General features: G+C 39.7%; 5 protein-coding genes across 8 annotated transcripts in view; 3 read left to right on the top strand and 2 right to left on the bottom strand.

The window, feature by feature from the left end:
- SETD7 (SET domain containing 7, histone lysine methyltransferase) overlaps window positions 1-4,867 on the top strand; it is a 41,038-nt gene extending 36,171 nt beyond the window's left edge. For both annotated transcript variants that reach the window (XM_080672467.1, XM_080672468.1), the window contains exon 9: window positions 1-4,867. This exon is cut by the window's left edge and continues 800 nt beyond it. The gene's annotated coding sequence lies outside the window, so the exon portion shown is untranslated.
- A 14,614-nt stretch (window positions 4,868-19,481) lies between these two features.
- RAB33B (RAB33B, member RAS oncogene family) lies at window positions 19,482-29,005 on the bottom strand. Its single transcript, XM_080671752.1, has 3 exons — window positions 28,795-29,005; window positions 28,294-28,546; window positions 19,482-22,271 (listed from the first exon to the last, which is right to left on the bottom strand). Exons 2-3 carry the CDS (start codon window positions 28,540-28,542, stop codon window positions 21,831-21,833), a joined length of 690 nt encoding a protein of 229 aa, XP_080527878.1. The 5' UTR covers window positions 28,543-28,546; window positions 28,795-29,005; the 3' UTR covers window positions 19,482-21,830.
- A 9,009-nt stretch (window positions 29,006-38,014) lies between these two features.
- On the bottom strand, window positions 38,015-110,374 carry NAA15 (N-alpha-acetyltransferase 15, NatA auxiliary subunit). 2 transcript variants are annotated; one of them, XM_080676042.1, is made up of 20 exons: window positions 110,040-110,374; window positions 87,335-87,419; window positions 84,451-84,555; window positions 82,107-82,264; window positions 80,903-81,037; window positions 79,590-79,743; window positions 73,838-73,957; window positions 71,926-72,021; window positions 71,680-71,786; window positions 69,657-69,729; window positions 66,591-66,760; window positions 65,340-65,492; window positions 64,162-64,290; window positions 62,255-62,468; window positions 58,869-59,062; window positions 53,656-53,764; window positions 50,170-50,268; window positions 45,703-45,849; window positions 44,365-44,462; window positions 38,015-43,047 (listed from the first exon to the last, which is right to left on the bottom strand). In XM_080676042.1, exons 1-20 carry the CDS (start codon window positions 110,091-110,093, stop codon window positions 42,847-42,849), a joined length of 2,601 nt encoding a protein of 866 aa, XP_080532168.1. In that variant the 5' UTR covers window positions 110,094-110,374; the 3' UTR covers window positions 38,015-42,846. The 2 variants fall into 2 exon arrangements, with proteins under 2 accessions (XP_080532168.1, XP_080532169.1); XM_080676043.1 differs by having other exon boundaries at window positions 45,703-45,846; window positions 110,040-110,372.
- Window positions 110,375-116,557: 6,183 nt separating this feature from the next.
- NDUFC1 (NADH:ubiquinone oxidoreductase subunit C1) lies at window positions 116,558-121,044 on the top strand. Its single transcript, XM_080674773.1, has 4 exons — window positions 116,558-116,802; window positions 117,257-117,360; window positions 119,538-119,617; window positions 120,905-121,044. Exons 1-3 carry the CDS (start codon window positions 116,736-116,738, stop codon window positions 119,595-119,597), a joined length of 231 nt encoding a protein of 76 aa, XP_080530899.1. The 5' UTR covers window positions 116,558-116,735; the 3' UTR covers window positions 119,598-119,617; window positions 120,905-121,044.
- A 7,683-nt stretch (window positions 121,045-128,727) lies between these two features.
- On the top strand, window positions 128,728-141,517 carry MGARP (mitochondria localized glutamic acid rich protein). Of its 2 annotated transcripts, none has more exons than XM_080674772.1 (4): window positions 128,728-129,098; window positions 133,828-133,931; window positions 139,276-139,369; window positions 140,675-141,517. In XM_080674772.1, the coding sequence occupies exons 2-4, from the start codon at window positions 133,842-133,844 to the stop codon at window positions 141,118-141,120; spliced, it is 630 nt and encodes a 209-aa protein (XP_080530898.1). In that variant the 5' UTR covers window positions 128,728-129,098; window positions 133,828-133,841; the 3' UTR covers window positions 141,121-141,517. The 2 variants fall into 2 exon arrangements, with proteins under 2 accessions (XP_080530898.1, XP_080530897.1); XM_080674771.1 differs by lacking the exon at window positions 128,728-129,098 and adding an exon at window positions 129,311-129,436.
- Window positions 141,518-144,179: the final 2,662 nt, after the last annotated feature.

Here is a 144,179-nt window from a genome sequence, read left to right as displayed (position 1 = left end):
GTGTCAGTGCCAGTGTGTAGGTCTCTCTGGCTCTTTCTATATCACTGTTTCATTATTATGTCCTAATATTAAAGAACTGGCTCATAGAGCCGGGGTATTATTATAGAATTATTATTCTCGCATGTAAACAAAGATATCTTTGCATTAAGATGTGAGAAGAAAGAGTTTACTTTGTTTGCATTAAGTTATGGAAGAGTTGTAATATATATATATTTTTTTTAAGAAAGAAGAGAGGGAAATTAATATTTCTAAGCAGTAACTGTGGCAATTTTGCAATATCTTTAATAGCGTTAGTAATTCTTTTCTCTGGGCATATACATTAAATGTACATAACATAGAGCAGTCTGGCTTGTGGCACAGTGCACTGAATTCAGAAGTCAAATAGCAAGCTTGAATTCTAACACAGAATTCACAAGTTGTCTTGGTTTTGTTTGTTTTTTAATCGCTACTATTAAGAGAGACATACTGATCACTAGGTACAAATCAACCCTTAATGGTAAAACTCTTCATCGTTGTAATTTCAAAGCACTTAACCTGCTTCAGAGCATTGTGAATTAAGAATAACACCTGTATAGTTTTAAAGCAACGATATCCAATAGCATTTCAGCCTTTTTGCAAGCCATGTGTAATCACGACTGCAGAAATAAGGAGAAAAAAAAAACCTGTTTTTAGTTTAGCTAATTAGGTATATAACAGAATTGGGATTGCTCTGACTGAATTCGGAGAGTTTGGGGTTTTTGTGTCAGCTAGGTCTCCCCTAGACGCCCCCATAGGGTGGCTGGAGGTCTGCCTAGCAGCAGTGACTCAACCGGCAGTTGTCACCTGACCATTTTGGTCCCGAAAGCTGAATGCAGCTGGTAGTGAGCTCTGGCTGAGGAGGGCAGGTTTGCTGGGGGGAGGACAAGAGCAAAGAAACCAGCAGAAGACAGTCTGATAGCTCTTGTCCGTTACGCATTGCTCTTAGGAAGAATTGCACAGATGTGCCTGACCCAGGCTCTCACAACCTTCCGTGCAGGCAGCCCCTGGGCACGGGACTCAGCCCTCCAGAGGGTGACAAAAGCCGCCCTTCCTCTTGTGTGCAAGGCCAGGCTTGCGGGAGCTCCCCTCCCCAGCAGGGCCGGAGCAGCTGGGCGGCGTGGTTTCAGGGAGATAAGCTGATGGTCCACATATGAGAGGTTTCAAGATGTCCCACAAAGGACCGAAGAGAGCTTTTAGGTTCAAAGGCACCAGGATAGGATCGCTTCTATTCTGTAGAAAGAGGCCGCTCTGTAAACTGTGACAGACACGCAGCCTTGGGACTTGTGTTCTGATAGGTGCTTTCCTCCCGATGGGTCCCCACGCGAGGGGGTGTCAGCGGGAGAAAGGTGGCTTTAATGAACCCCAGTGGGTTGTGCTGTGGAGTCAGGTCAGGGAGGGAGGTCAGGGAGAGGATGGCGAGGTCACACCTCCGAGGCAGCCACACTCTGAAGGATTTCATTCCTGAGACTGCAAGGGGGTTTAATTTCTGTCCTAATGGGCTACTCTGATTACCCCATGCAAATGGAATTTTTCTTCTTCTTTTTCTTTTTTTATGGTAAAAGGGACTGAAGAGTTGTAAGTCGTGACTAACCAACCAGTTCATTAGGTATTGGTTGGTAACACTGCATCTAAAGCCAGCGGGGAAACAAACCCGGCGGAGCCTCTCTCCGTCTTTCTCCCCCCACCCCTCCCCACCCCACCCGGTGTCTGCTGGCTCTCCTTCCTCTTTCTCCCTCGTCTGTGACCAGGCCTGGGTGTCTGTGCGCCCCTACACCCCCAGGCGTCCTCCCGCTCTCTGCCTCTCTCTCCTCTGTGCTCGCAGCTCCTCCCTCGGGGTCTCTCTGGCTCCGAGCACCCTCTGTTGGGACCCGCCCCGTCTGTCTTCCCATCTGTGTGGACTCTCTTCATTGACTCTGTGTCCCCTCTGGCTCTGTCGCTCACCCTGCCACACGCGCACACCACACACCCGCCACGCACACACACTCCCAGATGTGAGGCTTTGTCACAGGGTAGAGTGGGGGGACGTTGGGGTTCACTGCGACCTGTAGGTAGGAAAAGAAGTCGAGGGAGTTGACAGTCCCTAAGGAAGTAACTGGTGGGTAAGCGAGGGTTGTTCCGGGTGGGAGCCAAGTCTGAGGGGAAAGCCTGCCGAATCCTTACATCCGCTGCAGAAGGAAATGTGTCAGGGGGCCCCCGGAGCTGGTCGTGTCCTCAGCATCATAATCACAGCAGGAATGGGGAAGAGTCCATGTCGTGGGGGAATAAAGAAGTCACTTTTTGCTCACCCCGAAACCGGCTGGTGCCCGTGGGTGTGCAGCCCGCCGGGTCACCAGGGGATTCGCTCAGAGCCTCTCCGTCCAGCCCCTGCATGACCAGAACTTTCCTTAGCAGCTTTTCTGTGATGAAATATTATCTTGTGTTACTTAGGAATAGGAACTAATCCGTGGGAGTATGTCCCCAGATGGACATTGGGACCGACTGACAAAAACAACTGTAAGAACTGAATTTCCGACGCAAAGAAATGAGGAGATTACAAGCAGCAGGCCCGGAAGACTTGAGTTCTGTAGGGCCTGTTCTTATGTTCATGGCTTCATCCCTGGTCTGCCTGAGCAACTGAGAAGGAATTCCTTATCCAAGGCCTCTGTGAACCTGCCAGGGGCTGCGGTAAAGCTTCTTTGCCCTCTGGAGGTTCTTCGTGCTTGAAAAAACTATTTCCTTCCCACCAACCATCTGAAAAGGCCCAGGTGGAGGCCAAGTGTAACCATCCCAACGTGCAACTGTAACTATTAAAAGGGCAGGAACTGTGAACAGTGGATTCTAGGGTTGTCTTCCCAAGTGAGACAGATGTGGCACTTTAGTAACTTTCCTCTAATGTAGACAGTTTAAGTCACTCAGCTGCAAAGTGCATTTACGATCTTCCAAGAACGTAAAGTTTTGTTCTGCTTTGTTTTAAAACAGTTGCCTCACGTTTCTGTCTTAAGAGCAGTGATTTAGAATCCGGACATGTTTCCTTTTAGAAAAACGAGCAAAACGATGTTGCAAGACTGATGGTTGTGATGTTTCTTTGCCACAGATCAAAGGTTCACAAAATATATTAAATCTACATCTACTGGAGGTACCTTGGTAGATTGGGGTTTGTTTGTTTTTCCTTTGATCTTTCCCTTTAGGAGTTGGAGCCTTGGTGTACCTTTTTTAGTTTAAAAATTCTAAATTTGAATAGTTTCATTTTGGCAGATGTGTGCATACAGATTCAAAGCAATGAAATGATTTCAAGCCATACAACCACCAGGGTGGAAACCCTTTTCACAAATTTTAATGTGTTTGTATGTAAATAGATGTTTGTATGAAATATTTTCATGGTAGAATGAATATATTTAAATGGAGTTGAATTATTCCAGTGCTGTTTAAACAAATTACAATTTTTTTTGGTGAGATTTATCTGAGTCTATTGAGATACAATGCAGATCAATTTTAATTTTTAAAAATCAAAAGCCTACAAATAACTCTGACCTGAGGCAACTTCCCTGCGTTGTTGCACCTGATGTGGAGAGAGCTTGTAGGCTTCCCCAGTGCCTCAGCCGCTTCCTGGTGTAAGTTAGGTGCTCGTGGAGGTGTGTCCACCCTTCAGTGACCTCGCTCCTGGCCTCTGGGGGCCTGCGGGTGAGTTCAAGGCATTAGAGACACTGGTGCATTTTATCCAGAGCACAATTTCTTTGCAGGGCAGCAGAATCAGAAGCCAGACGTGGCCGTGTGAACCTCAGAATGGGGTTTTCCGGCCACCATCAACCGCCACCCTTACTGCCTAGTCACACATGTCAGGGAGGCTGCCCTCAGTGGAGTTGGGGTTCAGACCCCGGGGTGGGACTTCACGGTTTTGCTAGCAGTGCCTGCCTCCTGACCTCCACCTTGCAGAGAGGAAGGAGGAAGGCACAGCTGGCAAGGGGCCCATTTCTCAGCACAGAACATTTCCTGTCTCAGCTCTGGGAGACTATGCACGTTAGCACCAAACTTCCAACCAGAGAGAGACGTCCTCGGATAACACCAATCCTTGCTTCCTCCGTCTGTGACTTCGAGACCAAGACCAATCACACCCCTGGGATATACCTCCCAGCTCTCCTGACGCTTATGTTACTAAAACACTCCTTTATAATGATTTTCAACTTGAGTGGGGGTTTTCTTTTTTCCGCTTTGGTCCTGGATATAATGACATGATCAATTTTATGAAAAAATTTCACTGTGTATATTAGCAATATGTCCACACACGCCACTGTATCTTAACATTGGCTTGGTTACATTTTGGGTCACTGTAATTAATCTCGATTCATGGACTAGGAAATACAGGGACTACGTAATGCCCGCTTATCACAGAAGAAATTAGGTTCATGGTTCTGAGCTCCCTACTTCCAAAGTTTTTCCTCCTGGTTTTTCTACCTTCTCTTTTTATTCTGAAATGCATTTATGAGGTTGTGAGGTATGTTTACGGATTGGAAGCCAGGGGTATGCTTTCAGCATTTATTGCAACCAAAAGTTAACCCCACCACAGTTAATGAGCATCTTTGACTGGTCTTCTGTGGAATTTGAACTAAATCTATGAGCCTTATTCAATATCTATAATTCTATGGTTTTTTAAAATTATGGGGAATTAATGAAAGATGTTTACATGAATAATGTTTGCCCTTACTGTGTTATGAATGAGTTTTTTTGTAGTGTGTCTGGGTGCATGTGCAAGAGAGTAGGAAAAATGTTTCTGAAACAAAACTTGACAAATATTTGTAATGAAAAGTAAATTTAAAGATTGCTATAATTGCGCTATAGAAACAATGCAAGTATTAAACAAAATATACAATCATTGTCATTGTCTTCCTTTGGTCGTCAAGGGCAGAAAGGGAATAATGGTTTTCATATCACCCATCCAACTATACATTTCAATTACTAAGCAAACTTTACATTTTAAGTTGTTTAAAAATATTATTAACCATTTCCCATTTTCAAAGCATTGTAGTAGGACCTGAGGAGGAGTATGGAAAGATTAGGAGTTCATTGTATATTTGTCATGATTCCACATACACCCATAAACCCAGAAAACTTAGCAAGATCAACCCAGAGCATCTCTGATTGATGACGTAAGTGTTAAGGGTATTGAACGTAAGTGAGATGATCAGGGAACCGACCTCGCCGATGGGAATACAAAACAAACACACCTGCCCTCACTGGTCCCCCTTCTCTGCACCTGGGGAAGCCAACAGGTCACGCCAGGCTGCGTGCCACACATTGTCGATGGCTCGTTGAGCGAACCATCTAGGTGGCCTCCCTCAGATGACCGGCTTTGGGGTTCCTGCAAGTGTATCTTACTGGGTGCACACAAAGCATTCTCCACATAGTTCACGTGAGAATGACACTCTGTTGTTTTAAATCATGTTCTCAGTTTGCTCATTCATTCAAGACACATTTCTCAAGCTTTACCACCTAGCAGTCCCTAATCTAGGTCATTAACAAATAAGTGCAGCCGAAACCGGTTTGGCTCAGTGGATAGAGCGTCAGCCTGCGGACTGAAGGGTCCCGGGTTCGATTCCGGTCAAGGGCATGTACCTTGGTTGCGGGCACATCCCCAGTGGGAGGTGTGCAGGAGGCAGCTGATCGATGTTTCTCTCTCATCGATGTTTCTAGCTCTCTATCCCTCTCCCTTCCTTCCTCTCTATAAAATATCAATAAAATATATTTTAAAAAAAAAAAACAAATAAGTGCACAAAAGCAGAGGCCCAACCAGCCAGGAAGTGACGTATGTGACAGGGAAGTGCTGTGGAACAAGAAGGGGGGGGGGTAAGGAGTGTTAGGAGAGGGCTGTAGGGGTGAGATTGGGAGACCTCACTGAAAGGGGAGAGCCCAAGCTGGGGGGTCTGGGGAAAGGTCCTGGTCCAGGAGGAGCTGTAAGGAGCCAAACGCTGAGTGGGAAGCTGCGTGGAGTGTCCAAGAACAGGGAGGCCAGGGAGTCAGATTCTATATGGCCCCCAAAGCCTTTTTAAGGACTTTGTTTTTAACTCAGAGTGTGATGGGAGGTCAACCAATGATGTAAGATACTAAACAGGTCAGCTGGTATGGCTCAATGGTTGAGCATCAACCTATGAACCAGGAGGCTGTGGTTCGATTCCCAGTCAGGGCACATGCCTGGGTTGCAGGCTCCATCCTCAGTGTAGGTTGTGCAGGAGGCAGCCGATCAATGATACTCTGTCACCATTGGTGTTTCTATCTCTCTCTCCCTCTCCCTTCCTCTCTGAGATCAATAATAAAATATATTTGAAAAAATAAAAAAATACTAAGCAAACCAGCCTTGTTCAACCTAGTTTACTGAAGGTTCCAAACACTACTTAGCTATTTTCATTGTTATTAGCCCTTCCAGTGGAGCAGAAGAGTGGTAAGACCTGCCCCCTTGGGTAACAGGGCCACTCTGGTGTGAACAGGTGAGGGTAGACTGGAGCGGGGTGGGGACCCAGGCAGAAACAGGAAGTACAGCATGATGGTGGGTGGGATGGAAGGGGTGATGGTGGTGAGAAGTGACTGAATTTTGGAGATGCCCTGAAGTCAGAGACAATGGAATTTGCTGAGATGTGGGGTTAGCTACTTTAGAGTGTAGGTTTTATTTTCCAGGTAAGGGGTGGCCAACAGATCAGGAGACAAGATAGAAACAGTTCCCAGGCGGAGAGGGCAGTCCAGCAGGGGCCGGCCACCTGAGGAAGCAGCAGGGACAGGCAGGAGGCAGAAGGGGGGAAGTGTGGGCAGGGGCCTTTGTTGTGGCTGCTGGGAGAAGGAAGGCAAGGCTGGGCGAGCAGGCTAAAGGGGCTGGTTTGGATCACTTTGGCGGGCTCTGAGTGCAGGGGCTGCCTCTGGTTGCCGGGAGCCTAGCTCTGTGGAGAGAGTGGGCTGGGTAGAAGAGCCTGTAAAGAAGTTGGTTGCCCTGAGGGCTCTGGGTGGGTTGGTTTGCGTATGAAAGACACGCGTGGTTTGCTCTCTCTAGAAATTGGTAGCCCAGGGCTAGGAGGACCCCAGATATCAAAGCATCAGAATAAAAAGACGTGTTCCGGAACAGCCTATCCATTGTTCCATGGTGCAGCTCCCTCTTGTGGCGAGAATTTATTCTCATGCTGCTTCTGAAATGAAGCCATAAAACAAAAACATTAGCCAAGGGATGACTTGATACATTTTAAAATCATTAACTCTGGGTCAGTGTTTATTTTTGTCACCAGGTTGGACTTTGACGAGCCCCATGAAGACACCATTTCCAGGGCTTTTTTATTTTTTAAATAAGTTCAAATTTCAAAAGGGCTAATGGTGCTTTTGGAGTCTGCAACTAACTATGTTGAGCAAAGTTGGTTTATCTTTTAAAACAAACTAAAGCATGTTTGCCCGGCCGACATGGCTCTGGTTGAGCGTCGACCTATGAACCAGGAGATCACGGTTCGATTCCCGGTCAGGACACAGGCCTATACTGTGGGCTCAGTCCCCAGTGTGGTGCATACAGGAGGCAGCTGATCAATGGTTCTCTCTCATCATTGATGTTTCTATCGTGCTCTTTCTCTCTCCCTCCCCTTTCCCTTCCTCTCTGAAATCAATAAAAATATATTTTTAAAAAATAAAGCATTTTTATGTCACAGAGCTCTTGAATATCTACCTAGCTAGAGCACAGTTTTCTGCGAAACATGGATTATGAGTTCATTAACCCTAAATCAATCAAATCTTCTCTGATCTATCATATTTTTTCTAATAAGTCAGCTATGGTGTGGTAAGAATCACAGATCACCAGGGGAAGTTACCTTCCAGTTACCCATGTGCACAAACTGTGCAAAATTACAAAGAAGTGTGTAGATACACCTTCACCTGCAAGCAGCTTCCTCGGTTTCTTCTAGACTCTAGACTCGAGCTCCGACAGAGCAGAGTAATATAGTTTCTCCAAAACAAGGAAATCTTAAGTCACTTAAAAACTGGAGCTATATTCAAGCTTACCATGTGAACAGGATACACACTGAGGGGCAGTGTGTCCATCCCACACCTAGAAATTGTTCCCTAAAAGGAAACTAATTTATCCCAATAGGATAGGGATATTAGAGACATTTCTAGAGATTTCTTTACATAGTAGAGCAATTCACAATATAGCATGTGTGTGTGTGTGTGTGTGTGTGTGTGTGTGTGTGTGTGAATACCACTTATCCAGGTAAGACTTGCATCACATAGGCCACAGCCAAAGACCTGAAGACAAGTGACATGGAGCAGCCACTAACCATTTAGAAGTTCGTGCCCTTTACTCTGTAGAACTGCCCAACACAGCCACCGTGGACATCAGACTCCAGCCTCAGAGCCTCTGCCCCAGCAAGATGTGAGAGCCAGCAAGAGATGGGGGTGGGAGAAGCATTAGAAAAATGCAGCTGGGTTTCTAGAAGTTTTCTCCAGTGTTTTAGCACCATAGCTTGAAACCTGTGACCGGAACAATCTCCGCCCGCGCTCTGCTCCTCGCTTCAGCAGGCAGAATCCCCTACGAGGGCAACTGTGCAGTTCCCTGGGCCCCTCCCAGAGATCCTGCACGTGGACCCGTCCCGGGCAGCACACAGGAAGCCTGCTGTTTCTGCTTTCCAGTGCAGTGCAGCGATGCTCAGAATGAGACTCCTGAGCAACTAAGATCAAAGTAAGTGCTATGCCTGGTGATAATGTAAAAGTTACTCTCTAGGAGGCGTGTTCTGATCAGGGCAGCGATATCTAAAGTCACCAGAAAAGTGGGGGGGGGGGGGGGGGGAATGGCTCTCAAACTAGCAAAGCTTGATTTGATAAAATATCTTTAAAAGCAATCAGGATGTTTGCTTTTAATGCAAAGTCCAATGCAGGAAGTGGAGAAAGTAGATGGGGACATAGATAAAATCAGACTGGCTGTGTGTGGATGATGGTTAAAGCTGGTAATGGTGACATGGGTTCATTCTCATATACTGTGTATTTTTTTTAATATATTTTATTGATTTTTTACAGAGAGGAAGGGAGAGGGAGAGAGAGTTAGAAACATCGATGAGAGAGAAACATCGATCAGCTGCCTCCTGCACACCCCCCACTGGGGATGTGCCTGCAACCAAGGTACATGCCCTTGACCAGAATCGAACCTGGGACCCCTCAGTCTGCAGGCCAACGCTCTATCCACTGAGCCAAACCAGCTAGGACATGTATACTGTGTATTTTTTTTCTTTAAATATATTTTATTGATATTTTACAGAGAGGAAGGGAGAGGGATAGAGAGCTAGAAACATCGATGAGAGAGAAACATCGATCAGCTGCCTCCTGCACACCTCCCACTGGAGATGTGCCCGCAACCAAGGTACATGCCCTTGACCGGAATCGAACCCGGGACCCTTCAGTCCGCAGGCCGACGCTCTATCCACTGAGCCAAACCGGTTTCGGCTATACTGTGTATTTTTATGTTTCCAGATCTCCATAATAAAAAATTGAAGAAAAAAGAGAACGTTATTAACTACTAGAGGCCCGGTGCATGACATTTGTGCACTGAGGGTGGGGAGTATCCCTAGCCCAGCCTGCGCTCTCTCACAGTCCAGGACCCCTCGGAGGGATGTCCACCTGCTGGCTTAGGCCCAATCCCCCCAGGAATCGGGCCTAAGCTGGCAGTCAGACATCCCTCTCACAGTCCAGGGCTCTCACAGTCCAGAACCCCTCGCTTCTTACTGCCTATCTGCAACGGAGGCTTCTGCCAATGCTGCTGGGCTCACCAGCTGTGAGCCCGGCTTCTGGCTGAGTGGCACTCCCCCTATGGGAGCGCACTGACCACCAGGGGGCAGCTCCTGCATTGAGTGTCTGCCCCCTGGTGATCAGTGTGTGTCATAGCGACTGGTCATTCTGCTGTTTAGTCAATTTGCATATTAGGGTTTTATTATATAGGATAAACATATTCAAACACCAGTGTCACAGCGGCCAACATTACCTGTCGTAATTCTGCCCAAGTAATTGCCTTCCTTGAATTTCCCGGGCTCTTTGGCAAACTAATCTCTACTGTGAACTAGATCTGTTAGGTAGCATTAAATGTTCCATGTATGTCAGTGAAAACTCCCTTGTTCTCATTCCTGGAGAAAACATTCGGATGGTGCTAGCACAGCCCCTCAATCCAGTCATCTTCTGCATTACCTGTGACCAGACCAGGATTCTGGTTTTGATTCTAGGCGTATTACAGAGAATTGGAAAAAGTTTACCATCTATGATAATAGTACTAGTAAACCCACTTAAACCAGGCACCGGTAAGCTCATCCTGTCACAACCCACTGAGAGTGAATGCGCAGTGCGGGGGCTGAGGCTCACCTCCCCACAGTGTGGACTGCAGGATCAGGATGCCTGACTCCACATGTGCAAGGCATGTGTCCGTTTGACATCCAGTGTCCAGTCATGTACTAAATATTAGCAATCCTGGGTTTCTCTGACTATACCTACCTCATCTATATTCCTGCAAATATAAAACCTCTAATGCCCTTCCCACATCCCAGTGAATTGCCTCCCACCTCTCCTGGGGTGTGTACTCTTACTATTGTTCTGTTTGATGAAACAATATTTCCTAGTATAACAAAAGACACTATTATTTTAATTTATTCTTCTCATTTTTAAAAAGACTTCTTTGCCCTAACCGGTTTAGCTCAGTGGATAGAGCGTCAGCCTGCGGACTGAAAGGTCCCAGGTTCGATTCCAGTCAAGGGCATGTACCTTGGTTGTGGGCACATCCCCAGTAGGAGGTGTGCAGGAGGCAGCTGATCGATGTTTCTAACTCTCTATCCCTCTCCCTTCCTCTCTGTAAAAAATCAATAAAATATATTTTAAAAAAATAAAAATAAAAAGACTTCTTTCCATTCTACTGCCTGTCTGATACGCTGGCATCCCCCCAGGGCCTTCAGCCGTGATGGTGGCTCAGGTGCACTTGACTTTGAATGCAGAGCTGGAAGAAGGCCTCATTACTAGATGCACCAGGACACGTGTGGCTGAGATCAGCCTTTGACGGGGCCCAGGACAATGAAGGGGCATGAAAAGGGCGCCTTCAATTTGCAGTCAAAGATCAGGACTCAAGCCCTATGAACTTTGTGCTCTTTAATGCCGTTTCCCCTTCACAAACAAATTCGATAAAAATTGTCCCTTCTACTGCACAGGCTTGTTTTAAGTATAATGCAGGTGGCTCCCGTGGCCGACACTGGATTAGCTACCCCAAAGCCATTCGTTCACAAGCCATTTTTTCCTTTGCCTTCCTGTGCCTACATATGCACATTCCAAGCTAAACTGGCCACCAGATCCAGTTCTGGCCCAGGAGATGTCAGGAGGAGGGGCGGCAGCCCCTGAGTGGAGCCCTTGGCTGGCTTGCCCCCTTCATCTGTTACGGGTATTCTCCAATCCACTTTCCATAAGGCAACCAGAGTGACCTTTTAAAATACTAAAGCAGGTCACACCATAACTCTGCTGAAACCCTCCAATGGCTTTCCGTTGCAGTTAGAATAAAATCCAAACTGTTCGCAAGGGCCTGGCTCCCTCTACCCCCCTGGTGTCATTCAGTTATTCTCCCCCACGCACGGCAGGCCAGCCAGACCTTCTGTTCCTCACACATGCCAGGCGTTTTCCTGGCTCGGGGCCCTTCCACCTGCTCATTCCTCCGCCCCGTGCTCTCCTCCAGCTCGTTGCATGATTTGCCCTTTCAACTGTCAGCTTTTAACTCATACGGTCAGTGTCAGAGATGCCTTCCCTGCCCACCCTGTCTTAGAAAGGCCCGCATTCACCCTCTCCCTTGTCACCCAATTTGTCTCATTGTTATCTCTTATCCCAACGCAGTTACTCTGTGTATTTGTTTACTTGTTAGTTATCTTTTATCACTGGAATATGAGCATCCCTGGACTACAGCTTTTGTCTACTTTGTGTATGGCTATATTCTTAGCCCCTTGTACAGTGCCTGAAACATATGAGACAGCCATTCAATATTTGCTGAATAAATGAATGGGTCTTCTTTACGCATCTCATCTTTTCTTCATTACTTCTTCAACGTAAATGAGAGGCTAAACTAGAGTTCATAGTGGGAATAACAAGTGCTTAACACAGGACATGCACTTCCAGGGAGGGGTAATCAGGGAAGCCAATGTGGTAGCAAAAAAAGGGGGTGGGGGGAATTATTGTGATTGGCTGAGAGTAGAACATACTGGAAAATTCTGTCGTCATCATTGCCCAATAGCTATTTGAATGCCATGGCTGTCCACACCTTAGGAACTCTTGGGAGAAGACATTTGGAAGTGAAGGTGACCTGGCCAGTCAAGGTTAAATGCCTGCTTCCTGCAGACTTGGCATCACATGCCGGGGTGAGGGGGCTCTTACTGTTCATTTAAGTTTCGCACCAGCTAGCGTAACTGAGTGGTTGAGGGTCCACCTATGAACCAGGAGGTCACAGTTCGATTCCTGGTCAGGGCACATGCCCGGGTTGCAGGCTTGATCCCCAGTGCGTGGCATGCAGGAGGCAGCTGTTCAGTGATTCTCTCTCACCATTGATGTTTCTCTCTCTCACTCCCTCTCCCTTCCTCTCTGAAATCAATAAAAAAATTTCTTAAATAAATAAATTCCCATTTCTCTTTATTTCCTCTCCTCACAGGCCTCCTCTATTCAAACCAACTGCTTTGATTCACCTCCTGGAGCTCTTCAAAGCACTGATTAACATGTCACATTTAGTCTCTCTTTAGATGTGTGTATGTACAGATGCTCCTCTGCCTACCATGGGGTTCCATCTGATAAACCCATCACAAATTGAAAATAACGTAAGTGGAAAATGCCTTTAATACACCTGACCTACCGAACGTCATAGCTTAGCTCGGCCTGCCTTAAACTTGCTCAGAACACTTATATTAGCCCACAGTTTGGTAAAACCATCTAACACAAAGCCTATTTATAATAAAGTTTTTAATATCTCATGCAAATTATTCTGTGACCATTATAAAATTAAAAAAAATCCTAAATTGAACTCTCGTAAATTGGGACTGTCTATGTATATAAAAACACACATATGTATATTTGTTATCATTTTGCAGACATTTTTGAAAGCAGGTGGTTGCCATGCTGAGTGGTTTGCAAATGGAAACACTTAAGGGAAGGGTGTGATTGTGTAGGAAACAAATGGCGTTCAAATAAAAGATACTGGCCGCAAAAACGTGCAAACTATTATCCACAATCAAGGCTCCTATGAGCAGAATAAATGAGCCTAGTTCACCTCCTTTCCACCATATAGTTATTATTTTGCAGGCATCAGGACACTTCACCCCTAAATACTTATACAGATATCTCCTAATTTTCTCCCACTTAATCTCAAAACCATTATCACAACTAAGAAAATTAATAAGCATTCCCTAATACCATCTAGAACACAGATTATATTCAAATCTCCAATAACTCTTTCTTTTGGAGGTTTTATTGCACATCATATCAAATATATTAAAATGCATCCCTAGTACTGTTTTTCTGAAAAAAAATTTTTAATGATTTAGCTAAAAATAAACCACTTACTTTGTAATCAGCTAATCTCTCAGCAAGCATGGTACATGGTCCTTTTGAAGGGAAATACTCTAACCTATTAATTGATTTAAAATATAAATAATGTAGGTTTTTGCCATGGCCAGTGTGACTCCCGTGCACCGAAAGATCACTGGTTCAATTCCTGGTCAGGGCACATACCCAGGTTGCAATTCAATCCCTGGTGGGGAGCATATGAAATCAATGTTTCTTTCTCACATAGATGTTTCTCTCGTGTGCTCTCTTCTTTCCTCTCTCTCTAAATTCAATAAAAATGGATTGTTACATATATATAATTAATGTTTTATGAATATTAATGTTATCATTTAATAATGCCTGCATAATTTTTAGTTTATAGACATTTAATTAAATGTTTCTTACATTTTGTTTTCATATTTTGGGGTCAATCCTTTTTTATTTTTTTCAGGTCTTCAGAATTTGCCTTGGTCCTAGGCATGGTGCAGAGCTGCCTACCAGATCAAGAGAACTAGTTTGCCGGCAGCAGGAGATAGGAGAGGGTGACTCATCCTGTGGCCTCCAAAACAGAAATGGATTTCAAGCCACAAACACCTCTGCCTCCTTGAGGCAGCTCCCATTGCCCAAGTTCCAAAACCTGGGCTGAAGCAAGGAGTCCTGATGCTCAGAGGGTGGAAAGGGTGAGAGATAAAAGCTGCTTCTAGGAGACAATGGTTTCCTGCCGGTGCAGCCCAGCCTCAGTGGGTCCCCTCTAAGAGGACGAGGCTCTAAGACAGTAGTTACAAGACGTGATCTGAGAAGCCGCACTGGTCAGAAACTCCAGGTGGGGACCCACAATTGGAAGAGTTTGGTAGCTTTTTGTTTTGTTTCTGTTGTGGAAGATATCTGAAATCATAAGTATCTAATTTAAATTCAATTCATAAAACCTACTCTGGCTATAGGAAATTTAGGGATGATTGCTCTCATAAGACAAAAATACAATAGAAAGTGAAGAAGTCTGTATTAGACACTACTTTCTCAATTGAAGGAATCCTATTTATGCTTCCAAGAGGATTTCATTAGTATAAGTCAACCTAATAATTGTCTTAAGGCATAAAAAAAGACAGGTATTATTACTGACCCCATTTTGCAGATGGGGAAACTGAGGCTGGGAGACATAACATGGTTTGTAGAGGTCTTGCTGAGATTCAATTAGTAGAATTGGATGACCCTTGCTTGCCATGATGATTCAAGAGAAAAATGAGGATTTTAAGTATTTTAAGTGAGTGTGTTTTTTTAATAAAGAATTGACTTTTTTTTTAAGCTTAGCAAAGGAGTTAAAAGCAGAGTGACTTCATTTTTACTTTCATATAACAAAACTCCCAGAAGACACATGTTCTCAGCAAAGTCTGAATGCAATACTGCTATGGTATCGTGCTGGGCATGAATTGCTCGTTTCCACGAAGCATGACTCAACCATCACATCAGGAATGTTTTTCCTCTTAAAACCACTTGGAGCCAAATTGTTAAAGAGTCAAGAGGAATCACTTAAGGATATGAGTGATCATCAAATGGTGAACACTTTAGGGAAAAGGGTGGTTGTGGAGGAGACAAATGAATCAAAAGCTAGATGCTAACTGTGAAGATGTAAAAACCCTATTATATGAAATCAAGGCTCCTAGAAGCAGAATTAATGAAAGTAGTTCCCCCTCCTCCCACAGTAATATTCTAGGGCAGCTGTTCTCAACCAGTGGGTCACGACCCCTTTGGGGATTGAACGACCCTTTTACAGGGGTCGCCTAAGACCATCAGAAAACACATATTTCCGATGGTCTTAGGAACCAAGACACCGCTCCTCTATCTGTCTCCAGGCGGGTCCGCCCACATGCAGATACACCATCATACCAGTACCGGGCGTGATGACATCATCGCGCCAACCCCATCACATACACCCCGTACAAATACAGGTGTATGTGACAGGGTTGGTGCCATAATGTACTTATGCGGACCAGTCACACATGTGTAGAGAGCAGCTACGGTGTAGAGAGCAGCTACTGTGTAGAAAGCAGCTGCTGTGTTGAAAGCAGTTACTCTGTTAAAAGCAGCTACTGTGTTGAAAGCAGCAGTATTGGAGGTAAAACGACACTTCATGAATTATAATTACTGGGTAAATGTAAAATCATGTGCTGTAAAATCATCAACTACTGCAAAAAACAAAAATCTGTACCATGGGAACTTAATCTGGATGCTGATCAGTCTTTTTATATTCAGCTGTGGTTGATGTGAATAATGCCCCCTTATGATAGTAACAGGTATGTAAAAAAAACAACACAGAGAATGGTAAATCATAGGAAACTTTAATGAACTGTATTGACTGAACTATGCCATGTATCATCTTTTGTATTATTAAAGCTTTTGTTATATATTATTTCCATTAGCAAACCATCCCATGACAATGGATCGTGTAGAGAAGAATGTTAAGAAAATATAGTGAGGATTTTTTACAGTATGGTTTTACCTCAATAATTACAGCAGGAATTGAGAAACCACAATGTGTTATTTGTTGTGAAGTTCTATCAGCCAAATCTATGAAGCCAAACAAACTAAAATGCCATTTTTATAGCAAGCATCCGAGCTTTGCCGGCAAGGATACCAACTATTTTAGAAGCAAAGCTGATGGACTCAAGAAAGCCAGACTTGACACTGGTGGCAAGTAACACAAACAAAACGTAGCAGCCGTTGAAGCTTCATATTTGGTGGCACTCAGAATCGCCAGAGCTATGAAACCTCACACCATTGCTGAGGATTTACTATTGCCAGCGGCCAAAGACATTGTTCGAGTTATGATCGGAGACGAATTTGTTACGAAATTGAGTGCAATTTCCTTATCTAATGACACTGTCTGAAGAAGAATAGATGACATGTCTGTTGATATTCTTGATCAGGTAATCCAGGAAATTAAATCTACTCCACTTCCAATATTTAGTATCCAGCTTGATGAATCTAGAGATGTTGCAAACTGTTCACAGTTACTGGTTTACGTGAGTTATATTAATGATGGCGACTTTAAAGATGAATTTTTTTGCAAACCTCTTGAAACGACAACTACTGCACGTGATGTATTTGACTCAGTTGGTTCATTTCTGAAAGAGCGTAAGATCTCTTGGGAAAAGGTTTGTGGTGTTTGCACAGATGGTGCTCCAGCTATGCTAGGATGTCGATCTGGATTTCAACGTTTGGTACTGAATGAGTCACCGAAAGTCACCGGGACTCACTGTATGATTCATCGGCAAATATTAGCAACAAAGACGCTGCCACAAGAGTTACAAGAAGTAATGAAAAGCGTCATAAGTTCTGTCAATTTTGTAAAGGCGAGCACTTTAAACAGTCGACTGTTTTCGCAACTGTGCTACGAGTTGGATGCATCGAACAATGTTGTGCTATTTCACACTGAAGTGAGATGGTTGTCGAGAGGAAAAGTTTTAAAACGTGTTTTTGAGCTTTGTGATGAACTCAAAACGTTTTCAGCGATAAAAGTGAACTGCAGAAAATAGCTTACTTGGTTGACAGCTTTGCCATCTTGAATGAGTTAAATTTATCACTGCAAGGACCAAATGCAACATGCCTCGATTTGTCTGAAAAGATCCGATCATTGCAAATGAAACTTCAGCTTTGGCAAAAAAAATTAGATGAAAATAAAATTTACATGTTGCCTACCTTATCTGCTTTCTTTGAAGAACATGACATTGAACCAGACAAAAGGATTACAATGATAATTTCTGTGAAAGAACACTTGCACATGCTTGCAGACGAAATTTCTTTTTTTTTTTAAATATATATATTTTATTAATATTTTACAGAGAGGAAGGGAGAGGGATAGAGAGCTAGAAACATCGATGAGAGAGAGACATCGATCAGCTGCCTCCTGCACACCTCCCACTGGGGATGTGCCCACAACCAAGGTACATGCCCTTGACCGGAATCGAACCCAGGACCCTTCAGTCCACAGGCCGACGCTCTATCCACTGAGCCAAACCGGTTTCGGCTTGCAGACGAAATTTCATCGTACTTTCCAAATCTACCTGACACCCCATTTGCACTTGCCAGAAGCCCATTCACAGTCAAAGTTGAAGATGTTCCTGAGACAGCACAAGAGGAGTTCATTGAACTTACTAACAGTGATGCAGCGAGAACTGATTTCTCTACAATGCCAGTTACAAAATTCGGGATCAAGTGTTTGCAGTCATATCCTGTTCTGTCTGAGACTGTGTTGCGCCTTCTTCCATTTCCAACAACATATCCTTGTGAAACAGGGTTTTCCAGCTTGTTGGTTATCAAGTCTAAATACAGAAGTAGACTTGTTGTGGAAGATGATCTTCGTTGTGCTCTTGCAAAGACTGCCCCGAGAATTTCTGATCTGGTGAGAAGGAAGCAATCTCAATCTTCACACTGACGTTGGCTTTTTACGCATACTGTCATAAAATGTAGCAACATAGTTTACTGTTGTTATATTAAGACTGTTACCCATGCTAAACCATGCTTCAAGACAAAATTTCATTTATTTGTAATTAGAAATAAATATTTCACAATATATAATTACATATTGTTTTTGTGATTAATCACTATGCTTTAATTATGTTCAATTTGTAACAATGAAAACACATCCTGCATATCAGATATTTACGATTCATAACAGTAGCAAAATTACAGTTATGAAGTAGCAACGAAAATAATTTTATGGTTGGGGGTCACCACAACATGAGGAACTGTATTAAAGGGTCACGGCATTAGGAAGGTTGGGGACCACTGTTCTAGGGAGAAATGGAATGAAAGTGGGAGAATTAAATATGCTTCATTATTTTGAAAATCTTGATTTAACACTTCATGATCTATTTCTAAATCCAGTGTATGCTGATACTTGTATTTAATGACTGTCAAAGTTACAGGGGTGGAAAAAGACCTCATAAAGATCCTCAGGTCCAAATAGAAGAACATTATCAACCGGCCTTATTAAACCTGAAAACGGAGTTTTCAATCCTGCCCACCTATTACACTAAGGTTTTTACTGTAATTCATTTACTAGATTTCCCAATTCATTCTTAAAAACTAACTGGATGTTGCATTGACATTTTTTTTAAAATATATTTTTTATTGATTTTAAAGAGGAAGGGGGAGGTAGAAACATCAATGATGAGAGAGAATCATTGATGGGCTGCCTCCTGCACACCCCACACTGGGGATTGAGCCTGCAACCTGGGCATGTGCCCTGACCTGGAATCAAACCATAACCTCTTGGTTCATAGGCCAACACTCAACAATTGAGCCATGCTGGCCAGGCTGCATTATTTTAACAAATAGATCCAAACTCTAGTGTAAGTCTTAGTTCGAAACATTTTGAAACAGTGGAAAATTTAACTTTTAAAATGCTCAGATAGGAGCACATTTACAGGTGACACAGATTTCAGAAAAAAAAAAACCAGCAGATGGAAATATTTCCAGACAGTCACCAGGAAGGGATAGATTGTGTGTTTCTCTAAAACTAACTCTTGCCCTAGCTGCCTTGGTTCGGTTGATAGAGCGTCAGCCTGTGTTTGATTCCAGTAAATGGCACATGCCCCGGTTGCGGGCTCAATTCTCAGTGGAGGGCGTGCAGGAGGAAGCCGATCAGTAATTCTCTCTCATCATTGTTCTGTCTCTCTCTCCCTCTTCCTTCTTCTCTGAAATCAATAAAAATATTAAAAAATAAAAACAAATAAAACTAATTCTTAAAGTAGCAGTCCTTAGTATGAAATACATCCCAGAAACCTGTTGTTACAGAAATGATGAACAATTTGAATGATGCCATTTTGTGAAAGAAAATGTCTAGCCCACCTTTTAGTTGGTTAAGTCTTTCTCTGCCATAAGATACCAGGGAGTCATCTAAATGGCACCAAACGAAACACAACTTCTTTACAGCAAAGCTGGTTTATTGAACTTCATGAGGGAAATGTTACAGTGACATTATTCCAAACAAAAGTATTGAGTTGAGATTTCATAAGGAAACATAGCAGTACACTGTCAATAAAGCATTGTCATCAATAGCTAACTACATTAAATTCTGGATTAGCTTCCTTTGGTGTTCTCAAATTGGCTTCTCCAACACATATTTGATGTTTTCAATTAAAGGTCACAGTTCAAATAAATTCACACAGGAGTTACAAAATGTGTGATTTGTGCTTTAAAATTAATAGTTGTTTGATAGCCACCATTTTGAAAGTGATTTCTCAATAGTCATGAAGTATTTTATAACCATCTTAGAAAATATCTAAAAGCTTTATCCATTCAATTAAGATGTAAGTTCTTTTAAAAGACAAAACATACATAGAAAAAATTAAAACAATAAATCATTACAAATGAGATACAAATAGCTTTAAATTAATAAATATTAAAGTGAAAAAATAAATCCTTTCACAGAACTATAAAGAATACGTCCTACTAAGTTTTTAAAAAAGAAATAAAGTTAATTTCCTTTTTAAAAAAACGTTCATAACATAATGAAAAAACATAAATGTGCTTGGAAAGTCTGTAAACTTTCTTTCCCCATTATAGAAAATGTTTTGAAAAGCAATAAACAGATTCCTTTCTTTAAAAAAACATCACACCCATCACAATTATTACAGTTGTCACTGTTTCACTATAAAAATAGTTACAAACACTAATTTACATAAAGTCAAAACATTTTTAATTTTAACATAAGAAAAATGCATTAATCTCTCTAAACACAAATAAAGCCAACTTGATTTCCTTAAGCTCTAATATTTAAAACTGAACAATTATTTTCTATAATTATTACTTTTAGTTAGTTCATTTAATATAATTATCTCATTTTTATAATTCAATTATCCAGTTAGGACCACCATGATAAAACAAAAATCTGAAACTAGATTAGATACATATTTAATTGGTTTCCCACATTCTGAAAATTTGTAAAAGTACAATCATCTTTTGGCTTGATTTCTCTAAAATGATCAAGGACAGCAATCTATCAGAATTAGCTAATGTGCACATTTCAGTCAAAGTTCATGGCTTACATTCCATTCATGTAATAGTTTCATATGCAAGTTTACTATTTTCTATGTGCAAAGTCTTAAATTCAAAGTGAAAATATTTAGGATAAAAAAACTTTTGACATGTTCTTTGCCCCACTGAGGGATAAACAAGATTTTTTTCAATATCTAACTTGATTTTTATACTGAGGAGGAACAGCATGTTGTGGCCATAAAATTTAAAGATTTTAAAAATGGATGTACTGTAACACAATACTATTACAGGAATATATGTGCACTCATAGCATTTAGAGGTGTATTCTCAGAGCTACAATCCAAATGGAAGATGACTTGTTAATTCAGCCTTGAGTCATTAAGTTGTTTGGGGGTGGGGGAAGCAGGAGATGCTATGCCAGAGACACATCCTGAAATTACTAAAAGCTAAGAATAAGTCTCCTGTGATAGCCAGGAACCATATTTACCTATATTCCCCCCAAGTTACAACTCCTCGTATGCTTTCGATTCCTTTTTTCACTGTTTAAAGATTTCATAATAAAATATAAAGCACCTATGTCACTTCATTTGCACTAGAATTTGACTTGTTTTTGTGTAGTTTAATAGAATTTAGTAAGAAAACAATTCAAATTACTCTTAAAAATAACAACGATCTCTGTAGAATTGGCATTGATTAGAAATATTAAGTATCTAGAACTGTTGGGAAAGTCCTTTAAGAATTGAGACCCAGAAAACATTCTATGCCTTCTCCTCCCACTGGAACTAAAGTTTGGCTCTAAAAATGTACCAATAACAATACAATTAATCCACTAATAATACAGAAAGAGAACTCCAGGGAGTGGCAAATACAAGTTTGGATCCTACTGAGAATACTTCCCACTCAAATGACACACCATGAAGTGTGTACTAAACCCTTACTATTCTTTTCAATCTCAGGAACACAGGAGTGAACAGTCACTGACTCTGAAACTCCATGGTGCTCTCACCTGAAGTCTCCTTCACTGGGCTCTAATGGAAAGATGTTCTGATCATCCTACCTTTGCTTCATTTTCAACCTCACCTGAAAACCAACATTTTTTTTGTGTTGTCAGTGACAATCCTGATTACGTAAAGACCAAATACAGAAGTGAGCATGACGGTGATAAACAGTGACGTGCCAGGATGATCCATTATATTTGAGAGTAAATCTTACGACTATCACTGTTATACTTCGAAAGTGTTTCTTTAGTCAAAATTCAACAGTATCATAAAGACTGTTACTTAGCACCAGCACGTCATCGCAGGCTTTGGTTCAGGCTTCAGGGTAACTCCGTTATCAGGGGGTTGACTAAGCATTAATGGTTTGTGGCTCTTAAGCTTATGAGCCAAGGTCATAAATATAGCTTCCACGTGATCATTATCATTGGGGTTTTTAGCAGAGGTTTCAAACAAAGGCATACTGTGTGTGTCAGCAAATTTTTGTGCCAAGTCTGTAGGTACCTGAACGGCACTTCTTAAGTCACATTTATTTCCAACGAGAATCCGTGGTATATCATTGGCTAGCAAATGCTGTTTGCATTCTTCTATCCAAGATGGCAGGCTATGAAAACTAGCCATGTTGGTCATGTCATACACGAAGACAACAGCATGCACGTTTCTGTAGTAGTGCTGCACCATGCTCTTCCTGAAGCGCTCCTGTCCCGCTGTGTCCCATAGCTGGATCTGAAAATGAAAAAAAGAGGAAACTGAAATTTCAATTTCAAAGAGGAAATTTCATTCCAATGATTCATACTGTAAATCTGAGTCACTGCATAGTCTTTAGTACTTCTTCACTTATACTATTTAATTCCCTTCCATAATGCCTTTTCTGTGTTATTTATGGGATCTACATTTCATGATGCTAAGTCTACAAACCTCGTAATTTGTACGAAAGTAACGGAACAAATATTTCCATTGAGCATTTAAATCTCAGTGAATCAGATCTGACTGGATAAAATTTTACTTAAAAATTAAATTTTAAAATATTAAGATAAAACTGTATCAGACTTTAACAAACATAAGTGTCTAATTGCTATAAATTTGGTTACTATATACCCTTGTCTATCTTTCACAAGGCTAATTTAAAGGAGTAGACTTGTCCAGACCTGTGTTTCTCAGTGGTTAGAGCATCGGCCCCCCACAAAGGGTCACAGGTTCAATTCCAGGTCAAGGACATGTATCTGGGTTGTGGCTTGCTCCCCACCCTCAGTTAGTTGGGGCAAGGGCAGGAAGCAACCAGTTGATGTGTCTCTTTCACATCAATGTTCCTCTCTCTCTCTCTTTTTTTTTTTTTTTAAATATATTTTATTGATTTTTCACAGAGAGGAAGGGAGAGGGATAGAGAGTTAGAAACATCGATGAGAGAGAAACATCGACCAGCTGCCTCCTGCACACCTCCCACTGGGGATGTGCCCGCAACCAAGGCACATGCCCTTGACCGGAATAGAACCCGGGACCCCCCAGTCCGCAGGCCGACGCTCTATCCACTGAGCCAAACCGGTTTCGGCCCTCTCTCTCTTTCTTCCTTCCCTTTTTCCTGCTCCCTCCCTCCCCCCCGCCCCCAAATTAACAAATATATACATTCTATGAAATCCAGGCCCTCTTGAAATTTTTTTAAATCTGTAAGATTACTTATTGATCCCAAACATCTCTACCAACAAAACTATTACACTATCTCCTAGTGGAAATATGGGGGAATTGAGGAAATTTTATCTAAAACTAAATATAAATCATGTGTTCTTATCTCAAAACACTGAATTATCCTGCCTTTGTTTATTTCCTAAAAAAATAAAAAAGAGGAGTTACTAGTAAATGATGAGGATTTACTGGTCACAGTAGAAAATACTAGAATCATATTTGCTTAAATAACTTTTAACTGAACGATGTGTACAATTTATAGATATTCAAAGTATGGACTGGAAGCCTAAACCGGTGACTTCTCATAGAGCAACAACCGAGGAGATATTGTAAATGGTCCTTAGTAAATGCCTCCTTAACTTAGTAATTACTTTTATGGCTCTCCAATAAAGTATGAAGTCATTATTTCCCACCTCTTGTTTCCCAGATATCTTGATGTAATTAGAGTTTTGAGCAGGACTGATGGGAAAAGGAGTATGGGTGAGTCAATCCCATCCCAAAATAAAACAAACAAAGGTTGCCTTAGGGATCAACATCCTCCTCATTACTTACATTTACGGAGGACTTGCACAGTTCTTCGAGGCAGGTCTAAATTCTGTGTAATTTTTTTAAAATGTTTCAAGGATGTAAAAGAGATACAGAGAAAACATCATAAGATAGAAATAAAGAGGGAAATTGCCTTAAAGATAACCATTGTTAATATTTGGGTATATTTCCTTTTCGTGGGCTTTTAAAAAGAACTTATAGACTATGCTTCAAACATTACAAATCATTCTTCATTGATGATATCACTTTTGAATACCTGAGCCACAGAAAATGCTATTAAAAAGAAAAGATCAGCTCCAATTTTTTTGGACAGCTTTTATATGAGTCATCCACATTATTTCCAAAATATCTTTCAAAATGTTAAAGATACAGTTTGAAGTATGCTTTTTAAATTAAAAACAAAACCACCTGAGATAGAATTCACATATCGTAAGATTTACCCTTTTAAAATATACAACTCAGTGGTTTTTAGTATATTCCCCAGGCTGTGCCATTATCATCATCATCTAATTCCAGAAGATGTTATCACTCCAGAAAGAAGCCCTATGCCCTTTAGCCGTCACCTTCTTTCTTCCCCTGGGTGATACTGAGGATAAACAGGAGAGGCAGATTTGCCAGAAAAGATGGATTCCTTCAGACATTTGAGGCAAAGGAGGGTTATCCAAATAGCCATGTCTAGAAGACAATAGGAAATGCGAATGACAGAGAAGGAGAGAGGTCTGGCCCAATCAAAGATCTGAAGTTATCTTAGTAGTAGAAGTGACAGCTGAAGTTAAGAGACTACTACTAAAGGAGAGAAGGCAGATAGAAAAGCAAGTAAAGGGACATACTGAGTCTCCCCCTGGATTCCCTCTATTAATCATACATACACAGGTGTCCCAAAAAAATGTATACACACTTTGAATAATTATAAAGGCAGTGTTTATTAAAATACATTTTCAAAATGTAATAGAAATCAACTGTTAAAGTGTGTATACATTTTTTGGGGACACCCTGTATACAGTACTTAGGAACAGATGAACAAATATAGACTTTATGACATTTCCTGAAATGTCACTGCTATAAAACATGTTCTCTGAAAATTTTCCATTCCACAATTACAATTATTTAACATGCCTGGCTGAGGTGGCTTAGTGGTTGAGTGTCGCCCTATGAACGAGGTCATGGTTCGATTCCCGATCAGGGCACATGCCCAGGTTGAGGGCTTGATCCCTAGTAGGGGGTGTGCAGGAGGCAGCCTTCCTCTCTGAGACCAATAAAAATATATTCATGCTCCCATATTCATCACACAGTGGCCCTGGTTTACTTATCACTGCCAGCACTTATCCCCGTAAAGTACTCAACTTCATACACTGGACATTTTTTATATTTTTTCAATGCTAAGTATCTCTTAAATTTGTACCTGATTCATCTGTGATCTTACAGTATAAAAGGCAATCCAGAAACAGGTAAAGGGCCATCAAATCTCAACTCCTCCCCTGCCTCCCTTCTCTTTACTTATTATTTTTGTTGTTGTGTTAATCCTCACCCCAGCATATTTTTCCCTTGACTTTTGAAATATATTTTTGTATTGATTTCAGAGAGTAAGAGAAAGGGAGAGAAAGAGAAACATCAATGATGAGAGAGTATCATTGATCGACTGCCTCCTGCATGCCCCACACTGGGGATCAAGCCTGCATCCCAGGCATGTGCCCTGACAGGAATCAAACCATGACCTGCTGGTTAATAGCTCAACTACTGAGCTGTACTGGTTGGGCTTTCCATTAATGTTTAGAAAGAGTGGAAGGAAGGGGGAGGGGGAGAGAGAGAGAAACATTGATGTGAGAGAGATACATCAACTGGTTGCCTCCTGCACTCATCCCAACCAGGACTGGGGAATGAGCCTACAACCAGGGATTGAGCCTACAACTGAGGTATGCACCCTTGACTGGAATGGAACCTGGGACCCTTCAGTTGGAGGGCTGAGGCTCTAACCACTGAGAAAACTGGCTATGGCCCTGTACTTATTTTTTAAAAACATCCTGCTTCCATTTGGGGGGAATTTCTCTCCTCTTCAGCTGTCTGCCTATGCCCTGCTTTATCTCTGCTTCACTCTCTAGTTACACAGCTTCAGAATTGATGGCGACAGAGAGGAATAATGATGTGAAACCACCAGGGAAGATTATCAACTTATGGCCCTAGTCAGTTTGGCTCAGTGGATAGAGCGTCGGCCTGCGGACTGAAGGGTCCCAGGTTTGATTCCGGTCAAGGGCATGTACCTTGGTTGCGGGCACATCCCCAGTAGGGGGTGTGTAGGAGGCAGTTGATCGATGTTTCTCTCTCATCGATGTTTCTAACTCTCTATCCCTCTCCCTTCTTCTCTGTAAAAAAAATCAATAAAATATATTTAAAAAAAAAAAAAAAAAGCCCTGCAGACTGAAGGGTTCTGGGTTTGATTCCGGTCAAGAGCACTTACCTCAGTTGCAGGCTCTATCCCTGGCCCTGGTTGTTGCCCATGCAGAAAGCAACCAATCGATGTGTCTCTCTTAAATCTGTTTCTCTTTTTCTCTGTCACTCCCCTCGCTTCTACTCTCTCTCTCAAAAAAAAATTTTTTTTAGCCCTGGCCGGTTTTGTTCAGTGGATAGAGCATCAGCCTGCGGACTGAAGGGTCCCAGGCTCGATTTTGGTCAGGGGCATGTACCTTGGTTGCGGGCACATCCCCAGTGGGAGGTGTGCAAGAGGCAGCTTATCGATGTTTCTCTCTCATCGATGTTTCTCTCTATCCCTCTCCATTCCTCTCTGTAAAAAATCAATAAAATATATTTTAAAAAAACAAAATTTTTTTAAAAAGGGAAAAATATCCTTGGGTGAGAATTAACAACAACAAAAAAAGATTACCAAGTATAAAACTGATGGTTCATCTAGTCCTCACCAGCCTGATACCGTATCATTTGCAGAAAATAGATTCTGAAGGATAAGGAACCTGCTTTGAGGACTAGAGTAACCAACTATCCCAGTTCGCTGAGACTAAGGGGATTTGAGGCATTTGGGACTTCCAGTTCTAAAACTGCAGTAGTCTCGGGCAAAGCTGTCACCCTACTAAGAACACAGCTCATTGTTACCCTTTCTCAGGTTCAGATTTGGGCCAAGTGAGCTGGGCTCCAAAGCCCATGCACTTTCTCCCAGAATTCCTGCTTCTTCCAAACCAAACTCCCTCTGAAACCTCGGATGCCCCATTATTTTCTCACAGGTTCCTGGGCCTAACCGAATTCTGATGAAAACTATTCAGCCCCTCCTTATTCTGTATTTTCCTCTGCAGTGCATCCAAATCTTTCTTAACTCCCTAATACAGTGCACCCAAAGGACCATCACTGGCAGCTTCAATGGGACAATGAAAAGTTAAAGTGAAAATGAAACAGCAAAAGGATGTGTAGAAAGCTGATTTGTTTTCAATCCTATTTCTCCTTTACCCTAATTAGCATTTTAAACAAACCCTTTGGGGGTGAGGAGTAGGACAATGGTTAGGGAACTAAAAAAATAAATTGTTCACACTTCAAGGATGTGGGATAAGGAATGCAGTACAGAGCCTATCCCGCGCCCCCCCCCTCCCCCGCAAATGGGGAATTGAGGCAAAGATGAACATTCTAACTTAAAGCAAAAAAGTAAAGGTAGTATAAGGAAAGCAAGGCAGTTCCTAGGGTCCACATGTTTTAAGGGGTGGTTTAGATGGCTGAGGAGTTGGTGGTGGCTTGCAATGAAGAAGTGTGTGTAAGGTTTATACCATCAGGAGGCCTTGGCCCTGTCCCTGAGCCTCGTTCTCCAATGCCCTATTCCAGCTCCTCAGAATCCCAGTCTTGGCCTTGGGCTTTCTGCCTTCTCCACTATTTCTGTGTCCCTAGTCTCAGGAGCCACCAAAAAGAATTGAAGAAGAATTGGGAGAGGGTGGCACCAAGAATGTGCTTCTGGCACCCAAGCATGAACAATCATGCAAAGAATATTTCTGCAAGAAAACAGGTTTTTCCAAATAACTCACGGTTATACAGAAACTATTGTAGCAAAACTGGATGCAAAGCACTTCTCAAAGGCAACAGGGCTTTACTGCCACAATCTCAGGAAGCGCTCAGATGACTGTTTAATAAATCATATTTATTAAATGAATTTTCCATGCTTGAGAAATTTCTTTCGTCTGACTTCACTGGTTCCCAGCACATAAGACACTGACAATTAGTCAGTGGACAATGCCCCCTACACTCTTGTTACTCAAAGTGTGGTCTCCGGGCTGGCTGCATCTGCAGCACCTGGGACCTTAGCAAGCAGAATCTGCCTTTAAAGATAAAAATTTTAAAAATCCCTGTGTAATTAGCATGACATTAAAGTTGGAGAAGCACTGCCTTAGTAGTTTGCTATATACAAATCCTTCCAATCCCCAACTCCAGTCTCCACGTAAGCATGTGAAACGATGCCAGGCTTTAACCCACACGTGGGGTTGGGGCACATGTCATCCCGGAGTCCTTCCTCTGTGACGGTCCTCCATCTGCTCACCTTGATGCGCTCCCCATCAATCTCTACTGCTCGTTCTCGGAAATCCACCCCGATTGTAGCCTCGGTGCGGTCGGGGAAGCGGCCGGCACAGAAGCGGTAGGTCAGGCACGTTTTGCCCACATTGGAGTCGCCGATCACGATTATCTTGAAGATGCGGGAGCGCGCCGGCGGCAGGAACACTGAAGACCCTGACAGTGCTCCGCTGGACGTGAAGCTCGCCTCCAGCGACGACTCCATCTCCGAAGCCATTCTCCTGACCCGCCCCAAACGGAGGCGGAGGAAAGGAGATGCAGACCCGCTGGGAAATTACGCCACCAAGAGCGAGCGAGCGAGCGCGCTCAGCCCGCCGGCTGCGCTGCGCTGCGCAACGTCGCCGGAGCCGTCACGCCCCAGGCAGGGCGCGCGCGTGCGCACCTGCCGCCGCCCCCGCCGTGCAGGTGAGGCGCCCACCGCCCGGCCCGCGGCTCCACCCCAGCGACACCAGGGCCGGCGCCCGTCTACCTGGGAGGGCTCGGGTCCTGTCGGGGACTTGACCGCGGCGCGCAAGGCCAGCCTGCCGAGGGCCAAGCGGGGCGGCCCAGGCCCAGCACCCTGGTTGGCCTGGCCCCGCCACGTCCAAAGCCTCCGCCCTCCGGAGGAAGCCGCGCAATCAGTCTGGGGGCGGGGAGAGAAAGACTGCTGAGAGGAAGGAGGTACCGCCCGGCTCTCTCGCGAGAGGGCGAAGGGCCGCTTCAGCCGTGGGCGTGCGCCTGGGGCGGGTCTGCAAGGTGGTCGCGAAGCTCGGGCGCCGAGTGGGACGCAGTCGTCGGTGTGTTGCTGGGGTTTCCCGGGGCGTGCAGGTGGAGGCGCGGTCCCGGGCCTGCCTTTGGGGGCGTCGGCTGCGCTCCCCGCCCCCGCCTCCTCCACGCTGTCTGGGACAGCGACCGGGACTGGAGCGGGTGGGGTTGTCAACTCGACTGTAGACTGAAAGCTCATTGTTATTCAGCAAATGACGAATAAATTAGTGGAGAAATTTCTTCTGTAAGGATTGTCAATTTGAACCCTTTACCAATTATAAACAGTTTAGCACCATTTATGGAAAAGTCACTGTAGACACTGGTCATGGTTGGTTATGAGTTTTGTATTTTCAGCTTGCAGTTGGAGAGACTGTCATGTAACTGCAGTATATGTTACTTTTCTTAATTGAATAATCCCAGAACCTCCAGATTTGATAGTTGAAGGAGATTCTACTAGGAAGAGTCGAGTTTTTTTAAGTGGGTAAATTTAAAAAGTCTTCTTGCTCATTTTTAAAATTCACAGTTCAAAGCAAAGTCTAATAAACATTAGAGTTTGTGAGTTTATAATAGTTTTTAGTAATGGTACTATTGTCCCTCATTTTACTCACTCTTTGGCCTGAAGCATATAACATTGTAGTTGGGGTGAAAGCTAAGTGGAGATACACCCTGTTTTCTTGGTTTCCAATTATACTACTTTAGCAAGATGGCCTGGCAAACTCTAATAATCAGTACATCTGTAACATACACCTCTTGGACTTTACAGCTGGCTCTTTTCCGTCATAGTGGTTTATCCTGCAGGGCACTGTCTTTCCCTCAGGGATATGGCGATGGTAGTTTCTAACTCATAGAATTGGTAAATGATCTTAGATACTTCACCATCTTAAAGATCCACTTCCCCAATGTAAAAGGAAGTCCAAATGCTGGCATTAACAGGAGGTCATGGGGAGAAAAAAGATAGTTTTGAGACATAAAGCAGTGTCAGCATAAAGTATGTTGAATAATTAAGAAGGAATAGACAAGTAATGTAAAAACACATACTTTAGAAACACATGGGTTAGAAAATGCCATTTCAACAATTTTTTCTTCTAAGGAAGTGGTAAATAGCACAAGGCATTTAACTTCAGTAATAGCTCTCCAGGCAGAATAACGGGATCCAGGAACAAAGCATTTGGTTTGCCTTGAAACGAAAAATCTGGGTTCAAGTTCCTGCTCTAACATCCACAGTTCTGACCATGAACACCCAGCTGACAATGGGAGAAGCAACACAGGGAAAGGTACACACGGGTACTTTGGCCTGGCTCTCTACCACTAATTTGATGAAGGGCTTCCTAATTAAAAATCCAAAAAACTCTAGCAAGTCATTTAAGACTCCAAGACACATACCTTCATCTGTAAAGAAGAGAAATAATACCTACATATGAGGGCTATGAAAATTATAAAGGGTAGAGAACGTTTTAGATATTATTGGAACCTCTTTTCCTCCTGAAAACTGATACTACACATCCTGGTACTCTTCCTCTTGCTTTGCATCTTCTCATTCTCGATAAATCAGTAAAAGTGCCCTTGACCTTTTGGGAGAGTATAAAAAAATAAGTAGCTCTTGTTTCAATTGTAGTTTCTGAGTGAATTAGTATTTAGTATTTTTGTCCACCTACTTTTTCAATGGAAGATTAAAAAATTTGTTTTACTTTTTTAAAAGTATCCCATATAAACTCAAAATTAACAAAAACACCAAATCTTCTTAACCCTTGCTGCATTTACCTCAACCATGTTTTTTTTTTTTTTTAATATATTTTATTGATTTTTACAGAGAGGAAGGGAGAGGGATAGAGAGCCAGAAACATTGATGAGAGAGAAACATCGATCAGCTGCCTCCTGCACACCCCCCACTGGGGATGTGCCCGCAACCAAGGTACATGCCCTTGACCGGAATCGAACCTGGGACCCCTCAGTCCGCAGGTCGACGCTCTATCCATTGAGCCAAACCGGTTAGGGCTCAACCATGTTTTTTAAGAAATAAAAATTATAGGCCAACTACATGCTTCTCCCTTCCCTATAAAGAACCACTGCCCTGAATTTTGTTTAAAACTCCCAGGTCTACCGAAACTGGTTTGGCTCAGTGGATAGAGCGTCAGCCTGTGGACTGAAAGGTCCCAGGTTCGATTCCGGTCAAGGGCATGTACCTTGGTTGTGGGCACGTCCCCAGTAGGGATGTGCAGGAGGCAGCTGATGGATGTTTCTCTCTCATCGATGTTTCTCTCTATCCCTCTCCCTTCCTCTCTGTAAAAAATCAATAAAATATATTTTAAAATAAATAAATAAATAAAACTCCCAAGTCTATTTTTAAACTTTTACTTTAAACCATACTTAGTATTGTTTTAAATTTTTCAAAAATTTATATACAAGATATACAATATGCCATCTAACTTAACTTTTTTTTTTGGCTCACCACTGTTTTGGAGGGTACTCCTCAATTCACTTGTTGCCAGCTTATTCATTTTAACTGTACAGCACTCCATTAAATGAATATGGCACAATTTATTCATTTTCATGTTGCCTTTTATTTTCAAATTTCATTACTATAAACCAGTGGTTGGCAAACTGTGGATCGTGAGCCGCGGTTTGCCGCTCTGTTGACTAATGTGTTTGCCGACCACTGCTATAAACAATACTGTGATGAACATTCTGACACATCTCTCTGGGAAATGTGTAGGAATGTTTACAGGGTGAAATTGCTGGTTCATAAGATATGCACGTTTAATTTTAGTAAAAGAATATTCCCAAGTAACCTTATAATGGCGATCAGTTTTACTCCCAGGGTCTGAAAGTTCCTGTGTTTTTCAACATCACTACCAATATTTGATATTCAGACTTGTAAAATGTTACCAAATACGTGGTATCTTGAGTTTGGCCCTAGAGACCCCAATCTTTGAGAAAAAGAAGAGACCCCAGAAATTGACCCAAGCCATTATACTCAATTAATATTTGACAAAGGAGGCAAGAGCATACAATGGAGTCAAGACAGTCTCTTCAATAAATGGTGTTGGGAAAGTTGGACAGATACATGCAAAAAAAAATGAAACTAGACCACCAACTTACACCATACACAAGAATAAACTCAAAATGGCTAAGAGACTTAAAAGAAACTTAAATGTAAGACATGAAACCATAAAAATCCTAGAAGAAACCATAGGCAGCAAAATCTCAGATATCTCTCATAGCAATATGTTTACAGATACATCTAGGGCAGTGGTCGGCAAACTGCGGCTCGCAAGCCACATGCAGCTCTTTGGCCCCTTGAGTGTGGCTCTTCCACAAAATACCATGACCTGGGCAAGTCTGTTTTGAAGAAGTGACGTTAGAAGAAGTTTAAGTTTAAAAAATTTGGCTCTCAAAAGAAATTTCAATCGTTGTACTGTTGATATTTGGCTCTGTTGACTAATGAGTTTGCCAACCACTGCCCTAGGGCAAGGGAAACAAAGAGAAAATAAACAAATGGGTCTACATCAAAATAAAAAGCTTCTGCATAGCAAAAGAAACCATCAACAAAATGAAAAGGGAGCCCATGGTATGGGAGAACATATTTGGCAATAATACATCTGCTAAAGGGTTAATATCCAAAATATATAAGGAACTCATAAACTTAACAAAAGAAAGACAAACAATCCAATAAAAAATGGGCAAAGGACCTAATAGACACTTCTCCAAAGCGGACATACAGATGGCCAAGACACATGAAAATATGCTTATTCACTGATCATCAGAGAGATGCAAATTAAAATGACAATGAGGTATCACCTCACACCTTCAGAATGGCTACATCAACAAACCAACAAATGACAAGTGTTGGCAAGGATGTAGAGAAAAGGGAACTCTAGTACACTGCTGATGGGGATGCAGGCTGATGCAGCCATTATGGAAAACAGTTTGGAGTTTCCATAAAAATTAAATATGGGCCCTAACTGGTTTGGCTCAGTGGATAGAGCGTCGGCCTGCAGACTGAAGGGCCCCAGGTTCGATTCCGGTCAAGGGCATGTACCTTGGTTGTGGGCACATCCCCAGTTAGGGGGTGTGCAGGAGGCAGCTGATTGATGTTTCTCATCAATGTTTCTAACTCTCTATCTCACTCCCTTTCTCTTTGTAAAAAATCAATAAACTATATTTAAAAAATTAAATATGGACCTGCCATTGATCCCACTTCTAGGAATATATCCTAAGAAACCCAAAACACCAATCAGAAAGAATGTATGCACTCCTATGTTCATAGAAGCACAATTTACAATAGCTAAGATCTGGAAACAGCCCAAGTGCTCATCAGTAGATGAGTGGATAAGAAAGCTGTAGTACATTTACACCATGGAATACTATGCAGCAATAAAAAAAGTATATCTTACTCTTGGAGACAGCATGGAAGGACCTGGAGAGTATTATGCTAAGCAAAATAAGCCAGTCAGAGAAAAACAAGTGTCACATGTTCTTACTCATATGTAGAATCTAATGAACAAAATAAACTGTTGAACAAAATAGATCCCGAGACATAGAAGCATGGAACAGACTGTCAAATCTCAGAGGGAAGGCAGAGGTAGGTAGAGATCAACCAAAGAATTTGTATGCATATATGGGCACAGACAATAGGGTGATGGAAGCCTGGGGTGGGGATGGGTTATAAGAGGTCAATGGGAGAAAAAAAGGGAAATATGTAATACTTGGGATAAAAAGATTTTTTAAAAAACACTTTGGCCTGGCCGGTGTGGCTTGGTGGTTGAGCATCGACCTATGAACCAGGCGGTCACGGTTAAATTACCGGTCAGGGCACATGCCTGGGTTGTGGGCTTGATCCCTTGTGGGGGCGTGCAGGAGGCAACCAATAAGTGATTCTCATCACTGATGTTTCTATTTCTCTCTCTCTCTCTTTCCCTTCCTCTCTGAAATCAATAAAGATATATTAAAAAAACAAACTTAGATTCCTCAATACTGTTATCATCTACTTGTACTTTTTTACTATTTCTTGGTCTCGTTAGCCTCTCTTCCTCTACCTGCTTCTGTTGGTAATTGTGTCATCTTTGCTCATCCTCTTTGAGCAGTCTTATCCAGGCCACACACACCACTCACAACTCACTTTTCAATCACCAGTATTCTAGGTTTCACACCCATATCTAGCTGCCAACTACACATCTTAATGGGACTTTTACATGTCCCATACGCATCTAAAATTTGTCTGAAAAGGACCTCACTCCCCCCCCCCTTTTTTTTAAATTGATTCAGAGAGGAAGGGAGAGGGAGAGACAGAAACATAAATGGTGAGAGAGAATCATTGATCGGCTGCCTCGTGCACGCCCCCTACTGGGGATCGAGCCTGCAACCCAGGCATATGCCCTTGACCGGAATCGAACCTACGACCCTTCAGTCCAGTCTGCAGGCCCATGCTCTATCCATTGAGCCAAGCCGGCTAGGGCATCTTCTTCCCACTTCTTACGGTAGTTTAATGATACCATCAAAAGCAGTTTTAGCCCAGCCGGTGTGGCTCAACTGGTTGGGTGTCGTTCATGCACCAAGAATTTGCTGGTTTGATTCCCGGTCAGGGCACATGCCTTGGTTTTGGGCTGATCCCCAGTAGGAGGCATGCAGGAGGCAGCCAATTGAGATGTTTCTCTCAAATCAATAAAAACATTTAAAAAAACAAAACAGCCTGGCCAGTGTGGCTCAGTGGTTGAGCGTCGACCTATAAACCAGGAGGTCAAGGTTCAAATCTCAGTCGGGGCACATGACTGGGATGCGGCCTCGATCCCCAGTGTGGAGTGTGCAGGAGGTGGCCAATTGAAGGTTTCCTCTCATCACTGATGTTTTTCTCTCCCTCTCTGAAATCAAAACTCTGGACATCTTTGTTAACTTTTCCTTCTCCATTCACTACCCACTTTCTTCCAACACAGTCAGCTGATGTAGGTAACAGCTTCTTAGTATCTCGTGTATACTTTGCTCTCCTCTCCATACTTACTGTTGTTGTCCTTACCACTTCTTGCAGGTTATATTGATCAGAAGCAAGCACCCTGTGGAGTGAGACACACCTGGCTTGAATGCAGATTTTTATCACAAGTTGTATGACCATGGACAAATTATGATCCTTAAGTGTTCTGTTAAATGGGAGTGGTACTTACCTCACATGGGTTTTTTTAAGGATTAAGTGATCTAACAAATGCAAAATACTATGTTGCCTGGCACATACTGATAACTATTATTCATTAGCTCAACTTGAGTCTCCTATAGGGTCTTGGCACCTCCCATCGTGCTCTGCGTCTCCCCCTTCACATTAGTTGCACAATCAATCTCTCAATCATCCTTCCCTAAGTCTCCAATAACTCTCCTTTGCTTACACAAAGCCAAACCCAGCCTTTTAGTAAGTAAACCGTCTAAGTCTCTCTTTACTCTGAGCCCCAGCCTCTTTCCCAGATTCTATTCACACTACTTCACATAAAATCCCTGAATATACAATCTCATTTCATGCCTGTGCCTTCAGGCACATAGTATCTTTTGTCTGTCTAGGAAACTCATCTTTATCGTTCCAAACTTAAGTGAACATTGTTTGTTTCCTAGTACATCCAAACAGAAATGTGTACTGACTGCTAGGGAGTTACATATTGCTGTTGCATTCATTTCTTTGTCTGTCTCCTTTACCAGCCTATGAAAAATGTGAGAGCAAAGACTATGTACTGTATGTCATATATCCCCAATATGAAACATAGTTCTTGGAGGTAGTAAGCATACAGTAACTACTGTGTGGATAAAAGGAGGGACACTGGAACTGGCATTATTTCACATCCCCTAATAATTTTAAACAGCAGCAATGTATCTGCCAAGTTCACTAACACTAGTAAGTTTCCACGAATGTCAAAATGTTGATGGAGAATGGCGGGATTACAGGTGGTTTCTTCTTGAAAAGGCAAAATAGTGTACATACTAGCACATGTTAAGTAAAATACTAGGGGAAAATTCAAATGTTGAGTTGTTGGTATGTAGGAAAAGATTATAAACTATACATTTCCTGAATATGCTGGCTCAATGTACTGCAGTAGACAAATAAAAATAATTAACTAGAATATTGACAAACAGAAAAGAACATCCTTTTGTAAAAATATAGTGAATGCTTACTATTTATAATGAATATTTATAGTTAATGCTTGTGGTAATCACTTCATATGCCATGTTACTTAATCCTTCCAACAACTATATGAACGAGAAATTCTTAGCATCTTGCCTAAGAACCTGAGCCAGGACTTAAACCTACTTCTATTTTGACTTAAAGCTTATGTTTTTAACTACATCATACTATTGTTGTCCATCAAGCCACAGGGTTTATACCAGAAATTTGGCATTTAGTCACAAGGATGAGAGAAAAGTAACAAAAGCATAAGGCAGATCTTCTATGTGAAGAGACTAAAACACAAAACCTTCGTTTGCCAAGGTGAGGGAAAACTAGTCGCGTTCTGTCAACGCAAGAATGGTGAACAGTGTCAACACTACCAGGGTCATTTATCAACTTCTTTGGTCAAGAATAAACTAGACAGAATTGAGGGGTAGGCTATGAAAAACAATTCGTATTTTTCAAAAGAAAAATACTAGATTGGGTAGATTTGGGACATCTATCCAGAATGCTATTTCAACAACTCTAAAGCAGATTTAGATATGATTCCAGAGCATGTCAGCCTCCTTTCCAGGTTCTACACCTACAGGCCAACATTGAAATTGTGGATCCCACAATCACGGTTCCTTCCACATCTGATTTGTGACAGTAATTCACTCATTAAAAAAATGCAGTCCTTCAGGGAGAAGTATCTACCACCACCCTTATGTAAAAGCCTAACTGTGCTTTGCTTTGGTACTCATCCACTCAAAAAACTCAAGCATCTACTACTTATGGCAATTATATTTCAACAGTTGTTTCAGGAGACAAGTTACCATATCTAACAGAGCCTTGAAGAGATGATTTAGGTAAGGAAAAGTATGGACTTTAAAACTAACCAGCTGCTCTTGACAGAAAGTTCAAATACAAGTTCTTTTCCTTAATATTAAGTGGAGGAACGTTACTTTTCACACTTACATAGTTGTTTGCCTCTGTGATCTCTTTGAGGGAAAAAAAACCCCCAATACTATGTTTTAAACTTCTTCCTAAGCAAACACATTCTCAACTTTGGATGCACCTTAAAATGACTGTAGTAGTGATTCTAAAGAAAGAAGCACCAATACCCAGGCCTGACTCCAGGTCATTTAAATCAGAATTTTTGTGGACAGACCTGGGCATCGAGGTTTGTTTTTAGAATAGTTCCCCTGGGATTCTAATACACAACCAAGATTGTTTGACTTAAAAGGACTCAACTGTCTATCTTAAATAGACAATGGTGGAGCACAGCAACTAGTTATGAACACTGACTGTAGATCATATCTAGAAGTAACCTCTGTAGATCCCTACCTAGTGTCTCCTTTCTTGTCATGATTAAAAGTAGATACTAGGCTGCAGAAAACGGAGCCCTCCAAGTAGCTGGTGTATAACATTCTCCTCATATTGTTTGAAAGACGAGAAACAACTACTGAGTGACAACCTTTATAGTAACTTAATTCCACTGAACATGTTATTTGGGTGGTTGGTTGCTAAAGACATGAAGGATGAATAGATTCACTGCCAACTATATGCCACAATGAACAGGCAACTGAGAAAAGTTAGAGGATGGTCTTCCAGTCATCTGCTTCCTACAAGGCCAGTCATAACCATTCATGATAAACTATAGGGAAAAAAACCCCACAACCATTAGATGTGAGAAATCCATTCGACCTAAATATAATGAATCTGTTATTTTGAAGAAATTCCTAAAGACCAACAGAGAGGGACAGGGGGAAGATAAATGGGAATACTTCAACACGTAAGGGATAAAAAATTTGTGAGCCTTTACAGGTGACCTGAAAGTTAATAGTACTTTATTGCTATTTTCTACAATCTGTAGAGCAATATTAATATTTACAGCAAATTTAACAAGAATTTGAATATCCACTATGTATTTTCCTAGTCACTATACCTTTATACTAAAATGTACCCAGTGTAAATCCTGAAATTTCATACATTACATTAGAAATGGATTTACATGAGTCTGAACCAAAGCATTAATCATTTAACTTCATATTATAATTAGACATTTGTAAAAAAAAAAAATGCTGTGAAACTGAATGCTTGAAATAACAACTAGGCTCTTAAAAGTAAAATTTTTGTTATAAAAAAAATACAAGTGAAGCAGTTGGCTTATTTGTCTGTCCTTTTCAATGAACATCAGAGCAAATAATGTAAACAGTATAACAATGCTAGCTCAATGTGTTTCTGAATGCTTCTATTATTGTTATTAATGCATAGTAAATTTTTTTACTGTTAATAAAGGGAAGAATTAGTATTTAGCATTCCACAGTTCAGAACTTAAAGGATCTAGAAGACAGATCTGTTATAAATGGCCCCCTTTTCATTTAGAAAGTAATCAACCAGCAATATGACTCCTTGAAGGCAAAAAGGTAGTTTACAAGATGGGAGATGGTAGCTAATTTAGTTATTCATCATTAATGAAGAAACACCAGAGTTTTGGATAGAAAACCCTATCCTACTTGCAATGAGACATTAAGCACTAGAAAATGGACCCAGTAAACTTACAGAGCAAAGTAAACTAGTGGCAAGTTTATGAAAGCCCAATGTTAGCAAACCATAATTGTTTGTAAAAATAGCCATAGATTGACATGGAGGGGCTTCTTGTTTGTTACACAAAGTACAGGTGATCAGGCAAGTGTAATGACTGACTCAACGCAAACCATGGGATCCAGAACATATTCCAAAAATCTCTTCACTCCTATGTTGTTTCTAAAGGAGACAATAATTTGTATTTATTGAGGCCAAGTTGGAAGATTCAGCAACAGCAGTAATCTTTGGATCACAGATTAAAAAAATTTCCATCATTATTCATCACCATCAATTTTTCAATTAGGAAGTTATACCATTTGTATGAAATAATCGGCCCTTAATGTAGACACAAAGAAAAGCCTGGTATAAAAATGTAAGAAGTACACTAGTCTTTAAATTAGAAAGCCAAGTATCAACTTTACTGTTGCTACAAGCAGCCTTGAAACAGAGCCTATATTGTTTTTGGCAAATAGAACTCTATAAAGAGCACTAAAGATTAAGATGCCAAGCTTGCCTATAATCAACAATTTAGTACTAATTTTTTTTTCTTGCTACAATTCCAAGATGGCATCACTTCAAAGGCAACTGGATAAACTGAGAGGCTGGAAACCTTTAGGTCCTTTCCTACAACATACTGCTCCCTTTCCTCTGCCCATTACTGTATCTTAAGAGGGGTATGTCCCTCTAAGGAGGTAGCAGTGTTAAGTAGGCTGTCCTCTGTTTTATCAAAGTAAGAGCATTCTTCTCCTCACAACTTCTTGTATATACCAATACTTTATTTCAACCTCCCTCTTGAAGGTCACATACTGAAAGGTCAAAGTACAATTCAATAAAGAATAACCTTTTCCAAAATGTTTTATTGCTACAAGTTGTGAGCTTTCCAATCATCAAAAACTTGTTTTCAGCTTCTTATGGTGCAACATAGTCATTTCCTAGGACTTTGTTTTGGCAGTGGATTCGGTGAAGTTTAGATCTAGAATGGTATCAAGAAACCCTGTCTGTAACTTAAAGAAGTGGAGCATGAGCCAGAACAAGACTATCTTCCATCTGAAGGTCAGTCTTCCTTGGAATTTTCTTGAGTAATTTCAAAATTTAAGGCTGGTAATTACTAAGACAAGTATATACGTATCTTGTAAGAAAATCTAATACTTACTTTTTTCTAAACAGATGCTACACATGGCAACTAGAATATTGTGCAGAAGAGACTTCCCTGAATTTATCACAACCTACCTGAATCTAGACCACACTTCCCTGGTCTCTTCTGATCAACACAGCTTTCATTTCACAGCTCTAACAGCAACACACCATGGAAGACAAACAGCAACACACCGTGAAAAACAAGGGCCCGTACAACCCGTGGGAAAGCTATTCACTAATGCTGGGACTACTTTTAGTCATGCTATTAAAGATCACACTTTATTCTTGTGCATAATAGATACAGAAAAAGTATGATGCAACTATCTAAAGTTGAGGAAACTAACCTACTCAGACTTTTAATTTTTAAATGAGAAATGACAAGAGTAGTAAATATGAAGAAAAACAAAAAGAACTTTACTTTCCTATGTTAATACAGGTCAAGGGACCCTTTCTTCTCAAAAGGGTTGATAACACCAGTTCTTAGCAATAAACATAAGGCACTTGTTTAGATTATAACATCACTGCATTCTCTTTTCCACTTGTTTTTCTAACCCTGTTCCCCCCACCCCCACACAGTATCATTTGGAATTAATAGAGTAAATGAGGCAAATGAGATGACCCCATTGATACTACTCAGGGCAAAATAGTACAGTACAATGTTTTAGGGGTGATGTCTGGACATAAAATGGACCCTGTCAAGGTCCCCTAACACCAGACAATGTATCCACTATCAAGTAAACCTGAAAGAAAATATTTATTCAATAGTTCCAGTAAAACTGGGTTGGAATTACAATATATGTATTAGGAATTTAACTCCTCACCGGTGGCATCTGCATCGAGAGTTGAGTACTTATGAATATTCATTCTAAGACAATCTACATCATTTCAACATTGTCAAAACAAATATAATTCCATTTCAATATACAGTAGAGTTTAAACATAATTCACACATACACCCCCTATCTTATGGCTGGTGCCTCCTCCAATCACCTCATTAGTGGCAGAGGTAGCACTAGTGTTCTTTTCCAACAGTAAGAACTTCAGCTGCCACTCACAGTTGAAAAAAATGTTGGCGTTTTTTGCCATCTATTAAGATGTTCCTGAGACAGAGCCAGTTAATAAAACATAACAAAGCACTCGAATTCAGTTTGTACTTTTCTTTACATCACTGAATTATTAGACTGGGATGTGGAATGCAGGAATGTACTATGAAAGGTTGAGTTTAGCACAACTGTCCAATCAGTGGAAGTATCAGGTTCCTAAAAATTCCCTTTAGAATATACTTTCCATAACAGTACGGAAAAAAGACCAATTACACATACAACTGATTCACTTAATCTTATTTGCTCAGATCTTGCAAATACAGTGAGAACCTTGGGTCGGAGGCTGGTTCTCAGGGTATAGATTTAACATATTAAGGCTCATTTCCTCAATCAAAATAACAGTTGTTTTCCTTCCAAATTATTACAAATTGCATTCATAGTACCTGCGGCCATCCCAGCCCTCAGTGAAGTCTGCTGGAGCGGCCCTGAACCCCTGCACCTGCACTGCGGAACTCCCTGACACCAGCACTAGGCCATTCTGCAGAGCTCCCGTCTGCACTAGCCTTCCAGCATACTACAGCGCCTCTGGCTTGCAACCTCTGTTTCCACCTGTATATTTTCACAGAAGCCCAACACAGATTAGTTGAAATATTCACACAACTGTTTTTCAAAACAATTTATTGCATCATATTTGGTACCTCATTTTGACAACAAAAAGGAAATTACATCTGTAACTGCAGGAAAAAGAAGCTGGTCTGTTATTGAAAAAAAAATCTTGGGCCCTTTAAAAATTACAAAGTCTTGGGCTTGCCTGAAACAACTGAGCAAGAAATATATTCTTAGAAATGTAGGGCTTCAAGTATTACAAACCTGTGACACTGTGGAAAAATTCCAGAGGTATCTAAACTGCAGCACTTTTTTTCTGCATATCGTGAACAAGGCCTGCTGAGGTTTTTTAACTATTAGTCTCTTGATCAGTCATAGAATGGTAGTCAGGAGTTCTGCTCTTTAACTTCAAGCCATGGTAGATTTCCTTTTTTCACTCTGGGTGAAAAAATTCATGCTTGCTAATTAGTTGGTGCCATATCACAGTGCATTTGGTTCTTGCATTACAGTTTTAACAAGTTTGGCCAAAACAATGCTGAAAGGTTTGCATTGTTATTTTAGTTCTTCAAGTTTTAGTTAAAATTGATTGTTCCAACTGGTATCTTCAGTTAAAAAAAACTGTGGTACAAGAACGCCAAACTGATCATGTACAGTGAATTTTGGAAACACAAGCGTATTGAACACCCTCTAGGTTTCTTAGAATTCTGCTTGGTATCTATATGTCCCAGCTTCTACAACATCAAGCATCTGTTGTAGGTTTCTCTGTAAATAGTGATTCACATTTGCATACTTCCTATAGCCAGAATCAACCCCATAACAAAACCAGTCAGATGCTAAAGCCCCAACAACTCTTTGTGCTCAGTGAAAGAATCCAGTGCTAAAACAGCATTTATGCTGTCTGAGATATAGTAAAATCTCACAAGACAAATTTAAAGTAATATTTCTGCCACACACCTGCTTTGTTAGCTGTAACAGCCTCCAGATTTTATATAAATTAGTTTAAAAACATGGGTAGGTAGGTAGGAAGAAGATAGGTCTCTCTTTTTTTTAACCCCTCAATTTTAGCAGCTTTTAATTTTTTAAGAAACTGAACCTATATCCTGTAATATGTTAGGTATTTTATATATACTTTCTCAGCAGGATAAAAAACTTAAAACACTATTTGAAGGCAAGAACATTTACTCGTCTCATTCTGTTTAAGTCAGAGCAATGCAGCAGGTGCGTGACAAAAATATTATATACTAGATATGGTCCAAAGTCATTCCATTTGCTTGTTTAATGATGTTCAAATTTCATTGGCCAGTTCTTCAGTTTCTGCAGAACTATCTCCATTAACTGTGATCTTCATATCCTCTTCATATCCAGGAGGCATAAAAGCCAAAGCATAAGGGAAAAGCTTATGACAATTTGCTCTATAAACTTCAGCAGCTTCTTTACAGTCTCCTAGGCTACCGTCACACAAGGCTTCTAATACCTCCATACAGGTCTAAAGAAAGAAAAAAGGTCATGTTATAACTTTTCCAAAGAAAAGTTTTTACTGTGAATCTGAAATTTTTTATTAACAGACTTGTAAATAAGAGGCCATATTCAAGATAAATAAGAGCATTTCCTCCCACATATATATTCCATTAGAATTAGTTTCTTCAGAATTGCAGGGTTTATATAAAGGATGAATGTTTAAGCAGGGCCAGGATTAAGGTTGGGCAAGCAAGGTGTATAGAATGCTACATTTAAAGAGACGCTCACTTTCAGCAAGTGCTGAATCCTAAGCAACAGCCTTGACTCAGCCTAGTTTGGCCCTGTATATGTCAAAATTCACTTGCCAAGATCAATTAATGCACTTAAGCCTTTTAATATTTTTGGAGGCTAAGAGCCAGTTGGCAAAATCAAACACTGCTTTTCAACCTTGTATTCAAACTAAAAAGAACCTTAAGATGTGTCCAATAACTAAGCAGGAAAGAACATCTCAAACACAAAGGGCATATATGCAAAAACAAAATGTGTTCATGAAAAGTGATAGTTCTTCCAACCAAACCCCTAAGTATATCTGCTTCTTCTATTTCTAAATGATATGTGTTGACTTGCAGTTCTCATGTTTTCTTTCATCTTCCCCCTTGGAAAACACTATGTAGTTTCCAGATATATAATATCCTATAAACCTTGCCAGTCTAGAAATGCTCTGATCTAAATGCTGCATTAATTAGCAACCAAGGAGTGTAATTTTTCCCTTAAAGATATTCCTTCATTTGCTATTAAAGGAAAATATTTAACTCTTTCAGCAAGTGCTTTCTTAAAAATTTGGCTGCTCATCACACAAAGTAGCTGTCCTTTGCTTTTAGTTTAAACTACAATCTGTATTTTGCAGCATACCTGTATTCTTTCACTCTACTTAATCCCATGTTATATTACAAGCTATAAAATGAGCATATAAATTCAACCCGTGGTAAATACATTTTAAACATGTCAGAATCTTTATTGAGACACTGCTTGCTCAGAAATGTGAGATATGAAATGAAATCCAAAATTAACTCTGAAATGTATATATGATTTTACTAAAACATTTTTCTAAAAAAATAATTGTAACAGATGTGAAACTAGTTATTAAATGCCAAGTACTCAACTATGCATGTATACACAAACACACAATACTAAATAAATTTAAGATAAGGTAACTTTCTGACATGGATTCATAATAGTTTGAATGAATAACAAAAATATTATTTGTGACAACTGTTCTCTTGATGAAAAGAGGAACAAAAAGTAGTCAGGTACTCATACAGAGAGGTTATAAAAAACTCTTTACCTGGAGGTTTCTGTTAGTGAGGGATTCATCAAGTGTTGTTGCCAACTCTATAGCTCGCTTCTGACTAGAAGGATCTAAATAATATACCATTTTGGCAGCTAAATGAGAAGAAAAACAAAAATTTGTTTTATTTCAAAGTAAAACCAGCATCTTATCCTCCATGCATTCAAATATAAAATGCAAGGCACATGTGACAAAGTGTGGCACTTTATTAGAAAAATAAAAATAGCCATTTGAAAGTGTCATTTTTTAAAAAATTCTGAGGGTAGACCAGAATTAGCCTAACTAGAAGGTGAAGCCTAGGAAGGGCAGGGGCAAGGGAGGGGAAAATGAGGGACATCTGTAATAGTCAACAATAAAAATTTAAAAAAAAGAATGTTTAAGGTAAGAGAGACTAAGAAGAAATGCAAATATTCTAATAATATTTGTCTTTGTGTGGCAAGGCCCTGGATAGTTTTCTTTCAAAAATGAGCACAATTTGGGGTTTAGGAGAATACCTAACCTTGATGATATGAGCTAAAAATCTGAATTGAGAAGTCCACAAAGGCATACAAAGCTGCTGGGTTTCTTAGCCAGATTTTTATTTTTGTTAATACTCACCCAAGGATAGTTTTCCATTGATTTTTAGTGAGAGTGGAAGAGAGAAACATCAATGTGAGAGAAACACATCAATTGGAGGCCTCCTGCACAAGCCCCGACCAGGGCCTGGGCCGGGGAGGAGCCTGCAACCAAGGTAGCTGCCCTTGACCGGAATGGAACCTGGGACCCTTTGGTCCACGGACCGACGCTCTATCCACTGAGCCAAACCAGCTAGGGCTTTAGCCAGGTATTTTTAAAGCACCCTACTAAAACCACCAGCCACACGATCCCATCTTGTCCAGAATTTAGCTTGTTAGCACAGACTCTAGTCAGATGACCCTTGCTTGTGGGACGGTTTCAGGTGTTTAGCACTGTCAAGGTTGCTATCTTACATACACGTGAGAAATGAAGGATGATGGTCACATCCAAGTGAATTTTAAGAGTACTCTGATGGAAGAAAGAAGTAGAAAGTTTCTCCTTCATTGTAAGTAATTTATAGCTAAATTCAGTTATACTTGCTTTTCTATAATGCCTATCTGAGCCAGGAGAAACTACTGACCTTGATTCATAGTCATAATTTTGTCTAGGAAATTTAAAATTATATAGGAAGCATATATAAGCTGTCTGTTTTCATGGATTAAAATGTGACATATACACATTGCCTCTTCCACGTGAAAAATGTGTAACGTCATTGATCCATTAAAGTAAAAAATGAAGTTGTCTTAGGCAGCCATAATAAGGACAAAATAAAGTGATTACCTGATAATCTGTGTGGCAATGAATCAGAATTCCTTTTCAGAAAAGTCTCATTAAAATTCTTTGGATTCGTTGCTCCAAAAAGACGATTCATTTCTTGTTTTAATACTGTTCTAACTGCATCAGGTAAATCTTTACTGTCACACACTGCTGAACAAATTAAAAACAAACTCTATTAGCAAGTAGAAAGTCTGATAAAGTCTGTAGGAGTTAAAACAAATCTAAAGACAATTCAACATTTAAAGAGCTTACCTATATAAATTTAAAGAATTTCAAATTTATATGTGTCATCACTCAAAGACATTTCATTGACAAATGATTCATTCCCAGAAAAGAATAGAAAGCAAAATAGATGATAAAAGATGTAGTTCCACAGCCTTAAAAACTCCTACGTGCTGCCCCATTAACTTTACAGGGAGTTTGCAAAGCAGAGGCTTGATGGCACCTACCTGGTAAATAATGTCACAGCAAATAGTGGTGGTGGAAACAACAGAATTTTCCTCACCATCTCCATCTTATTCTACAACCGAGTAAGGCATTACAAACTTATCCGAGTTATAAGAAAACATGGTTGATTTCATTAACCTTTATTTTCAGAGGCTATGTGAACTGAGCTATTACTATAGAATAAAATCCAAAGGACCACCAAAGTATTTTCCTGTAATGAATACATGCAGCCATCACATTCCCAGGTCTTGGGATTTAGAGAAAGAAAAGCTGACCCCCACGGGCTCTCTGGACTGCATCCTAGTTATGCTTTGTTTCCTTGCAGGCATACCTCAGCAATATCTCAAATTTGGTTCCAGACCATCACAATAAAGTGAATATCACAATAAAGCAAGTCACACAAATTTTTTGGTTTCCCAGTACATATATAAGTTATGTTTATATTATACTATAGTTATTAAGTGTGCAAAAGCATTATGTCTTAAAAAAAAGTAATTCTTAATTTAAAAAATATTATATTGCTAAAAAATGCTAACCATCATCTGAGCCTGTTGCAAAAATGGTACTGATAGACTTGCTCAACTTTTAACTTTTAATAAAATGCAGTATATAATGCCTAGCTGGGTGTGGCTCCGTGGTTGAGAGTTGACCTATGAACCAGGAGGTCAGAGTTTAATTCCTGGTCAGTGCATATGCCCGGGTTGCAGGCTCAATCCCCAGTGTGGGGGGGTGTAGGAGGCAGCCGATCAATGATTCTCTCTCATCACTGATGTTTCTCTCCCTCCCTCCCTCTCTCCCTATCCCATCCTCTCTAAAAAACAAACAACAAAAACCCAACCCAGTATTTGCAAAGGCTAATAAAGCAAAGCACAATAAAACAAGGTACACCTGTACTATTTTCGTACAGAGAGACAATCTGGATCTTTGAGCCAGACAGACCTGGTTATGAACCTAGGTTTTAGACAAATCATAACCTCTCTGAACCTATTTCTGTTTTGTCTTGTTAATCCTCACCAGAGGATATTTTTCCCATTGATTTTTAAAAGAGTGGAAGGGAGGGGGGAAAAGGGAAGAGAGAGAATGAGACATCCATTGTTTGCCTCCTGCATGCACCCTGAACAGGGCTGGGTATCACACCTGCAACACAGATAGGATCGAACTTGCGACCCTCCAGTCCTCGAACCAACATTCTAAATGCTGAGCCACACTGGCCAGGGTTCTGAACCTATTTGTTAGTCTATAAAATTGAAGTGATATCCAACCTAGAATGATCACAGGAAGGAAAGGTTAAATTTAAAAGAGCTAATTATATACTATTCAATAAATTGTAGTTACTATTTTTGTCATAGATGAAAAACATAGATTTTTCTTTGGTTAAGAACTATGGTGGTGGCTTTCAAACGTTGCCTATAACCAAGTATTTGTACTCTAATGAATATGTCTCCTATGTACACAAATTATGTGAAGCTAAAGTTTCACAGAATACTAATCACTTACTTTATGCAACACAGGCTGATATTCTCTACTTTATTTTTTTATTGTAGGTTTTTAAATGCTGGTAATGAGCCCTACATTGCTTTCATTGTCTCAAAAAATGGGCCACTACCCTAAGTTTAAAATACATTGAACTCTTGAGTAGTAAATATTTAAGTAAAATATTCTACACATGATTAGTAACTGAATAATTGATTGATATGCCCTTTGTTGGTTAAACAGCATTTCTCCTATCATTCTATAGAACTGAGTGTTTCAAATATAGGAGCTACTCGTTAAAGAATTTAGCTTTACTGCCATTATGGCTGTACTTTCAACTTGATTTAAAGGGATATAACAAAGTTGCCCCAATTTTGTCTCTCTGTTTAAGTATACACCTGTTCTTATCAAAACTATTAAGCAGTCTACCCCAATTTCTTGAAGGCTTTTTGAAGATAGTTAATCTTTATCAATACAAATTATCACTGCTTTCCATATTAAAATTTAATCAAATAAGGATCTCTTTGTAAACCTCAATGTCAGCTGAACACCTGGAGAAATGGGAATAGCTAACATACATTTTAATTTTCTGAAACAACTGTTGCAAGAAAACAGTCGCAATCCACACACTCATTAAAAGCAAAAACATTTAGAAATGCCACTTTTAACTCATATTTAAAGAACGTCTCTAACTCCATGGCACTTATGTATAATTTTACTGCCTTTCAGGAAAGAACTGATTATGTAAAAACAAAGTGTGACCATGGTGGGTGTTGCTCAGTGGTTGGAGCATTGGCCCATGCACCAAAGGGTCTTGGGTTTGATTCCTGGTCAAGGGCCCAGTACCAGGGTTACAGGCTCCATCTCCCACCCTGGTTGGAGCAAGTGCAGGAGGCAACTAGTCGATGTGTCTCTCACATCGATGTTTCTCTCCCCCGCTCCAATCTCTCCAAATATCAATGGGAAAAATTATCCTCGGGTGAGGATTAACAAAAAACCCAACAAAGCGTGAATGTTACTTTTGAAAATAGGTTAAGTGCATTCCATCCTAATCAAGAATGGATTGGTTATCTCTAGCCTTAATTTTCTGATTAATGATTTCAAAGTTTTTCAATACAAAAAAAAAAAGAGAGACCAAAATGAAACTTCTTTATTTTCTCTAAAAACAGCAATTCCTTCTTCTATTTTATATAATGTGGTATATTATTTACTACTTTCTGAATTTAAAAAGATTAAGGAAAAACATTTCTATGACTCCATTTCTATCACAGGAATCATTTCTTTGACAAGCATAAATACCTATTCTATATATACGAAAGCCTAAGCAACCGAACAACTGCTCAACCATTTGACTGGTAGCTCTGATGCGCACTGACCACCAGGGGGCAGACGCTCAACACACACCCATGGAAACATGGAACAGACTGATGAATCTCAGAGGGAAGGGGGCAGGGAGGAGGGCAGGAAGAGATTAACCAAAGATCTTATATGCATACTAGAGGTCCAGTGCACAGATTCGGGCCGAAACCGACATCAGACATCCCTCGAGGGGTCCCAGATTGCGAGAGGGCGCAGGCCAGGCCAAGGGACCCCACTGGTGCACGAATCCATGCACCGGGCCTCTAGTAATTTAAAAAGGCTTTACCTTTTCTTTGAAGACAAAACAATGTTCTTAGTTGGGACAATTTAGCAATTTTCAAAACAACAATTAAAATACCTGGTTTAATCTCATTATTTTATATAATGAATGGATTTATATGAGCCTGGGTATTTAAGCAATGAGATAACTAATAGTATTTCTAAATTCTGCAGGTTGTTCTAGTAAAAATTCCATTTCTCCTTCTCCAATCACTTAAAAACCAAAACAGCACTACTTGACTATAGGAGTGCTTTATCTACATTTAAGCTCTTGTAGTAGATAGAACAATATGAAGACCTGGACGCTCATCCCTGCCTCATTACTATCTGTTACCTTGAATAAGTAATTTAATATCTTTAGGGGTCCCAAATTTCTCAAATGTAAAATGAAATAATTAGCATAAAATTCCACCTTTCATTCTCTAAAATTCTGTAGTTTTACTTCACATTAAAACTAATGTATCGAATCTTATCAAAATATTTGAAAAGTATGACAACTGTTTTAAAGTTCTTTTTAACCTATACATATTGAATAACAAAAAATTATATGACTTAACTGTGCTTAAGACAGGTACATAAGGAGATAACCAGTCCATTTCAAAGAGATCTTAAATTTCAGAACAACTAAGAAACTTATATAATAACATGATTCCAAACTTCAATTTACATGTAACCTTTTACAAACAGAAACAAAGGTAATTCACAAATACCTGAACTGAACAATTCTGTCAAAATTAGGTAACATTTTTTTAGCATTAAGAAATAAAGACCTTTAACACAAAGACAAGAACCTTGCTTTGGCCTCAGCTAATTTAACATGCAACAGTTTTAAAATTATTGTTTATGATGGTAAACTTGTACAGATCACTTACACAGTCACAAATATTTCAGAAATGGAAAACAAAAACATACCAGTACTAAAGAGTCGAATCATACACTCATGAAGCCAGGGATGACTAGAATCAATAGCAAATGCCCTCTTTACTGATTGTAGCATCAAAAGAAACTTTTCTATAAAAAGAAAAAGTGAGATATATTTTTATCATTTGCTAAAGTAAGATGCCTTCTTTTGGAGATCTAAGACCTTACAAATAGAAAAACTAATTTACAGTCAATCACATCTGATCTACTAAACATACGACTGAAGCCAATGATTTCCTCAGATTAGCAACATTAGGTACTATTTTCCATACAACATTCTTTAAGAAAAAAGGTTTTATGAAGTACAAAAAATTTAGATAGCACTCAACAATATTTGAACTAATGCCATATAAACAAGTCCATTTCAAAGAGATTCTTCAATTTCAGAACAATTTACTAAGAAGCTTATATAATATGATTCAAAACTTCAACGGAAACAGATCTGAAGCCATTTCATTTCCTAACGTCCTTTAATCAAAATAAAGGGATTTTCCTCACTACATAAAAAACATCATTGAGCCTAGCTGGTTTGGCTCAGTGGATAGAACGTCAGCCTGTAGACTGAAAGGTCCCAAGTTCAATTCGTCAAGGGCACATGCCTCGGTTACGGGCTCAATCTCTAGTAGGGGGCGTACAGGAGGTAGCCAACTGATAATTCTCTCTCATCATTGATGCTTCTATCTCTCTCCCTCTCCCTTCATCTCTGAAATCAATAAAAATATATTTTTAAAAAATAATGGTTTATATGCTTAAACCATCTCCTTTCTTGTGTTTCCTCACATGTGTAATGGTTTGCTTCCTGACTGTTCTCTCCTGTCAATCCCTGGCTCTTCTTTCCCCTGAAAGGTAGAGTTTTCAGTGATGTTCTAATCTCTATCTATGCTGTTCCCCACTCCCCCCCACCCCCATGTTCCCAGGCTTCAGCAGTGCTTCAACCTGTTGAATGGAAATCTACAGCAGAATACTCACTGCACTTCTATCATCTATGAGTACCTCTTTGTTAAGACTTACCTAATTTGGTACTATTCTCCAAATATCAAAATTCAAAACCCCAGGCTTCTCTGACATTTTCTTTTCCCTTACCCTCAACACTCAGAAAGCTAAAAGCACTGCCATGCCCTTTGTCACGGCCCATTTCACTCTCCTGCAGTGGACTGTCAATGCTGAGAGCCCTTCAGAGGTTAGAGCATAGCCAAGAAGCCAAGTGAATGGAATTTAGATTGCCCTTCCCCACTCTAAGAACAACAACTGTTGCATTTTATACTTTGGGACTGATTTAAGAGTACTGGTTTAAAGGGAGTTGCAGTACCTGTTAAAAGTTTAAAATTACTGGACTATTTATTAAACTTAGTTTCCAAATTAAAACATAATCATTATGGAAAATAGAAAATATAGTAGAACATATTATAGTCATTCAAATTCCACCTTGAGATAATCTCTGTTATCTTTTATCAATTTCTTCTTGGCCACTTTTCTATCGTACATACCCCTGTATCTTCCTATATAATAAAAGCCTAATATGCTAAGTGTCTGGTCATCCAATTGGCCGTTCATCCAATCAAAGCGTAATATGCTAATGGTATGCTAAGGCCGCTCAACGGCTTGCTATGACGTGCACTGACCACTAGGGGGCAGACAGTTGACTGGTCGACCAGTCACTATGATGTGCACTGACCAGCAGGGGGCAGACTCTCCAATCGGTAGGTTAACTTGCTGCTGGGGTAAGGCAGACCGGGATTGAGCAAGATGGGCCAGACACGCCAGGGAGCCCTCCCGCAGTTCCCTACCCGGCTGGCCAATCTCCCACGTCCCTCCCCAGCCCTAATTGTGCACTGGTGGGGTCCCTCAACCTGGCCTGCACGCTCTCGCAATCTGGGACCCCTCAGGGATGTCAGAGAGCCGGTTTCTGCCTGAAAGCGGAACGACCAGTCGCTATGACACACACTGACCCCACCAGGGGGCAGACGCTCAATGTAGAAGCTGCCCCCTGGTGGTCAGTGCACTCCCACAGGGGGAGCGCCACTCAGCCAGAAGCCGGGCTCATGGCTGGCGAGCACAGCAACGGTGGTGGGAGCCTCTCCTGCCTCCACAGCAGCACTAAGGATGTCCAACTGACGGCTCCCGGACTGCGAGAGGGCGCAGGCTGGCTGAGGGACCCCCCTTCCTCCACCAGTGCATGAATTTCATGCACCAGGCCTCTAGTATTAAAATGAAAATCAAGCTATAGTTAGTTTTGTGTCCTATTTTCAAACAATGGTATATGGCAACCTTTCCCTAACATTATAAATTACTTTTGGTAAACATGATTTTTAATGGATAGAGGTGTCATTTTATTCAATCTTTTTTAGAAGGACAGTTACACTGTTTAGAACAACCTTCTATTGGATCTTACTAACCAGTTTCTCTCCCTTCAAAATGCATCACCTTAACACGTTAAGTGCCCTGTCAGTCACCGGTGACTGACACTATACTTTCCATCCAGAAGACAAAACAGGCTGGACGCTTAACATGTTAGTGATAAAATTTTCTTCTTCAATAAACCACTGGGATTATACCAATTCAACACCATAAAATCTTCTTAGTATCTACTATCTTCTATATAATATAAGCCTAAGCGACCGTTATGGCGGAACAACCAGAACGGCCCGACGCTATGATGCACACTGACCACCAGGGGGCAGATGCTCAACATAGGAGCTGCCCCCTGGTGGTCAGTGCACTCCCACAGGGGGAGCGCCGCTCAGCCAGAAGCCAGGCTCACAGCTGGTGAGGGCAGCAGTGGTGGCAGGAGCCTCTCCCACACCTCTGCAGTAACGCTAAGGAGCAGCAAGCCAAGTGTTAAGAAGCGGTGAGCAGGCAGGCAGTAAGGAGTGAGGGGTCCGGACTGCGAGAGGGATGTCCGCCTGCTGGTTTAGGCCCCCTCCTTGAATTTCATGCACCGAGGCTCTAGTATATAGTATAATCATTCTAAACTTGGCAACCAAGACTTCTCATTTATATTTTACCTGGCTCAGGCAATATAGCCAACCTCAACAATACCGTATTTACACATACTTGTGTTTTCTTAACAAAGCCTCTTCCTGTCTACACATCTTTTCTTTTAGAAATAGGAGCCATCCTTCAAGATACACCTCAAGCATCACATCTTCTATTTTTAACAATAGCTAACATTTATTAATGCTTACTGAGTATCAGATACCATTCTAAGCTCTACATGTATTAACTAATTTTATCCACAGACGCACATAGAAGCTTCTATATCTGACCCCAGTCCTAGTTATGCATGTACATTTATTATTGATTTTAATGTCCCAGAAGAGATAATCGTATCCTTGTACCTCCCCACAACATTTTGTGCATAGCAGGCAAGCTGAACTGGCATTTGCCAAACAGTGGTGAGGCTATCGGAGTTCAGAGACTATATCTAAGAAATACAGTGATCAGTGTTATCAGGGCCACTATATCCTAATTGCCTACCTTTCCTAAAGTAAATCTCAAAGGCAAAAAGATGAGTTTCTATCTTGTTCTTCACCAAGTTCTTCAACGGTGTTAAAAATTTAATAGCTTCTTCCAATGGAGTTTCAACCTAACAAAAATAAAAGAGATTATACAAATGGAAACAAGATTGGGGGGAGGGGTGATGTTACTCTTTCTATTAAAAACACTTAAACAAAAAATAGCTCACCCAAGAATAACTGTCATAGTAAAATTCCCATAATCTAAAGAAGGGAGATTTTGAACTCTACAATGGATTTTAACCATAGAGATTATATTACCTCTGGATAGAAACTATCCAATAAGTAAGGAAGAAAATACAATAGAACCAGGGAAAGACAGTAAGAGAAACAGGGAAGATAACCATTAAAGAAAAAAAGAAGGGATATGTGAAATAGGATAAAGGGTAAGAAAAACACTGTAGAGATCATTACAGAATGAGTGAATATTGTTTTTTAACTCAAACACAGTGAATATAATCAAGCTATTAAAAAAATAGTATAATATCCATTCTGTCTTGCTTTGTTCCACTACAAATTCTATAGAAATCCATATTGTTCAAATACCATACTAATGGTGAGATGACATTTGAAAAAGATTTATATTTATAGAATTCTGTTTCTACCACCTTTTAGAAATTATATAAATGTCATATGAATTACATACCTGTAATCATTACTGGACAGGTATAATGTTTACTATATATCTGTGCTAGTGTTATACTCTTAAACTGAATAGTAAGACACGACTATTCTCTTTAGACTGGGGTAAGCGTGTAGAGCAATACCATATACATCAGAAGAGCACTGAACATCTGGGTTCTATATTTGCCCTCTCTCATCATAGAGGCAGTGACAATTTATCCTCATTGGAATATGGATTAGCCCTATCCACCCAACATACACCTACCAATTGTACACAAACTGACCAAGGAAATTATTTCACAGCATTTAAAAATAGTTAGGCAATGAAGTGTTATCTATGGAAGTTGCCTTGTACCAGCATGTAAAGCAGTTGGCATTATTCTGAAGGATCCTCTAAACCAGAAATCAATACATGGTGCTACCACTCTAATAGCTACAGATACTAAGAAATAAAGGAGGAAATAGGGGCCCTCATAAGTATACCTTTCTCACACATTTGTAAATATTTTATTTCTTATTCCCATGATTCTAAGTTCTACTGAGTTGGAATTTGTGAATTTGTGGTATACAGTGGAGAAACGTCTACCAAGGAAAGGAAAAGAACTGGAAATGGAAATTGCCATGGGTCTACATCAAGCTTTTCATGACTCTAAGGGTATAAACTGAAATGAGGATCACTTAGACATGGCTGCTATTGAAACACAGAAACATCCCTGGCCAGTGTGGCTGTTCGCTAGAACATCATCCTGTGAGCTGTTCAGGGAACATACCAGGGTACATATGGGAGGCAACCGATCAATGTTTCTTTCTCACATTATGTTTTTCTTTCTCTCAATCCCTCTCTCTCTCTAGAATCAATGAAAAACTTATCCTCAGGTGAGGATTAAAAAAAAAAAAAAAGGAAACAAGGAATATAGGGAAGTTGAATAAATACAAGCATTATACTAAACAAAATCACCTCAGACTCAGTTGAGGTCCCTATGTTTACTAAGTGGAATAATGGCTGGAATGGCCAGCATTATTCATACTCATTTTTGCCTCAAAAAAAATTTACATTCAGTCATGAAGATTTGAATTTACTTAAATGTAGAACGTTAACTGTATTGATGGGCAATGTAAGACATTTATTTGCAAGGGAAGTTTTGATCATATTAATTTACAAACTAACCTGAAATCTAATCTGTGTTAAGATACTAAGATACGTTGTGCAGGAGTATATCTCCCTACATTCTCAGCATAACAACAAAAAGTTTAAAAACTATTAAACTCTATACAGACAGAATACTAAGGACTCATTACCCCTGATAAAGAGTGTGTGTGCACACACAATAGGGAAGAAAAATCCAGCTGAGATGAATCCTGGCTGAAGGCAAGGAGAAACTTGGGAGGGGCGGTGCATGAGGAAACTCATAAATACCAACGACTGCCCCGTGATAGTTTGGAGAAACAAGAAACACAGTGTCCACCCAAGACTTTAGATTTTATATGCCACTAACTGAGTATGAAACTCACTAACTAAACCTCTTCCTATTTTCCTTAACAGGAATTACTAACCTAGTAATGCTTTTATTTATGATATATCATCCTCAACTGGAGACACTAAACATACCATGTATCACAAGTAAGAATCCTAAAATAAAGGATCACAAAAAAAGCAAATGGAGAGCATAGGCCCAGACATGCCAGGCGCTTTTAAAGTGGCCTACAATGCCAGCTCTGGTTGTGACAGCTTGATGTAATTTGGCACTGCCACCACATTGAGGATATGGATAAATGTGGTTGGTATTAGATGGGGGGCATCTTGGAGGCAGTTATAGGAAGAGTGCCTAACAGGTAAGAATAGTATATATTGAAGAACGGTCTATGAAACTGGGTCCATTCCACTAGGCTTCTTCCAAATGAAGCACTTTCTGTAGGCAGTATTTTGTTCTGAGACTCTACAAGATTAGATTACAACTTGACATCTAGTCCAAAACCAGCCATAACAGGCTTGACACAAGGAAAACCCTATAGTCTATAAGGAGGCCTGGTACAGAATTCTGCTTTGCAGGGATACTCAATCCAAATAGATCCTCTCCTTTAAGACCTATAATGCAAAATGTGAAGAGTTACAAAGAAAAAAGTCATTAAGGAAAGTCATGGGGTAGAAAGAAAGCAAGTAGAAAGAATAATGGTGGCAGGAAGTCAGTTATGGTAGTAAAGTAGTGGTAATAAAGAAAGCTGAGGATAAAAGTGGAAGTTGATATTATCCCTGAATAATTTTGCAGCTCTCCATGGGGCCTAAAAGGTCAGTTTTCTTTCTTTCTTTCTTTTTTAAATCCTTACTGTGAGAGTGAGGATATAAAGAGTGGAAAGGAGGGAGGAGGAAGAGGCGGGGCGGGGGGGGGGGTGGACAAAGAGAGAGAGAGAGAGAGAAACATCTTTGTGAGAGAGACACATCCATTGGTTGGTTGCCTCTCACACGCACCCTGACCGGGGCAGGGATCAGACCTGCAACACAGGTACAAGCCCTTGACTGGAATCGAATCTGCTACCCTCTGGTGAGCAGGTCAACGCTCTAAACACTGAGCAAAGCTGGCAAAAGCCTAAAAGGCCTAAAATTTTCTGTGTTTACTTACTTCCCTCTATACCCTTCAAATAAATTCCCCCAAACAATAAAAAAGTAACATCTTTATTTTTCTAGAATATATGCAATTATTCGTGAAAAGGTGTCAATATATACTTACGAAATCCAAGCTAGATTTCTATATAGTACTTAAATAGCAATAATGCTATATTACTGTCCATCTTCTCTGGTATAATTCTAAAACTATTTTCTAACTCTATTGTTAGGTATTATAATTTTCCTTGGTTTTGAAACATTCAACAATTTTTGAATTTTTACTTACTAGTAAGGCTAAAATTGAACCCTAGGGCAATGTCCTCATTACTATATTGCTTTAATGTAAGAAATTATGGCCGAAACCGGTTTGGCTCAGTGGATAGAGCGTCAGCCTGCGGACTGAAGTGTCCCAGGTTCGATTCCGGTCAAGGGCATGTACCTTGGTTGTGGGCACGTCCCCAGTAGTGGGTGTGCAGGAGGCAGCTGATCGATGTTTCTCTCTCATCAATGTTTCTAACTCTCTATCCCTCTCCCTTCCTCTCTGTAAAAAAATCAATAAAATATATTTTTTAAAAAAAAGAAAAGAAATTATGCTATTATTTTTACATGGAGTAGGAGGATGTCAAGGGCCAGAAGAGAAACTGCATAGGTATGTTATTAATCAAAATGGCTCATGTGACAATGAATAGCTTATCTTAGTTTCAGCTAAGATATTAGGTTTAAATAGCAAAGTCCAGCCCTGGCTGATATGGCTCAATGGATAGAGCATTGGCCTGTGGACTGAAGGGTTCCAGGTTCAATTCTGGTCAAGGGCACATGCCCAGGTTTCGGGCTCAGTCCCCATTCGGGGGCATGCAGGAGGCAGCCGATCAATGATTTTCTCTCATCACTGATGTTTCACTCTCTTCCTCTCCCTCTCCCTCTATCATATTAAAAATCTATCAATAATAAAAGAGTAATATGCTAATTAGACCGGATGTCCTTCCAGATGACCTTCCGGACGAAGCCGGTGCTGCGAGGGAAGTCCAGGTCCCAGGTGCCAGAGGGAAGCCAGTGCTGGCAGCTGGGGGAAGGAAGGCCTACTCTTGCACGAATTTCGTGCATTGGGCCTCTAGTAAATAAATAAATAGCAAAGTCCAATAAAGAAATACTGTAAACTGACAACATGGGTTAAAGATACACATATAAAACTCACTTTTTAACAAGTGATTCCCTAAATAAAATCTTGCCAGTATGGCTCAGTCATTGAGCGTTGACCCATGAACCAAGAGGTCACCCGTTGGATTCCCAGTCAGGGCACATGCCCAGGTTGCAGGCTTGTTACACCAAGGTAAGGAGCATGCAAGAGGCAGCCAATTGATGTTTTTCTCTCATCAATGTTTCTCTCTCTCCCTCTCCCTTCTTCTTTCTAAAAAAAACAAATAAATAAAAACATATATTTTAAAAACTTGCCCAGATATAAAAACATGCATGTTTCCACTTATAACAGACACTACATTCTTTATACATATATTTTCGCTAGCCCTAACATCTTTTCCTAGTAGAGAATTTTTCTAGTCCCATTTTACAGATGAAAAAAAAAATCAGAGCGGTTAGTCCTAGCCACACAGTGAAGTGTAAGAACTGATATGTGGACCCAGATCAGAATGACTCAAAAGCCCAAATTTTCCACTACACCATCTAGACCAGCGATCGCCAACCTTTCAGACCTCCTGGTCTGTGGACCACCACTTGGTGACCGCTGATCTAGACTACTCTGGATCAGGATCGTTATTTCAAGTTTTAAACGTGAAAAGTGGTCAAGGAAAAAAAAGGAAGATGACTAAATTGAAAAATGATTTTTTTTGCTCTAAAATCTGTAATAAAATGATTGACTAAGATACTTTAAAATAACAATAGTTGGTCATGAAACTTCACGCAATTGTGTTATAAACACTAGTATCAAGTACCTTGGCCAGTTTCTCAGGGATAAGTTCTTCTTTTGGACCTCCAATTTCCTCATCATCGTCATCCTTCTTCTTTTTCTGATTTCTCTGCTGCTTTTCTTTTTCTGCATTTTTTTTCTCTTCCTCTAGCTGGGCTTTCTTTTGAGCTCTTCTTTGTTTATTACGTAGTTTCTTTAGTTCTTTGTCAGACATGTTTGCTGTAGGCAATAAGTGTTAATTAACAGAACTGTAAGCCTATTAATCAGATTAGTAATGATCATTTTTAAACATTCTCATACAAACTCCCATAAATATTATATTATATATGTTCATATGCCAATGTGTACCTAGCTTTTTAATGGCTCCACAATTTAACAGAAAACCCTGTAACAGCTTCAAAAATCTTTTGAAAACAGATGGAGACTTGGTGCTGTAACCACAGCAAAGCATAAAAGTATAAGAGTTCCTATAGCAATGTCAAACTACTTAACAATTCTAGGAATATAACAAGCTGTTTCATATCTCTATGGTTTTGTACTATGCTTTCTCCTAGCCATGCCTTCTCTAACCTTGTCAAACTTACTCATTCTCCACTCTGTGCTGCCACTGACAAATAAAGCATTGGTGCTTTATTTAATTAATAACAGATTGGGGCAAAAGTAGGTTTACCATTGTTCGTATGGAAAATAAAATTATTAATAAATAATAATACAATAATACAGTTTCATGTAATCACAATGGTAGGCCTACTTTTGCCCCACCCTGTATTTTGCTTGTCACAAAACTTGATGTATACATCTGTCTCTGATTTAGATTTTGAGCAACTTGGTGGCAGAGACCGTATCTTATTTGTAATCTTTGTATTCTCAGGGCCTCACAGCATACCAAAATACACAAAAAAACCCCATGAAATATTTGCTAAGGAACTAATGGTAAATTAAAACAAGGACAATGAGCCTTAGCCTTGCAGGGGTCCTCAAACTTTTTAAACAGGGGGCCAGTTCACTGTCCCTCAGACCGTTGGAGGGCCGGACTATAGTTTAAAAAAAATATATGAACAAATTCCTATGTGCACTGCGGGCCCGGGACGAGTCGGCTGCTAAGCAGGATAGGCAGCGGCACCCGGCATACTGGATAAATGTCCTCGGCAGGCCGCATGTGGCCCGCGGGCCGTAGTTTGAGGACGCCTGCTAGAGGGTCGGACTGTGGACTGAAGGGTCCCAGGTTCGATTTCAGTCAAGGGCAAATACAAAGAACCACCCTAAAATGAATGTGTAAAGTATATGTACACATAAAACTCTGGAAATTAAAATTGTGTATAAAGGAAACTGCACCTTTCATAGGGATAACCATTTGAAAGGAGATAACCTTTGGGTAGGAGGAAAGTGAAAGATTTCTCGTATTTGTTAAGGATATTTCTGAATTGTTTCAATGTTGTATAGTTAATTGTGTATTATTTGTAGAACATGAGAAAGAGTAGAAAGCCAGGACATGTGAACAAAAAAGTCAGGGGATCTCAGCTCTCAGCTTCAACTATAAATTGTCCTGTAGAATCTTTTTTGAACTTGAAGAAACAACAGGTAGCAACAGATTCTAGAGAAATCTGTACAATGATTTTAATGTGTGACCTTAGAAATTTCTAAACTGTTCTTGGCTAACAGGAAATAAAATTTAATCATGAATTAACAACAACAAAAAATCCAAAGGTATTTAGCAGGAGGAAGAATATACAGTGCAACCAACTGTAACATCAGAAGAGAAATAAATTTAGGATTGAAGAAAAAAAATCTGACACACTCTTTATGCCTCAACTCCTATAACATTCTTGTCATGAGTCACAAAATATTTGGAAGTACAATTAATTTATATCCTTCTACATGCATACTAGATCACTTTAATTCTGAGATTATTTTCCAAATAATTATCTAAGAAAGATTTCTCCCTACATACACTGACACCCTGCCATGAAAAAGGCATATTAAGCCCGGCCGGCATGAGTCAGTGGTTGAGTGTCAACCTATAAACCAGAACAATGGCATGGTTTGATTCCTGGTCAGGGCACGTGCCCAGGTTGCGGGTGTGCAGGAGGCAGCTGATCAAGGATTCTCTCTCATCATTGATGTTTCTATCTCTCGCTCCTTCTCCCTTATATATTTTAAAAAGGCATATTAAAAACTGGTCAAATAAGTCACTGGACAATTTCAATAGCTTAATTCCAAGCTGGCTTTTAATTTTCAAGCAATATTCATCTTTTAGTAGGTTAATTACAAATTATTATTAAAAAGAGGAATAACTAGACATACTGGCAGTCAACATTAATGTAGAATGCCAACATTATTTATATAGTTAGCAAATTATAGTACTGGAGCTAGCAATTTACAATACTGAATAAACCAATTATTAAATGTAAAACTCACGAAAGTCAACTTCTTAAAAGCTAATGATCAGTTACAAATTCTTAACTTTTGAAAATACAAAGTAAACAGTACTTTTCTTTTTTTTAATATATTTTTATTGATTTTAGAGAGGAAGGGAGAGAAACATAAATGATGCGAGAGAATCATTGATTGTCTGCCTCCTGCACGCCCCCTACTGGGGATCAAACCTGCAACCTGGGCATGTGCCTGTGACCTGAACCGAACCTGGGGCCCTTCAGTCCGCAGGCAGATGCTCTATCCACTAAGCAAAACTGGCTAGGGGAACAGTATTTTTCTTTTGTTGCTTAGAGAAATTCACAAAGTGACTGTCATCATTTTTTAAGCATGTATACCTTCAGTATCCTCTGGATCCCCCCCCCCCCCAGATACCAAAATCCCCGGATTTTGAAGTCCATTATATAATGAAGCAGTATCTGCAGATAGGCTACAACATGGTATAACCAAACATCACTTCGTTTACATGGATTCAGTATAGTGCTTTGGCACGTGATAAATTCAAGTTTTACTATTTGAAACTTTCTGGGATCTCCCACTTATTTATTTATTTTAATTCTCACACACGGATATGATCCTATTGATTTTTATAGAGAGAGGAAGGGGGAGAGTGAGAGAGAGAGAAACACCGATGTGAGAGAGAAACATTGATCGGTTGCCTCCTGTGCACCTGACTGGGGATCGAACATACAACCCAGGTGTGTGGCCTGATCAGGAATCAAATCCATGACCTTTTTTAACACGGGATGATGCTCCAACCAAATAAGCAACCCGGCCAGGGCCCTCTTCATTATTTTCAACCCATGTTTAGTTGAATCCACAGATGTAAAACCCACAGATGTGAAGGGCTGGTTATAGTATCTTTCCAGAGAATGCTTAACAAACTGCTCAGGAAAAATTTATATATTACACAAAAACATAAATACACATACTCATACCACAGCAAACAATAAGAGTTCTTTGTATATTATACCATACCTGTATCAGCTTCACGTTCTTTATTCTCATCTGTAAGGGGGTTGTCATGAAGCTTCAAATAGATCTCTATAGCAATTCTTGCTGCCTTGAAGTAAAATGGATGCTGTCGAAGTACATCTTCTAGTTTTAATAAGTCCACATATGATCTAAGAGTAATCTTCCTCATACAGTATGTATGAAAGTCAAACTGGTCATCAGTGATTTCTATAAAATGCTAACAAAATTGTCTTTTTTATTATATTGAAATAGAGCAATACCAAAGAAAACTACAAAACTCAAAGCCTTGGAATTACTTGTGTTCTAAGCATAAAAACATTAGTAAAATAAAAAGTTACAATCATTCAATATACTAAACACTTTGCAAATAAGAAAATATATGCTCATACAAAGCACTGAATTACTTGTTGGATGAAAAGGAAACAATGCTTTAAAACATTTATTTATTTATTCCTTTCTTAATTATCCTATATAATCAAGAGCTAATATGCTAATTAGACTGAACAGCAGGACGACCTTCTGGACAATCTTCCAGCGACCGTCCGGACACCTTCCGTACAAAGCTGGGGGTGCGAGGGCCGGCCAAGGCTGCACAGGGCTGAGTCCCTTGCACAAATTTCGTGCATCGGGCCTCTAGTACTTAAATAAAACTATCATGATAAATCAAACAGTATACATAATGATGTAACATAGTAAGATTTGCATAAACATTCAGTTTTTACATGTAGAAAGATTTGCAAAATATTATAATATTATTTGGTAACTTTTATAAGGATACAAATCTGAATGCTATGAAATGGTAATGCTGGTATGTAGAAATCAATTAGCAATTAAATCAAGCAACCAGAAACTAACACAATTCAACTAAGCTCTGGGGTTCTCTACTTAACAAAACAAGCATGAAATTATATAACCTATTTTTATCTGGAAAAAACACAAAAAATAATCAAAAGTGAAGAGGACTATGAAAACAATGAATTTATAAAAAATGAGGAATTACATAGGCTATTCAAATATTGTAAAAAGGCTTTAAAGCTCCCAACTCATAAATATCAAGGGAATATGGTATCCCTAATCAAATCTATGACAAAGAGGTTTTTCTAGGATAACTTAATGAACTTTGTATGTGTTACTAAAGGAACAGCAGCTATTTCAAAGAAACATTAAAAAAAAAAATCAGCCCTAACTGGTTTGGCTCAGTGGATAGAGCGTGGGCCTGCGGACTGAGAGGTCCCAGGTTCGATTCCGGTCAAGGGCATGTACCATGGTTGCGGGCACATCCCCAGTAGGGGGTGTACAGGAGGCAGCTGATCGATGTTTCTCTCTCATCGATTTTTCTAACTCTCTATCACTGTCCCTTTCTCTCTGTAAAAATTAATAAAATATATTTTTAAAGCCGAAACCGGTTTGGCTCAGTGGATAGAGCGTCGGCCTGCGGACTGAAAGGTCCCAGGTTCGATTCCGGTCAAGGGCACGTACCTTTGTTGTGGGCACATCCCCAGTAGGAGGTGTGCAGGAGGCAGCTGATCGATGTTTCTCTCTCATCGATGTTTCTAACTCTCTATCCCTCTCCCTTCCTCTCTGTAAAATATCAATAAAATATATTTAAAAAAAAATATATATATATATATATATTTTTTTTTTTTTTTTAAAATCAATGAAAACATAAGATACAAACTTTCCATAAATGTTTTTACATGAATTCTTGCAGGAAGAGTAAACAATGAAAAAGTCTGCAGAAAATGCAGTCTATAATATTTCCATTATAAAAACTGAAAAACGTAAATACTAATACTTAGAAATCACTTACTGTAACTTACAAAGAGAAAAGAAAAAAACAATAGGATTTACCCCAAATCTTTAATATTTAAGAGAATAAAATGAAAAACTTTTATGTTCAGGGTACTTACTCTCTCAATTTCATGACATTTCTTAAGTGCTTCACCATATTTATTCATTGTCTTATAAGCCTGGGCACATTCTGTCTGGAACCACATGCATTGCATTTCATTCAAATTCTCTACCGCTGATGTTCCTTCCTATGTGAAAATCACACATATTCAAGAACATTTCTTACCAAATACATTATTCTACCACAAGATTTCAGAAAAAGATGGTCAAATTATCTAAATTCTTTCAAAATCATTTTGTTTTTTAACCCATTCTTAGATTAAGAGGGAATAGTTAAAATGAAAAAAATTGAAATTTTATTTATTTTTTTTTAAATTTCTAACCACACAAAAAATATGTACCTTTATAAACTACTAATCAAAATATCTATATAATTGGGTTTGGAGAGTAACTTAAGAAACAGAACACTAGGCACATAGCAGTTACTCGATTAATATTAATTTCCTTCATCCCTAAAAAAATTAATCTGAACATCCATCAATATAAATCAGTTTCAAAACCCATTGTACAACCATCTAAAAAGTTAGTAATGTTTTATACTAACATTGATTTCAGTTTTTTGCTAATAATGTGATTTAAAATCCTGACTATTTTGCCAAAACCGGTTTGGCTCAGTGGATAGAGCGTCAGCCTGCGGACTGAAGGGTCCCAGGTTCGATTCCGGTCAAGGGCATGTAACTTGGTTGCGGGCACATCCCCAGTAGGAGGTGTGCAAGAGGCAGCTGATCGATGTTTCTCTCTCATCGATGTTTCTGACTATCTATCACTCTTCCTTTCTCTCTGTAAAAAATCAATAAAATATATTTTAAAAAAATAAAAATAAAAAAAATAAAATAAAATCCTGACTATTTTGATGTTAAAAATATTAGAAACTGCCCAGCCAGTGTTGCTCGGTGATTGAGCATTGACCTATGAACCAGAAGTTCACGGTTCAATTCCAGGTCAGGGCACATGCCTGGGTTGCAGGCTTGATACCCAGTAAGGGGCATGCAGAAGGCAGCCAATTAATGGTTTTACCTCATCACTGATGTTTCTTTCTCTCTCTCTCACTTTCTCTCTTTGAAATCAATAAAAATATATATATTTTTAAATATATATTAGAACCAAACTTTGAACATAAGTAAGGTATACAAGTATAAACTGTTTATTCTTAAGCAAGACTATTAGCTGTACAAACCCTTGTAAACTTTGAGCACATTTCTTCAGCCTCCTTTATCAGATTGGCTTTTAGCATATATTTTGCACACTTGGAGTTGATAAATCTGTCTGCTGTGTCCAAAGCCTGGGCTTCATCCATCCATCTCGCAGCTTCTTTAATATTCCCAGCATGCTTACAGGGTGCAAAAACAAAATAAACCCGTCAGTATGTTAATATTCCTATGCAAGTAATTAGTTACCTATTGATAAATGACTGAAACCACAAGTGAAAGGTATTCGTCTGACTAATCAATGCAGATGCATAAATTCTGCTATAAGTTCTGATACCTTTCTGGCCATGTAGAATATAGGCTCTCTAATAGTAAAGACTTATTTAAATATTATTGACAACTGTTATAACCTCATTGCCTACAATAGTATCTAGCACACAGTGAATACTCAAAAATAATGGTTGAATCAAAGAATAAATAATTTAAATCTGTGAGAATAGCATTAAATGTAAAGGTCATAAAAGGCAAAGGGATGACCAATTTCTACCCAAAGGAACCATGGAAACATTACTGATTAGGACCATTAGTGAACATTCCACAGTGATCCTCACTCTAGTTCAACTAACTAGTCCATTTGGCAAAGCCACAAAACTAATGAACATAACCTGGCTTTGAAAAGTGCTTTTAAACATTACTTAATTTCTTTATTTTTGGTAAATAAATTTTTGGTTCCCCAGTAAGTTTTATTACTATTTGTATTTTAACATAACTTATTTTATTTTAAGATGATACTAAAACATATGATTAGAAATTCTCATACAAGACCCAAGAATTGAGGAGGCAAAAGATATATGTAAAATTCAGAATAGAATCTTTAGTTTAATTACATTAACATTACCAGATACTGATATATGATCAAACTCAAATGTTAACAGAAACAAATATTTCACAGCAAATATAATTACTTTTGATTGCCTACACTTTACTACTTAAAACCAAGAAAATAACCAGATACATATGTGTGAGAATGTATGAAAATATGTAATAACCACATGTAAATAACCACATATATGTGCTATATAGATAGATATGAATGATCCAATTAGCATGACCATGACAAGTGTAACAGTAATCAGACTAAGAATGTACTATACCTGTTCATGTTTTATGAGCTGTCAAATAGTCATTGTTCTTATAGCACTAAGAATCAATAAAATACAGAAAAAAAATTCTAAGTCTCATTACTCTATAAGAAAAAAAAAAGGGGAATAGATTTTTACCTTATAGATTTTAGCTTTCACAAGAAAGAGTTCTATCAACGTAGGTGTACTTTCAATAGCGGTATTTATGTATTCAAGAGCGATAGATGGCTGACCAATTTTGTCATAATGTTGTGCCAAGTAGTACTGAACCCAAAGTAATGTGGTTGGCGGTTCCTCTTTTCCATCATCTTTAAAAAGTAGGGGAGGCAGGTGGAAGAGGAAAGAAACCAAGATTAGTTAAGATTAGTCATTATATATATATCTATATTAAGAGGATACCCACCTCAAAATGGGCATTTTATCTTTATTAATAAAGAAAGTAGTTTGAACCAAGTCACTTATGTAGCTAGCTGCAAAATTACCCCTAAATGTACTAGTACAAGATCTTTGGATTGGATCACACTTTCTGTTCTGTATCTAGCACCGCCCAATGCCTTGCATTTAGTAAGAACTTTACATAATAAACATGGTGGGTAAATGAAATCAAAGCTATATTACCTAAAAGGAAACTGAAAGGGGTGGGGAAAGACAAGCTGTACTAGAACTATGAGAGTCTATTGACCAGGAATTTATATATGAGAAAGGAAAAAAAAAAAAAAAGGCAAAAGAAATTTTCCATTAATGTGAGGTTAAAAAAAAACAAGGCCCAACTGTTTAATTGGATTTCTCACTATGTACTGAAGTATACATACACACACATATATATATATACATACACACATATATATATATTTATGATGTGGTTAAATTCTGGTGATTATAATATTCTTGATATATATTAATATTATGGTGAATATGCAACAATTCATAATTGGGGTAGAATAAAAACTATACACAAAAAAGAGATAAGTAAAAATACTTATTCTATGTTTTATTTCATAATTAACTTTTATATACTCATAAGAAAATGTGTAAGTTAAATAAACAACCCACACATTAAAAAGTGCTTTTATAATACAAATTTCTAAAATCAGAGAATTGTTCTTTGCTTTCAAAGAAAGCAATAGATTGCTTATTTTTTTCCTGGTAAAAGTAGGATGGCTCAGTGGACAAACAATAGGAGTGGAACTCACCAACTCCCGATCTGATAGATCTGCAACTAAATGCTGCATATTCTTGGGCATGTCATTGAACCTCTTCCACATTTGTAAAATATGTAGGAAAATGCTGATAATCAAAGGAATATTATGATGATTAACCAATGAAACCATGGTAACGCCTTCTAAATAGTATTAAAATTAATCTGAGACCTAGAAATTATGATCAAACCAACAGCAGTGAGCACCCCAGGTCCCATATTGGGCTTTCCCACTGCAAGAACCAGGGCTCCTTGGGGAAAAAAAAACAATTGATTCCAGGTCCATTATGGGCAGTGTATAAGATAAACTGGAATAACCAAATTGCAAGGAAGCTATCAACTACTACCATGGTATAAGAAGGCTGAAACCATTGAAACTGCAATGACTTGCTCTAGCTGATTTGGCTCAGTGGATAGAGCATCAGCCTGCAGACTGAAGGGTCCTGGGTTCGATTCTGGTCAAGGACACATGCCCAGGTTGTGGGCTTGATTCCCAGTTAAGGGGCATGTAGGAGGCAGATAATCAATGATTCTCTCTCATCATTGATGTTTCTATCTCTCCTTCCCTCTCCTTTCCTCTCTGAAATCAATAAAAATATATTTTAAAATTGCAAAGACATTAAACATCAAATATGTTTAAATCCAGGAATTCATAATACCTTTAAAATATGTACTAGCCATCTTTGAAGGATGCTACTAAACGAATTCATTATTTTGAAAACTGGTAAAGAACAGGGAAGAGAAAAATAAAAGGTAGAAGAGGCAGGGAGAAAAAGCAGCATTTATCTTGTTTTTCCTATGCATAATGAAATACTGGATAAGCACAAATAGATCGAAAAAATTTATTTTAAGGTAACAAAAAATGAATGATGGAATATAATCAGTTTATAATTTCTATCAGTTGCTAACATGTATAACAAATACTATATTTCTCTTGCTGGAAGAACATACCACCCATGAAATAATCCTGCTCACTGCTCTTCGGATAAAAACAAAACAAAAGCAACCCACCCCCCATTTTAAATCTCATCTTTTAAATCTCATCAAGCCTCTGTCCATTAGAAGTTTCTGTGATGATGGACTTGTCCTGTATCTGCCCTGTCCAATATGGTAGGCAGTCACTTCAGATGGCTATTGAGCAGCATTTAAAATGAGGCTATTGCAACTTAGGAACTGAATTTTTAATTTTTTTATAGCCATATGTGGCTAATGGCTATCATATTAGACAGAACAACTGTACATCCAATTATCAATTTATAATAAATTCTGAGAACAGAGGAATAATATGTTAAACAACACCATGGGAGTACAGTCAGCAAAATCTAGACTGTAGAAAAACTCAAGAATATCTAATTTCTTTAACAAACAAGTTGCAGGAAGAAGAGAAGATAGAAAAAAAGCCTATAGATTAAAAGAGAGTTAACAGACATATCAACCAAATTCAAAGTATAGATTTCATCTGGATCTTCATTCAAACTATCTTCAAACACACACACACAATGATGTGTCTAAGATAACTGGAAATGTAAGCATGGACCTTTTTTTCTTTGATATTAAGGAAGTTCAGGTGTGGTGATATTATGGCCACGATCTTTAGAATAGTAAAATATTCATCAATGAAATTATGTGATGTTTGGGATTGCTTCAGAATAACATGACAGTAGAAGGAAATAGGTAAGAATATAAATGAAAAAAGTTTGGCCATGCGATAAAAATAACTGGAGCTGGGTGGTAGGTAAATGGATAATCATTATATTATTACATCTATTTTGGAGATGTTTTGAATTTTACATAAAATGTGTTTAAATAAGCTAATGTGATTTTCTTCCTTCCAAAATATTTTCACACAATGTTTAAATTAATGCGTCTCTAGCTTAAAGGGGAAAATCATTTACATTTACTAAACTTATTGCCTAAATAAGGAACAGTAATGATCTTCTAACTAAGAATTTCACAGTACATTAAAAATTTCAAGATATTTTTAAAACCAAAACTTGAAAACTTACCATTGGGGTTAAATAACCGGCAGCTTTTTAGAGAGGTTTCATAACCTACTACTAATTCTTCTATGATTGCCACCTGGAGTACAAATACACAAGCACACTTTAGAAAAAAAATTATATATATATATTTTATATATATGTCATGTATATATGTCTCATATATATATATATGTAGGTATGTATGTATGTGCAAAATGTGTCATTTACTTTTAAAGGGCTACATAAACATTCACACACACTTTTATAAATCTCTTAATCTATGGATAAAAATTTAAAAGCAAGTCCCCGACCAGTGTGGCTCAATTGGTTATCACCCCATGCACCAAGAGGTCACCAGTTTGATCTCTGGTAGGAGGCATGCAGGAAGCAGCAATCAATGTCTGTCTGTTTGTCTGTCTGTCTGTCTGTCTGTCTGTCTCTCTCTCTCTCTCTCCCCCTCTCCCTTCCACTCTCTCTAAAATCAATAAAAACCTATTTGTTAAAAGCAAGTAAACCATATGTCTTGTGTATAAGACATAGCTTTTAAAAAACTTACTGGCAACTCCTTTCCCTGCTAGAAAATAAAGCATCAAATTGAACTAGAAATCAGGAAACGGTTGGACAAAAAGAGATAATGTTGTGGATGATCCATATCCATATAAATAAAACCCAAATTAGCATTTATTCTTCAGAAATCAAAATTAAATACTATGTGAAACGAGAAATCCCATAAGTAATTGATAGCATTAACTCTCAATTTCATAATCCGGACGAAAGCATTAATAAAAATCAACATGGAACAGTAGATGGGTTTCTGAGGTCCAGGAGAGTGAGTGGGTGTCCATGTTCTTCTGGCTTCTCCTGAGTCATGACTATACTACTTGTTCCTATCTTCCTAAGAAAGCTGTGAATACTTTTAGCTTATTAAATGGACTTCTATTACTACAGAAGCTCTCTTTAATGACCTCAACTTAACTGATCCAACAGATTAACACCAGCTCTCTCCATTACCTCAGAAAATTGTGAGGACTGAATGGCCACAGCTAGGTTATGCTGGTGCACCCATGTTCTTCTGCTCCCACAAGTTGAGCTACATGCTTACTTAAGTTTTGTTTTCCCAAAGCTGTTTAAATCAGTTGCATTTATTATCATCATTACAAATTTTAATTCAGTATTATGTAAACTTAAGAAATGAGAATGAAAAGAAAGAACTGTTTCTATAAGTTGAGTACTGTGGAAAGACTCAAGGTTAAATTAGATATTTTTAACCATTTTAGATTTAAATGAGACAACCATATAAACCATTAAAATATATAGGAATTCTACAATTAAAACTGCTTTGCAACCATCAAGTTCTCTAGCCAAACTGAAAATAACAGACCACATTTTATAAATGTGATTTATGCAAGAAAAAAAAAGCGAAAGTCATCAATAAAGCCCATGCCTTGGGCCTCGCAACAAAAGACTGGCAAATAAGTGTACCTTATGTGCTTTAGGTTAGTGTTTAGCATGTTTAATTTGTCCCATCTTTCTGATTCTTCACTGTAACTGATTTTTTTTTATCCAACCAACATGTCTTGATGCCACTGTACTTGCAAGCAAAATAATCTAAATTAAGATCAAAACATCCTCTTAACAAGCATTTGAATATTGTAATATATAGCTAAAAGAGTAAGTTAGCTTATTGGGACAGCAAATAAACTCTTCTGACAGAACTTTTTATACTAAATAAAAAAGGAGACATATTACTGAGCTAAAGCTTAGTTTAAAAAAAGAAATCACTTGAGTTTCACCATGAGCAGGGATTAGAGAAAATATTGAAGAAATCACTACCTTACCAACTTTTCATACCTACACTAACTTAAAACAAATAAGTACTAAATTATTTATCTAAAGAAAGAAGAGGCACAGGTGCATTTAAACTATGAGCTAGGAAGACTGATACTAGATTCACGAAATGTGTACTATGTGCACAGATAAGCAAGAATCAATTATTCCAAATACTAAGCAAAGAAATGATAGTTTTACAAAAAGTATTTTGCTTTACCTTTTCTTTATCTTTGTATAATGACCTCAAAGTATTGAAGACTGGTGGACAACCCTTGCTGAAGTTCATCCTTAAGAACTTATCCAAACATTCCTTAAACTTCTCACCTTGGAAGAAAAAAATCCTGTTGACTTACAATTACCCAGACAACTCTAACAATGCCTACTAATATGCACCCTTATATGCTTAAAACCAAGGAAACTGTAAATCATACCATCATTGTCATTCCCTTGCAATTATACTCACCACATAAAAAGTTTAATGGCAGTCTTCTTGGCACCAGTCCCCTGGGATATTTAGTCCAGGCCTCCTCATAAATTTTTAGTCGTTCTAACATATTAGCTGCAGACCAAAAAAAATTTTTTTTGTATTTAACTATAACTATTTTATTTTTCTAACAAATTATAAATTTCTCAAGGTATATAAATATCGTATTAAACAAAATTTGCAGATGGGAAGAAAATTATTTATAATCTAACCATTTAAATGTATCAACAATCATTTCAGAATATTTACTTCCTTCTAATATTTTCACATTTTAAATACCTATACTCATATAAAATACATAACTTTCTTTATCCTCTTCTATTCTAGGCAGCCTTTCAAAATCTGAGGACTGCTGTACTGTAGTTCTGAGAAAGGCTCAATTATTGTATTTCCATCGATGGTTTCTTCCACTATTCTCTTCAACCTCTCCTTTTCTTTTTTTTAATGACCGGATCTGTCTTGTACTTTATTTTTAAATATGTTTTTATTGACTTTTAGAGGAAGGGAGAGGGATAGATAGAAACATCAATACAAGAGAAACACCATTGATGGGCTGCCTCCTGTATGCCCCCCAATAGGGATCTGGCCCACAACCCAGGCATGTGCCCTGACCGGGAATTGAACCGGTGACCTCTTGGTTCATGGGTTGGTGCCTAACCACTGGGCAACACTGGCTAGGGAAACCTCTCCTTTTCTTAACTCCTGTCCTCTGATTTACTTTGGAGCTTCTGGATCTGTCCCCTATCTTCCATTTCTCTTTATTTCTTTTGTATTTTCTCTTTTACACTCAATTGAGAGCTTTCCTCAGTTCATCAATCTTCTACTTCACTAATTTCCCCTCAGTTGTGGCCTCTCTTTTATTCAATCAAGAGTCTTAAGTCACTAAGTAGGTTTTTCGTTCCCAGATTCCTAATGATACTTTCTCATCACTATTCATATTTCATGGCTGCCATTCCCTGTCCTTATTCCTGTGCTGGTGTTCTAGGATAGTATGACATTGTTACAAAGTTCCTCCTGCATATCTCATTGTATATGAAATGGCTCAATACCAGTCTTGAGAGAAACACAGCTTCAAATCAGATTCTCTTGGCTGAGGAACAGGCAGGCCTATCCATAGATAACATGTTTCTGGGCCTGTCCTCACAAGTGGGTCCTGTTCATGGGAGTGGGTGATGGAGGAAATTGGGGAGGAGAGTGGGGATAAGTCTCAAAAGCCAAGTTTATTTGAGTGATGGAAATTTAGTCCCTCTTCCTACATAGTAGCTATATTCATGTGCCCCGGCAGGCCATTCTGCTGTGACCACAGGTTACCATAGAAGTTATGTTTGCTTCTTTCCTTTAGGGAGACATCTCCATTTCTGACAATGGAAATTTCCCCTTCATGCTTTTGATGCTGCTATATGCATTTGTGAATTTTTTTAATTTGATTTTTAAAAAGATTTTAAATTGATTTTTAGAGAGGAAGGGAGAGGGGGAGAGAGAGAGCAACATCAATGTGAGAGAGACACATAGATCAGCTGCCTCCTGTACACCCACTACCAGGGATCAAACCTGAAACCCAGGCATGTGCCCTGACTGGGGAATTGAACCAGCAATCTTTTGGTGCACGAGACTGCCCAACCAACTGAGCAACACTGGCCAGGGCACATTTGTGAATTTTTAAAAGTTGTTTCTAAATTTTTCTCTCAACTATTTCTATGAATTTATGTAGCAGTTTCAGAAAACGCTATTTGCCATATTAAATGGAAGTTTACAAATGTACTTTTGTATTCAGATTCTGATCCAATTCTTAACTATTTATTTTTCTAGTTATGCTTTTGAATGAGTTAATAAAATACATGTTAATAACAAAAGAAGCAATTAAAACTTAGTAAGTTTTAAATAATGCTACCTGGCTTGAGTGCCTTTTCCAGGCCTTTGTAATAGGCCCAGTTTTCAGGATTTCTCTCCTGTAATCCTCTATATACATCAGCTGCATCTTCCAAGCGACATAACTGCAACAGAAGCTCCCCTGATAAAACACAAATGAAGTTAACTACATATTTTCTGGTTATAATTTTAACTTTTCCTCAAATTTTAAAATCTCTTCAATGTTGGGAAGTAGATAGATTTGGTATCCTCCTGAGTTCCCAACTCTTTCAACAAGACTATTTACCATGTAATATTATGGTCTCTCCCTTTTTGAAGTTCATATTTAGAAATGCCATTCTCATCACATCCTCAATTTATTCAGATATTTGTCTAACTCCAAGGTACTTCCCAAATTCTTTGAACACAATCACCAAACACATCACCTACTACTTATCCTGACATCATATGGACAATTTAACATCAAAATTAATGACCTTACCCAATGCCCTAAATTTATCATCTTTTAACTACGAAGCTATTCTGCTGTAGTACCTATATTCATGGTCACATCCAAAACCTGTGTTTTCTAGTGCTTCCAACTACCAAATAGGCATCTTGCTTTAAGCTGAACTTACTTGTCTTCCTCCTTCTGGTCTTACTAATCCTATCCTTCAACCTTACAGAAAAACCACTCCTTTCTTTTCCTTTAGGCCAGCAGTCGCCAACCTTTCGGACCTCACAGACCACCAGTTGGTGACCACTGCTCCAAATGTTTCCTTAAACCAGCGGTCGCCAACCTTTCGGACCTCACGGACCACCAGTGGCCGTGGGCGACTGCTGCTTTAGGCCATCTCAGCAACCCGTAGACTCACTGCATGTCTTCTCTGGGCTGCACGACCAATCTCGTCCCTGAATGATTATTAGCAGCCCCAAGTATCAAAATCAGTCTCAAACCTCATCTCCCTTATTTAGCAATTTAAGGCCTGGATCATCCCAAATTGTTTGCTCCACACCTTCTCGCTCACAAAAGAGCAAAGTCATCAGATGAATGGACAGAGACACTGGTTTCACTACAAATATATGAGCTCCACACTCACATAAGCCTCAAACACTACTCAGAATTCTTATCCTTAACGGAACAGCTCCTATGGACCAAAAGTATTATTTTCAAACTATAACTTCATCCTTACACCATTTGCTCTCACCAGGTAATAAAAAATATTTAGTGAGTACTAACTTTATGCTAGTGACTTTGAAATGTTTCACATGCATTAACTAACCCAATTCTCAACTCTATGAGTTAGGTTACCATTAATTTCATAATTTTAAAGCACAGAGGACTTAATTAAGTATAACTTGGTGAGGGTCATTCAGCTAGTTAATTGTTGGAGTCAGGATTTCAACCCAAGCAATTTGGCTGAATGAGCGCATATTCTTAATGTCTACACCAGCAGTTCTAACCAGAGGCACTTTTGCCAGCCAGGGAACATTTGGCAATATCTGGAGAATTTTTAGTTTTCACAGTAAAGGGAGGTGGGGGGGGGGGAGATGCTATGGTATCTGATGCATAGAAGCTAGCGATGCTGCTAAACATTCTGCAACATAGAGGAGACTTCCACCCCCAACATCTCAGTCCCAAAATCTCAAAAGTGCTGAGATTGACAGCCTGCTTTATATTAACCAAAAGCCTACTTCACTAAGAATATACAAAATATCCTGCAACTTTTCTCCCCTACTTTTCACCCATCCACATTTCCTCCCCTACATCTTCTCCCACATTTTCTTTGTAAAAGAAACTGATGGAATAAGAATTAATGAAACTTTCTGCCTATCTATATGCCCACTCGCCTACTCCAAGAAGTTCCCAAATTATCCTGATTCCCACATCACCATTAACAACAATGCCTTTATTACTGGAATTCCCAAAGATCGATGATTCTACTCTCATTTCCTTTCTATTCTCTTTATATATATTGTCCCCAACACCTGACTCACTGCAGGTATTCAACACATTTTATGGAATGAACCAGTGGCTCTGTTTCCTATTTTACTGAGAAAATGAAAGCAATTAGAACTCTCAAATGCCCACTACATCTACACATCCACTTGCCCATCCACTTGTTACTGGGGATGAACTAATCATGTTGTTATCTAAGACTAATCCTTAAACTTATCCACTAGATCACAAACCCTCTACTGTATCAAATATTCTGTGTCTATTGGCTCATTCTCAAGTAAACATAAGGACACGGTATAAAAATATTTTGTTGAGAGGAAAAACCAAGATGACGGCATAGGTAAACACCTGAACTGCTGCCTCGCACTATTTCAAAACTACAACTAAAAGACAAAACGGACATCATCCAGAACCACAGGAAGGCTGGCTGAGTGGAAATTCTACAAGTAGAAGGGAAGAGAAAAGCACACTGAGACTCACAGGAGCTGTGGAAGGCAGAGGTACGAAGGAGCGCACATGGAGAGGGCTGGCAACTGAGTACATGGGCAACTGAGTACACGGCTGGCTTTCTCAATCGGAAGGGAGACAAAAGCTCCTGACTGCTTTGAACTCCAGTTCCGGGCGAGACTCTGGGGACCCAGACTCATTCGGGGAGAAACTGGACTGTCTGGCAGCGGGTGAAACTCGAGGGTGGCTTTCTCTCAGAGGTGCTTGCAGTGATTACTGCAGGACACTGAGACCCAGGGGCCTCTTAGAGCAGGGCTGACGGGAAGCCAATGCTGTTTGCTCCGCCCTGTGACTCCGCCCCATCCAAGCTGAGCACAGAGGCTTTTACATATCAATGGCCTGATCCTTTGAGTTCTAAACTTACCTAACAAACTGCAGCTGAGTCAGTGAGACCCAGAACATCCAAGAGAAGGCCCAAGGCCCCGCAGCAGCTTGCTTTGCTTCACAAATGGGCCTCATCTGGGCACCTCCAAAACCCAAACAAAGAAGAGGGATCTGCAGATCTCTCCATAGCTCCTGCTGGGTGGCCTCAAGCAGAGGCTAAATTAGCACCTCCTTGGAGATTCAAGAGCCAATGTACCCAGGGGTCAGAGTGGGACCATCCAGATTACAACTCCTCAGATCCATAAGGGACACACTCAAGGGGCAGACTCAGTGAGCACCAAAGCCACACTGAAGCAAGTCTTGTCTCATAAGGGTATCTCCAGCACAGAAGTTCTCCCAGCATAGACACAGCTGATCCTCACAGCCAATTGGCCTGGAGGTCAATTCCTCCCAGTGATACCAGCAACAATCAAGGCTTAACTACAAGACTGTGCACACAACCCACAAAGGGGTGCACCAAGAGTGTCCACCTCAGGTAATTGGGGAGGCTGAGCCACTGGGCCCTATAGGACACCTAGTACACAAAGCCACTCTATCAACTCAGGGAAGCAGCCAAAATGCAGAGACAAAGAAACAGGTCACAAATGAAAGAAATGGAGGAAAGCAAACGACTAGATATAGAGTTCAAAACCACAGTTATAACGTTTTTCAAGAATTTTCTAGAAAAGGCCGATAAATTTAGTGAGACCCTCGAGGATATGAAAAAGGACCACCTAGAAATTAAGCATACACTGACTAAAATAAAAAATAATATACAGAGATCCAACAGCAGACTAGAGGATTGCAAGAATCAAGTCAAAGATTTGAAATTCAAAGAAGCAAAAAACACCCCCAACCGGAAAAGCGAAAAGAAAAAAGAATCCAAAAATATGAAGATAGTGTAAGGAGCCTCTGGGACAACTTCAAGCGTACCAACGTCAAAATTATGGGGGTGCCAGAAGAAGAGAGAGAGCAAGATACTGAAAACCTACTTGAAGAAATAATGACCAAAAACTTCCCCCACCTGGTGAAAGAAATAGACTTACAAGTCCAGGAAGCGCAGAGGACCCCAAACAACAGGAATCTAAAGAGGACCACACCAAGACACATCATAATTAAAATGCCAAGAGCAAAAGACAAAGAGAGAATATTAAAAGCAGCAAGAGAAAAACAGTTAGTTACCTACAAGGGAGCACCCATACGATTGTCAGCTGATTTCTCAACAGAAACTATGCAGGCCAGAAGGGAGTGGCAAGAAATATTCAAAGTGATGAATAGCAAGAACCTACAACCAAGATTACTCTACCCAGCAAAGCTATCATTCAGAATTGAAGGTCAAATAAAGAGCTTCACAGATAAGAAAAAGCTAAAGGAGTTCATCACTGCCAAACAAGTATTATATGAAATGCTGAAAGGTATTCTTTAAGAAGAGGAAGAAGAAGAAAAAGGTAAAGATAAAAATTATGAACAACAAATACATGTCTATCAACAAGTGAATCTAAAAATCAAGTGAATAAAAAATCTGATGAACAGAATAAACTGGTGAATATAATAGAATCAGGGGCATAGAAAGGGAGTGGACTGACAATTCTCGGGGGGAGAGGGGTGTGGGTGGTGCGGGAAGAGACTGGACAAAAATCGTACACCTATGGATGAGGACAGTGGGTGGGGGCAGTAAGAGCAGAGAGTGGGGTGGGAACCAGGTGGAGGGGAGCTATGGGGGGAAAAAAGAGGAACAACTGTAATAATCTGAACAATAAAGATTTATTAAAAAATAAAAATAAATATTTTGTTGATCCTGTAACCCATTTTACCCATCACTGTTTCCTTATAACTAATAAAGTTATCAAGAGAAGCAAATGAAATAATGTACTCAGAGTATTTTGAAAACTGTCGTGTACTTTCATAAAGAAACTGAGGCTCAAGACTTGCCCCTGATCTTATAGCTAGTTAGGAGCCAGCCAATCAAGGAACCTGAACTATTTTTTTTCCAATCTAGTGATATTCCCATTAAGTCATAAATCTTCTCCCTTTATAACTAATAGGCCATTAAGGGATGATAACTCAAATGAAAGAGAGCTGTTCGAGATTTATAGTTCATAACTGAGGTTCAGAAACCTTAAATTTCCATTTTTTCTTGCCAGTAGCAATATCGTCTGCTCAAAGTCCATCTGGCAAACAATGGCTACTTTCAGTTTTATGTAACAGATACCACAGTTTTCTTGTGTTCAACTTCAAGGGGAGCCAATGGAATTTGGAACCAGCAAATTTCAGTTCCCTGGACTAACAAGGGTAAAGCAACATTTTAGATGGTAATTCCTAAAAAGTATTTGTATTTTTAATTACTTGTCATTCTTTCATTTTCCATTATCACTCCCTCAACTCTTAAAACCATAAGACTCCCTTTTTTTCAGCCCTATAATAAATGGCAGCATTAACGATTTTATTTAAAAACCTATCCTCCTATTACAATCCACACATATAAAACCAAATCTCTGATTTCAATTCATGTTCTTTCTATATCCAGATAAACTATAAAAAACTTTAGGAATGCCCCATATATACTTTAGTAAAGATTGATGTATCTATATAAGAAATCTGGTATATACATCCTGTTCTGCTAATAAGATGTTCCTAAGAAATTTAATCCATATTATATAAAATTAAGCAATTACCTCCTGTATTTTTTTTTAATCAACCCCCTATATTTTAAGATCAAAAATACTTTATTTAAAGAAAAAATATTTTGAGACATTCATTCAATAATTTTTATGATTCAACATTTTTTTTACCTATAACAATATTCATTGTTTAGATGTAATTTTCCCAGATTAAAAATTATTCAAACAGGTTTTCTATGGTCAAAAAGTTGAATTATATGCAATTTCCAATAGCAACTAAATTTTTAGCCTTGCTCTTTGTCATAATTAAATGCTAGAATAAATTATATTCTTTAAAAAAATACCTTTGGTTTCTTCTACAGCAAGTTTATCACAAATCTGCTTTTCATAGGTACAAAGGTGTTCCAGGGCTTCTCTATAGAGACCTGCTTCCCGAAGAACTTGATTCTGATATAAAAGGAGTTCACTATATTCATAATCCACTTTATCAGGGGATGTCTATATATGGATATAAGGAATATTAACAGTTAAGAATTTTGTTTTCATATTAGAAAATTGTTTATACACTCAAATACATACAAGAAGTCTAAGGATACAATCTGATTGATAAAACTAATTTTTTTTAAATTAGTAAATATCTGTCTAGGGAACAATTAAGTAAATAATGACAGTATTAACTTATAACCCACTGACTAAGAATCCCTAAGTCCTTACATATAATAAATAGGGGGAAAGGAAAGCTTTTAATAGCAAAATGTCAAATAATAAATCTAGAAGGAATAAGAATAATCACCACTTTGCAACTATCATTGAAACAGTTGATTCAAGCAAGAATCATAATTGATAAATGCTAAAACTAGTGGATAAATGTAAAATTTGATGAACAGGCTACCCCATAAAGTCTCGAATTGTGTATTAACACAAAAAGAAAAAAAATAACAAAGAAAAAATAAGTTTACAGTGAAGAAACCGAAGATACCACCTTATCCACGTGATCAAATAGAACAGACATTTTGTGCCTCTTAATGTGATGAGCTGAGAAGGCTCAACAACACTCTGTGGTTTCCTGCCAAAAATACATAACTATAACTAATTATGAGGAACCACCAAACAAATCCAAATGGATGGACATTCTACAAAAAAGCACTGCCCTATATTCTTCAGCAATATCAATGTCATGAAGTACAAAAGAAGCCTTCAAAACTTCCAAAGATTAAGAGACCAAAGAAAAATCATAAGCAAATGTAAAATATGATTCTAAACTAGATCCTGAAATGGGAAAGGAAAAATCTAGAAAGAATATAAACAATTGATAAATGGGCTAGAGATTAGTCTATCAATGTTAAGTTTCCTAATTTTTAAATACTCTACACAGTACTATCCTATAGAGTTCACAACTATAGTTATTCTTAGGAAATACCACCTGGAAACATTTAGGAGTCAAAGAGCACTGTGTCTGCAAGTACTCACAAATGTTTTTGGAAGAAAATGTAAACAGATAAATAGATATAGAGATTATAAGGTAAATGTGTGAAATATTAAGTTTGTAATGTGTGAACTCCTAGGGAGTTCTTTGCATACTATTCTTGTACACTTTTTTCTTTTAGTTATATTTAGAATCGGACCTAGTTTACTAGGTCTGGCTTCTGAGTGTTACCTGTTGTGTTTTCCTAAACTCTTCTAAAATCTTTGCTGCCATTTCATAATCTTCTAATAAGTGGTAAGCAATAGCGTAACCAATCCATGATGCTCTCTGGGCAGGTCGAAGCTGAAGTAATTGATATCTTGTTTCCTTCAAGGCAGGGGGGAAAAAACTTTTTCTTAGGTTTACAGTGAAAGCATATGCTTCTTAAAAAGATCTTATTAATTCCCCCACAACACTGAGCAATTTGCAACACAAAGCAGGGAATAATATCAGAAAACAGTTTCAAATATCCATATTGTATAGCTTTACAGAAGCAAAAAAATATTTGTTAAGAAGCGCAATGAAGCCCTAGCCTGTGTAGCTCAGTTGGTTGGAGCATTGTCCAGTGTACAGAAAGGTCACAGGTTCAATTCCTGGTCAGGGCACATACCCAGGTTGCAGGTTCAATCCCAGATCTGGGTGCATACAGGAGACAACTAATTGATGTGTCTCTCTCTCTCTCCTTCCCCCCCTCTCCCTCCTTTCTCTTCCTTTCTATCTCTAAAGTTAATTTAAAAAAACATATTCTTGGGTAAGGATTTTAAAAAAGGTACAATAAAGCCTCCAAAGTAATCTTGTAATTAAAAAAAAAAAAAGTTATAACTAGGTACTCATCATTATTTCCTAATTTATTAGCTCTAAGAAAAGACAGGATGGAAAAGATAGTATAAAGAAAAAAACATTTAAAAAAATACAATGCACAACTACTGAATTAAGATCTATAGAAAACAACTCAACAGGTACTACTGGGAAAAAAGAGAAACAAAATCATCTAATTTAATAGAATGTTTAAGAATTAAAATGTAGCTACAAAGACAGAATATTAGTTTCAATGAGGGTAAAAATAAACAAAAAAAATTTGCTTCCCAGAAAAATGTAACTAATATTTAAATGTTAATAGCAGACAAAGGCATTGCCTATGTGAGGAATATTGTTAATTTTTACTGACTTGATTAACTAAATTCTATAGAGTAATCTAACTGCCTCATAGTAAAATAATGTATTTTTAAAATCTGAATAGTCCAGTCATTAACACAATCACTACTGGGGAAAGGTGTAAGATTTAATTAAATTCTTTTTAAAAATGCAAGATTTTGTTATCAGAAAGTTCTCAAAAAAGGTTTATATTTTAACAATATTTTCTCCTAGAATAAAAAACATTCTCTATTTCACTTACCCTGTAACCCTCAAGATCTCGCATTTGAATCTGTAGTAAAGAAAGGTCCCTTAAGATTTGAAGATTGTCTTTATCCCATTTTAGCGCATTTCTGTAACACTTAATGGCTTCATCATATTTCTTGTCTGATCTCTGGAGAAGGCCATAAACATGCCAACCTAAAAGAATTAGTTAAGGATACAACCTAAAGGACTTAGTTAAGCCAAGAGATAGTATTCCAATAATATTCCCCAGGAAACTCAGAGAACTATAGCTATTTATAAAATTACAAACATTAAATAAAAAAGAGATAATATAAAGATACAATAGTTTAATACAATGGAAAACAGTACAGCTTTTCAAACCAGAGCAAACAGGTCTAGCCTGCCTTGTTAGCTCTATGACCTTCAATAAGTTATTTAATCTGGCCATGTTTCCTCAATTATAAAATGTAAATAGGAAGTCTATAAAGCAAAGCATTAGTTTGGAATAACACATATAAAGTGCTCACTGGCTGGCATACAATGCTCAATAAATATTAGCTAATATCTAAAGAAAAAAGAGGGAATGGGTATCCACGACATACAATTATTTTAAATGATGTATATTTTCTTTTCTTTAGCTAACAAGGTCCTCAGGAGAAAACCCTTAGTGCAGAACGAAGTTCCTAAAAATTAACCACATAAAAAATAAAAATATTCATTCCACATATATTAAAATGTCTTAATAATTAGGGTGGTAGATGACCCAAATGGGCAGTCTCCTGCATGCAATGAACTTAAGAGTCTAATAAGAGACATATATACAAGTAAGCAAAATTACATGTTGTAAAAAAAAGATGAAAGGGGAAAATATGTATTTCCACTCCCCTAATTCAAGTACTTTTCACTTTAGATCTTAATTACTACGACAATCACCCATCCTCCCACCTATAGTAATCACCCATCCTCCCACCTTTTATTCTCTCCTCCCAAAGTAACCTTTCTAACACATTCATAATCAAAAGGAAAAAAATCCACTCCCCTTTCCAGAAATTTACAGAAGTTTCTCTTTCAGATCAGGCTCGAAAATTTCAATTTAATAACTTTTATAGGAGGGATTTTCAAGAACAGTAAAATATAGAATATCTAGGATGGCATGTTTAGCTAAAAATATATATTTAAAATAAAATTTTACTTGAAAAATAATCTTTTCATAATATGAATGACAAAGTAAAGCTTAACAAAATCTTCTGTTGACTGGAACATGGTTCTGAAAAGCCTAAAACACACTACCCTTTATAATCTGCCCCCATTATCTACCTTACCATTCCTCCCCATTTCAATCACCTCTTGAGCACTCTAACACATTTTAACTGCCTCTAATCTTCACCTCCTAAAAATTTACCCTCAAGGAGTTTTATGTCCATCAAGAGGAACCCAATTATATAAACCATGGCAAATAACATATAGAACACTATGCAATCATTAAAAATGATGAAAAGATATCTACAACAATCTGATTGATTAATATTTGCTTACCTTTTTAGTTTCTGGTTATTCCCAACTCACTATTTTTTTACTGGAATAGTGATAATTTTTTAACATGCACTAACATTTCATGTAATACTCAGAAATGTTCTGTATATGCTTCTAAATGAATCTCTTTCATTTCTTAATCTGTACTATGCCACGGCCCTGGTAAACATTTGAAAATCTGCTAAGTATTTCAGCACTTAAAATTGTGTTTGCCCACAAAATAGGCAAGAAAATATTTGTTTAAAAACGACTTAAAAAATAGCAAGCCACAATCTTTCCCTCTATATTCCCTCAGACATTTGTACTTGCTGCTACCCTCATATTTCCCTTACTAAAATAAAATTTATCTAGCATAGTAATTAGCATTATCAGGGACTTTGTTAAGCATCATTAAATCTTTACAACACCACAGTAAGGTGGTTCTGATTACCCTCATTTTACGCATGAGGAAACTAAGCCCTAAGATCACAACCAGAAAGAAGCTGAGCTGGGATTCAAACCTAAGTGAAGTATACTCCTAAACCTGTGCTCTTAATCAGTGCACTATATGGCTTCTAATACTCCTTAGTGTACACCCTTCTTTATCATCATGACAAGGTCTGCAAGGTGCCTTCTTTTTGAAGCATGGGAAGAGTTTTCATAGATACTTTAAAAAGGCAAGTCCATTAATCTGTAAATAGATGCATTAGAACATAATAGATATGTAAAAGTGTTCACTGAATGAAGGCAGTTGCTACTCCTCTGGAGTTAAATGGTAAGAGGAATATAAAACTGCTGATTCCCAAACTACTTACTGCCTTAGCTCAAGAACCCAAATCCAATCTTTATATATATCTCAAAAAGGATACACACATGACTCTTCAAGTCATTTCTCAAACCTCTACGAACCAATTCATAAGCTTCTTCCTTTTTACCCAAACAGTTCAATGTTAATCCTTTCATAGCCAGAGTTTCTATTAAAAAATAAAAAGTAGGAAAAAGAAATTAAACATATAAAATAGTTAACAACAAAAAAGATAACCATAACCTCAAAGACAAATGTTACATTACCCTAAGAATTGATGATTATTAGGAAATTTTCCAGGTTTGCACAGAATTAAAATATTTTAAAAATCGACAAACCAAAGTTAAACCACATTTCTATACTCTAGGCCTCCCTAGATTTTTTTTTAGATGAAAGGTACAAAATGCATTAATATCTGGAAATTCATATGATAACAAGATATAACAGCTCTATTACTATTCTTCAGGGAAATTCTAGAGTGACCTTATATAATTACTCCTTTAAAGTATGAAAAACTTTATCACAAAACAGACTTTACTTCTTTGAATCCAAATTAATGATTAAAATCATTGCTCAATGATTAAAATATACATATAAATTATATGCTTACACATTTCTGATATGCATAAATTTCATTCTTTTACAATGATTCTTTAGAATATTATTAAATATACAAGTAAAAGAAGATATCAGACTCCTGTCACTCGCAATGAACAGATTAAAAGAGAGAGTTGAGCCCAAGCCGATTTGGCTCAGTGGATACAGAGTCAGCCTGCAGACTGAAGTGTCCCAGGTTCCATCCCTGGCCCTGACCCCAGTAGGGGTGTGTGTGGGAGGAAACCAATCTATATGTATCTCTCTGTCTCTCCCCCTTCATTCACTCTCTCTAAAAATCAATTGAAAAATATCCTTGCGTGAGGATTAACAAAAAAATAAAAATAAAATAAATACAAGAGGAAGTTAAGGGCAACATGAATATTGTACAAAAGGCCAAAAAAAATTAATTTTATAATATATATTTTATGATGTAAAAAAGAATAAAAATATTCATTAAAATGTATTTGCCTAACTTTTAGAACTAAAATTTAGAATTTATAGAAAAATTACGTAGGAATAAAAGATAATATGGTTCAAAAGGAAAAAAAACATTTATAGGAAAGTACAGATAAAGAAATAAAAGCAAAAAAGAGGGGAGAAATCATGTACTAAATTGTTTTAAATCATCCTATATGACAAAAGGCTAATATGCAAATCGACTGAATGGTGGAATGACGTCACTATGACACCCACTGACCACCAGGGTGCAGATGCTCAACGCAGGAGCTGCTCCCTGGTGGTCAGTGCGCTCCAACAGGGGAAGCGCTGCTCAGCCAGAAGCTGAGTTCACGGCTGGCAAGTGCAGTGGCGGTGGCAGGAGCCTCTCCCGCCTCTGTGGCAGCACTAAGGATGTCCGACTGTCGGGGAGTGGGCCTAAGCTGTCAGTTAGACATCCCCTGAGGGCTCCCAGACTGGGAGAGTGTGCAGGGCTGAGGTACCGAGGTACTCCCCCCCCCCACAACGCAAAATTTCATGCACTGAGCCTCTAGTGTATAAATGAAAAGAGAGCAAACAAATATATTTGGCAAGGTACTGTAAAAAGTAATTCTTTGTTTTCAAACAAGTAAAATGTATTCTTACAAGTTTTACCAAACATCTTCAAGTTCCTTTAATTAATGGAACCCCGGGTTGCCATTACATTTACGACAAACCATCATTTTATGTACTGTTAAAAAATACTTTCAATTAAATTACAATCCTTTATATGCAACCTGACTTCAGATATGTTAAAATATGAGAAACTGCACTTTAGAACAATGAAATTTGGTCTCTGCTATATTGAAATTCTATCATTACATTATTAAAAGTTACATGACCGGTATGCATACTTTAGAAAAAAATGTAAACTACCTAATATCCAGCTGGCCAGCAAAAAATATTTTTAACATTAAAAAAGTGTTAGCCCTAGCCGGTTTGGCTCAGTGAACAGAACGTTGGCCTGCGGACCCAAGGGACCCCAGGTTTGATTCCGGTCAAGGGCACGTGCCTCCTCCTGGGCCTGGGCGCTGGTCAGAGCGCGTGCAAGAGGCCAGCAATTGATGTGTTTGTCTCACATCGATGTTTCCCTCTGTATTTCTCTCTTCCACTCTCTCTAAAATCAATGGAAAAATATTCTCCAGTGAGGATTAAAAAAAAAAGAAGAAAACAGTGCTTTTATTTTAATAAAAGCTAATAGAAAACTATTACTCTCTCTCCAATAGTTAGAAAACTATCAAATTAATTACCAAAGAGCCATGTTTCCTAACTATACAACTCTGACCTGTGAAAGCTTATTCTTCCATTGCCTCATCACAAGTTTAGCTAAACACTCTTCTCTTACTCTACAAACATCTCACTGTCCAATCTTCTACCCTTACATACGCAAAAGCTAAAAGGCAAAAAAATTTTCAGAACATTACAATATACAAATCATGCATTAAATATGACTGTTTGGAAATACTAATTAAGATATAATGCTAAATAAAAAGACGGTGGGACCAAATGGGCACTTTCAGAATAATTATTATAAGGAATGAAGTTCCCCAGCTCAAAATTCTAAGCAAATTTTTCTTATAACATCTTAAATTAATTTACTGATTCAATTTAAATAAGCATATTTATTCTACTAGATGCTTCTGCCTTCCCTACCATGCTTATTCTCAAAATAGATAAGTCAGAACTCAAGTAAAATGTGTGTATCATTTTCTCGACACTAAATTCAAAAAACAAACGTCAAGGATAAGAAAGTCCATTCTCTCTGGAAATTATTTAAGGCATCTGGGAGTGATAGAACCCAAATAAATGAAGCCAGACAAATAAGCAAAGCCTTAGCTATTTATACTCACAAGTAAGCATATGGTATTTACACTTACCTCCATGCTCTGCAAATTTGGGATTAGAGAGGATTTGTTTACAGAATTTCAACCCATTTCTATACTGTTTATGCTCATAACATCTCTGTCAAAGAAAAAAAAATTAAGTTTAGCAAGAAATGCAAAAAGTTTAAATTCAATGCTAAATTTTTTATTCTGTTACACAAAGATTATTTCCATATTCTCCTAAATCCCAGTAAAAAAATACAGAAGGTTCAAATACAGAAAGTAAAACAAAAGGGCAGAATATAGATTAAAAAAAAATAAAATCATTAGCTCACTCCAAAAGGTTCAACAATTATTATATAAAGTGAAATCTGAAAAAAAGTAAAAGTGCAGAAATTACATTTCAAAATAAATTTTCTTTTTAACTGAAGGAAAGAAGTCTCTCAAGCTGCAAAGGGACAAGGTGTGTGCAAAGTAATAAAGAAGAAAAAGGATGAAGACCCACACCATGACATCATAATGAAATTTCAAAGCCCAAAAAGAAAAGGTCCTTAAAAACTTCCAGAGAAAGAGAAGGAAAAAAACAAGCAAACATAAGAATGATCTGTAATCATAATGGCACCTAACTTTTATTCCATAGTAGTACTGCAATATTGCTGAAAGCCAGAAAACTATACACAGCCTTCAAAATTCAGTGGAAAATAAGTTTCTATCTAGAATTCTATACCCAGCCAAATTAGCAATGAACTATATAAGTAATGTGACATTTTAAGGCTTCTCAGAAAGCTAAAATTTCATTTCTATGTATTCTCCCTTAGAAAGCTTGTTAAAAAGAATCAAAACAAATTTAACAAGACAACATGGAAGTTAGTAACTAAGGAATCTAATGCAGAAAAAAGAACTAGAGAACAACCACTCCAAAATAAAACAGGAAGCCAAAGGACACCATGGAATAAGTTTGCAGCAAGGCCAAAAATGGAAAATATTATTTATAAGCACATAACAGAAGTACAGGCACATTTGGGGGAAAAGTAACAGGTCTACAGAAAACCAGACAACTGCCCAGCTGGTGTGACTCAATGGTTGAGCAACCAGGAGGTCATGATTTGATTCCCCAGTCAGGGCACATGCCCAGGTTGCAGGCTAGATCCCCAGTGTGGGCGTGCAACATCTCATCATTGAGGTTTCTATCTCTCTCTCCCTCTCCCTTCCTCTCTGAAATCAATTAACAAAAGGAAAAGAAAACCAGATAACTGCATAAATGAGATAGGTATTAACTCCAGGAGAAAAGCTTATATAAGGAAGAAAGTGTGATCTTACTGTAATACTAGAGGCCCGGTACATGAAATTCATGTATTGGGGGGGGGGGCCCTCAGGCCAGCCTGCACCCTCTCCAATCTGGGACCCCTCGAGGGATGTCCAACTGCCCATTTAGGCCCGATCCCGGTGGCAGTCGGACATCCCTCTCACAATCCAGGACTGCTGGCTCCCTAACACTTGCCTGCCTGCCTGATTGCCCCTAACAGCTTCTGCTTGCCAGCCTGATCATCCCCTAACCATTCCCCTGCCAGCCTGATCAACACCTAACTGCTCCCCTCCCTGCCCGGTTGCCCCCAACTGCACTTCCCTGCAGACCTGGTCACCCCTAATTGCCTTCCCCTGCTGGCCTGGTCGCCCCCAACTGCCCTCCCCTGCCAGCCATCTTGTGTCCACATGGGGGCGGTCATCTTGTGTGTTGGAGTGATGGTCAATTTGCATATTACCTCTTTATTATATAGGATTTGGCTTAACAGTGAACAACACATACATGATTATAAATATGTAAATATTAAGTACTAATTTACTGAAATATTGTGATATGAGGAAAAGGAAAGAGGGCAAACATGGTAATGATGTGGTTCTAAGTCCTCATTTTCCATAGCCAAAAATCAACAAATGTCTAAAAGTCATTTATCGCCCTGGCTGGTGTGGGTCAGTAGTTATAGCATCAGACAGCACACAGAGGGATTGTGGGTTCATATCACAGTCAAGGGGGTACGTATCTGGGTTGTAGGTTCGCTCCCCAAACCCGGGTGCGTGCAGGAAGCAAATGATTGATTTGTCTCTCTCATATCAATAGCTCTCCCTCTCACTCTTCGTCCTTCCCTCCCCCCCTTTCACTGTCTGTAAAAATCAAAAAAATCAATGGGAAAAATTATCCTCGGGTGAGGATTAACAACAACAACAAATAAATAAATAAATAAATAAATAAATAAATAAATAAATAAATAAATAAATATTGTTAAACAAAAGAAAGCAAATACCAGATAAAATGACTAGAAGGACTGAGGGTGCTTGGTGGTAAAGGCGGGAATTACTTGTGCTTTCATAATAATTTTTTAAATCACTGTATGTTACCAAAAAAAAAAACAAAACCTGCATCTAAAAGATATTCACTGTCATAAATTTTACTCACAACTTTTGAAATAATATATTCAAAATCTGGGAGGGATAGTTAATGCAAAAGATGACAAAATGATAGAATGTGTAGTAACTTTTTACATGTAGCATCAAGAAACCAATTGTTTACAGCTCAATAGTACAGCCAACTATAGAGTTGTTCTATACCAACTATGTACTCACCATCTTGTTTGTTGTTTCACATCTCAAACTTAACATATCCCAAACACAACTGATTTCACCCCAAAATCTATTCTTCACCAAGTCTTTTCCATCTCAGTATATACCTTCCCCTCAATTCATCCAATCAGATGATGATAAAAAAAAAAAAACAACAAAAAACTAATTATCCTTGGTCCTTTCTTTCCCTCATACTTCCATCCTCTAGTAAAGGAGTAGGGGAATTGTTTTTCTGCCAAGGGCCATTTGGATATTTATAACATCATTCATGGGCCATACAAAATTATCAACTTGAAAATTAGCCTGCTATATTTGGTCAAACATTTAATTAACTCACCCCTAATTCCTTGGCAGGGCCAGATCAAATGAATCCACAGGCCAGAGGTAACCCACCCCTGATCTAGTAGGTCCATCAGTCCCAGTTTCTCTGCAATTGCTTCCTAACTCTTTGCCCCTCCCACAGTCAACAGCACTCAGCAGGCTGAATGACCTGGGGGATAAGAGGAAGGGGAGAACAAAAGTTATAACTTGGGAGTTGTTACCAAATGTAACCAAAGAAACACAGGACTAAGCAAGTAAACTTAGTGTTCCTATTTACTTAGCAGAAAGCTTAAAAATAACGTTTTTCTTATCTATATGTATAAGAGCTTAAGCGGCCAAACCACCAGTCAACCGGTCACTATGACATGCACTGACCACCAGGAAGCAGACACTCAATGCAGAAGCTGCCCCCTGGTGGTCAGTGCACTCCCACAGTGGGAGCACCACTTAGCTAACTGACAGGTGCCAGACGCAGGGCTCATGGCTGGCAAGCGTCGCTGTGGCTTGGACTGACTGGGCACAAGCCCATGGCAGGCGCAGCGGGACTGGGATGAGCGAGAGAGGCAGGCGGCATTGAACTGCCAGTTTCGGCTTTGATCCCTGCAGGCCATGTCAAGGGACCCAACCGGTGCATGAACCCGTGAACCAGGCCTCTGGTCTACACTAATAAAAGCAAAACATGCAAATTGACTGTCCCTCTGTTACGCCCAACAGCCAATCAGGAGCAGGTATGCAAATTAACCAAAAAAAAAAAGATGGAAGTTGATTTGCATATGCAGGCAGGTGCAGCACGAAGACTAAAGACAGCATAGAAGGAAGCCAAGCACTGCAGAAGGGAGCGAGGCAGTGGAGAAGGGAGGGAGCGAGGCAGCAAAGACGGGAGGGAGCGAGGCAGCGGGCAGGCCGCAGGAAGCCCTATTCTTGCAGGAATAGGCCCAAGGAAGCCCTATTCTTTTTTTAAAAATATATTTTATTGATTTTTTTACAGAAAGGAAGGGAGAGGGATAGAGAGTTAGAAACATTGATGAGAGAGAAACATCGATCAGCTGCCTCCTGCATGCCCCCTACTGGGGATGTGCCTGCAACTAAGGTACATGCCCTTGACTGGAATCAAACCCGGGACCCTTCAGTCCGCAGGCCGACACTCTATCCACTGAGCCAAACCGGCCAGGGCGGAAGCCCTATTCTTGCAGGAATCTTCCTGCAATGGTCCTCTAGTATAATTATAATAACAGTAAAAAGTATTAGAGGAAGCTATGATGTAAAGACTAGGCTAGTTAAAAGGGTCACTTAATTTGTCACATTTTCCAGGAAAAACATACATACAATGAACAGTTTAAGTGCATTATTCTTAAAACCTTCAATTAGCTTTCTTAAAACTTATTTCTGTAAAAATGTATTAAAAGAACTACTACTTTTGGCCATGATGGGATAAGGCTGAACTTGCCCTTCTCCAACAACAAAACTGGACAGCCCTAACCAGTTTGGCTCAGTGGATAGAGCGTCAGCCTGTGGACTGAAGGGTCCCAGGTTCGATTCTGATCAAGGGCATGTACTTTTGGTTGCAGGATCATCCCCAGTAGGTGGTGTGCAGGAGGCAGCTGATTGATGTTTCTAACTCTTTATCCCTCTCCCTTCCTCTCTATAAAAAAATCAATAAAATATATTTTTTTTAAAAATCGATGTTTCTCTTCCTCTAAAATCAATTTAAAAAACTAAACTGGACAAAATATCTATATCTGCCAAAACCGGTTTGGCTCAGTGGATAGAGCGTCAGCCTGTGGACTGAAAGGTCCCAGGTTCGATTCCAGTCAAGGGCATGTACCTTGGTTGCGGGCACGTCCCCAGTAGGGGGTGTGCAGGAGGCAGCTGATCGATGTTTCTAACTCTCTATCCCTCTCCCTTCCTCTCTGTAAAAAAAATCAATAAAATATAAAAAAATATATATCTATATCTATATATATATATAAAAGCCTGTTAAACCGGTAGCTGTGACACGCAAAGAGTTAGGAAGCCATTCCACTTAACCATTTTAACTGACCACCAGGGACAGATACTCAATGCACAGACATGGAAACATGGAACAGACTGATGAATCTCGGAGGGAAGAGGGGATGGCGAAAGAGATTAACCAAAGATGTTATATGCATACTAGAGGCCCGGTGCACGTCCCTCAGCCTGGCCCACGGGGATTGGGCCGAAACCAGCAGTCCGACATCCCCCGAGGGGTCCCAGATTGAGAGAGGGCATAGGCCAGGCCGAGGGACCCCACCGGTGCATGAATTAGTGCACGAGGCCTCTAGTATGAAATAACTGTTGTCAGACACTGACCAACAGGCAGGGCTGGATTGTGAATCATTATGAGATGGAGGAATAAACCATGATAAGTTTAGAAATGCCACTGCTTTATAGATCACAGCACAAGAGAATCCCAAGCACAGCACAGTAGTCCACAAAGTTGAAGAGACAAAGATTGAAGTCCAACAACATCTGCAAAAACAATGGAATTATTTAGAGAAAGAGATCCAACAATTTGCAAATTATTGAATAATAAGTCGTGCATATGTAGGGTGAAACTTCATAAAGCCAAACAAAGCACTAAGTTCAACAAGTCTTAGGATGCACATGGTACCGAGAGTTCCAAGTAGCCAGAATAGAGCTTCAATAAACAGCTAAATTCAGTAAATACCAGTATTGTCGAAAAGTCTACTCAGTAAGAAGACAAAACTAGCCCTGGAGTAAGTATACTCTAGAGACCCACCCTAACAAAGCCACAGACTGATGTATAAGTACCTTCACTGCCTGCTGTAACGAAGTCTAACACTCTTTAAAGACAGTTAAATCCAATAAAAACAATGTAAAATTCATAATGCCCAACACCCAATAAAAAAATGAGTAAATTAGCTAAGAAACAGAAAAACATGACTCATAACCAGGAGAAATAAAAGAGAGAAATGATGGAGCAATGAGATGAGGATAACAAAATATCTATTATAAATGTGCTCATGAATTAAAAAATATAAACTGCCCTAGCTGGTTTTGCTCAGTGGATAGAGCGTCAGCCTGCAGACTGAAGGGTCCTGGGTTCGATTCCAGTCGAGGGCACATGCCCGGGTTGTGGGCTCAATCCCCAGTAGGGGCATGCAGGAGGCAGCCAATTAATGATTCTCTCTCATCATTGATATTTCTATCTCTCTCTCCCTCTCCCTTCCTCTCTGAAATCAATAAAAAATATTAAAAAATAAATATATATAAACATATTGCCCACCCAGTGCGGCTCAGTGGTTGAGTATCAACCTATGAACCAGGAGGTTGCCGTTAAATTCCGAGTCAGGGCACATGCCCGGGGTTGTGGGCTCAGTCCCCAGTAGGGTGAATGCAGGAGGCAGCCAACCAATGATTCTCTCTCATCATTAATGTTGCTATCTTTCCTCCCCCTTCCTCTCTGAAATGAGTAAAAATATATTGCAAAGAAAGAGTACTTCTATAGATGAAAAAATACAATTATGTACATTGAAAACTTCATCAGATAAAATTAAAACAATTATGACATCGAAGAAAAGATCAGTAAAATTGAAGACACACAGAAATAGCAACTAGCCAAATTGAAGAATTAAGAGGAAAAAATAAATAAGCAGAGTCACAATGACTCTACAATAGAAAACTAAGTTATAAAAGCATCACAGACCTAAATACGAGAGGTAAATAATAAAGTTTCTAGAAGAAAGTATTTTTTCAATATTTTCATTATGTTGGGTAGATAGAATTCCTTAAACCGGAAATTTAAAAATCAAAACAGTGTTTTTAAAAAGGCAAGCCAGAGAAGGCATATACAATAAATATGTCTAACAAAGATCTTATATCCAGAATATAAGTGGTTGGGTATTGACCCATGAACCAGGAGGTCACGGTTTGTTTCCTGGTCAGGGCACATGCCCGGGTTGTATCATCACTGTGTCCTAATTCTAGCGTTACACTTAGATGTAATTTTTACATACCAGAAACAAAACTTTAAGGAATTAGTAAGTTGTGAAAAGAACTGCCTTTGGAATCAAACAGCCCATGTTTCAAACACTAACTTCAGACACTAAAACACTTGTTATCTTGCCCTGACCGGTTTGGCTCAGTGGATGGAACGTCGGCCTGCAGACTGATGGGTCCCACGTTGATTCCAGTCAAGGGCATGTACCTTGGTTGCGGGCACATCCCCAGTGGGGAGTGTGCAGGAGGCAGCTGATCGATGTTTCTAACTCTCTATCCCTCTCCCTTCCTCTCTGTAAAAAATCAATAAAATATATTTTAAAAAACAAACAAACAAAAAAAAAAAACATTTGTTATCTTAAGTACTTTGTTGAGTATCAAAAAGAATCTTTAAATCCTAGATATAAAGCATCAGAAATATATAAAATACTTCCTGTTTATGATAGGCATTGTGCTAAATGCTTTATAAGAAAAAATCATTTAAATATATTTTTCCCATTAGATACATATTTTCATTACCATAATAAAAATTTTTGTGATTGTCTCATTTAATCTTAACAATGGAATGAAGGAGATACTCTTTTTATCCTCATTTTAGATGAGATAACTGAAGTCTAAAGAAATCAGTATATAATTTGGCCAAAGTCACACAACTACTAAAGTCACAGGAAAAAAAGAGCCATTCCACTTAACCATTATAACTACCTCTCTACTACAGTCAAGTAGCCTAAAACAGAAAGAAAAAGAAGAGTTTTTCAAAAATAAAACCACTGCCCTGACCAGTTTGGCTCAGTGGATACAGCGTTGGCCTGCGGACTCAAGGGTCCCAGGTTCGATTCCAGTCAAGGGCATGTACCTTGGTTGCGGGCACATACCCAGTAGGGAGTGTGCAGGAGGCAGCTGATCGATGTTTCTCTCTCATCGATGTTTCTAGCTCTCTATCCCTCTCCCTTCCTCTCTGTAAAATATCAATAAAATATATTTTTAAAAAAATAAAATAAAATAAAACCACTAACACAAATAATATAGTCACTGAAGAAAGGAGAGAGCTAGAGAAAGAAAAAATTAAACTGTATTCCCTTTATAACAATAAAATTTTAATCCAAAAATTATACAGCAGTCTACTATCCCACAGTATGAAGTGAACCTGTATAAATATAATTCATAACTAGCATATAAAATCATAGGCATTGATATTCTTACTTGACATGCACAATGTGACTTTATTTTGTATAGTTGAACTTAAAATACTCAGGATTCCAGTTGTTTTTTTCTTGGTATTACTGGAAATACCTTACATTTACAGCACCACATTTTTTCAAAGAGATTTCATACTAACATCTCATTTAATCTTCATGATACTCCTGTAAACTAAGCACAAAAAGTTTAATCCTGATTGTATAGATGAGATTTGGAAAACAAGCAATTTGCCAGAGACTACATACCTACTTACTGGCAAAATTTGGACTAGTCTACACCCTCTAAGTCCCAGCTAAAAGCTCTTTCCACCACATATAGAAATTTTATTAACATAATTGTGGTTTTTTTAATAATTGTTATTAAACCCAAGAATTTTAACCTTCTAACAGATCTTCTAATCGACAAAGTTGACTGTTATCTCACCTTTTGTTTTCTTTGGTTATTCAGTATTATATAATTATAATTCTGGCAATAAAAATGCCAAAAACAAGGTGAGAAAAATAAATAAACACACAAAATCAATCAACTGGATAATTCCACCAAATAATTAACAAATTAAAATTAAAAATCAAACTCCACTTTCTTGGAATGAAATGCTAATACTATAGCACTTAGCTTTTTATATTATCACACTTCAGAACAGTAATTAAGCTTCAGTTCCTAATGATTATGTTCCCAATTAATGTAATTTGGCAGTCTTCCATATGGAAATTATACGTGATGCCATTAACCCAATTATCTCCTGTTAATGTGACCTGTGAAAGTAATTCAGAATGGCATACCTCTCCAAATAACTGCTAAGCATTCACTCTCCTCAAGAATCAGCATGTGTATAAGGAAATAGATGTCAATAGATTTTTTTTCCCTAAAAGCACATTACAAGAAGTCACTCGTTACAAATGACAACAGTCTCAAGACTGAATGGAACAAGTAATAACAAATATTCAACTTAGTTTACCTCATAAATTTTCCTCAAAATTTCTGCTCTTGTCCAAGGATAAACTCTAGTAGCAAACAGAGTTAATAATAAAAATAGGAAATAGCCCGGCTGGTGTGGCTCCGTGGTTGAGCACTGACCTATGAACCAGGAGGTCACGGTTCAATTCCTGGTCAAGGCACATGCGTGTTTTGGGATCGATCCCCAGAAGGGGGTGTGCAGAAGGCAATTGTGTAGATGATTCTCTCTCATCATTGATGTTTCTCTCACTCTCTCTCCCTCTCCCTTCCTCTCTAATATCAATAAATATATATATATTTTAAAATATATCACTAGCTTCAAAACAAGATTACAGGCAGATGATCTGATACTATATAGAGAGAACTATACAGATTCCGCCAAAAGCTACTAGACCTGATAACTGAATTCAGTAAGGTAGCAGAATACAAAATAAATATTCAGGAATCAGTTGCATTCTTATCTATAGACTAGAGGCCCAGTGCACCGGTGGGGTCCCTCGGCCTGGCCTGCGCCCTCTCACAATCTGGGACCCCTCGGGGGATGTCAGATAGCCGATTTCAGCCCACAGGCCTGATGCAGACAGGAGGAGCCTGATCCCCACAGGCCCGATCCAGACAGGAGGGACCCCAATCCTGTGTGTTGAGCGTCTGTCCCCTGATGATCAGAACACGTCATAGCAACCAGCCAACTGGTCATTCAGTCACTTAGGCTTTTATATATCCTATCTAATAAAAGAGTAATATGCAAATTAACCATCACTCTGCTACGCCCACCAGCCACGCCCACCAGCCACACCCACCAACCAATCAGGAGCAAATATGCAAATAAACCCAACCAAAATGGCTACGGCCACAGAGAGCAGGAGGGAGGCTTGGGTTTCCCTGGCAATGGAGGAAGCCAAGCTTTCCGCCTGCCCTTGCCGGCCTAGGCCTCCACTCAAGGCTACAAAGTTTCAATGATAGAAAATACATAAACCCAAACAGAAATGGCGGCAGCCACGGAGCTGGAAAGAACAGGAGGCTAGGGTTGCCCGCAGCAATGGAGGAAGCCAAGCTTTCCACACACCCTGGCCGGCCCAGGCCTCCACTTAAGGCTACAAAGTTTCAATTATAGAAGATACATAAATCCCCCAAAAAATGGCTGCCACCACGGAGCAAGCAGAAGGCTTGGCTCCGCTCCAGGCTACAAAGTTTCAATTGTAGAAGATAAATAAACCCCAGATACCAAGGCCTCCACTTGGGTCGCCAGGGGGCATGGCCGGCCTGCAAACCACCACAGGCCCCTCGCCCAGGCTGCCCCACGCCCCAAGGGAACCCCCACCCTGATCCGGGACACCCTTCAGGGCAAACCAGCTAGCCCCCACCCATGCACCAGGCCTCTATCCTATCTAATAAAAGAGTAATAATATGCAGATTGACCATCACTCCAACACACAAGATGGCTGCCCCCATGTGGTCAAAGATCTTGCCCCCATGTGGACACAAGATGGCCACCACAAGATGGCCAGCAGGGGAGGGCAGTTGGGGGGGACCAGGCCTGCAAGGGAGGGCAGTTGGGGGCGATCAAGCCTGCAGGGGAGGGCAGTTAGGGGTGACCAAGCCGGCAGAGGAGGGAAGTTGGGGGTGACCAGGCCTGCAGGGAAAGGCAGTTAGGAGGGACCAGGCCTGCAGGGGAGAGCAGTTAGGGGTGACCAGGCCTGCAGGGAAGGGCAGTTAGGGATGACCAGGCCAGCAGGGAAGGGCAGTTAGGGGAAAACAGGCTGGCAAGGGAGCAGTTAGGCATCAATCAGGCTGGCAGGGGAGTGGTTAGGGGGTGATCAGGCTGGCAGGCAGAAGCGGTTAGGGGCAATCAGGAAGGTATGCAGGCAAGCAGCTGGAAGCCAGCAGTCCTACCGGTAGGATCGGGCCTAAACGGGCAGTCGGACATCCCTCTAGGGGTTCCAGATTGGAGAGGGTGCAGGCTGGGCTGAGGGACACCCCCGCCCCCAGTGCACGAATTTCGTACACCGGGCCTCTAGTATAGATATAAAAGTCTAAGTGATTGACCGTACGTACATCTGACTTTCCAGCCGGTACATATGACATACACTGGCAATTTAAAAATAAATGTTGACTCTCACATGCACAATACATGCAAAGCTCTCACTGGTGTCAATCGCACGTGTGTATTTTGATCTGTTATTGTCGATCGTGAATTTGGTTGTCTTTGTTGACATTCAATGTGAACCACTTCGCGATTTATTCATTGACTGTCCGGCCGACGGACCAGCCGACTGACCTGCCGGTACATATGACACGCACTGACAATCCTATATAATAAGAGTAATATGCAAATCGATCAAATGACTGAATGACTGGTCACTATGATGTGCACTGACAACCAGGGGGCAGACTTTCAACCCAGGAGCTGCCCCCTGGTGGTCAATGCACTCCCACAGGGGGAGCTCCACTCAGCCAGAAGCCGGGCTCACAGCTGGTGAACACAGTGGCAGTGGTGGGAGCCTTTCCCGCTTCTGCAGCAGCGCTAAGGAAGTCAGACTGATGACTTAGGCCCGCTCCCTCTAATTACTCATGCATGCACAATACATATGAAGCTCTTGCTGGTGCCAATCACACACGTGTTTTAATTTTATACTACTACTAGAGGCCTGGTGCATGAAATCGTGCATGGGGGGGTGTCCCTCAGCTTGGCCTGCACCCTCTCCAATCTGGGACCCCTCAGGGGATGTCCGACTGCCTCTCACAATCTGAGACCGCTGGCTCCTAACCGCTTGCTTGCCTGCCTGCCTGATCACCCCTAGCCACCTCTGCCTGCCTGCCTGCCTTATCACCCCTAACTGCTCCCCTGCTGGCCTGATTGCCCCTAACCGCCTATGCCTCGCCCCGCACCCGGGACCCAGGATTCCCTCCTCCAGTGGTCGCAGGCACCCGGGACCTGGGCTTCCCTCCCTCTGGCTGGCTGCAGGCACCCAAGACCCAGGACCCAGGCCGGCTTTGCCTAGGCCGGCTGCAGCCGCAGGGGACCATGGGCAGGTGGCTTGTCCCTCTCCTGGGCCACAGCCACAGGTGCTGGCACTCGGGACCACAGGGCAGGCGGCTTGTCCCTCTCTCAGGCCACAGCCCCAGCTGCTGGCTCCCAGAACTGCAGGGCGGGTGGCTTGTCCCTCTCCCAGGCCGCAGCCCCAGTCCAGGACCGTGGGGAGGGTGGCTTGTCCCTCTCCCGGGCTGCAGCCTGGCTGGTCGCCATTCCTCTCTCACAAGCTCCTTTGTGCCTGGCTGGTCCCCATTCCTCTCTCGCAAGCTCCTTTGTGCCTGGCTAGTCCCCATTCCTCTCTCCCCAGTGTTGAGTGTCTGAGCCTTTACGGCATGATGGCATGAGGGTGTGACGACCATTTGCCTATTAGCACTTTATTATATAGGACTAGAGGCCCAGTGCATGAAATTAGTGCACAAGGGTGGTGTGGTCCCTCAGCCTGGCCTGCACCCTCTTGCAATCTGGAACCCCTCGGGGGATGTCTGACTGCTGGCTCAGGCCCGATCGGACCACTCGCCTGCCTGCCTGCCTGCCTGATCGCCCCTAACCACTCTATCTGCCTGCCTGATAGCCCCTAACCACTCGCCTGCCCGCCTGATCGCCCCCAACTACTCTGCCTGCCTGACCGCCCCTAACTGCTTGTCTGCTTGCCTGATCGCCCCAACCACTCACCTGCCTGCCTGATCGCCCCTAACCACTCACCTGCCTGCCTGATTGCCCCTAACTGTCTCTGCCCTGCTGCCATGGCTTTGTCCAGAAGGACGTCTGGAAGGTCATTCAGCTGTTCGGTCTAATTAGCATATTACACTTTTATTATTATAGGTATTATATATACTATTTTGACATTAATTTTTTGCAGTAATGTAATTATGGCACAAATCTTTCTTCTAATTAACTCCCTTTCAATGTGCACAAATCCATGCACCAGGCACTAGTACTCCAATAATGAACTATAAGACAGGGAAACTAAGAAAACAATCCCATTCACAAATACACCCAAAAAAAAAACAACAAAAAAAACAAACAAAAAAAAAACCAGGAATAAATTTAAGCAAGGATGCGAAAAACCTATACTCGGAAAATAATCAGACACTGAAGAAGATGCAAACAAGTGGGAGCATATACCATGTTCATGCATTAGAATAATTAACATAATTAAAATGTCCATACTACCCAAAGCAATCTATATAGATTTAATACAATTCCTACCAAGATACCAAAGGTGTATTTCACAAAACTAGAACAAATATTCCAAAAATTTATGTGGAACCACAAAAGAACTCAAATAGCCACCATACTCTTGGAAAAAAAAAAAAAAAAAAAGTTGGAGGAATCACACTACCTGTTACCAAACTATATAGCAAGGCCATAGTAATTAAAGCATCACGGCACTGCCCTAGCTGGTTTGGCTCAGCAGACAGAGCATTGGCCTGCAGTCTGAAGGGTCCTAGGTTCGATTCCAGTCAAAGGCATATACCTGGGTTGTGGGCTCAATCCCCAGTAGGAGACATGCAGGAGGCAGCTAATCAATGATTCTCTCTCATCACTGATGTTTCTCTCTCTCTCCCTTTCTCTCTGAAATCATCAATAAAAATAGTTTTTTTTTAAAAAATCATCATGGTACTGGCATAAAAACAGACATACATCAATGGAACAGAATAGAAAGACCAGAATAAATAGAATAGAAAGAACAGGATAAACCCTCAACTGTATGGTCAATTAATATTTGACAAAGGAGGCAATAACATACAATGGAATAAAGACAGTCTATTCAGCCCCAGCCGTTTTAACTCAGTGGGTAGAACATGGGCCTTTGGACCAAAGGGTCCCAGGTTCGATTCCAGTCAAAGGCACATGCCCTGGATGCATGCTCAAACCCCAGTGGGGGGCATGCCGGAGGCACCCAATCAATGATTTTTCTTTCATCATTGATGTTTCTGTCTCTCTCTCCCTCTCCCTTTCTCTCTAAAATCAATAAATTAAAAATAAAACACTGAGAAAAAAAAAAAGACAGTCTATTGGGGCTTAATCACAAGGAACAACAACAGCCTGTAATTATTGGAATTGAGAGTCTAGGTCAGTGGTCTGCAAACTCATTAGTCAACAGAGCGGCAAACCGCAGCTCGCGAGCCGCGTGTGGCTCGCAAGCTGCAGTTAGCTGACCACTGGTCTATTCAATAAGTGGTGCTGGGAAAATTGGACAGATAACGTGCAAAAAAAAAAAAAAAATGAAAGCCCTGGTCCTGGCCAGTGCGGCTCAGTAAGTAAGAGGGTCAGCCCAAGCACTGAAGGGTCATGGGTTCAATTCCCGTCACGGGCCTGTACCTGGGTTGGAAGTTCAATCCCTGTTCCCAAGAAGGAGCGGGTGCAGGAGGCAACCAATCGATGTGTCTCTCACATTGATGTTTCTCTCTCCCTCTCTCTTTCTTCCTCCCCATCCTCTCTTCTATGCTCTCTGAAAAATCGATGGAAAAAATATCCTCAGGTAAGGATTAACAAAACAACAACAACAACAAATGAAAGCCCTGGCACCATCCTGCTAGACCAAGGTTTCAGGTTTGATCTCTGGTTAAGGGCACATTCAAGAAGCAACCAATGGCCCTAACTGGTTTGGCTCAGTGGATAGAGCGTCCGCCAGCGGACTGAAGGGTCCCAGGTTTGATTCCAGTCAAGGGCATGTACCTTGGTTGCGGGCACATCCCCAGTAGGGGGCGTGCAGAAGGCAGCTGATCAATGTTTCTTTCTCATCGATGTTTCTAACTCTCTATCCCTCTCCATTCCTCTCTGTAAAAAAATCAACAAAATACATTTTAAAAAAAAGAAGCAACCAATGAATACATTTAAAAAGTGGGACAACAAATCCATGTTTCTCTTTCTCAAAACCAGTAAATATAATTTTTAAAATATATTTTTACTGATTTCAGAGAGGAATGGAGAGGGAGAGACAGAAACATCAATGATGAGAGTATTGTTGATTGGCTGCCTCCTGCATGCCCCACACTATGATTCCAGTCCTGTGCCCTGACCAGGAATTGAACCATGACCTCCTGGTTCATAGGTCAATGCTCAACCACTGAGCCGCATCAGCTGGGCTTAGTAAATATAATTTAAAAAAAAATTTTTAAATAAAGACTTGTACTAGGAAAACAACAAGTCGTTGAAAAGAGAGAGAGGAAGATATAAACAAGTGGAAGAATATACTGTAGAATTAACATCATTAAAATGCCCATACTACTCAAAGCAATCCATAGGTTCAATATAATCCCTATTAAAATACCAATGGCATTATTTCACAGATCTAGAACAAATACTCCAAAAATGTATATGGAACCATAAAAGATCCCGAATAGCTGCAGCTATCTTGAGAAAGAAGAACAAAGTTAGAGGGATCACAATGCCAGATATTAAGTCATACTACGAAGCCACTGTAATCAAAACAGCCTGGTACTGGCACAACAACAGTCATATATAGATCAATGGAACAGAAGAGAGAACCCAGAAATTGACCCAAGCCATTATGCTCAATTAATATTTGACAAAGGAGGCAAGAAAAGTCTCTTCAACAAATGGCATTGGGAAAACTGGACAAGTACATGCAATAAAATAAAACTAAACCACTAACTTACAACATACACGAAAATAAACTCAAAATGGATAAGAGTCATGAAACCATAAAAATCCTAGAAGAAACCATAGGCAGCAGAATCTCAGACATCTCTCGTAGCAAATAAACAAACAGAACTACATAAAAATAAAAAGCTTCTGCACAGCAAAAGAAACCATCAACAAAATGAAAAGGGAGCCCACTGTATGAGAGAACATATTTGGCAATAATACATGTGATAAAGGGTTAATATCCAAAATATGTAAGGAACTCATACAACTTAACAAACAGATAAGCAAAGGACCTAAATAGACACTTCTCCAAAGTGGACATACAGATGGCCAAGAGACATGAAAAAATGCCCAGTCACTAATCATCAGACAGATGCAAATTAAAATGACAATGAGGTATCATCTCATACCTATCAGAATGGCTACCATCAACAAATCAACAAATGACAAGTGCTGGCGAGGATGTGGAGAAAAGGGAACCCTAGTACACTGCTATTGGGGACGCAGACTGATGCAGCCATTATGGAAAACTATGAAGTTTCCTCAAAAAATTAAATATGGAACTGCTATTTGACCCAGTGATCCCACTTCTAGGAATACATCCTAAGAAACCAAAATACCAATTAGAAAGAATGTTTGCACCCCTATGTTCATTTCAACGTTATTTACAATAGCCAAGATTTCGAAGCAGCCCAAGTATCCATCACTAGATGAATGGATAAAAAAGCAGTGGTACATTTACACCAGGGAATATTATACAGTAGTAAAAAAGAAGTATCTCTTACCCTTTGAGACAGCATAGGAGGATCTAGAGAGTATTACGCTAAGCGAAATAAGCCAGTCAGAGAAAGAGAAGTATCACATGATTTCACTTACTGGTATAGGTTGAATTTAATGAACAAAAGAAACGAACAAACAAAATAGAAACAGACTCACAGATACAGAGAACAGACTGACAGCTGTCAGAGATAGAGGGATGGGGGGGGCTGGGTGAAAAAGGTGAAGGGATTAAGAAAAAAAACACACAACACAAACCTCATAAACAACAGTATGGTGATTACTAGAGGGAAAGGGGGTAGGGGAAGGTAGGAGAGGATAAAGGGAAGATAAATGACTTGGGGTGGTAAACACACAATACAATATACAGATGATGTATTACAGAATTGTACAACTGAAACCTATATAATTTTAGTAACCAATGTCTCCCCAGTAAATTCAATTTAAAAAAAATAAGATTATAATTTCCCCAGTAGGTTTTAGTAGAAATTTCAAATTATACCAACTGAAAATCTGTTCCTATTTTATTTATTTATTTTTAAATGTAATTTTATTGATTTCAGAGAGGAATGGAGAGGGATAGAAACATCAATGATGAGAATCACTGATTGGCTGCCTCTTGCACGCCCCCTACTGGGGATCGAACCCACAACCCAGGCAAGTGCCCTTGACCAGAATCAAACCCGGGACTCTTCAGTCTGCAGGCCGACACTCTATCCACTAAACTGAACCGACTAGGTCTGTTCCTATTTTATTAACCAAAGAAAATCTCAGTGGAATAGAGCATATGTCAAGAACAAAAACATTAACCTCTCATTCATTTATTTCTATGGTACAAATTTTATTTTACTTTTAAATAACCAAAAAAAAATTGCTTTTACTGAATGGAAATTTTAAGAAATTATTTTAATTACAAATTAAGTAGTGAACAATAGAATTCATAGCTTATCTAAGAGGGAAAATCCATATGCAACAAGTTAAACTAGGTTTTTTTTAAAGTTACAACTTAAATACAGTTTTGTACAGCATGCATCACAAAACAGTACAGATATACCAAGGAAATTCCCAAAAGTCAAGAATACAATCACAGCATAAAATTCCCTCCTCTCCACACCCTAATTTTTATACTAAGAACTACCACTCTTTTGAACCTCTTCACTTGCTCTTCTTGCCATCTGCACTGGCAAATGACATTCTTCTCAAAACAATTTTCACTAAGAAGTTGAAGTTTTTCTTTTCTCAATATGGTTATTGACTATGAATAGAGAGCAAAGGTGTACGTATTTAGAAGTGAACACTGATGGCTGGCTAGGCTCACTGATGGTTAAATGTCTTGCTCTGACACTCCAGCTTCCAGCATACCTTTCCAAATTCCAAGAATTCAACTTGGTTATTTAATTTCCTGAAAATAACTCACAAAGGAACTCTAAACTAAAAAAAAATTTCCCCTTCTAACATTTTATATTAGTAACAGCATATGCAGAGATCCTCACCCCTAACTGTGTCAGAATCAGTTGTAGAGCTTCATCAGTTGTAAGGCTACTACCTGATTCAGCAAGCTCCTCACATCATTTAATCAAGATGTTATTTTTCTTCCAATGCTAAAACAAACTAAAAAAAATCAAATTTTCTCTTATGCTCTTGTGATGGGAGAAAGGCCATGTAAACAAACTAATACTATGATTCATTCATAAATGAAACATCCAAGTTCTTACCAGGTAATACAGGTTCTGCCTGATGTCCTACGATTACCTCATATACTACTAGTAATGTACTCTACACTCTACAAAGCCAAGGCTCAGCTTAACTACCTTCTACAAAAATCTCTGTACAAGCACACAATCCAAACTCTTTCTTTCTTGCCCTGTAGTCATTGGTTTAACACTCATTTCATGTAACAAATATTTCTTAAATATCTATATTGGTACATTATTCTAACGAGTATAGCAATGAACAGAACAAAAAATCCTCATAAAACCTACATTTTAATTGTGAAAGACATGTGATAAATAACTTGTCAGATGGTGATAATCGGTATGGAAAAAAAAAAGAAAGCAAGGAAGAAAATAAGAAGGTTGATTGAGGAGGACTTCTGGTCAAGGAAGGCCTCTATATAACATTTAGATGACATCTGAGCAGAATTCTAAAAGAAATAAGAGAAAAAATGAGCCATGCAAATATCTAGGAGAGAAAATTTGAACAAACAGTCCTTTGCATGTGATCCCTTATATGACCTAGTCTTTTATGTCCAAAAAACACTTAGGAACAAAGAAGATATATTTAAATCAATGCTCTGAGAGAACTACATTATCAGAAGTATTCAAAGGAATAAGAATGCAGACTAAGCAAAGAAATCCCTTCAGTTAAGGCCAGTTGGCCAGTAGCTTTCCGGCCAGCAATCGTACAGGGCACCATGTCTGCTTCTGTGGGCACTGTCTTTTAACTGTCCAAAATTATAACCCTCTACATGTGGCTATTTGAATTTAAATTCATAAAAATTAAAAATTCAGTTCCTCAATCCCATTAGCCATATTCAAGTGTACAACAGCCAAATGTAGCTAATGGCTCTCATACTGGACAGAGCGGAATAGAACATTTCCATCTCCACAGAAAGTTGTATTCTGCAGTACAAATTGTAAATTTTCAGTAAATCACAAATATTATCACCATGCTATGCTAACTTCTCTTACCACTTTTCTAGGAAGGAAAATTCTGTTCTTTAGACTTTTAACTAACACCATAAATCATTCAGGCAAAAACCCAAAAATAGATTAATAATGTACAATATTTTAAGTACTCCTAAGTTAGATTATTTTCTTACAACTCACATTAACACATAGAGAGAGAAGAGAGAAGAAAGCAGCAATAGTCACCAACCTAGCAACACTTGACTGCAAGGCAAGAGATTATGTCCAACTTTTCCAAGTGGGCTAAAATCTACAAGTGTGGATTTTGTTCTATCCTGACAACCTCATTTCTCCTACCATTCACCTATATCCTAAGAAAGTGGTGAAAAATAGCATCAGGAGCATGCAAAGCCATAATTTTTTAATGACTTAGTTTTTCACATTGTTACAATAGTGTGTAATTACAACAACAAAAAACAATTCTGGCAAAAACAAGTATCTCTTCTTTAAACTAAACTCCTACATAATATATATCACGTTAAACTCATATTCCCACCCTTTCATTAGACAAATTATATACAAGACATTTTTTGCAGAAATTCTGACCAATTTATGACAATGTTTTATAGTCAGAAAACAGTAATGTGGGGAAAAAATGGACCAAATATGCAACAAAATTAAATTTTAGATATCAAGTCGAGTAGAACAAGCCAGGCAAATCCACTACAAAAAAAACTGAAACTTTTTGTAAACTGATGTGTAAAACCAGGTTTCCTTTGACAAATTAAGACAAACACATACTTCATTATTTTGAAATTATAAAACACAAATTAATTTCATTTCCTACACAATTTACTACAAGTAAGTATGGTACAACTAACAAAGTAGTAGCTCAAAAGCTGAATGCCACTGAAATGATTTAAGTTACTAACTCAGCACCACTTGATTACAAGGCATTAGAGTATGCCCAACTTTTCCTTTATCTTACTTGGAGGAAAAACTAGAGTCAAAAGAGCTAACTACAACACTGAGGAAGCAGAAACAAATTTGAGAAAACAAATACTAATTATACTTTTGGTTAATATTATTTTCTTCATCCCAATGTAAGAGAATAAGGACATTATATCCCCTTTTCTTTCAGTTAGTGATTTTCAATTTTCTTCTACATGTACCTATCCCAATAAATCCTCTAGCACTTTAACTTTAGCAATGAACTTAAATGTTCACTCCACCATCACCACCAAAAAAACTGTTTCTGATGCTTAATCAAAAATTGTTATCCTATGAAATAATTAAACTGTGGTACATCCATATCACAGAATTCTAGTCTGCAATAACAAGGAACAATTATTGATACACCCAACAACTTGGATGAATCTTTTATGTTGCATAAAAAGGGCCAATCCTAAAAGTTATGTACCTTTTAGTAAACATTCTTGAAATGACAAAACTATAGAAAGAGAACAAATTAGTAGTGGTTGCCAGAGTTTGGGGGGTAGAGAGAATGGGAGGGAAGTGGGTGTGGTTCTAATGGAACTGTTCTGTATATTGACTGTTGTGATAGTTATATAATTCACAGGTGATAAGATTGCACAGAACTAAATACACAAATCAGTACAAGTAAAATAGAAAAACATGAATAAGACTGGTAGATTGTATCAATGTTATGACACTGAACTACAGTTTTACAAGGCATTAGCATCAGGAAAACTAGGTAATGGGTACAAGGCATCTAAACGTTTTATTTGTTAAAACTACATGTGACCCTAAAGTTTTATTTTTTTTAAAAAAGTGCTACCCCTACCAATTGGGAGAACCTGAATATTAACTGGGTATTAGACAGTATTAGGAAATGATTGATAATGGTATTATGGTTTTATAGAACAATGGCCTTATTCTTAGGAGATGCATGCTGAAACATTTAGGAATGAACTATTATGTCTGCAACTTACTTTTAACTCTTTTATAAGTATGGGGGGAGAGAGACAGAGAGCAAATACAGCAAAATATTAAATCTAGGTAAAGGGTTTATAAATGCTCTTTGTACTCTTCTCTCAACTTTTCAGCTTGAATTTTCAAAATAAAGAACTGGGGGAGATTAAAGACAAATTGCTCATCTAAAACTATATTATAATCAAACCTAAACACCAATTAGTCTTTTAAAAGGTTTAAAAATAAATTGTTCTGGCAAAACTATACTATAATCCAATGACACTCCAAATCGTCCTAAAACAAAACAAAACAAAAATAGCAATAAGAATTTCAAGTAAACTAAGAGTTACATGGTATTGGATGTGACTTTCTGATGTTTTTCAACATGCATTGACTAAATGTGTGTATTACATATGAATATTTTTACAAAACCAAAGTTATTTCAACATGGATTACTCTTTCTTATTTCTAGAAAAACTGGATCCCCAGAGTTGTTCTACTTTTCAAACAAGTGAAATAAATTTAATTGCAAGAGAGAAAGCAAACACTTTCAAACACACCCCCCAAACTTTCAGTCTTCAGTTTGGCAAATACAGTTAATTCTTTCACAAAGAAATGTTTGCATGAAAGGGGCAACCCACACATTAAATGCCAAACAAAAAAATGTGCTATAATGTGTTAATTATAGCGCCTTGGGCGACAAAACAGTTCCTCCAAACATCATTGCACTTATGACAATGAAAAAAACAAACTGCACACATTCGAAATGTAGAGAATTAGAGAGTAAGTGTGTTTGAGCTAATGTCAAAGGATCCATCTCAAAAGTTCTTATATTCTCTGTTGCTAAATTTTTCCATTGGTGTTAATGCACTTCAGTCATACGAAAATCCTTGTCTAGAACGCCTCTACTGAAAGCCCTTAACTTTTCACTTCCGACCGGGCCACCCCCACGCAATGCGCCCCACCTCCCCAGGAGAGTGATGGGGTGGGGCTGTTTCCCGCTCAGAAACTAAGAAATAAATGTCCCGTCCCTACTCTAGAAAGAAAGAGAAAAAAAGAGAGAGAGGCCAAGATGCTGAAGACTCAAGTATGCAACTAACCAAGAGGAAGTAGTCGTTAAAAAGCTTCCTTTTCTCTTCTAAACTCCTTCCTCCCTTCCAACCTCCCAGGTCACGAAGCGACTCCGGGCCGGGCGGGGACAGGTGAATCCCGAGAGGAAGAGGGAGGGACAGCCCACGGAGGGAGAGCCGCGCTCGGGCAATGAATGAGCTGTACCGCATCCGTACCACCTGTTCCTTCCAAGGGTACCACCCCGATCGGCCGGCAGGGTTCCTGCACAACCCAGGCCGAGGCTCCAGCCCCTATTGCCGGCTTCCCTCCTAAAGGCCCGCCTCTCCTCCCTTCACTCAGTGAGGAATATGGAAACCGGCAAACTAGAAGCTGGGAGAACAGGGCCTAGTCAGGGACCACAGCCTCTGAAGTGAGGGGATGGGAGAAGGAAGCCTCAGACCCCCGGCGCACGGGCCGAAGTGGGAACCATAGGGAGGGGGCGAGAGAATTCATTCCGCCAGACGACAAGTACGAAGGCGGGGTCCCGGGCAAGGGTGGCTCGGAGCCCGTCGGGCCGAGGTTACGGGTGACAGGCCCGGGTACCGGCTGAATCTTTCCCACTGCTTGCCCGGAGCCTCACACTTACCAAGATCCGCTTGAAGAGCGCGTTCTCCTTGGGCGGGAGGCTCACGGCCGGCATCGTTCCGGCTCCTCCCGCTGCTCCCGCCACCGCCCGGCTCGGTCAGTGTGTTTGTCCGACCGCCGCCGTTCCCTGGCGGCTTCAGCCTTGAATGCCCCGATCCACCGCCGCGACCAGGCCTCGGGTGTCACTGCGTCGCCCAACCGCGACACCCCTTCCCCCTTCGTTGTCTTTTTTTCCTTTCTCACTTTACGCGGCCGCCGCTTCCCCCCACCCACCACGGGTCTCCGTCGGCGGTTCACGTGGTAACTGAACGGACCGACAGAGGCAGCCAAAATGGCGGACGCGAAGGGCTTTCCCACCCGGGTCATGCCTCCTAGCACGCAGGCGCGGTGACCTCCTTTCCCCACCTCCTCTGTCCTGGAGCTTGCTGGGAAACTTGGAGGCCGGCCCAAGGGCCAGGGCAGAGAGGGTCGCAGAGGCCCCGCCCACCCTTTCGCTGCTGAGAATTACGGAGGCACCGAGGGAGCAAGGACTGTGGTCCACTCTGGTTCCGACCGCCTCTGCATTAAAAATAGCCTTCCTACTGCTCAACTGGCCTTTCATTCATTGGATTGACTCCCCCAGACTGATCACAGCTTGAGCCTGAAGTGCTTAAATGCAGGTGTTCAAGAAGCGCTGTGTTTGATCGTAGACAAACTGCCGAATTAAGTAGCAGAGGCAGAGAGAAAAAGAAGGCTTCGTGCCAGTGGGGACTTGTAAACAGATATGGAGAGGAGAAGGCTTAATGGAGTCTAAAAAGCGTGGAAGAGCTTGAGCAATTAAATGGACTTGGCTGGGGTACTGGTGATTTAGTTTATTCCTTAAGAAGAGCCTATAAAGGTAGTCAGCCAGATCCAAAGTGTCATTTTGCACTGCCAAAGAAGCATCTGAATGTTAAAGTGTTTTTATTTCATGGTGGAGGCCATACAATGCAGGGTTGACGAGTGTCTGAGTCACCTTGGGTGTGGAATTAGGGACACTGACTTCGCTGGAGCTAGCTTCAAACTAGTGCTTTACATTGTGACTCATTGAATTCTCCATCTCCAGAAATCCTCAAATCTTAGAAGCCTAAGAAGATCTGGCAAGGATACTAGAAAATTATTGCAGTAGGCAAGGTCTGACTACATACCCACCAGGGCATCTTCTACATATACTAGTATGTCATTTCATTAACAATCACAGTAAAACCAAGTTTTAAAGGCAGCATTCCATTGGTAATCTACAGTTTTTCATATCATATGAGCCATTTTTACCCTTGATTACTTTTTTTAAATCCTCACCTGAGAATATTTTTTCCATTGCTTTTCAGAGAGAGTGGAAGGGAGGAAGGACAGGAGGGGAAGAGAGAGAGAGAAACATGGATGTGAGAGAGACACATGGACTGGTTTCCTTCCACATGATCTGCTCTAACCACTGAAAATACCAGCCAGGGCCCCTTGATTATTTTTTACGATCTTTCTCCAGATCCTGAATTGGATTCATAGCATTGTCTGCATCATGAATCATTATATAATATGTAACATTGTTCTTTTAAATTTATTTACTCAGCCCCACTGGTGTGGCTCAATGGTTGAGCATCTACCCATGAACCAGGAGGTCACGTTTGGATTCCCAGTTAGGGTACCAGCCCAAGTTTCTGGCTCAATCCACAGTAGGGGGCATGCAAGGCAGTTGATTAATGATTCTCTCATCATTGATATTTCTATCCCTCTCCCACTCTTCCTCTCTCTGAAATCCATTTTTAAAAAACATTAAATTTATTTACCCAGGTATTTCCCTGATTTCAGCTTCTTCTTCCTTAACTCTCTCTGGAAAGTTTCCCAGTGGAAAAATCTGGGACTAATGCTTGGGCTTTCTGCTATCTCAAATGTCCTCTGCTTTTGCCTGGGTCATAAATAAGGCTTTAGTAGTCAAATCCTGAAATATCCTCAATTTCTGTGATCTCTCTTCAAAAATTCCATTAAGAAAATTTTATTGCCCTAGCTTATTTGGCCCAGTGAATACAGCATTGGTCTGAGGACTGAAGGGTCCCGGGTTCGATTCCGGCAAGGGCACATGCCCAGGTTATGGGCTTGATCCCCAGTAGGGGGCGTGCAGGGGGTAGCCAATCAATGATTCTCTCTCATCATTGATGTTTCTATCCCTCTCCCTTCCTCTTGGAAATAAAAATATTTTTTAAAAGAAAATTTTATCTACAGGATAAACTGTGTTTGAGTTTTGGAATATGGCCAGTGTTTTTATCTTAACTTAAAAAAAACACACACACACACAACAGAACAAACGTAGAATTCATAAAAACAGTTGTTAATTTGTAATAACATTTGAACTTCACTGCCCCCTTTTAAAAGGTCTTTCTTTTAACTATATGAACTATAAAAAGATAGAAAAATTGTCTAACTTCAGGTTTAGGGTTTTCTTTTAAGATTAGGTTTAAGGTTAAAGTTAGGGTTAGTGTTGGGGTTAGGATTATATTTAAGATTAAAATCAGGTTATGGTTAGTGGTAGGGGTTAGGTTTGGGGTTATGGTAGGATTAGCTTTAAGGTTAGGTTTAGGGTTAGGGTTTGGTTTAGGATTAGAGTTAGATTAATTTTAGGGTTAGGTTTCAATTCAGTTATGTTTAGGTTTTGAGTTAGGATTCAGCTTAGGGTTAGGTTTATGTTTAGGGTTAGGTTTCAAATATTATTTGCTATGGTTTTCTAAATGTATCCTGTAAATAATATACTGTTTTCCCCTTGGGAGAAGAACATTTCTTGTCTTTTGAAACAAGCAGTGCCTAAATAGAAGCTAAGCACCTAAATAGATGAGCCAGCAATATACTTTGGTAATGTTACATTCTTTTTGGCCGATAGCAAATAAATACCAATTTTTAAGATTCAGTGAATACTAATTTAGTAAACATTTATCTGAGTCATATCCTCATTAAAATGGACTTATAGACACAGGTAACAGTTGAACCACATAGTCAGAGACTTGATAGCCTGAACTCAACTATAAAATATGTACTCTGGTAGATCACCACTTTTTAACAGATAAAGATCCCATTTATACTGTTAATGACAGCTACCTAGGAAGTTAACATATCCAAGGCTAGATGGTGACAGTGACAATGATGGTGGTGGTGGGTAGTTCACCTTTCCTCAAATATTTGCATATGACTATTGTCAAAATGCCTCATCCCTAAAAAACTTAACCAAAAATCCTATGTAATGACAGCCTAATATGCTAAGTGTCCGACCATTGGACCGTTTGACCAGTAGCTATGACGCACACTGACGACCAGGAAGCAGAAGCTCCGACCAGTAGGTTAGCTTGCTGCTGGGGTCGGGCACATTGGGACTGGGTGACCGGTCTGGCCACACCCTGAGGCCCTCCCCCGGTCCCTCCCCGGCCCTATTCTTGCACCAGTGGGGTCCCTCTACCTGACCTGCACCCTCTCACAATCCGGGACCCCTCAGGGTATGTCAGACTGTGGTTTCAGCCCAATCCCCACAGGCCAGGCCGAGGGACCCCACCAGTGCACGAATCTGTGTACCGGGCCTCTAGTAAATAAATAATTTACCTTACAAACTTTAATTCTACAAAAAAGATATGTAGAGTTAAATTTATTCATTTTCACATATGTAAGATGTTCTCTATTGACACTTTTATGCCTTAATTAGTAAGTACTTAAATTTTATAGAAATACAACAGAAAAGAAATGTGTATTTGCCACCCAGATTTAACAAATGTTAACATTTTGTGATTACTTCAGATTTCTAAATAAAAACTTACAGATACATCAGGCACTCCATCTCTCTCCAGATCCTGAATTTGATGTATAGTCTTCTTGTGAATCATAAATCAATAAACATATATATAATTTACATTTTATACTGTTTCAACTCTTAATCTTCATTAACCCTCCTTAGGAGGTGTAAGTTGAGTAAGAAGTTTCCCAGCAGGAAAATCAGGGACTAAAAAGTCTGATTTCCTAGCTGCTATTCAAATCTCCTTTCCCTTAGCCTGGGTCATAAATAAAGTTTTAGCATTCAAATTCTGGAAATGCTTAAATGAATGTCACGTAGCAACTTCTACCAAAACATCACAGCTATTAGCTGCTGGCTGGAATCGCTTCACCAGGATTCTTTTCAAGATGTGGTTTCACCTACAGCTGCCTACTCCAAGTGTAGGGTTCCATCAGCTATAACACGCTGAGAGAAATGTGCTTATACTTTATCACTCTTCCAAAATATACACCAGTAAACGGGGCCAAAAGAACAAAACAGCCTTTTCCAGTAGCAGTACTGAAATTGGCAATTTGCTTACTGGATCTGTATGCTCCGACTAAACCAGGTTTCTGTTCCAACTTGTTGGATACTAGCAAAAGCTGTGTCAGGACAAGCTTCCAAGGGATGGTGTAGAAAGGGTATACAACTGACTGGGTGCTGAGTGGACTAGAAGAGAAGAAGTTGAGAACCAACAACTGAGTCAGCATATTAGCTGAGTGGTTTGCTTACTTGAGCATGAGCCCAGGAGACTCAAACTAGGTTACAAACAATAAAGTGACTCACATCTTAGCAATCTATTTAGCCATCCATTACATGTACTAGTAAAAGTGAACCAGAAAGCATAAACAATTATTTTGTACTCTTTAGTTAATAATTTTTGGTTTAAAATTTTTAATAACATCTAAAGAAAATATAGAAGGGCCCTGGCTGGTGAAGCTCTGTGGTTGCAGTGTTGGCCGGCGCACTGAAAGGTCGGGGGTTCAATTCCTGGTCAAGAGCACGTACCTGGGTTGTTTGTTTGATCCAGGGCCCCAGTGGGGCACGTGCAGGAAGCAACTAATAGACGTATCTCTCTCATATCAATGTTTCTCTCTCTCACTCTCTCTCTCTCTCCCCGATTCCTCTCCCTAAAAATCAATGGAAAAAAATACCATGCCCTAGCTCAGTGGTCGGCAAACTCATTAGTCAAGAAAGCCAAACATCAACAGCACAATGATTGAAATTTCTTCTGAGAGCCAAATTTTTTAAACTTAAACTTCTTCTAACGCCACTTCTTCAAAATACTAGCCCAGGCCGTGGTATTTTGTGGAAGAGCCACACTCAAGGGGCCAAAGAGCCACAAGTGACTCGCGAGCTGCAGTTTGCCGACCACTGCCCTAGCTGGTTTGGCTCAGTGGATAGAGCGTTGGCCTGTGGACTGAAGGGTCCTGGGTTCAATTTCCACCAAGGGCACATCCCTGGGTTGCAGGCTCAATCCCCAGTAGGGGGCGTGCTGGAGGCAGCTGATCAATGATTCTCTCTCATCATTGATGTTTCTATCGCTCCCTCTCCCTTCCTCTCTGAAATCAATGGAGATATATTTAAAATAAATAAATAAATATATATAGACATATATATATATCATTGGGTGAGGATTAACAAAAAAAGAATATATAGAAGGAAAAGAAGTTTGCTAACATTTACTTTGCGTTTAAAACGAGACTAAACGGCATAAGACTCAAAGGCTTAGAGTTAAATTATTAAAATTTATTATCTCTTTTACCTATACATATTTTTACAAGGTCTTTACACATCAGATCAAGTTGAGAATTGAATGTACAAAAGTCTGGTTCAACTGTGAAAGACAAAACCTACTGATCAGTACAATGTTTTTAACAGGCAAAACCAAGTTGTTTACAAACTAAGCGTCCCAGCGACCCTATACATAGGCTTCATGTTACAGATTTAAAACGGAGGCACACAGAGGTTAAGTAATTTGCCTAAAATCCATGCAGCTACTCGTAAAAAGGTGTGAGCAGGAATGGCACTTTGCAACTTAGCACTTTGAACCCTGCCCTTCAACTCACGGGGGCTGTCCAAGCCTGTTAGGTGGGCTAAGGAGGGTCACTAGGTGAAAAGGGAGGATCACTAACTCTGGGGTCTTAAAAAGGGAGGATCACTAACTCTGGGATCAGAAGACCTCAGTCTGAAGCCCGCCTCCCCCATCTGTGTGATCTTGAGCGGGTCAGGGCATTTATTTTAAAATGCGAGGCTTCTCTTTTCCTCACAGGGTTGTGAGGCTTTTCTACGATAGTGCGAGCAAACAGACTTTAGAAACTGAGAGAGGTCTTTCCAAACATAAGGTATTCTATGTCACCTTGGATGAGTAGCTTGTCTTCTTTGAGCTTCATCTGTGAATTGAAGATAATAATCACGGCATGCCATGCAGTCTGTCGTGAAGGTGAAATGAGAGGATGCATGTAAACCACATGATGCATAAATGCACAGTGCCTGGAACACAGAATTTAATCAACATACTAACTATTCAACTATTCAACACGACACTTCATTTTCAGTTTTCTGGCTCCTGACGGTAGATTTTAGTAAATCTAAGGATAGGTATCCCTGGGGAAGGGGCCTGAAATAAACTCTCGGAGGACAAGGAAGAGGATAAACCACCTCCTCCGCCCCCACACCACACTCGCCGTTAATCATTTCCTGCCCAGCGCGTACAGACTGGGGACGGAGACCAGCGGAGTGAGAGTACCTGGCTGTAACCGACTCAGACTGCGACTCGGCGAACGCCTCAGCGCGGCCGGCTGCGGAGCCGGCGGGTCCCGCCGCCAGGGGGCGCTCCGAGGGCCGGCGCCGACCCGGAGGGACCGGCTGGGGAGGTGGAGCCCGCTCGGCAAGATGGCGCCGTCCGCGTTGCTGCGGCCCTTCTCCCGGCTGCTGGCCCCGGCCAGGCTCCCGAGCGGCTGTGAGTGTCCCTCCTCGTGCAGGCAGACCCGGCCTCCCAGCCTGCCCTTCCCAGGGTGAACCCGGCTCGCGGGGGCGGGGGGTGGCTGCGGCCCGGGCCCGTCCTGCTGTGACCTTCGCCGGCCCGCGCGGCCCGAGCCCACGCCTGTCCGCACCCCTGACTCTCGGCTCCCTATCACCCACCGCCGACCTTCCTCCAAGCGCCACCCAACCCCTCTTTGTGCGAACGGACCTTGGATTCCTCCTCCCCTCTCTTTGCAGGAGGAGAGACCTCCCGGGGGCGCTTTCCCCCCCCACCCCCAGTCCTCCGTGGCCCAGGGCGAGTCGCTTGACCTCTCTGAACCTCTGTTCCCTTGGCTGTTTCAGGAGGGGGTGGAGTTGAAGGGAGAATTAAATGCGATAATACACGTAGTTTCTAACAAGGAGACCAGTTACAGATTTTCCGTCCCTTGCAGCGTCAGCGCGGTCCAAGTTCTACGTTCGGGAGCCGCTACACGACAAACCTGATTGGCTGAAAGTGGGACTGACCTTGGGCACCACCGTCTTCTTGTGGGTCTATGTAAGTCTTGACTCCCTTGTTTCGTGCGACCTCCAGACGGTGGGGAGGAGAAACATAAGTGTGAGGTTGCAAGTTGGGAGCAAATCTCCCAATGCAATAGGATAGTTCTATATTTGTCCATGAAGGAAATCCCAAGGATTAAAAGTATTAAGATTTTAGGGGCATTGAGAAAATAGGATGAAGCTGAAATTTGTCATTCATTGTTACTTAGCACGGGTTTGTCATGAGTGGCAGTGTTACTACTTATTATCCTGTATCTAATTTCTTTTTTTTTTTTAATATGTATTTATTGATTTCAGAGAAGAAGGGAGAGAGAGAGAGATAGAAACATCAATGATGAAAGAGAATCATTGATCGGCTGCCTCTTGCACGCCCCACACTAGGGATGGAGCCCACAACCCTGGCATGTGCCCTGACCCAGAATCGAACCGTGACCCGAACCGTGACCTCCTGGTTCCTAGGTCGATGCTCAACCACTGAGTCCCGCCTGCTGGGCTGTATCTACTAGTAATTTCTTAAGGAGGATGGAGGCTGGTTGGGGTTTTATGAAGGCACTTTTCTCAGGTGTTGTAGAGACAAACCATCAATGAACAGGTATATAAGTTAAATCACATTAGATTTCCAAAATATAAGATTTTTTAAAATTTATTTGGGCGGGAAGGAGAGGGAGAGAAAACATCAGTTTATTGTTCCGCTTACTTATGCATTCATTCGTTGCTTCTTGTATGTACCCTGACCAGAAACCTTGGTGTATTTGGAGGATGCTCTAACCAACTGAGCTACCTGGCCAGGGCCAAAACATAAGATTTTAATCATTGGTTTGTATAAATACATTGTTGGAAATTGTACTTACTTTGTAGGTATAGCAGCCTTTCTTCTTCTTCTTCTTCTTTTTTTTTTTGGTCTTTACAGTATGCCAAATGCTTTATATATAAAAATTCATTTAGCCCAGCTGGCATGGCTCCATGGTTGAGCATCAACCTATGAACCAGGAGGGCACGGTTCCATTTCCAGTCAGGGCACATGCCAGGGCTGTGGATTCAATCTCAGTGTAGGGCATGCAGGAGGCAGCCGATCAATGATTCTCTCTTCTCTCTCATCATTGATGTTTCTATCTCTCTCCCTCTCCCTTCTCTGAAATCAATTTTAAAAAATATTTTTAAAAATACTCATTTAATATTCTCAACAACACTATGTAGGTACTATTATTGTTGAACTTTAACAGATTCAAGAAACACTTGGAGAAATTTGTTGGCTGAATCTGCTTCTCCCTAACTTCAGAGGTAGCTACACTATAGACCAGTGGTCAGCAAACGCATTAGTCAACAGAGCGGCAAACCGCGGCTTGCGAGCCGCATGTGGCTCACGAGCCGCAGTTTGCCGACCACTGCTATAGACCATTCTGAAGTACTGCCTCCTTAAAAGTTAACTCAAAGTATCTGTGCTACATTAGTATTTAAAGTTTTTGTTTTGTACCTAATGGGGTTGGAGCTTCCTCCACTACTCCTAACTCCATCTCTTTGGGTCTCCTATTTTGGATTTTCTCATTAAAGTTATTCAGCTCTTTCAAATTGAAAGGAATAAGAGGTGTTGAAAGTCACTTACAACCTAACAACAGTAACTAATCCTTTTAAAATAATGTTATAATGAAATTTTATACATTCTTAAAGTTTTCCTGAAATGGAGCTTTATTGCTACTGAGGGCTCTGGTTGAAATTAAATCTTTGATTTCAGCGAATGTCACCCTATATCAACCATTGTTCCACTTGCATATTTTGTCAGAGAGTGGTTCTAAGAAAGTGGCTGTCCTCCTGGTATCTAATTAATACACATATATTTGGGGGTGGGGTTGTTCATTCACTCACAGTATCAAATTTCTAAGGTTAGAAGAATAATACACACCTACCAACCAGCCTGGACCCCCTTTAATAACCGAGTCCTGCTTTGTTGTGTTGTTTAATCCCTTTGTGGTGAGGCATTCCATTAACTGCCCACTGATGGAAGGAATTTATTTGGCAAAAGATGAATTTTAAAATTAGCACAGATACTTTGAGTTAACTTTTAAAAATTTTATCTATAAGGAGGCAGTATTTCAGAGTGGTCTATATTATTAGTCTCCTCTTTTTTAATTTGCCAGGAAGATTACATTTCTTATTTTAACTGTTACCTCCTTCTAGCTCATCAAACAACATAATGAAGATGTTTTAGAATATAAAAGAAGAAATGGGTTGGAATAAACTTCTTAAGTGCTAATACTGTAAGTATGCAATTTTATAGGATCAATAGATTATGCAAGTTAATTAAACTCTTTATTTTTATTGATTGATTTTTAGAGAGAGAGGAAGGATAGAGATGGAAACATCGATGAGAGAGAAACATCATCAATCAGCTGCCTCCTGCATGCTACCCTATTGGGGATGGAGCCTGAAAACTGGGCATGTGCCCTGACCGGAAATCGAACTGGTGACCTCTTGGTTCCTGGGTCGATGCTCAAGACGCTCAATTGCTGAGCCACACCGGCTGGGCTGAACTCTTTAAATAATGAATTTTGGTTGTGTGTGTTTTTTATTAGATTTATGCTTTTTAGCACCTATATTCCTGTCTGTGACAAATTTATAAATTTTTAGTATCTTGGTCTATCATCACTTAGTGTATTCATTTTTAACCATTATGCTCTGCCTGTGTTCAAAAAAAATTAAGAGGGAAACCAAAATCATATTATTTTATTAAATCTAATAGGACTATACACAGTGCCTTCATAGCACATATGATAAGTTATAATTATTTGTGTATTTGGTTCTTAATATCTACTTGTCAGATCCCACACTTAAGCGTAAATTCCATGAGAACAGGAACCCTGTCTGTTTTATTAATCACCATGTAGTCAGCAACTTGCTCAGTGTCTGATCCAACTAGGAGTTTCATATTTGTTGGATAGATGAATGTATAAGGGCAGGCAATAGATGGTTAATTTTTTACTGTGTGACCATTACAGTATGATTGGTACTACAACTGAACAATTCCTGGTAAAACATGGCTGTGAACAAAGTAACATTCTCTGTATGGTCTATGATTCTGTGATTTAAAAGATAGTGATTTTATGTATAATATATATACATATAGATACATAGATAGATAGATAGATTAGGTTGATTAAAGTAGATAACTTATTTCTGCTGAGTAAAATAGTAATCACTAATGTACACTTTTTCATATTTAACTCTCAGACTCAGCTCTTTAGAGTTTGATTATCCAAATATTTGCTTTTTTTAAATATTAATATCAACTTGCCCATATCACTACTTCAGCCAATCAAGAGATAAGTATGAAATAGGTATTTAAATCAAAATCAGATGCTTTTACTGCTCTCTTGTAGTTCAATTAAATTATTTTTTCCTAAAACTTAAAATGAGGTCTTGATGCTCTTTGTGGATTTGTTTTCTAGACTTTCTTGATGCTCTAAGGTTAATTATTTAGAATGGTCTAATTTTAACATTTCTGTTGGTTAATGCTATAGTTTTAATTTCTTTCCTCTTCATTATAGGTATGCTCCATATAGAGTTGAAAGCAGTTCCAATCTGTTGAGTTGTAAGCGAGAGAGAAAAGTTATATGTGAATCTATGTAATCAGCATTTGTGTTTTGCATCATTAAATGAAAAAATAAAAATACATCTGTATTCTTCAGATTGTGTGTATTGTGACAATGTGTAGAAAATGTCGATTCTAAGGTATATTATTAGGAGTATTTCATTGTGGGAGGTAACCTTCTGATAACAGAGTCAGTAGTAATTAAGGGCCCATTGGTAAGGAAATTTGTTAAGGAGATAGACTTAAAAATCACTGTTGAAGGATTTATTCCTTATATTAACTTTTAATTTCTAGTCAAAGCATTTATTCTTTAGTGTGTCACAGTGATAGAGCTACTTCATTACTCAAAATACAAAAGAACCCAAATGTTCTTTTCTTCTAGCAGAGTCATTTTGGTTAAGTCAGAAAGTAATGTTGAATCTGTTATCAGAATTCCTTCTCACTCCATTTCTTTGAATTTGAATGGTTTTCACTTGGATGACTGGTTATGGTAACACAGTTTATTGTCCCCTTTTGCTAATATTGCTTTCATTCAATGATTAGCAAGCTCTTGACTGTTTCAAAAAGGCATGGAGAAGGGAAAGGGTTGATAGACAATTAAAATACACTTCATTTTGCTCTGACTGGTGCCTCAGTGGTTAGAGCATTGGCTTGCACACTGAAGGGTCTGGGATTAAATTCCTGGTCAAGGGCACATACTGGGTTGTAGGTTCAATCCTGGGCTGGTCAGGGCACTTGCGGAGGCAACCAATAGATATGCCTCTCTTACATCAATGTTTCTCTCCTGTCTCTCTGTCCCTCCCTCCTTTCCACTCTCTCTAAAAATCAATGGAAAAAATATCCTCAGGTGAGGATTAACAAAAAAATACAATAAAGTACACTTCATTTATTCCTCATCAAAACCCTTACTTGTAATCAATTAAACTTTGTTAACTTGTAATTTAAACACTTAGTTTACCATACTTTTAAAAATTCAAAAAAATAAAAATTCATTGTCTCTCCATTCTGATTTTAAGTGGAAAGTTTATTGCCTTATAATGGGCTTTATGTGTGTTTTGGGCTCTGGCCAAAACTTATTGTGGGAGATTCATGACAATATCTTGGGAAGTCACTTCTGAATATAAGTTCAGAGTTACCTTATTTTGGAATAATTATGTAATCCAAATTCAGTGAAAGACCAGACATAGCAGTAACTATTAACTGTTGCCAATTTGGAGTCCTAGCTGATAGAGCTGAAAGGACTTTAGAGGTCATGTAGACCAAGTTCATAATTTTACAAATGCAAAACCAGAGGTGAGAGATTTGTCCAACATCACTGTGGTAGGTAGAATAATGGACCCCCCAAAGATGGTCATGTCCTACTCTCTGGAATCTGTGTCCATGTTATGTTACATGGCAAAGGGGAATTAAGGTTGCAGATGGAATTAAGTTTACTAACCAGCTGGAACTGAGATGTAGAGATTATCCTGGATTAGCTGGTTGGGCCCATTGTAATCACAGGGTCCTTACAAGTGGGAGAGGGATGCACAAGTGTGTGTGAGTATGAAGCGATCTGAGAAACACTCAACTGGCCATTGCTACCTTTGAAGATGGAACGGGGCCAAGAGCCAAGGATTAGAAAAGTCAAAGTCACACAGCCCTGTTGTCACCTTGATTTTAGCCCACTGAGCCCCATGTAGGATTTCTCACCTACAAAACCATAAGACAATAAATCTTTGTGTTTTAAAGATTGAGGTTGTTAAAGTAGCAGTAGGAAACTACTATTTTCACATTGCAATAGAGACCAAGAAGTCAGCTATCAATTCCCAATTCAAGATACTTTCCATTAAAACACTTAAAAATTCATAGTTCTGAAGGGAAGGGAAAACTAAGACACTTGAAATTCTGGAAACTGATAGCCTCAGTTGGAAATCTATACTAATAAAAGGGTAATATGCTAATTAGGTCTGTTCGACGGGACATCTTCCGGACGTACGTCTGACTTCCTTCTGGACAAAGCCACGGTGGCAGGGGCCGAGGCAGAGGCTGTTAGGGGCGATCAGGCCAGCAGGGGAGGGCAGTTGGGGGTAATCAGGCTGGCAGGGGAGGGCAGTTGGGGGAGATCAGGCCGGCAGGGGAGTGGTTAGGGGTCGATCAGGCAGGCAGGCAGAGGTGGTTAGGGGTGATCAGGCAGGCAGGCAGAGGCGGTTAGGGGCGATCAGGCAGGCGAGAGGTTAGGAGCTAGCAGTCCCAGATTGTGAGAGGGATATCCGACTGCCAGTGGGATTGGGTCTAAACCGGCAGACATCCCCTGAGGGGTCCCAGATTGGAGAGGGTGCAGGCCCGTCTGAGGACACCCCACTGCCCCCATGTACAAATTTCATGCACTGAGCCTCTAGTAAAATATAACTGCAATAGACACTACTATAGGTCTGGCCTTGAGAAAAGTTACCCTGTGTGTACTTTCATCTTGATTGTGCCTGTATAACTCCAGGGGGAGCTGTCATGAAGACCAGGGCTGTCCAAGAAAACGTTCCGCCGAGATGGAAATGTTCTGTCTGTTATCCAGTACAGCAGCCACTACTCCCATGTGGCGACTGAGCATTTGGAATGTGATTAATGTGACTGAATTTTTCATATTTAACTTGAGTTAATTTAAGTAGCCACAAGGGGCTGGTGGCTGATTAGCACAGATACAGATTATGCTATGAGTAAACACCTCCCAGACTTGTGCTACATAGTGACACTGGTTAATAAAAAAGAAAGAAAAGCTTTCTAAATTAAATATTGAAACAGAACTCAAATTACTTTAAACTAGAAACGGGTTATGAAGATACAGACTGACTCACAGACCCCAAGAATAGGAATACACCTGGACTCAGAAATAATTGGGGCCGGGACTCAAATGTCATTAATACTTTTGCTCTTGGCTCTGCTGTCTGTGTACAGCAGCTGCATGCAGACCTCTTCCCCAATCCACATTGTAAAGAGAAAGCCACACTCAATAATTCCTGGGTCTACATGTCAGTTCAAAAGATTAACTGGACTGGAAACGAATCATTCTGATTCTAAATTCCCAAGAGGAACTGTGGTCAAATGATGGTTCCTTTGGTAATAACATGAAAGACTTTCCATGAAAAAGAGGATGCAGACAAAATGTAGTCATATGTCAAATACAGTCAAGTGTTTTATTAGATCAAAATCAGGTAGACCTTTTTTCACATTTAATGTCTGTGAAGAAGTCATTTAAATTATTTTAAGTTGCCATGGGAAAAAAGAAAAACACAAGCTGTACAAACTCAATTTCAAGTATAAGAAGTTGTTATGGAGCCAAGACCGGTTTGGCTCAGTGGATAGAGCGTCAGCCTGCGGACTGAAGGGTCCCAGGTTCGATTCCGGTCAAGGGCATGTAACTTGGTTGCGGGCACATCCCCAGTGGGAGGTGTGCAAGAGGCAGCTGATCGATGTTTCTCTCTCATCGATGTTTCTAACTCTCTATCCCTCTTCCTTCCTCTCTGTAGAAAATCAATAAAATATATTTAAAAAAAAAAGAAGTTGTTATGGGTTGAATTGTGCATCCCAAAAAGATATATGGAAGTCTTAATCCCCAGCATCTCAGAACTGGGGAAGTGGGGCCATTGCAGATGTAATTAAGGTGAGTTCATACTGAATCCAATATGACTGATGTATTTATAAGAAAAGACAGACACATAGGGAGAAGACAATCATGTAATGATGGAAGAAGATATTGAAATGATGCATCTACAAGCCAAGGATTACTAGTAAACAGAAACTAGAAGAGGCAAAGAAGGATTCTCCCATACAGGTTTCAGATGGGGCATGGCCCTGAAAACACTTTAATTTCAGACTTCTAGCCTCTAGAATTATGAGAGAATAAATTTCTATTTTAAGCCACCCAAGTCTGTTGTAATTTGTTATGGTCGCCTTAGGAAAACAATACAGAAGTGTTTGGAATATCATGTTTATTTTGCTACAGAAGAGAAAGTGAGTAGATGGGGAGGGAGGAGAGTACTGAGTCACCTCCAAGAATAGTTTTAGAATTTACTATCTTGATTGCGCTTCCCCCTTCATTTTATCTAAATATTTTAGTACATCAAGAGGGTGCTTATCAGGACTTTCTTGGTTGCTTGCTAATTTGTCTTCCTAGATATGCTTATAAATTGTTTCACTTTAGCCCTGGCTGTGTGGCTCAGTTGGTTGGAGCATCATCCCATTCTCCAAAAGATTGTGGGTTCGATTCCAGGGCAGGGATAATACCTAGGTTGCAGGTTTAATCCCCAGTGTGCATACGGGAGGCAAACAGATCAATGTTCCTTTCTCACATTGATGTTTCTCTTTCCCTTCCTCTCTAAAAACCATTAAAACACATCCTTATGTGAGAATTAAAAAAATAAATTGCTTCACTTTATATCTTTTTTTAAATATATATTTTTATTGATTTCAGAGAGGAAGGGAGAGTATATCAATGATGAGAGAGAATCATTAATCAGCTGCCTCCTGCATGCCCCCTGCCACCCCAGGATCAAGCCAGCAACCTGGGCATGTACCCTTGACCAGAATTGAACCCAGGACCTTTCAGTCTGCAGGCAAACACTCTATCCATTGAGCCAAACTGGCTAGGGCTCACTTTATATCTATATTGATCTGTTGAAAGTATATGGTCCTGGCCCAAGAATTTAGTGCTAAGAAAAACAAGCTGTTTCTACCTGTCTGTGGAGATTAGGAAATCACTGTCTTTGAGAATTGCTTTTAATTATATAGCACTTAAGCCTTGAATAAGTGTGATTAATATTGCCAGTAGAGGACCTCACATTATATTTTCAAAACTAGTATCTTTGACAACAGTCACAATTAGGTGGAGGTCATCTTAGATAAGCTAAGTTATCTCTGACCCTAGATTCTTATTCAACAAGACCAAGAAAAATGTCAAGGATGTGCTCAAGGGCAGCATTGTAAACAGTGTGCCTAACAGCAGGGAAACTATTGCCCAAGCCTCACAGAGGCTTCTACAGCAAAGACCTAATGTTAAAATGCTCTAGGGTTTGTGAGAAGCAGCTTGCCACAGAGTGAATCTGACAACCCACAAGCATGTCCTCTCTTGAGAAATGTTTCAAGATGTGGAAAGAGTGTGCCATCAGACTGCAAAGCCACATACCCTCCTGGAGCAGTGGAGTAGGAAGAAAATTCCCTCCCATCGAAGAGGCATGAGCTTTTCACTAAGATGAAAAGGGATGTGGAGAAGTGACACTATTTCTCTCAGTTTTGCCTTTCCCAGCTGGGATGGCCCCATCTAATCTAGAGGATACTATAAGGCCCCCACTGGACTCCACCATGTATCGGATAAGATGGTGGGATTCAATGGATCCTGTCATATGTACACTGAAAGGCAGCAGGCCATAGTAAGGGAGCCTTGAATTTTGGCTTAGGCTGGAAGTAGAATCTAGTACCACCTCCTCCAATTAGCTGAGCATGTTTCACACCTAATGTGCTTTACAGCTTACAACAACCCTGTGAATAAAAGAATTATCTACATTTTACCCAGACCAGTAAATCTGACTCCCAAACTCATGCTCTTAACCACACTATTATACTACCTTGGTTTTTTTTCATATGTAGCAGTGATAATCAACATCCCCCTACGTACTCTTTAGGGGTGTTGAAGATGAACTACAAAAATAGGTGTGACAATACTCTGGGAAAAGTTTTTAAAGTCCTATATAACATGTGTGTTATTTTTGCATTTTTAAAACCAGTTTAGTTGTAACCAAAGGCCTTAGATTACATTTATGACTGATATCTGGCCAGAGATTTTTTAAAATATATTTTTATTGATTTCAGAAAGAAAGGGAGAGAGAGATAGAAACATCAACGATAAGAGAGAATCATTGATCGGCTGCCTCCTGCATGCCCCACACTGGGGATTAAGCCCGCAACCCAAGCATGTGCAAGGCCGATACTCTCTCCACTGAATCAAACCAGCTAGGGCTGGCCAGAAATTTCTTTGTAATCATTGACCCCATTGATGGTGGGCTTGTTTCAGTGTCTCTTTAATCTGATATTTTAACCTCAGTGAGTGACAGCAGAAATCATATCTTGCTCATTAAAGAATGCCCTAAAACAGTGCCTAGCACATTATCCTCAATAAATGTTTGTGAAATCAGTTATAATCAATCCCCAGCATCTAGCAAGGTCCTAGCATATTGTAGGCATTTTGACAGATACTTATAGTTTGATGGAAACTGGGGATGATCCGGAAGACCTCAGACTACACCCAGACCCCGAGTCTACACTGAGTTCTGAAGGGGAGCCTGAAATGGTCCTGAGAACCATCGTCATTTACAAATGTTCTCTCAGAAAGGATTATTTTTAGGGACGCTTCCAACACATTAAATACCTATAATGCACTTGCCACCTTTGACTATTCCTCTCCCTGGCAACCAAATCAAAATTCAGCCCTAAGGAAAGAATGAGCTGTAGTGGTAGACAGATTTTTTTTTTCTTTTCTTTTTAAATTTCAAATAGGGTCACGTCAAACTGGGGTGGTTAGGAGTACTCTGGACAGATTTGGTTTTATTTGTCAATCTGTCCTAGGTGCTAGCAGTTCATTAAACAATCTACACTACCAGTGAGATAGCTAATCACTAGTTGCAGGAGGATGTATACCTGATGCTGGTCAAAGACAGTAAGTTTACTAATCTTCATTTTGTTACTTTCATGACTAATTAACTTGTTGGTGGAGGGCCTGGGGTCTACCCTTTCTTGTGCTGCTTCAGGTCTAAATTTGACCTCACCTTAACTGCAGATTACCCAATTGCTCTTGTTAAGTGTTTAATCCCTAGGAATAGCTAGCTACTGTATCAAAACAACAACAACACCCATTTCTGACCATTGGTTTGTAATCTTCAAATGAGAATATGTTAAATATTATTAAAACTGCATTCAGAACTAGAATCTCCAAAGAATGTTTAGTTGCCAAGTAGCAAATAAGCAAATATTTTGTAACATGCCTTAGAGAACTTGGAACTAGAAAAACTTTGTTCATATCCTTAAAAAAAAAAAAGAAAGAAAGAAAAAGAAAAAGTCCATTAGTTCCTAGACATTCCTCCCCACCACCCTGTCATTTGCTAAAGGGAATAATTGCCACCTCCCTCAGAGGGTTGAAATGAGAATTAAAGGAGATAATACGTGAAAGTGCTTTAGAAACTGTCAAGTGCCAAACACACATAAGGGATTATAGTAGGACACGGCCCCTACCAAAGATTAATCATTTAGAAAATGTTATAAACAGAAATGATTGGTATTCATATTCAAACCCTGACAAATTGTTGTAGCCACAATGAGGCAAGTGATTGAAATCTGGGGGAAGAAACTAATAATTTAGCATTTTTAGTTGATGTGGAAATGCTAGTCTCGCACCTCATAGAGGAATATACAGCATTTGAGGGGTTATATTTAAAGTCATTGTGTGTGTGTGGGGGGGGGGTAGCTCAGTTGGTTAGTGTCCTCCCCATACGCCAAGGTTGCGGTTCCATCCTGGGCACATGCAAGAAGCGACCAATGAATATATAAAGTTGATAAAGTCTAATGTATAAATGTATAAAGTCTCTCTCTCTCTCTCCCCCTCCCCTCTCCCCCTCAAATCAATAAATTAAAGTAAAGTCATCATAACAGTGAATTGCTGAGAGCCAGCCATTGCATGGGGATTTCGCGACTCTGAACATCACCAAGGACACTAAAGGGAAGGCTACTCCCCCTCCCCCGCTTCCCTTGCACTCCTAGGAGAGCAAGGAGAGTGCGTGAGATAGATGGGTTCATATTTCATCTGGCATCATAACCCACATGTATGTCTTTTTTTTTTTTTTTTAATTTCAGAGAGGAAGGAAGAGGGAGAGAGAGATGGAAACAACAGTGATAGAGAATCACTGACCGGCTGCCTCCTGCACGCTCCCCATTGGGGATCGAGCCCACAACCTAGGTATGTGCCCTTGACTGGAATCGAACCTGGGACCCTCCAGTTCGGAGGCTGGTGCTTTCTCCACTGAGCCAAAACAGCTAGGGCCGATGTGTATGTCTTATTCCGGATGCGAACCCTGAAACACTTCCAACCTTCACTGAAGAATTCCACTGAGCACAACAGAGCGGGCAGGCAGGTGACCGACTTCTCGATTCTCTATCCTTCTTCTGAGATGCCTCCATCAGCTTCTTGGACGTCGGAAAGAGCAACAGAGCCTGCAGACTGGGGTCGAGAGAGGAAGGTGCAAACGACTCACCCCTACCCACCCCCAGCGGCCGCCCGGGCGGAGCGGGGCAGGGGTCCGCGCCCCTCCCCGGGGCGGGGCTGGCCGGAGATCACCGCGCCCCGCAGCGCGGGTGGCTTCAGAGGCTGCAGCGCGGCGGGAGGGCGCGATGTATCTCCGCAGGGCGGTCTCCAAGACCCTGGCGCTGCCGCTGAGGGCGCCCCCCAGCCCCGCGCCGCTCCGGAAGGACGGTGAGTGCCAGGCGCTGGCCCTGAAGAGCACAGGAGCTTCGTTCAAGGATCCCGCGGGCGCCCCTCTGTACCTGTCTGCCCCGGGTGGGCCAACCCAACCCAGAGCCGCAATAAGCCTGAGTTGTGGGTGGGGGGTGGGAGGGAGAAATGGGGGAGGTCGCAGGGTTAGATGCCCCGAAGTTCTTGGAGATTTTTTTTTTTAAATATATTTTATTGATATTTCACAGAGAGGAAGGGAGAGGGATAGAGAGCTAGAAACATCGATGAGAGAGAAACATCGATCAGCTGCCTCCTGCACACCTCCCACTGAGGATGTGCCCGCAACCAAGGTACATGCCCTTGACCGGAACCGAACCCGGGACCTTTCAGTCCGCAGGCCGACGCTCTATCCACTGAGCCAAACCGGTTTTGGCAGTTCTTGGAGATTTTGAAAGTAGGGAACCTTTCCAGCGGGGCTTCTGAACCCCGACGAGACTTTCTGGGTTCAAATCTTGATGTTGGGCAAGTGCTTTAACCTCAGTTTCCTCATTTGTACATGGGGACTATAAGAGTTGAGTTTTAATGGGTTAATGTGTAGAAAAGAGCCCGGTTAACATACGCTTGGCTTACCGTTTTTATTACTATAGGGACCAATGCGTCCTCCAAGTTCATGGGGAAGCAGAGGCATAGGGTGGTGGGAAGATAGGCACTGACCAGTGAGCCAGGCAGGGTGCGGCCGGAGTGCTAGCCCAGGGGAAGTTGGTTAAGGCTCTTGAGTAAATAAACGCAAGACTTGGCCGGGCGCGGCAGCCTCGACCCCTGAGCCTGGGCCCTGGCATTCCCCACCCCCTCCCGCAAGGATGTGGCCTTCGAAGCATTTTTCTTGGCGGCTGCAAATAGACCTGGAGCTGTCCAGCTGTTTGCCTCTATCGTCCTTGTATTTATCACCTTTGGATGTGCGAATTCATGGGGGGGAAAGAGCATCTTCAAAAATTTCCTACAGGGAAAGTTGCACTGTGAGGTGGAAGATTATTAATTGACAAGTACGAATGGGCCTAGCACAGTGCCTGGGACATCGCTGATGCTTAACTGTGAGCGTGGCAGTATTTGTCAGGCCGCCAGGTTCGTGCTCCAGTGCGGTCCTGCCCCAGCCAGCTCTTTCTGATTCCTCATCTGTTTCCCCTCCCTTTTCTCTGTCCTGATGGTGTGTGTGTGTGTGTGTGTGTGTGGAGAGGGGGGTGGGGGGGTGGGCTGCTCCTAGACCACTTCGTAGAAAGTTCTCAGTTTTCTCAGTTCTTTCTTCACGGCGCCTCACTTCCTAAGGCTTGCCAGGTAGCTTTAGCCCAGTTTGTGCATTTGAGCCGAAGTGAGATAAAGACTTGCGAAGAAAATTCCAATGGCCAATATTTTTTCACTTGGATTAGGCCTGTGCTGGTGATGATGGTGGGAGGGAAGGAAGGTCTGTCCAACTAGCTTTATTTTTCTCTTAAAATGCTGGTGGGAAGAAATTGCCTTACAAGCAACAGACATAAGGCATCTTCATTTTTCTTGATCTTTAATACCGAGTGAAATAAAGCAAATATTTTTTCACTGATGAAATGGGAGAAGCCATTCATCTTAAACTTCTGAAGTTAAAGGGCTGTTATGATGGGGGCAGAAGGGGGAGGGAGAAAGATGAGATGGTTGACCTGGCCTTTTGCGCTCTGGTTATCCGTCTGCATCCCCCCATAGTCATTACACTTTTTTTTTTTTTTTTTTTTTTAGCTTCATACATTTCAAATAATTTCCTCTCCAATTGGAGGCAAAAGAAAAGTGGTTTAAAATTTCTAAATAGGTAGTTAGTGATACTGGTTGTAGCAGTATTGGTCTTCCTCTAACTTTCACCTAATTTTTTGTAGCACTGATTATTTTCATGTATTTGAAGAACTACTATTGACTGGATATTTGGCTTCAGTCATGGACATCAATTAACCTTTTATTGATTCTTTCCACTTTGACAAAAGAAAACATTGTTTTATTGAAGGATGAAATTGTAACTGCCTCGTCAAATTTTGTTCTCTAGTTTTCCTTTTAAAATGTACCTTTTTTTATTTATTTTTTTAAAATATATTTTATTGATATTTCACAGAGAGGAAGGGAGAGGGATAGAGAGCTAGAAACATCGATGAGAGAGAAACATCGATCAGCTGCCTCCTGCACACCTCCCACTGAGGATGTGCCCGCAACCAAGGTACATGCCCTTGACCGGAATCGAACCCGGGACCTTTCAGTCCGCAGGCCGATGCTCTATCCACTGAGCCAAACCGGTTTCGGCTGTACCTTTTTTAAAAAATATATATTTTATTGATTTTTTTTTACAGAGAGGAAGGGAGAGGGATAGAGAGTTAGAAACATCAATGAGAGAGAAACATCGATCAGCTGCCTCCTGCGCACCCCCCACTGGGGATGTGCCCGCAACCAGGGTACATGCCCTTGACCGGAATCGAACCCGGGACCTTTCAGTCCACAGGCCGACGCTCTATCCACTGAGCCAAACCGGTTAGGGCTGTACCTTTTTAATGAATAAATAACTTAGGTTTATAATACATTATTTTTAAAAAAACACACAGAAAGGCAAAATAATAGTCACCTGTAATCCTACTATTCAGTGAATAACATTATTTACATTTTAGTATATTTAATCTTCCAGGCCTTTTTTTTTCCTCACCCATATTTTTCCTTATGCATATGCTTCCACAAATCTGGGATAGTCCTGTATAACCTTTCACTTAACATATTGTAAATATTTTCTCAAGTAAGTAAATATTCTTCTGGAAAAGTTCTAATGGCTATTTGTTTCCCATTGTATGAATATGCTCAAATTTATCTAATTAATCCTTATTGAATATTTATTTCCCATTTCATTGTTCTTTTAAATAACCTTGCCATGATTGTATTTAAGTCTTTACCTAAATCTCTTATAATTTTATTTATTTCTTCCTGTTTAAAAAATCATTTTGATAGTTATGTCTGGTTGACAATTATAAAACTGACATATTTCCTCTGTAATAGCAAATGTATTTTTAAACCAACGAAAGCCACACTACATGTCAATGCCATAACATCTTATCACAGCCTGTTGGGGCACATTTGTAGGGAAAATACTTTTTTCTAAGAGATGATCATTTATATTCAAATTAAGAACATATATGTGGATTTTTTCCAATTTGACTACTACAAAGATTTGTAATCAGTGCAATTTCTTTTAAGATGTGCCCTCTGCAAAACATAACTTCTTACTAATCCCTCACCAAATCAAATTCCTTTATTCTTCCTAAATCACTCAACTCATGCCTCATGTTGTATCTTCTGCTGCTATTGCAATTTTCCTTTCATTTATTTAACTGACAAACTCCTACTTTCCTTCAAAACTCAGATGTCTTTGAATAGTGACAGCTGCTTTGAGCCAACTAGCTGAGTTTCCTCACTGTGTTTTCATGCTGTTGTTGAAGCTTCTCCTATCTATGACAGCCTTTGTCATACTGCATTGAAATGATTGTCAATAGTTATTTGTCTGAACATCTGTTCCTTCTTTCCAAACTGTGAGCTACTTGAGGCCAGGAACCTCGTGTGCCTTGTTTACAGTTACATCCTAATGCTTCTAAGAATGGCAAACAGGTAACAGGTGCTCAACTGTTTGTCGATGGATAAATAAATATCTCTTCGTTTTTATCTGTGAACTTTAAGCTGTTTCTAGGTTTGAGTCTATTATAAAAATCCAATTCCAGAGAATGCAAGCTCTAGCACTGCAGAGTAAACATATTTAAATATAAGAATACAGCACTTTCATCTTTTCTCTTAGTTTGTACAGAATTGTACTTCTATTTCAAATATGATCTTTTTGCAACATTTGTCTTAGAAAAGCTTCTCACTGCTCATCTTTAAAGGCTTTATATTAGAAATATATATATGCATTTGTATTACAGATTTATAGAAGTGTGTTAGATTTCAACATAAATGTTTTATTTAACATAAATTTCAGCTATAAATATATTTAATTAATTTTTTGGAAGAATCATCTTTTCAACTAAAAGATGGAGTACATACAGTAATGGATTTCTTTTGCTTGTATGTATCTTGTTTGACAGTTGAAATTGTTTAGTGCTTTTGTCATTTCTCCTTACCCATGCCTGCACTCCTTCCAAGAAAAGCTTGGTGCTTAGCATCAAAATGACAGGTTTCATAAGTACTTGTCAAATTATATTGGGAAAATGTCAAGTGGAATTATTACTATGCCATATTCCCTTAAGCTAAAGTCACTTGATGTTAATAGATTCTAGGTTCACTGAGCAGAAATATTTTTAAAGAAATAATTATTTAAAATACTTTTGCTTATGCAGTGGAGCTAACCGTGTTTAAACTTGTTTTCCTAGCATCTGTTCGCTGGATGTCATCTAACAAGTTCCCTGGATCATCTGGATCGAATATGATCTACTATCTGGTTGTAGGTGTCACGGTCAGTGCTGGTGGATACTATGTAAGTGTTTAACCACAGTGTGCAGGAATTCTCATATTTTACAACCTGTGGTAAAACTCAAAGCAATGTTAAGGTCAGGACATGGGATTAAATAACAAGATTATGAAGCTTTTTAAAGTATAAACTCAATATTTCTTAACACCTCTAAGAATGGATGACTTTCAGTAAAAACAGTCTATAATAATAAAAGCGTGATATGCTAATTAGACTGGATAGCCGAACGACCTGGGGCTGCGAGGGCCAAGCCCCTTGCATGAATTTTGTGCATCAGGCCTCTAGTATTATTATAAATACTAATAGTAATAGCTGACATTTGAATGTCATGTGACAGTCTAGGGCTCATTTAATAATTACAACAATTCTATAAGGTAGATATTATTATTAATATTTAACGGGAACTGTTTTGAAAAATTAACTTTTTAAAAAAGTTAATAGACTTTATTTCTTAGAGCAGTTGTAGGTTTATAGAAAAATGAACAGAAAATACAGACAGTTCCCATGTATTTCCTCTCACCCCGGTTTCAGCTTTTCCCTATCAATAATCGTGCTTTAGTGTGGCATGTTTGTTACAACTGATGAATCAATATTGATATGTTATTACTAACTAAAGTCCATAGTTTACATTAGACTTCACTCTTTGTTCATTATAGGGGTTTTGACAAATGTATAATGACATGCATCCACCATTACAGTATTATACAGAGTATTTTCACTACCCTAAAAATCCCTTGTGCTCTACTTATTCATTCCTCCCTCCCCCAATCTTTTAACTATCCCCATAGTTTTTATTAGCTTTATATCTTTATATGTATTCTTATTATTTTTAAAAAGTAATATTTATCCATAAATTTCAAAAATTCAAAATAGACATATATAAAATTAAAATAATGCTTTCCTCCCTGCTCCCCATATCCACTACCCCCTAGATAATCACTGTAAAACAAAGCTTTTAATAATATGATTTTGGAGCTAAAACAATGGAACATTTGTGAGTCAAATAAGATAAGCCTATTGAGAAGAAACCAAGATGGCGGCAAAGTAAACACCTAAACTGCCGCCTCGCACAACAATTTCAAAACTACAACTAAAAGACAAAACGAACATCATCCAGAACCACAGGAAAGCTGGCTGAGTGGAAATTCTACAACTAGAAGGAAAGAGAAAAGCACACTGAGACTCAGAGGAGCTGCAGGAGGCAGAGGTACTGAGACGCGCGTGTGGAAAGGACTGGCAACTGAGTGCGCAGCTGGCTTTCTCAAGCGGGAGGGAGACAAAAGCTTCCAACTGTGTTGAACTCCAGTTCCGGGCGAGATTCTGGAGACCCAGACTCATATGGGGTGAAACTGGACTGTCAGGAAAGAGAAAAGCACACTGAGACTCAGAGGAACTGCGGAAGGCAGAGGTACCGAGGCACGTGTGCGGAGAGGGCGGGCAACTGAGTACGCGGCTGGCTTTCTCAAGAGGGAGGGAGACAAAAGCTCCCAACTGCACTGAACTCCAGTTCCAGGCGAGACTCTGGGGACCTAGACTCATTTGAGGAGAAACTGGACTGTCTGGCAGTGGGCGGAACTTGAGGGTGGCTTTCTCTCAGAGGTGCTTGCAGGGATTACCATGGGACACTGAGACACAGGGGCCTCATAGGGCAGGGCTGACAGGAAACCTATGCTGTCTGCTCTACCCTGAGACTCCGCCCCATCCAAGTTGAGCACAGAGGCTGCAAGTCTTGTCTCATAAGGGTGTTTCCAGCACAGAAGTTCTCCCAGCATAGACACAGCTGATCCTCACAGCCAATTGGCCTGGAGGTCAATTTCTCCCAGTGATACCAGCAACAATCAAGGCTTAACTACAACAAGACTGTGCACACAGCCCACAAAGGGGTGCACCAAGAGTGTCCACCTCAGGTAACTGGGGAGGCTGAGTCATTGGGCCCTATAGGACACCTAGCTCACAAAGCCACTCTATCAACTCAGGGAAGCAGCGAAAATGTGGAAACAAAGAAATAGATCACAAATGAAGGAAATGGAGGAAAGCAAATGACTGGGTATAGAGTTCAAAACCACGGTTATAAGGTTTTTCAAGAATTTTCTAGAAAAGGCCGATAAATTTAGCGAGACCCTCGAGGATATGAAAAGGGACCAACTAGAAATTAAGCATACACTGACTGAAATAAAAAATATTATACAGAGATCTAACAGCAGACTAGAGGATCGCAAGAATCAAGTCAAAGATTTGAAATACAAAGAAGCAAAAAACACTCAACCGGAAAAGCAAAAAGAAAAAAGAATCCAAAAATTTGAAGGTAGTGTAAGGAGCCTCTGGGACAACTTCAAGCGTACCAACATCAGAATTATGGGGGTGCCAGAAGAAGAGAGAGAGCAAGATACTGAAAACCTATTTGAAGAAATAATGACAGAAAACTTCCCCCACCTGGTGAAAGAAATAGACTTACAAGTCCAGGAAGTGCAGAGAACCCCAAACAAAAGGAATCCAAAGAGGACCACACCAAGACACCTCATAATTAAAATGCCAAGAGCAAAAGACAAAGAGAGAATATTAAAAGCAGCAAGAGAAAAACAGTTAGTTACCTACAAGGGAGCACCCATACGATTGTCAGCTGATTTCTCAACAGAAACTATGCAGGCCAGATAGGAGTGGCAAGAAACATTCAAAGTGATGAATAGCAAGAATCTACAACCAAGATTACTCTACCCAGCAAAGCTATCATTCAGAATTGAAGAGCAGATAAAGAGCTTCACAGATAAGAAAAAGCAAAAGGAGTTCATCACTGCCAAACAAGTATTATATGAAATGCTTAAAGGTATTCTTTAAAAAGAGGAAGAAGAAAAGGTAAAGATAAAAATTATGAACAACAAATGCATTTCTATCAACAAGTGAATCTAAAAATCAAGTGAATAAAAAAATCTGATGAACAGAATAAACTGGTGAATATAATAGTATCAGGGGCATAGAAAGGGAGTGGACTGACAATTCTCGGGGGGAAAAGGGTGTGGGGGGTGCGGGAAGAGACTGGACAAAAATCATACACCTATGGATGAGGACAGTGTGGGGGGGGGGTGGTAAGGGCAGAGGGTGGGGTGGGAACTGGGTGGAGGGGAGCTATGGGGGATAAAGGAGGAACAATTGTAATAATCTGAACAATAAATACTTATTAAATTAAAAAAAAGATAAGCCTATTGAATCATTCCCCATTCTGTCATAAACTTTCTAAATTGAAATCTACTCTTCATTGTGAATAAAAGTAGAATAAGTATAAATCCTTTGGAAACCATAGGAATACACAATCACTGCATTTTGGCTTGATACTACAGAAATATGCATAAATGGATTTTTAGTCATAACTAGGAGCAGTTTGTAGAACTATGTAGATGGCGAAATCTAAATACATATTCTAATCTTCAGTATTTTGAGAGCCTCAAGAAGCCAGGAAACTTTAAACATGTCATTTATATTATTGTCCTCTACTAACCTACCAGCTTTCACTCATACCCAGGTGCCTTTGCTTTTACTCTCATTCTGTTGCTAAATGCTGAATCTACTGCCCAGGGCTACTACAGTTGGATACAGGGTACTGGAAAAATAGATATTGAAATAGTCCATATGATTTCATGGGAAGCCGGAAGACTTAATTTCACCTGGGCATCACTATATCCCTAATTAGGTTTACTAGTGCTAGACATGAACCTCTCCTGTATACTAAATCTTCCTTTACAAAAGCTATCTTAAACTGGAAGTTATAAACTGACTACTCCTGAGATCCCTTTCTGGCCTTATTGTCTCACAATGGGAATGAAATTATACAGGTGATTATCTCTAAGTCCCCTTCCACCTCTAAGATTATATAGTTTTTTGTTTTTTTGTTTTTTTATTTTTTTTTTATTTTTTTTTTTAAATATATTTTATTGATATTTCACAGAGAGGAAGAGAGAGGGATAGAGAGCCAGAAACATGGATGAGAGAGAAACATCGATCAGCTGCCTCCTGCACACCTCCCACTGGGGATGTGCCCGCAACCAAGGTACATGCCCTTGACCGGAATCGAACCCGGGACCTTTCAGTCCGCAGGCCGACGCTCTATCCACTGAGCCAAACCGGTTTTGGCTAAGATTATATAGTTTTAATCTTAAATCTTGGAAGTGTTAATTCCCAAGAATCTTAGGCTACTTTCAGGAGGAGATACAGAATGTGAGGTATTTAAAAACCTGAATTCTTGTCTTCTCCTCCCCTTCCTTGTCCTGTACTAAAATAAGTTCTATATTAGATTTATCTGAATTGAATCCATGGTAGCCAAGAGCAGTTTTTCGTTTCCAAGTAAAATCTACTATGAGGGCCTCTTAAAATCTGAGAAAGGCCTAGGTCATTTCAATTATTTGAAGGTCTGGGTAGATTAAAAAACATAATGCCATACTGATTTAATGAAGTTGTGGTATATATTTTAAAAAATATTTTTATTTATTTTTAGAGAGAGAGGAAGGGAGAGGAAGAGAGAAACATCAATGATGAGAGAGAATCATTGATTGGGTGCCTCCTGCACACCCCCTATTGGGGATTGAGCTTGCAACCCTGGGCATCTGCCCTTGACCAGAATCAAACTTGGGACCTTTCAGTCAGCAGGCCGACACTCTCTTCCACTGAGCCAAACCAGCTAGGGCAAGTTGTGGTATATTTTAAATGCTTATGTTTAATAAATAATAAATTTGAGGCCCTCTCTTCTATCAGGCCTTCTATTCTGTGTTTGACTATGTTGATTTTGGAAAAATGAGGTTCTCTGGGCCACACATGAGTGTGAATTATTCAATTCTGCTTTAAGTCGTTTTTTTTCTTACCTCAGCCCCTTGAACAATAAGACTAATGTCCCTTAGGATGTTGCTGCTGGTCACTTCAGGGATGTGAACTTCTACACAGGTTCAGTCCGCATTGGTGTGCTGGGAACTGAGGGTGCTGACTTGGCATATTGGTCCTAATTTGTCTTTGTCTTTCTGTCTACTGGGCCTGTTTTCAATTATCCTTGACCCCTGTTACAGCATTGTTTCTTTCCTTCTTTCCTACTTAATGACAAAGGTTTTCAAATAGGAAATACAAGAGTAAATGATATGGCCCTGGCCAATGTAGCTCAGTCTTTCTCTCTCTTTCCCTCTTTCCTTCCACTCTCTCTCTAAAAATCAATACAAAAAATATCCTCCAGTGACGATTAAAAACAACAACAAAAAGGGTAGATGATATACATTGTCTTCTTTGAATTGTATACACCTTTGAATCTGGCATGATGAATATAAATTATGTTGAAAAAAATGCTTGTGAATAATAAGTACACTTTTGCTTTCAGACTTACAGGACAGTAACATCAGAGCAAGTCAAACACACTGGACATATAAAAAATTTGAAAGAAAAAAACAAAGCAGAGTTACAGCCACTTCAAGGTAAGGTGAATTTATTAGTATTGTTTTCCTTAAGGCTCTGATTTTCATCACCTTAGCCTAGCAATGAACACTATTTTCTTTTGGCTTCTTTACTGACTTAATCCAGAAGGACTCTGGGTAGGAGTTCGTTCAAAAAGGAAAAGCCACTCAAAACCTAGAGAATATTGTTATACGTTTTGGATGAGTGCATTTTATAAATGAAAACGTTTTGCATTTATACTGCTGACTAGCAGTTTTGACTTCTTTGTGTGATAATGTTCCTTTTCTCCTACTCAGGCTCCAATTCATGCAGGCATAATTTTAGTATCTGCCTCTCAGCAGCTTGACCTTTCATTTCCCTCATTCTTTTTTTAAATCATAAAACTAATGTTTGTTTCAGTTTTGATTGAGATCATCCAGTATCTTTGCCTAAAGTACACTTGACATTAGTATAATCAGTCATATCTGTTGAGTCCCTCAGTTGATCTGATTAATAAAATGGCAACTACAGGAACAGAAACTTTACATTTTCACCCAAGTAAAAGTTTCTTGCCTTAAACTGCTTGCTTGAACCATACTTTCTTTCATTTCAACTATAATTCTATTAATATCAATTACTATGATCACTATTTGGTGACTGATAATAGCTACTCATGGACCAGTTTTAACCTTTTAGTCATGACAATAAGAAACAGAATGTATAAGTGAACATTATTTAATATAGTCATAAGAAGGCAGATTGTAATAATAATAAAATGCATTTCCATATCATTTTAGTGGTTTTAAGCCCCTTTTTATACACATTTTAATCAGTCCTCACAAAAGTTCTGTGAGATAGATGACATTTTACAGATGACAAAACTGAGGTTGAGAATAAAATAGTGATTCCTCAGAGTCAATGCCTAGTAAGTTGGCTACATTTCCATGCTGTCTCGTGATGCGTGGGCTGTTTATTTTCCTGTTCTTTGTATTTGAGTAAGTAATATATATAAACTAATTTTTTTAAGTTCAACATGTTCAAAGGGTTTACAGAAAAGCAGATCCCCCATTTTCCCTTCCAGGGGCAGCCAATAATATCAATTTCTCTGAATCCTGAAGAGAGTCTTTGCAAATATAACTATCTTTGCATATAACTTACCCTCCTTCTGTCCTAATACAAACAGTACCGAACTGTGTACATTGCTCTTTTCCCACTTCACAGTCTACGTTGAAGACCATTACATATCAGTACATATAGATGTCTCATTTTTTCAAGTGACCGCACAGTGTTCTTCTGTCTTCCATGCTCTTTCGATTAATACTTTGCTTAATGGGCTAAATCTTAAGGTGAAAAAGAGAACCTGGATGGAGTGGAGAAAGCAAGTTCAAAAGCCCCTGAAATATCTTCAGAGGAAGCTCAGGTGGTGGATGCTGAAGAAAGCTCCGATGCTGCAGCTGCAGGCAGAGCAGAGGAGGATTCAGCCTGTCCCGACACTGCGGAGGCTGCTCAGGTGGAGATCACCGTGGTTGGTGCTGAACCCGGGCCAGAGGTTCCAAATACCACCGCCTGCGAAAGCACCCAAGTCAGCACTGGAACAACGTCGGAGGTCACCAGTGCAGCTCCGGATGAAGCCGTTGCCATCAGTAATGATAAAGATACAGTCGAGAACGAAAGCTCTGATGAATATGCTGAACTGGAAGAAGAAAATTCTCCAGTTGAGTCAGAACCCTCTGCTGGGGGTGTTTTACAGGAAGAAGCCAGTGTTGGTGCTGAGGCCACAACTCAAGGCTAATCTTGCAGATTCACACTCAACATAAACGCCATAGCAAGTCTGATAGGTGCTTTTGTAGTTTTAATCATCTTAGTTTTAGTTTTTTTTAAAGGCTACTTTTCTAGAAAACTCCAATGTGCCTTGAAGGTGTTTGATATCTGCTGATAGGTTTCAGGGCTGAGACATTTGAGATTACACGTGTCTGAAGTTTTCTAGTCTCTGAGGTCAGAATATGACACTGCAGTAAAGAACTTCAAGAGTTTCATCTTTGGATTTAAGTTTTATATGATAGGAATCGAGCTATCTACACAACCTGCATTCACTTTAACTTTGCTGTGCCCTCACCTTACTGTAATGTATGTAAATGTAGATTCTCAAGTTTTTATTTGAACTCATTTAAATAAAATTTAAAAATATTTAGTGCTTCTATTTTTATTCACCAATATATGTATAAATAATACAGTATATATTAACACACTCACACATAAAACATCACATGAACTGTTTCGGGCCAACACAGCCAAGGGTTCGGTGAGCCTGAGGGAGGGCCGGCGAAGGATGAAGAAAAGACAGACAAAGAGAATAAGCTTGGTCTAGGGGGATCTTCTCTGGGTGACTGTCCAGACTGCAAGCTGATGCTTTATTTTATAGTCAGAGGTAAACAAGGTAATTTACAATGTTCTTGTAAGTTTCACTTATTTTGGCAGCACTTGTTGCACCTCCCACAGCCCATTAGCTACCCAGGAAAGATTTAGGGAGCAGTCACAAGATCAAGCTTAATTATGCTAAGAGGGCTGTGCCCTCTAAGCTGGGACTTGTTTGCGGCTTTGCCAGCAGGTCAGTCGGAGGCTTAACCCTATAACCGCTCCCTACAATGAACATTGCAATATTATCCAAGAAATCATGTAGTCTAAGGAGGACTCTGCATATAGCAACATGTGTCCTTTCTCCCATCTATATTACAATGGGGCTGTGCTCATATTTTCCATTTCAATTTAATTCAGTTTAATCAATGTATATTATGGACTTACACTTTATGCCAGGAATCATTCATTCACTGAACAAATATTAACTGACCACCTGCAACCTACCAGTTTTAAGTGGTGAGAATTTTTTAAAAAGATGAAAAGTCCTACCCTTCCCAGTTTATATTCTAGAGTGTGATCAAACAATGAACAAAATAAATAAGAAAATTACATAGTATATTAGATACTGATAAGTGTTTAAAAAGAAAAGTAATGCAAGCAAAGGGTGATAAGTGTTGGTTAGGGGTGGAAGTTGTCATTTTAGATAGGGCAGCCAAAGTCAGCTTTACTAAGAAGCTGTCTTGTGAGTAAAACCTGAAGGATATATAAGGGACCAAGTCATGAGGATATGAGTGGGGGGCAGGGGAGAATCATTCCAGATGAGAAGTGCAAAGGATTTGAAGCAGAGAGAATTGCAAGGTGCCCAGTGTGGCTAAAGTGGAGTGAAAAAGAGGGACAATAGTTGGAGATGATTTCAGAGAGAAAGAGACTGGTTCTGCAGGGATGGGCTAGATCACACAGGGTCTGGTAAGATTTGGGCTATACTTGGAGTAAGTTGGCGAGTTGTGGTGGTTGTGGATGCTCTGCCTAGATCCCCTTAACTGGACCAGTACATTTACTTTCAATCGCGGTTACACACACCTCTCCTCAGAGGCAGCTCACAATGACTAACTGCCATAGTGGTACGTACAACAGGTGAGGCCAACTCATGCTCCAGAGCTCCCCTGGAGCTCAGGCTAAAGTTGGTTTCCAGCCAACATTAGATCCTTGCTTAGCTTTTCTCCGGTCCTATCTGGTTGTCCTCCTCTTACCCTCCTGAGAGCACCCCTTCAGTAAATCTCTTGCAAATAACAGAAGCCAACTCAAAATGGACCAACAACAGGAGGATAGTTATTACTATGTAACTAGCTGTCCAGAGGTCAGGCAGCCCCAGGGTTGGCTTATTCTGTGGTTCACTCTTCAAGAACCAAGCTGTTTCTATTATTCTTTCCGCTATCAAGAATGTTTGGTCGTGAGAACCAAGATGGCAGCATAGGTAACCGCCTGTACTTGCTGCCTCCCAAAACCACATCAAAATTACAACTAAAATACAGAACTATCATCCAGAACTGCCAGAAAGTTGGCTGAGTGGAAGTACTACAACTAGAGAGGTAAAGAAGAAAGCACATTGAGACTGGTGGGAGGTGTGGAGGCACGGAACGGGCTGGTCTGGCACCTGGGTGTGCCGCTTTAGTAATCCGGAGGGAGATCACCTCTGCAGAGGCTGCCTGGAGGAGTGAAGGGTGCCAGACCCATACCAGACCCTCAGCCCAGGACCCAGAGCTGGGGAAAGAAGTCCCTATGGGCAGTAAGAACTACGGACTGTGAAGCTCTTTATCTGACCTTCAACTCTGAATGATAGCTTTGCTGGGTAGAGTAATCTTGGTTGTAGCTTCTTGCTATTCATCACTTTGAATATTTCTTGCCACTCCCTTCTGGCCTGCATAGTTTCTGTTGAGAAATAGCAATGTATGTAGTGCCTATTTTCTGTCAGAGTGTATTGTCAAGCATTTAGATTTTTGCTCATGTGATAGGTGAAAAATCTTAGTGTAGTTTTAATTTGTATTTCCTTTATTAAGAATGAGGTTGAACATCTTTCCATTTAGTTAAGATCCATGTACATTTATATTTTTCTGCAAATTATCTGTTCATATCTCCAGTGAATTTTTTGGTGTTGTCAGTACTTTCCTATTCTATTTTTTATGTACTAGATGGTAAGCTTTTGTCTATGATATCAATTATAAATATTTTTCTAATTTGTCATTCACCTTCTTAATTATGGTATTTTTTTTTAGTACGAGATTTTTAAATTCTAGGTAATCAAATTGCTGTGTTGTTTCTGAATTTTGAGCCATTATTAGTGTAGTGAATTGGGATAAAAAACAACCACAAATTCTTCCTTTGTATGCATAATCTTGTGAAGTGTGACTTTATATATCTTCCCATCAAAAAATGCAGACTGGCCCAGCCAGCGTGGCTCAGTGGTTGAGTGTTGACCTATGAACCAGGAAGTCA

The sequence above is a fragment of the Plecotus auritus genome, assembly GCF_963455305.1.
Source record: "Plecotus auritus genome assembly, chromosome: 6".
NCBI classification, from domain to species: domain Eukaryota; kingdom Metazoa; phylum Chordata; class Mammalia; order Chiroptera; family Vespertilionidae; genus Plecotus; species Plecotus auritus.
This window is presented reverse-complemented; position numbering and strand designations above follow the sequence as displayed.

Coding starts and splice junctions, on each gene's coding strand:
- NDUFC1 (XM_080674773.1), top strand. CDS start 116,736: ATGGCGCCGTCCGCGTTGCTGCGGCCCTTCTCCCGGCTGCTGGCCCCG. Junction 116,803..117,256: donor GGCCAGGCTCCCGAGCGGCT/GTGAGTGTCCCT, acceptor CGTCCCTTGCAG/CGTCAGCGCGGTCCAAGTTC. Junction 117,361..119,537: donor CCGTCTTCTTGTGGGTCTAT/GTAAGTCTTGAC, acceptor ACCTCCTTCTAG/CTCATCAAACAACATAATGA.
- NAA15 (XM_080676042.1), bottom strand. CDS start 110,093: ATGCCGGCCGTGAGCCTCCCGCCCAAGGAGAACGCGCTCTTCAAGCGG. Junction 79,744..80,902: donor AGTTTAGGAAAACACAACAG/GTAACACTCAGA, acceptor ATCCATATATAG/ACATCCCCTGATAAAGTGGA. Junction 53,765..58,868: donor TCCCTGAGAAACTGGCCAAG/GTACTTGATACT, acceptor TATTTTTGTTAG/GTTGAAACTCCATTGGAAGA.
- MGARP (XM_080674771.1), top strand. CDS start 129,355: ATGTATCTCCGCAGGGCGGTCTCCAAGACCCTGGCGCTGCCGCTGAGG. Junction 129,437..133,827: donor CGCGCCGCTCCGGAAGGACG/GTGAGTGCCAGG, acceptor TTGTTTTCCTAG/CATCTGTTCGCTGGATGTCA. Junction 139,370..140,674: donor AGAGTTACAGCCACTTCAAG/GTAAGGTGAATT, acceptor CTAAATCTTAAG/GTGAAAAAGAGAACCTGGAT.
- RAB33B (XM_080671752.1), bottom strand. CDS start 28,542: ATGGCTTCGGAGATGGAGTCGTCGCTGGAGGCGAGCTTCACGTCCAGC. Junction 22,272..28,293: donor TTGATGGGGAGCGCATCAAG/GTGAGCAGATGG, acceptor TTTCATTTTCAG/ATCCAGCTATGGGACACAGC.